A 144179-nucleotide genomic window follows, 5' to 3' on the forward strand; every position below is an offset into this window, starting at 1 on the left:
AGCCTGCTATATGTTTTACATGGATAGTAGGTCAATCGCACGTTGTCGGGGAAAAAACGCATCATAATAAGTGTGTGCAACATACGACTACACACCCGAATACAACCAACATTAGATCCATATTTTTATTACATTTCAAAGATGCACGTAGGATGAAGAAAGCGATGGTGCAGAACCGTCGTCAGCGTCAGCACACGTGTAAATAGACACGAAACAGCAGAGGGGACGGCAATCAACCACGTGCGTGGTTAAGGCTAGGCTGTAACCAGTGTTGCCACATATCCATATTCTTGGGATTTTGGGAAAACATCTTCAAATTTATACAGATTTTTGAGGCTGAAAATCGAAAAATATTTGTGGAAATTTAAATACAGAAGAAAAATGTGGCACCACTGACTGAAGGCGAGCTCCTACGATGGAATACGCACTTGGGTTCACGTACCTATTCGGCTGACCCGTCGTGTCGATGTGCTTCTGTATTGGTTTGTTCCAAGCTGCAGACTTCTGCTTCGATGTGCCTGCCTGGTACTTCGAAGCATATCTGCATAACATTGTATTGCGTTTCAACTCTACCCAGCACTGCTGTGGTCGCACTAATATGGTGAGCATCAAAGCAAAGCAGTCGTTCTGCTTTGTTTTTGGCTTTTTTGTTTTGTTTGAATGTTGAGTGCGAAGTTACAATTTTTGCGGAAATAGGGTTTGCTCATGGTTTTCGAGAAAAACTGTCGTAATTTAATAGACTTATTTAAAATTTCCAACATGTCAAGTAAAATTTTACATAGTTCTCAAGAACTTGAACCAATTTTTACAAATAGACTCTATTCTTCCCTTATGCTACTCCCTGATTCTGCTCTATATACTGCATAACAAACTCATGAGATGAATTTAGGCACCAAAACAAAGAACCGATAGATAGGGTCTACGGTTATGTGCGTGTGCACAGAAGACGGGAAGCGGGTAGCCGAAAATTGCCGTATGTTGTTGTTGTTTAGCCTGCAGGAGAGAGATAGTGTTATACACGCCTTACAAAACACGATCGCCCTGAAGCAAGACGATTTAAAAATCGTCATTTCCAATTCTGCCGCGTGTGTGATCACTACGGATTTCGGGCTGAGCGATCGATGATTTGTTATAAAATTATCCTCTAGTTTTCCAGTATATTGTTAAGTTAAAAGTGTGTTGTTTTGTGCGTGTGTTTGCAAGTATATTCTAGTAGTTGAAACAAAGGGAAAAACTGCGCTGAATCAAATTCAAAACCGGAACCATCCAAGATGGCCTTTGCTCTGTTGAGAAATGGTGCTCGCTCCTCGTTTCCGTTGCTGGAACGAAATTTTGCAGCGCTTGCTGCGTTTAATGGGACCACCACGACACTAATATCTCATCCTCAAAAGGTAGGTTGATGTGTTGATGCTAAATGTTAGGTAAACTTAAATAAGGTAAGAAATTCTCTAAGGATCAAAACTGTAAACATTCGTGGAATGCATCGATGTCCTTTCGGTCAGAAAGATTCGAAATTTAAGCTCCGATGGATGACGCTGCAAACTTGTTATTTAAAATCGCACAAGAGAAACGAAAAACAGATTGTAAAAAAATCATTGGCCTGGACCGTGCTCTATCAGGTTTGTTTCTTTTCGAGCGTTGCGAGCGGCTGATCAAATAACCTCTCAAGAAGGCGAAGAGATACGCATGAAGAGCGACTTCATAAACATGTTTCCAATCCAGAAATGGAAGTAGGCTATTTTCAGCACTCATCATTGTAATATTATTTGTTTACAAATATTTCCTGCATTAAAACCAAACACGAGTGCTAAACACACCAATTTGTAACAATTACAGATCGAACAGCAGACAGTCGGACAACCGTTGCCCAGCTTCGTGTCGACCAGTGTGCGAAAGTACTCCAAAAAAGCCAACCGACCTGAACGGGCCTACGAAAGCGATTCCGATTCGGATTCGGATGATGAACGGGAGTCTCACCGCAAGAAACAGGGCCGCCGGGAGAGGGTAAGTGCGGCGCACAGTTTGCAACATTTGGTTAGAAATCAAGATGTTGGCCTTGGTTTTTTGTTGTTTTTGGTTAGAGAGACGAACGGCAAGCCTACAAATACTATGTTACGTAATAAGTGGACATGAAGCCGGCTGTGTTGGATGCGAAAATGTTAGAATGGATTAGACCAAAGCAAAAAATGGGCTGCACATTGTTTGAATGGCATTGATTGAGTCTGATCAGTATACGATCACCATGCTGTCGCTGGAAGCATAATTGTCCCATGTGTTAACAAAATAAAACTTGGCTGAAATTTCATTATTGAGATTATAAATAATAACCGTGAACTTTGGTAACGCGGATTGATCTACAATCGTAGAACGCTTAAATGATTTTCATTCAAAACATGCCATCAGCAAGAAGTAACAAAAGTACTTCAAATGCGGAAAATAACATTTCAATGTGTGGGTGTTAAGAACCAGAAAACACCAGCTGCTGATAATAACATAAAAGCCGGTTAGGCGCACTGTTGTATTGATGCGTGCAGTTTGCAATAGGCAGAATCGCAGAAGAGCAACATAGCACCAACACTAGTGAACATTCCATCTATGTGACAAAACGAATGAAGAGTAGGTTGATTAGTGGGGCGAGGAGTAGAACGGTATGGGTCTGTTTAGGTGGGCGATTTTGTCGGTTAGTTAAATTAATCCAAGACCTATTATGTGTAAAAATTACTCTAGTGCAAAATACACGTTACCATTAAAATGACACAACACTTTGAAAAGATAATATAGAAAGCAGAACAACAACACAATGTATTTAACGGTAAAATTACGTTTGATTTTTGGTATTCAAATTCACAAATAGATTTCCCTGCCATTTCAGAAGAATTGATTGGGTTATTGGAAAACACGTCCTACATTAATAGGAACCCTGTTTCTATAACTGCTATCTTATAAAAGTTGAAACCAATTATTTCTAATCGATTCCACTATAAAGAGCACAACCGCGACTATAGTTGCAAAGGAGTGACAATCTTAAGGAAAATTAAATCGATTTCCGTCATGTTTGGGTTCAGTTTCAAATATGTCAATCAAACTTTTTTTAAGAATTTATGAGATTAGTGCCCCTTATGTCGGCCTAAATGTCCCTAATATTGGGCCCATTCATACAATTCTAAAGAAAGCATTTTTTGACAATGTTTCTCTAGCCACCAAAAATATCCATTTGTATTGTCCAGATGATTGTTATCGATGGGCCCAAGTTTTGGATCCATAGGCCAACATTAGTGCCATTTCTCCTGTGTTATTTGTGTTTTATTATATTATGCCGCATCGAAAAAATGCTCTTTCGAAAATTGCTAATATTTGAAATTTAATCTAATCTACCACCAACACAGTCAGTTATTGAAAGAATCCTGGAAAATGATGGACATACCTGCATCATCTGTCTTGTCTATTTGATACCGTATGCGTGATAATGTTTGCACCATTGAGCAATGTCAAAATTAAAAAAAATTCAAAAAAATTTCCTTGTCGAGTTTTTTTTTTATTTATTCAAAGGGTGGATGTTTCTCAGAGTCTTAAACTATGTTAATCATCGATCGAGTTTCCACTTGCTGCAATTATGGCCTCCACACGCTTCCGGAATGCACGACAGGTTCTAATAATGTAGTCTGGATCAATTTCTCTCCAGGTACGGGTCAATGTTTGTCTGAGGCTTGCTGTACTCGGGTGGCGTTTAGAACAGGCCTTGGCCTTCATGACGCGCCATATTGGGTAATCCAGCGGATTGGATGGCGGCCACATATTCTTCGCCCAGAACGGAAGATGTTCCTGCAACCACTTCTGAGTGCGGTTCGAGGTGTGGCACGGAGCCCCATCTTGTTGAAATACAACATTTAGCTTCGGACCGTACTGTTCTTTGATCCACGGAAGAACATACTTACTTAAAATCCCGATGTAGACCTCCGTGTTGACCTTGTCACCTTCTGGAATGAACATCGGAAGACACCAATCCAAACACCATAACGCTAGCAGGATGCTTGGTCAGATACACGTTCTAGTGCTCGTCGGCCACGTATTTTACCGGAAGAGAATTAATATACCGGGCGGTTCTGGAATTTGATACGGGATCGACGGTAAACATGCTCTTGTCAGTGATCAGGATTACCGGATTTTTTCGCTTAAGGAAGTTCAAGATTTTCTTGCATCGTTCGACTCGTAGCTCCCGGATGCGGTTGGTAATCTTTTAATTTTTTTTCCATACCCTCGACTTCGCCCCGCAATCTTCCTTTACGATCTTCCGTGCCGTAAAGTCACTGATCCCGTGTTCCTTTGCCATTTTCCTTATTGAACGCACTGGATTAACTCAAATCTTCCTTTTGATAGCAGCGATAACCCTCGGAACCCGAGCTGACCTCGGACAACCTGTGGCCACCTTCGCGGATAGTTGTCCTTTCTTTTCTCGGTCTAAAACCCTTTTGACGTTTCACCGGGACACTCCCACGACGATTGAAATGTCTTTTTGCGACATTTGCGCTTGGGACAAATCACGAATACGCTGCCACTTCGTCATGGTGCAACTGTCAAACTAAGTAAATCATTTTCTTTTATACATAGCCTACTACGGTATGAGCTATAGGTTACGTGCATGCAAAGAAAACCAAAGCATTGTATGCACAGGTGAAACGGGGCTAGATTTGATCATACAAGTGGGCGTCCTTCAGAAAGGCGATCAGCGCAGCCAACGTTGAGGGGTCGTAACGAAGCATATTACTGAGTTCTCCGGGAGTCCATGTTGTTCGCGTAGCTTCTGGAACTCCGGGCACGTGTTCCACCGCCCCGGGGGATGCTGCAAATTGAACAAACCTTGCGGAAAGGTGTCCCACCGAAATTACAGGAAATCCTCGCATGGCTGGTCCGGAGCAGAGCTTAAAATTATTGACTGCCTAGGCTGAGTGTAAAAGCACTGCACTATTCAATCCATTGCTCTGTGCAGACCGTTTGTACCAAACGGTAAAGCTGGGTTTAGACTAGGCAAGTCAAATGATCAACTCAGTTGAATTCAATTGGCTTGAAAAGTTGAGCCTGGTTCAACTTTTTTTCAATTGTGAGTTGATCAAGTCAGTTAAATGACATGGTTTACACGTTCAATTCGCGTTCAAGTCAGTTGAATTCAACTGACTTGAACAATTGACTTGCCCTGTCTAAACCCAGCTTAAAGGACGAGGCAATGAAAGAGCCAACAAAAACATTCAGTCACTCACGAGCAGGCGACGCACACCGCTTGCCTTCGCTCACACAGCATGTAATTGAGTAATTTTTCCATAGAAAATGTACGCTCAGTCATTTCAAAACAAATATTGGGTACCATCACGGCAGAATAAACGTGTTGACTGAGCTACTGACTGAGTGCTCGGCTGTCAGTGACTCGTTTACCTCTGAATCATTCAGACTCTCACGGGTCAGTGAATGATGAGGCAGATGGCAGTTCATATTCATATCAAAATGACTCAATGAACCTGACTGTTTTGCGCACTGGTCCGGAGTCTTAAGATGATCCGCTGGTCCTTGTACTTTTGGTTTTCCAGCCAGGAGCGTACGTTTTCCTTGATCTTCCTCAGGAAAGCGGTCCGCGAATGGAAGCATTCCTGCTGCCAGGCTTCTATAATAGTATTCACAATCCAACGCCTGACGTTTAGGAGGGGTACGTTCCTTGTTGGAAGTTCGAACGCAAGTGGAGTGCCGTAACAGTACTTGAGGAAAAACTTCCTCCAAGTATGACAGCCAACCAGAGTGGATGAGGAAAGAGTCAGATAAGCCTGACTTCCTCCAACCCAGCTGAAGAATCAAAAAGGGTTTCTCTCATGCAATTTCCGAAGATAAACATTACCTCTCGGAAAACAAAAACGTACACAGAATTCTTAGACCATCAATAAAACTATTTATTTAATAAGAATTCAGTACTGCATAAAGGTTACATTGATATGTTATGATTCCCCTACTAATTATCTGATAACAAGTTGATCTATCGATAACTAATAGACAGATTACGCTAGGCTCATTCAGCTTCGGAAACACCTAATAGAGACCTGAGCTAGCGAGAGCGAAATGGCTCTAATGAGAGAACATTGAATCTGCTTATGGTTGTGAAAGAGACAACCCGAGTAAAAGAATAGAATCTATTGGCAAATCAAAGTTGGCACTCGTGGAGAATAGAAGAACTATGAGAGTGATGACGGTTTCAAAATTTTACACGGTGAGGTATACGAGTGCAATCTTGAAATGCTTTTATTTTGCAAATAGAGCATTTTAATTAAATCTGGTTAATGCTACTCTAGTAGAAAACTTAAGGACTACTTAATAGACATATAATATAGAAAAAATAATTTCTTTTCAGATTTTTAGGTGTAGACATAGATTTCAGCTTTTCTACAACTGTAGCAGCAACCAGATTTAAATAGAATGCTCCATTTGCAAAATAAAAGCATTTTAAGATTGCACCCGTATACCTCCCCGTGGAAAATTTTGAAACCATCATCATTTTCATAGTTCTTCTATTCTCCACGAGTGCCAACTTTGATTTGCCAATACTATAAATGAAAATTGAATTTCAACACTTCCCCTCAATTTTGCATTTTTATCATTTTCATGAATCTATCAAACTTAGCTCTTACTAGGGGTTTGGTTAGAAAATCAGCGATTTGATCGTTTGTTGGAACATATTTAACTATGAGCTTTTTCTCTTTAATCTGTTCCCTGATGTACATGAATTTTACATCTATGTGCTTCGTCCTCTGATGTTCCCTTGGCTCTTCTGCAATTCTAATACAGGGTATGTTATCTTCAAATATAGTGAATGGAATCGACAGAATTCCAATCTCACTCAATAGTTGAGACAACCATATCCCTTCCTTAGAAGCATTGCAAAGTGAAACTAATTCTGCTTCTGTTGATGAAAGAGTCACTATCTGTTGTCGTTTGCTGCTCCAGGACACAGTGTGCCCATACACCATGAACATGCTGCCAGAGTTCGATTTACAGCCTTCTTCGTCGTTCGCAGAATCGGCATCCGCGTATCCGATCAATGCCATCGCCTTGGTTGATCTTTCGTATATCATCCGTGCCTTCTTCGTGCCTTAGACTTAGATTCATCAAACACGACATCTCTTGAAATTATAATTCTTCTTATTACATTATTCCAAAGACGATATCCATTTGAAGCATATCCAACAAGACCCAAACGTTCACTCTTCTTGTCCAATTTTCTACGGTTTTCTTTATTAATATGTGCATATGAAGTACATCCGAAAACCCTCAAATTTCTAACATTTGGAACAGACCCAAACCACATTTCGTACGGTGTTTTAGCTTCCGTCAAAGAACTGGTTGGACTTCTGTTTGTAACGTATGTTGATACATAAAGAGCCTCACCCCATAGCTCATAAGGAGCACCACTATCGTATAACATACTTCTTACCTTTTCCATGAGGGTCCGGTTCATACGCTCACTTACACCATTTTGCTGAGGTGTGTATGGAGTCGTTGGAACCATCAGAATCCCTCTTTCGCGACAAAACGAAACAAATTCTTTACCAAAATATTCTCCTCCCTTATCCGTTCTTAGTTTGGAAATACGAGTTGAGAAATGGGAAGTAGCAAAAGCTTCAAATTCTTTAATCTGCTGTTCGTCAAGGAGGCCGTTTGACGCCAGGAACTGCCTAAGAGTAAATGGTATTCCTAAATGCCACAACAGAACACACAACAGGACCCACAGCTATAAGGGAAGCATACATTCTTTTTCGAAAATTAAGCAATGCACAAATTATTGTTGATACCAACTGCAATAGAGGTGTTTTTGATTATTCAGTCAATGGTATTAATTAATTAATTAACAACAATGAAAGTACACCACGCAATTGAAAAGTGCACGTTTTAGGGAAAACCACTACCTAAATTATTGAGAGTAAGTATAGTACATATGTATATTATTTGATCAAACTAGTATCGTCTAGTTTAAGAGTGATAAGCGGCAAATCCAGCCAGTATTACACCAGACGTGATTGCCTTTATATAATCGTACTACGACGCACAGTGGAAAAAAAAATCAAAAAAGGAGGACATAACCATTTGCGACAAAACTGTTGAGTGTAGCATTTTGACATCTTCTAGAATGTTTCTAAAATTTGTAAGTACTTAATTTGAGAGTTGAAAATTTTTGCTTAAGGAGGGTATACACTAAGATAAAAAATAACTTTTTTATGTTTTGTTAAAATCGATGAAAGTCTATGGAAACATTGTAGATGACATCATTTTAAGAAACTTTGTCGAAGACGACAATTTTCTATCTCTCAATTGGACGAAGTTATAGGGTGGAAAGGAGTACGAACGGTATAGTACCCTCTTAAATAACGTTTTCTTACTATAACTATTTTGTTTGAATTTTTCAATTTTTTCAAAGTTCTACAAAGTTGTAAGTGCTCTAAAATTGCACATTTTTACTAAAAAAACAAATCGCTATCTTTTTGCTTCAAGGATTTACGTCCGTTTTTATAATTTTTAACGCTATCTTTAAGGGGGTGTATCTTGCAGGTTAGCAGGTATTAGCAGCTAATCTCAACATTATTTTGTTCAAGATCTTATACCCTACTGTATGTACAATTCGTAGGGCTGATTGCATGACCATTTTTCCAAGTATTTACATTACGGTGGGTTCCCCACTGCTTTTTCAATGCTTATTCAGATCCCCAAAAACTGGGCAAAATTTGAACGAATTTGGTTATTGTCTCAATTTGTGGGATAATTTTAAATTTAGTATGGGAAACGGAACGATTCAAATATTGCTCGAATGTTACCAAAACTCGGACTTAGATAGATAATACTATACCAAACAACTTTGTTTTCCTGCTAATACTTGCTAACCTGCAAGATACACCCCCTTAAAGATAGTATTAAAAAATTAGAAATGCGGGTGTAAATCCTTTAAACGAAGAGATAGCGATTTGCTTTCTTTAGTAAAAATGTGCAATTTTAGAGCACGTAGAGCTTGGTAGAACATTGAAAAAATTGAAAAATTAAAACAAAGAAGTTACGGTAAAAAAGAGGTTTAAGGGAGTACTACCGTTTGTACTCAATTTTCACCCCATAACTTCGTCCAGTTGAGAGTCCAGTTGTCGTATTTGGCAAAGTTTCTTAAAATGACTTCATCTACAATGTCTCCATAGACGTTCATCAATTTTAACACGACGTAAAAAAAGTTATCTTTTTATCTGAGTGTATATCCCCCTTAAGCTTAAGGGGGTATTCCCGATCTTTTTTTTCAAAAAATCAAATTTTTTTTCACATTTTTTTGTACTTTAGACTATATACTTTCATCCCCCCAAGCCGTTTACCGATCAGCGAATTCGGTGTCCAGGCATAGCTGACTAATGGTAAGAACCCCCAAATGGTTTTAACTAAAGTCAAAACTTTAAACGCGTTTTTCTCGAAACCACATTTTTTTTATCGGGCGAAGATTTTTCTCAGAAACTATAAGAGATATTGACTTGAATCTTTGCGCATTTTGTTCCTTATTAAATTCTTTGGAGCTTCTCCCACTTTCAGCCAAAAATATTAACATTTAACATTGTTTGAAGCACCTTAAAGCTGCAAAAAAGCGGGCTAATCGCCTGTTTTTTCATATGGCCGCCATTTTGTTAATTTGCAAGATTTTTTGCTGCCAACGGGAGAAGCTCCAGAGAATCTTATGCAGATTATTAATTTCATCACGAAATCTGTTTCAGATGAAGCCGTTCCAGAGAAAAGTCTTCGCCCGTCCAGGCGTTTGCGGCGAACGGGGGTCTGTTTGTCGCCATTTTGTGACGTCAATAATGTCTTTTTTTATGTCGAAAAAAATTTATATGTAAACTTTAATGTTCAATAAACAAGAATCCCAAAGAGTTAGGCGCATTACTATTCATTTTCCTTGAAAAAAAATTAATTGAAAAACAGGCCGAAAAAAGGCAAAAGATTGGGAATACCCCCTTAAGCAAAAATGTTTACCTCTAAAATAAAGTACTCAAAAAATGAAGAAACATCCTACAATAAATCAAAATCCTACACTCAATAGCTTCTCTACTGGCCATACTGGGCCAGAAATGCAATCTAGCGGAGCAAAATTAATAACTCCGAAACGAAGAATTTCCGCCACTTGGTGTCTTCGGCAAAGTTTCTCATCAGTATTGACATAAACAAATAGTTCAAAACTCTTCCGCAAAGATGGCGCCACAATCTAACTTCTTTTTCTGACGATTTGGAGACTTGATGTCTTCGGCAAAGTTGTTTGCCTTGACAAAATAAACAACTCTTTTGAAGACGTAACATTTCCACAGCCTACTGATTCCGAGTTATATGAAGTTAAAGAAAAAAATGTCGAAAATATGCTTTTTTCTTTCTGTTTCGTTTTTTTTTGCTTACAACCATATAATGATATATTTTTCTCTTACGCAAATGCATAAAATAATTAACTTTTGTGAAGAAAAAAACTGATTTAAGCTTCAAATTTTAAAGATATTGTTGAAAAACCAAAAAAAAAAATAACAATTTTTGAACTTTAATATCTGTCAAAGCGCAAAACATCGCATTCATCGCAACCTGACATTTTCAGCAAAAATTAAGCAATACTCGATAAACAAAATATCAAAATTTGAGAGAGGTATATTTTGGTGTTTTTGAGATTTCATCATTTTAGTGGAGCATGTATTTTTTTTTTCTATAACTTTTTTAACAGTAGGCTGTCGAGTTTTGACTTTTTCAGAAGAGTTGTTTATTTTATCAAGATAAACAACTTTGCCTATGTCGTCAAGTCTTCAAAACGCCATTTTAATGCATTAAAAAAAGTTATAGAAAAAAATACATGCTCCAATAAAATGATGAAATCTCAAAAACACCAAAATATACCTCTCTCAAATTTTGATATTTTGTTTATCGAGTATTGCTTAATTTTTGCTGAAAATGTCAGGTTGCGATGGTTTCAAAAGAGTTGTTTATTTTGTCAAGGCAAACAACTTTGCCCAAGACATCAAGTCTCCAAATCGTCAGAGAAAGAAGTTAGATTGTGGCGCCATCTTTGCGGAAGAGTTTTGAACTATTTGTTTATGTCGATAGATGGTTCTTATTATGATGAAAAACTTTGCCGAAGACACCAAGTCGCGGAAATTCTTCGTTTCGGAGTTATTAATTTTGCTCCACTAGATTGCATTTCTGGCCCAGTGTGCATTGTCTAGATCTCCCATCCAAGCATACATCATGAGATTAGACTCTCCCACCTTCGGCAAGGTGCTTTAAATATTTGAAATCTTGAAGTTGAAACAGTTTTCGAAATTTAGAGATTTATTATATTTGTATAAGTGGAGTATACTAAATTTTCAAAATTTTTCAACATTCAACATTTTTGAAAATTCGGAAAATTGATTTGTTACTTAGTTTTTGCATTTGAATACTACGCTTGAGCATGCAAAGTGGATAAAAAAAGAATGCAAAAGAGTTCAAATCAAGGGGTAAGTCACTCAGCACATTGTGCCGGAATTATATTCTACACAGCTTGGGCACAATCTCGTAGGCATTAGATTGTTGTTAATAAAATGGGAGCACTGCTGAACAACTGTCATTCAAGTTGTTCAGAACATTACGTGCTGTTTGACTGTATGTTCAGAAACTTTTCTAATGGAATATATCAGAGGAACTCAGACCAGCAGTTCTCTTATAGATCTAAATACGAAATGTAGGTTCTGTGGGTGGGCTCAAGAGAAAGAGGCAGTTAATCAGACCTTATTAGTACCCTTAATTCTAACTAAACAAAGTAAAGAAATTTATTCATCACCCTCTATAGTCGGTCTCCAACAATGCTCATCACCGGTTCCAACTCTTTCCGGCCGAAAGGCTAGGTTTCTGATCTGCCTTTGAGGCATTATAAAACACTAAAACAAAGGACTTTTATCACAAATCATGGAAATTTCGCAATTAATGTCAGAAATACCGGGTTGCCGGGATGGGTATTTTACTAACAATTGCAGCTTGCTCTATGACCGGCACAATCGGCATACTTGCGGCACACTGACAAAAAAGATGACCCAAGATTGGTGTGCCGAGTGACCTACCCCTAGGTTCAAATATACTCTTACGTTTTGGGTGAACTCCTTATTTCAAGTTTAAATATTTTTTGAATTTATTTTTTAGTCTCCCCCCTCACCAGATTCGAATATGGTGTGACAATAGTTAAAATATTCATTTGTTCCGACCTTATTCCGGTAAAATTGTTATACCACAACTATAGGAATTCTACTATTGCTGGAACACCAACGACCTACCTTATCTTCTTATTCTTCCTTGAATTTCAAGGATTTTTTTAAAGTAGATTTAATCAGCCAAAAGCTTAACAATTATATATATTATAAGCTTTTAAATAACAGTCTTTTCCAACCCTTGTTCAGCATTCTAGTTTTATTTAGACAAAAATAAATAATAGAAGACCGCTTATTTATTTTTATGGGACTGCAACAAGGTGCTGACTAATTGGATTTACATATTGATATTGTTATTATAAGTCTAAAAATAACCTTTGAATTTCGGGATTCGAATTGGTAGTCGCTGATTCATAGGCATCAATCAAATCTACTGGACGACTTAAGCATATGTGTCGCAAAATTTATGATCATTAACTTGAAACACGTCAAATTTAAATAGAATAACAGCAACCAGAAGAGTATTATACAGCTTGAAAGTCCAGCCCTGGGCTGGTTCGTCACCGCAATGCAGAATTGTAAACAACAACTGGTGACAGTAAAACATTCCTCTCATTTTCAAGTGTAGTTAACACAATGTGGACCCAAGTGCGCGATTTATTTCGATGGTGTTATTGGTGTTATTTTAGTGCCATAATGGAGTTATATTTTTGGAATGCTGTCTGAAAATTCAGTGCAATATATAGCAGTCAAAACACAGAAATACAAATGTTAATACTTCCGATGTCGTCGCAGCCCACTTCTACCTGGAACTATTCCTAAAAAGCTCCTCTACCTTGTATCTACTGCTGCCGTTGCTTGGGATTACACGCTTATTCTGGTCAACTCAAAATTGAGTCGAATGTACTCATCTCAGTGGCAAGAAGGGCTACTCAAAATTGAGTAGCCTTATGTTGACTCACTTTTGAGTAAACGACGTTTTTACGTAGACTGAGTCAAGTCCACTCGCCGGTATTTTCAGTAGCGGGGAGGGTTTTTGTTTTAATTTTTATTCAAGGAAATGGAAATTTCCTGCTCCGGATTCATTCTACCGGAGCAGAAAATGGTTCAACACCGTTTCCCTAAACAATTCGTACTTACCTGAAGGCATTTCAGCCGGTTTGGAGTAACATTTCCTATGAGGTTTCCTTCGACATGACTGGCATTTTTTCCAAATCCAGGATTTTGCTGACTGAGTGGCTTTTACTCAGTTTGACAATTCTCGTTTACTCAATTTTTGACAACTCGATACATCAGACGAAAGTGAGTACGATCGACTCACCTGGTGAGTAAGCAGAAGTTAGCGTGTAGAAAGCTAGGCAGTGAATTCAGAAGACCTAAAATGCTGGAAATGCAATGAGTGACACTGACTACATTTAACAAATCAGGCTATCAAAATATCTAGATAGAGCTGGAATTAGGGCGTAACAGCCTTTGTAAACAATGACTTCTCTTGTTGATTTCTCGGAATTCAAGGCACGCCTACACAAACCAACAAATCCACCAAAGGTAGGAGAAATCTTCCTCTACTCTATGGTGATGTCGATTTGCCAAGGAGAGCGATGACTTCCGAGAAATCATCGAGAGAAGTCATTGTTTACTAAAGCTGTTACGCCCTAATTCCAGCTCTATCTAGATATGTGTATTGCATTGCTGATTTGTGGAGTAGTGATAAGCTAAAAGAAGGCTTGTTGTTGTTAGATCAGCTTATTGAGGTTGAATTATGGGGTTACTTGCTGTTAATGAGCTGTGTACACCCTAAATCAAACAATAATCAGCTCCTGTTTTTACTGTTCAACTTGAATTGTTACTTGGGTAAAATCGATTAAACAACACTTGTTAAGCATCAAATTGTTACCTGGCACGCTTCTACTTCTTCAGAAAAATTCCGCATTCAAGATGCTTTGTAGCCAATTAGGGGTAGACGGGGTAAGATGGCCAGCCTAAGGTTGAGCTTAAGTTTTGGCATTAGTACAACTATTGTTTTGTTCGATATTGCTGCAGGGTTGTTGTTTGATATTATGTCTAGCTTCGTATGGTAACTTTAGTTCGAAAACGTAAACAAAACATTGAAAAACATTACATAACAAAAACGACTTTTTTTTGTTGAGTAAAATCACCCCGGGGCAAGATGAGCACCCCTGCGGGGCAAGAAGAGCACGTTATATATAGATATAGAAGGCTTTTTTTTTATTTAATTGAAGATTTTATTTTAACTGAGCGTAGGTATTTTACAGAACACAGCAGACATTTTTCTTTAATAAAAAATAATAATAGTGTTGTTAACGAGCAGCGAAAGTAGGTATTTATTATGGAAATCAAATCTGAATGCAACTTAGCAAATATTCAACATGAAGGACATTTTCCTTCTTCGCAAAGATGATACCACTTATTGCAATTCGTACATTTATTCCAGTTTTCACCATCACTGGACATACTGAAATTGAGACCACATTTGTCGCACAGCGTATCGTGGAATTCAGGTTCAGTTTTTGGTCTCTTCGGTTCGGTTTTTAGTTTAGATGATTTTCGTTTGATTTTGTTGAGTTCCTTGATATCTTTGGCAGCTTGTGACGACTTCAATGTGCTCCGAAAATAAGAAGAGGTGATTTTAGCTGCTTTTTCCTTTCTTTTCTTGTTTTTACAGTTCCTTGATACCATTTTTGGAAGTGGCTTGATGATTGCAGGTGAAACTTGAAGTGGACAGTTCTTGTTAATTGGCTCTGATGCAGTTACAGGCTAAGATTGCTCGTTTAGAGTTGTCAATGGCTGTCGTGAAAAATTGGCGTGTTGGCTATTTGGCTCTGTTTCTTTACTGACCAAGCAGTCCATCTGCAACAATATTCGGTTTTTTTCTGGTTGTTTCATTTCTTCCGGCTCAAAGCCAAAGAACAGTGGTTCGTCGTGCAGCATATTGATGTTGATTGCGGGCATTGGAATATCGGATACATCGGATGCCACAAAATCATCATTAGTGAAAATAAATCGATTCAGAATATAGAAACGCTTTACCAAGAAGACTACTTACATCATTTATGGTCACTGCCTTTCCAGGATTTCCCTTTAGAAAAACCTCAATGGCCTTAGAAAAATGAGTTTTCAATGAGCCCATATAGCAAATATCGAGAGGCTGAAGCCGATGGCTACAGTGCGGCGGGAAGGAAATAACAGGAACGTTACACTCTCTTGCCTTCTCAATGAACGCCAAGTTCTTAACATGAGAGCAGTGGCCATCCAGTAGCAGTAGAACTGGGCTTTCAGGTGTTGGTCGAGTGTGCAGCAGAAAATGATCAAACCACTTACACAAATCATTTGTGGTCATCCATCCTGTTGCATTGCAGCTAAAAATGGTTCCGGTTGGTGCTCCTTTCTTCAGTTGTTCTGTCATTCGCATCCTTGGAAATATCAACATCGCAGGGACAAAGTGACCGATCGCCGACATACAAATAGCTGCCGTCGACAGAACCCTTCGTTCCGATGATGTGATGCTACCAACTTGCCGTTTCCCTCGAAGAACGATAATTTTACTTCTCTTTGTTTGAACCTGTAATTTAGTTTGTCATGTTAGTCATGTATTTAAGAAGGAACCATGAATTCAAATGATAATAATGCTCACTGTTAGGACAGAGGTCTCATTAACATTGTATATTCGATTTTCCTTAAACTTCTCGGTACTGAGTGTTTCCTCCAAAATATCATAAAACTGGTTGACGGCCACTCGATTGAAACCCGGAGCTCGGGCAATCGATGTAGCTTCAGGTGTTCGCAACGAAAGCTCTTTGTGCCTCTTCCGGAAGCCACTTAACCAATCCGGTCCCGGCTAGTTCGGTTTGTTTATTAAACGGATGCTGTATATGATTCCGCTCTGCCAGCTGGAATGCCAGGCTACGAAGCTCGGTAGACGTTACTCCGTAGGAACGTTTTCTCCAGTTGTAGAACATGATAAACCAGCTCATCTTCCTGTTCCTTGGTGAATACTGTATCATACCGTCCTAAACCGTTAATATCCTTTTGCGTTCCAGTCGTCTTCTGGTGGCGTGCAAGAGTTTGGCGCGGGATACCGTGGTTAACGGCCGATCTGTTTACCGAACATCCTAATGCCCTCACTTCTTCAATTGCCGCCCGAAGGCTGACACAATTCCACCGTTTCCGTCCCGAAATACGTTTATAGTTACGAACCATCTCAAAACGTGAAAGAATTCCGAAATCAAAACATTGCGCTTTGACGTTTGTTTTTGTTTTCTTAGAGGTTATGATTTGAAACGTACGCTGGCAGTTTTGCCCCGCAAAATAGAGCTTATTTCGCCCCATCTGACTGGATTTGCTAATATGCTTTAAATTTAACTATACGTTTAGTGAAAAGTATTTTTTTTTGTAACTACACTGTATGAAGATAAACTGTTTCTCGAAAAAATGATGTCAAAACAAGTTTGCTCTTACGGGGAGCTTATTTTCTGGATATGAAATATTATAAAAAAAAATCATCTACTTTCGCGTCAGTTTTTGTCAGGATATTTTGGTTGATATTTATGATATTTTGTTCCGAAAAGATGGCTAGTGCTCAATTAAACTCTTATTTATCATTAAACGTGTTTTTTTTTAAAGCATTTTCATAATGGTACAATTAAGTGGTGCTCATCTTGCCCCGTCTACCCCTACACTTTTCGGAAGCAAAATTGGGGTAGTCTAACCACCTTTCTTCCCATCCCGATCCATCCTCTACTAAATGTTAATCGAACAATGTTCTTCCATTTCTCCAGGGAAATTCGGAATTCTGGCGACGAAAGATGCGCACCCTCCATGGCCTGCTGGACGTCAACAAGGACGGAGTCATTTCCTACGACGATTTCATGCTTCTGACAGAGAAATTCGCCTCCATGGGTCACTTGGATCAGGCGGAGAAGGAAGAATTCCGCGACATTATGAAGGTTTGTCGTCCACTGAGGCCTTACAAGCTTTGCACTAAATTACTAACATTTTCACTTCCCTCAGGCCACATGGATCCAGCAGTGGGGCGAAATCACACCGTACAACCTGGTCACGGTGGAACAGTACCTAACCGACATGCACCACGTCGTCAACGACAAGGACCTGCGCAAGAAGGTGCACCGATTTTTGCCCTACCTGTACAAGGCTGTCGATAAGGACCATTCCGGATCAATTTCGTTGAAGGAGTTCAAGCTGTTCTTCCGCTGCCTGGGCCTGACGGACGAGGATGCCGCCGTTTCGTTTGCCGTGATCGACAAGAACGGCGACGGGCAGGTCACGTTGGACGAATTTTTGAAACTGGGACGGGATTTCCTGCTTACGGAGCGGGAGGAAAATGTTTCGCGACTTTTCTGGGGACCACTGGTCGAGCATTGACGCAAGAGCGTGAAGAACAATAATAACGAGGTAGCATCAGCATCATCGGAATGCGGATTTATTGAACCAAGTAGGCGATAAGCAGTTTTTTTTTAAAAGCAGTCTTTTTTGCAAGTAACATATTGCCCATTTCAGACCAAACTGGAGTAATAAGCGCGTTTTCACTTCACAGTGTGATAAAAGTGCGAGTTTCCGTCTAATCGTCCAATAAGTGTTCCGAAGACACCAAAATGATTTGAAGGGAACGTGCACTTTTATCACGCTTTTTGCATTTTTGGGCAATATTTAATAAACTTAATTTTACGGTAAGGTTTGTCTGAGTTGTGATAATTAAAATCGTTGAATTGAGAAATAAAATGTTTGATAAGCAATTCCAAATTTATTTTCTACTTTTTTGACCTTTCAGAATTGAGTCTGATGTCTAAAGGATAGATTGGCAAGCGTCTGTGACTATATGCTATCTGTGATTCGATTCAACTCAACTGTTAAAAATCGTTGAATAAATTATGCAACAATATCACGCAATCACGATTTACATGCTTGAAATAAAGCTGAAAAGCTTTAACGGAGTTTGCAGTAAGCACTTGCACGCTTGTAGATTCACGTTTAATATGTTGAAATATTTCACACAAAAGCTTTCCACGGCTGAAGAGACTAACTCACAGAGAGAGTCACTTTTACTCATTTTTAACTGAAGGATAAATTTCTAAAAACGTAGGTTATATCATGGACAGACATGATTGTAGTAAGGTTGTACTCCTTCAATCCAGTAACGCAATCGACGTACTAGATTAAAGGAGTATAACGGCACTACTACCATGACTGTCCTAAGTATTACTCAGAGCTGGGTAACAAACGGTTTTAGAAATTTATCCATACAACTGAGTAAAAGTGACTCTCTCTTTCTGAGTTAGTCTTATTGGCCGTGGGCGGTATAAGCTTCCGAACGTTTCACAAGCAATATAGTTTCATCACTGAACAAAAGATATCACTAGTGATATGTTGACAAGGTGTTCCGAAAAATGTGTCCGATATGTGCTTATTTTTTATATGAGAGTAGATAACTGTATAACAGCAAAAGAGTGTTATAATAGACCACGTTCAGACTATAGTAAAATCCAAGTAAAATGTATGCGTCACTAGTGGCGGGAAACAGTACTAGTCGATGGTGATAAATTTATGACTGCCGGTTTAAACTCCGGAGTTTGAATGATAAATTTTTGAAAGAGTTCAAAATAGTGAGATACGATCATTATTATGGATGATACATGTAGGGAATATGTCGAACAATGTAAGTTTATGTAAATTTTCATTGCAATGTCATTGAAAGATAATGATAATGCGTTTTTAGTTTATTTGTTATGTTTGCATCAACAGACTAGAAATAGTCCCAATGATGTATTGTAAAAAAAAGTACTGATTATACAGGCTACATATACTACAGTTACAAACGAAAATAACAAGGAAAGCATTGTCAAGTTACTAAAAATGTATAAGTCTAAAATTTTACACTTAGCTGTTGGGCGTCAAGCGCCTTCGGTCAACAAAAAAGGCAGAGAATCTTCAGCGAAGCATATTCCGTGTCAAGTGAAAATCGAACATCGACGCTACTTGGTTGAACACTCGCTGCAAGCCGTAAATAGCGCTCCCTAAGCTATAATTAGTTCGAAGAAGTGGAAGTCTTAGCATTAGACTGTTGCTTAGTGATCGAGTTTTTGCAGAATTGCTTCGCAGTCGATTCTTCCTTGCAGAGTATCGGCGACGGTTAAGGCTCTGAAAACATCTCTTCGGATACGTAAGGGCTCGACATTGATCAATTGGCAGCGATTCTTGTAGCTTGGAAGACGAAGTGGGTATCTCCAAGGCAGCTTACGGGGCGCGAAGCGAAGAAAACGTCGTTGCACAGATTAATTCGCTCGGCCCCATTAATGTAGTTCGGGCTCCAGACTGCAGAGCAGTATCCCAACGTAGATCGTACGAGAGAGCAATAGAGTAATTTCAAGCAGTAAATGTCGGTGAAGTTCTTAGTAATCTTGAAGACAAAAACCAATAGTTCTGGATGCTTCGTCGACGACATACGATATATGGTGTGAGTATGTCAGCTTTGAGTCCAGAAAAAACGCCTAAGTATGTCACGCACCCGTTCGATAGACGTGCCTAGTAGTTTGTAGTTGAAAATAATCGGTTGTTTCTTGCGTGAGAAAATAATGATTGTACACTTAGCAGGGGTCAACCCAGTCGGTTTAGACTACACCAGTAAGCAAAGATGTCAATCTGATTTTGGAGAGAACGGCAGTCGGCGAGTGAGCGGATGCGCAGAAAAATTTTCAGGACTTTGCACAGAAGCTTGCTGAGCGACAAGTACCCAAAGTTACTGTCAGTTGGCGCTCCGTGAGGTATGTACGAAACCATCTCAAAAGATTTCCACCGATCCCTAACCCATCAAGCTTAGCGATCGCAATTTCGTTGTTCAGCTTATCGAAGGCTGCCGTAAGATCTGTGTAAATAACGTCCGTTTAGGTCCGAGCAATCAAACTGTCTGAGATGTAACACGTTAGGCCCAGCAGGTTCGTAGTTGTGAAACGCCCAGTTATTAATCCGTGTTGATCTATACTTGGATCTTGCTTGCAATGCGCATGTAGGGACTATATGACAACCAATTCAACAAGTTTTGATACAGCACTCAGCGACGTGATTCCCCGGACCCGTACGGCCATGACGTTTGTTTTCTTTGAGGCGTTTGAAAATTTGGAAAAATTTAAAATTAATAATTTATGTGAGATAGTTTGTCTCGTAATTGGAGCACATTTTCCGCGATTCGAAATTCCAGTGATGACCTGTGTTTTATTTATACTTGGGTGCTGATCCGGTCAACAACTACCATAGATGGACCTGGATTCGATTCCCCGGTTCTGGGTCGCCACAAAGCCGAGATTCAAGAAGTTATTTTCACGAGCAGCTCAATTCGTGGCGCAAATGGCCAATCATCAGCAACGGAAGATCTTCCATTCGGAACACCGTGAGTGCACGTACATCGACGGTCTGCAGGACCTACAATATCCCCCAGCTTGTTCCTGGGGCCGCTGTCAAGCCAGCCCCAACGTCCCATCGTTCAGTGCGATCATGTTGCCAAGGTAGGACTTTCAAGTGCCAGAGAGAAGCTTACAGCTGAAAAACGTCAAATGGAAATCGGGAATTTGGTTAACATTGGAGGCATTTGGTGAGATCCTTCCATTACACTGTATTTTATATACCATTCATTCATTCTTCTTCTTCTTCCGCGCATTTCAAGCTTATTGCGTATGGCATATTAGCTTATTGCGTGCTCTCAACTTAGGGTTCTAGATGCACTTCCACAGTTATTAATTGAAAGCTTTCGATGCCTGTACCATTTTTGCATTAGTATAATTGTGTGGCAAGTCCAATCATACTTCTACGCCCAGGGAAGTCGAGAAATTTTCCAACCCGAAAAATTCCTAGACCAGACCGGGAATCGAACCCAGCCACCTTCAGCATGGTCTTGCTTTGTAGCTGTGCCTTTAGCGACTGAGCTAAGGGAGGCAGCATTCATTACATTGCATATTACTGTTACATTCACTCATAACCTATCTCGGAGCGTTTGGTACGGTATGTCCACGCATCCTTCCACCCCTGAAGATTCACGAAATGCATCGCTGTTTAGATATACCGTGCCAGCACCATTTTTGACGCGTTCTTAATGATGACGCACTCGTCTATTTTGACAAGATATTTTTTAAAAACCTTGTAACACAATCATCCCTAGAGCACTAAAACTAATATTTGCAGAAGTAACATTTTAAAAATAAGTATTTAAAATAGTCGAACATTATGTAGTGCTTCGATTTAGGAACTGCTTCGAATATGGTGCCTCCACGGTTTATTTGAACTCGATTTCTTTCACAGAATCATCTTTGCGGCAAATGCAACGCACTAGGCTCATAGAGGTAACTCTAAGACCACTGGGTCCCGAAGAAAATCATTATTATTTTTGGCTCACTCAGTACCAGAACAACGGTCCCAAGCAGTCCCAAGATATTTCACTCACCCCTGCATGTTCTGCATGAATCTACACACCCCTGATGTTATCTGTCAAACTTTCATAGCGAATCAAAACAAACATTGCGTAGTAATAGAATTTCAACTAGAATAGGGTACGTTAATCGTTTGCTTGGGACCAATAGGCTACTAAAGTGGTGAGCCAATTTAAAATCGTTAGTTTCGTATTGATTGTTGGTAGGCCTGGCCGTTTTGATGTTTGTGTCATATCTCAGATGCTGCAAACATCAATGTTGACAAGAAAAATGATTAGGTCTTATCTAGCTTAATGATTTTCCAGGATGCTTCCTCGTACTGGCTGCGATTATATTATATTAGATTAGCACTCAGCGACGTGATTCCCCGGTAGTTGTTTACGTCGCGTTTGCTTCCCTTTTTATGAACAGGAAACATATCCGCAGTCTTCCAGCAAGACGGAAAAATGCCGCTGGAAAGAGAGAGAGCTGGAATATGCGGCGCAGTGGATCTAAAAGACAAGTGATGTTCTTTTTAAGAATAATCGACGGAACACCATCGGTTCCAGCCTTAGCTGAAGTCTTAAGTTTAGATGCTGCACTAGAAATTTCTTTAGTGGTGTCGAGAACGCTAAGCGGAACATAACTGGCCGCGGAAGTAATGAGATTGGTGGAGAGTTGCTCGTCTTCAAACACACTAGCAAATTTGGCTGAGAACAGGTTGCAAATATATTGTTGATTGCGAGCAGTTTCACCATTAAAAATCATGGAAGAGGGTAAGCCGACTTCCCTGCGTTGCTCATTTACGAAGTTTCAGAAGGATTTTAAGTTAGTAAATCTTCTGAGAGCAGCCTTCTTAGTTCTTTTCAACGAGCGAAGATTTTTCGTCATCCACGGGACGCAAGAGCCGAGATGAATGATCCTTTTGGAAACGTGCCTGTCAATGACATATGCTGAACCGTGAGAAAAGGTTTGTGCAGCAATGTTGACGTCTAAAGGATCTAGAATATGCTCCCAATCTACTAGGTTAGACAGCACATGGACAATACTGCGATGGTCAGCTCTACGGAAATCATATAATACAGCGTTTGGAGTGCTGATGAAATCATGGATAATATTATTTTCGATTACGATAACTAAAGCACTTCCTTGACTAAAGGTACGGGTGCCATGAAGAGGAAAGGAGCTGTATCACGAGCAAAGCAAATATCCAGGGTGCGGTTGTTTGCATTCAACATGCCATTGATTCCAGAATTGCGGTACTATAACCATAGAGGTAACTTTAAGACTAGAATCTCCCGAAGTAACGTGCTCAACTTTTTGGCTCAGCTCTGGTACTCTCTTCGGTCCCAAGCTATCGATGTACCCCTCGAAACATAGGAAAATCCACGAACCCCTCATTTTATCTGTCAAACATTCATAGCAAATCAAAACAACATAGTGTAGTACTAGAATTTCGACTAGAATAGAGTACGTTAGTCGATTTGCTTGGGACCAATAGAGCTTTTTGACGTTTAATCGGCGCACCATTTAAATCGAACGAGTGCGAGCAAGAGGGAAACAGATTAGTGGGAAAACAAATCGTTCATTCATCCATGTGTGCTAGATAGAGGAAGACGATTAAACGTCAAAAAGGTCTATAGACTAGTCAAGTAGTGAGCCAATTTAAAATCGTTTGTTTTTACCGGTTGCTTTAACCACAAACGAAGTGACAGACGGAGCGGCTCGAAAACTTTGGTGACGCACCTGCTATTGCAATTTTTCAGTGTACCACATGGCAACACCACTACTACTGGATTGTACCACATGGCAACACTACTAATTGATTGTACCACATGGCAACACTAAATGTACTAGAATGTTTTGGTTCTATCTCTTTCACTCTACTCTAAACTGATATGCATAAAAAAATGACAAAATGATACACTCTTTGCACACTGTCAAAGATCATATTGCACACAAAATTAACTATGTTCAAATCAAAAGAAAAATACTAGCCCATCTGGTGGCTGATGGCACAAGCTTCTAAGAAAATTCTATTACAGCGAACCACATAATTTTAATTGATTTTTTCGCCAGTTAGTCGTCTGTCACTTCGTTTGTGCTATAACTGTCCAGGGGCTGGATGGTTCCTACGTGGAAAGATGAACGCTCGTGAACAGGACAAAAGAAACCACTATGGATTGGAGTCCATGCAATGTCCGGTAGGTTAAAATCGCCAAGCACCGATATTATTAAGGTTATGATTGCATGATTGCATATTCCCATTCCGAAATCGACATCCAAGTCAGTCTGCTGGATATACTGGATTATGTTGGGGACTTCGTGCTAGCGGATTTAGAGACCAAGCATATTGTGAGCCCATCCCGGGGAGCGGCCTCATGAAATTAATCTCAAATAACCCCACGACAACAAACTTTGGGACTTACATTCAAAAAAGTCTGCTTCAACAAATTGATGATATCCGCTCTGTCCCTGATCTGTAAACAGTGGCAACCTTTCTCCACTGCACAAATTTGTTGCACCCCGAATTCGGAACCCGAAAAAGTTGAAATTTATTCTCGTTGCATCCCGGGATAATGCAACGATCCTGCAACAACAATGAGAATGTTAAGCGGTGAAGCTTGTGTTTACGTAGTCTAAAAAATGAACTATTTTCCTGATCGCAAGCAGTGATATCATTCAAGTCATTTGTCATTCAATTCTACAAGCTTTTTGATCACCAAAAACGTACCAAACAAGACAAATTTTCAATTTAAAAATTGACAATTCTGATGTGAGTCACATATGACAGATGTTTACATTTTTATCACCGCTACGACAACAGCGCCACGGGTGGCCAGTAATTGGTTGGATTTCACTATAGCGATTATCGTTATTGTGTTATTGTTACACATCACACTCAAAAAATTCCACACGCCATCATCATGTGTCTCACACTTAATTTCCACATCCATTTCATGTGTGAATCTTATGCTATGAACCATGCCTAAACACTGTGGATTTGAATTGTGACACACTTGGATTCTATGTGTCTCATATGGTGATATCAATAGCTTTGCACACCATAGTTCAATATTCTACTTTATCGACTTCTACTTTACCGACTCTAAAAATTGAAACGACAAATATATAATCAAAACTGCCAGATGCCAGAGCTTTCACATATCTTTTTAATGGGTCTGATTTGGGATTCGATCATGGACTGTTATAGGGTAAGCTGCTGCCGGAGTCTTCGTTCTATCTCACTGTGCCAGGGTTGTTCTCATATATGAGGCGGGTTAATAGGATAAAGTCACAACTCTTGTTTTCGATGTTTACCTTTCTGCGCAAGCAATTCACATCGTATTGAAATGCAAAACACTTTAAATCCATCTGTTTTGAACAGTAGCGTGATTCAATGTGCAATACACTTGAATAGAAAGTGAAAAATTTTCAACATTTCAAAGTTTGAAACACTCTAAATTAACGTGTATAACACATCGAACCAAGGTGAAATACACTTAAAGTAAATGTGATTCTGCATTTAAAAAATCAAGTGTTTAAACACTTCGATCGAACGTGTGAAATTTTTTGAGTGCATGATCAGAACCATTAGCGATAATATCACTGAAGATTCCCCATATCGGGTGATGCATACAAGCATTATGTCTCGCTCTAAGGTTATAGGAAAAACATTACCTAATGCAGGTATAGCAAAAACGAGATAAAAGGGGTGGGTTAATTTTTACTCAATTTATGTGTTTATCTCGAGATTCCGGCCATTTTTAAAGTAGCAGTCTTCGGCAAAGTTGATCAGCTATATGGCACTAGTGTATATGCCAATTTTTAGTTTTTGCTATACTGCCGGTGTTGCGAACACCCCTCGTCGATGAACGAACCTCCAAAGCAACCGTGCAGTACCAACTGAATGGCCGACAACTGACAGAAGTAGATCTTGGGAATAACAAAGGGTAACATGACAACAGCCGAATCGGTGTGATAAAATATCGATAACTGAATTCAACATTTATTAGCTAAATTATCGCGGTTATTTGCATAAGACCTAAGATAAGACCCTAAATGTGATTGCTTAAAAAACCAAAATATGTTATTCTACATAAGCAGTGGGTTGAAAAATAAACTATTTTCTTATTGAAGTGATAATTTACATGAAATTTATTATTCTTGAAATTATTACAGGTTAAGTTGATTCCGCTTTGCATCGCTTTGGCTTGGCTAATCATTAATCATGGTTAACACACGGTAAATTGGTTAGCTAGAAGTTCATTATTCAAATAATTAAATAAATTGATTGAAAAAAGGATTTCCTAAGTCTAGTGGAAATAGATTCTATTCCGAGTTAAAACAAAACGATAGTTAATTACAAAACGTTAGTCAAAAAGATTGTTTACTAAATCACATGAATTTTTCAGAAAACTTGAACGCAATACGTGATTGATTCGTTCAAAATTTCGGAGTTGACCTTTCTATTCGTTACATAATCAACAACCGGTACACGCATAACTGTCCCACGATGCATAAGGATTGTATAGAACATGGGACATCTATGGGTATAACGGCAATATGAGCAGATGGGAAGTGTTGTCTTCGGCAAAGTTGTTTAGATAACCAAAATCTTTCGAATGATGAGATGGTGAATGTGCAACAGATCTTTAATATCTGAAAAGTTGCTGTTTTAGACAAAGTTGATCGGCTAATCAAGGCCTTCTACATTGTGGACAGGATAGATGGAAATATACTCACTACGCGGCGCTAGTTTGCATATGTACTTCCAAAATGAGCTATATATCGATACTCTGACCACCTGGAATGATTCTGGCATCGAAACAGTTGTTCAAATATCCAGAGCCTTTCGAATAGTGAACAGATATGTTCAGAATTATGCCACTACGAGACGCTATATACATGCCAACTTCCAATAAATGTCATAAGGACTGTTCACTTTATAAAACGGTCACGGAAAAAGTCCGTAGCTTTTTAATTTTACGTTATATTTGTATTGTTTATTCTGGTTATGTGAAGATTATAATTGGAACAAAATTATGCAATGCTTAAATTATTATTGTTAAATTATAGCACTAAATCGTCACTTATGATCGAAATGTCGTCTGAGAAAAAGTTGATGATGATATGATAAAAAAAGATAAAGGAACGGTTCGACAAAGTCGACCCTGATATGATGCAAAGGTTCTATTTCTATAATCGTTTTCAAAGAGTACATGAATCTGCTGAGAACTTCAATTGGTCAGTGAAGCTGCAGGCAGAGTTGTGCAATTTTAAACAAATCAAAGAGACTGCAATCAGGGATCGTTTAATTATTGGGATGCATGATCGAGAGCTGCAAAAGTCTTTATTGATGTCAGAGACACTGACACTTAAAGTGATCGAGAAGAAATTACTCAGCAGTGAGGATGCTAAAAAGCAAACAAAGGATATGACTAGTGAGCGTAGAACTGACGAAATGCATTCAGTAAAGAGTAGACTAGGGAAAATAGTTGATGAGAGTAACCGAGAGTACGGTAGGTACGACAAACCATACAGGGGTAGGGATCTTAACAGGAATGATAAGAAAGTTAGTTTCCATAGAAGATAGTCATCTGGTAATCAGAAGGGGTGCTTACGCAAATGCAATTTGCAATTATTGCAAGAAGAGAGGTCATCTGAGATGAGACTGCTACAGCTTCAAGAACCGAAATTCTGTAAGATATTTAGGTGATAAGGATGAAAAGGACACGAGTTACGATTTCAAGAGGTCTGGTGGACATGATAGTTCAGGTGTAGAAACGGAGGGAATGTAGTGCATGATGATCTCAGCGGTTAAAAGCATATATGAACCATGCATGAGAAAAGCAAAAGTGCAAAATTGTTTGTTGCAAATGGAAATTGATTCAGGTTCAGCTGTTTCAGTAATCAGTGAGACAGATTGTAGGAATTTTTTTTACATAGAATTTCAATGGCTAGCACTAGTAGGCACCTTGTTGTTGTTGTTGATGGTGCTCGTTTGAAGCTTTTAGGAGAAATTTCTGTGCAGGTAGAGTTGAATAGTCTAGCAAACCAAGAAACACTTGTCGTACTGCAAGGAAACAGCAATGTTGTTCTTTTGATTAGAAGATCATGGCTTGATCGTGATGGAGATCTGGGTTCACGAATGCGTTGTTGGTGAATGATCTGAACGATACAAATAGTATTAATGACATTGCAGACAGTTTAGAACTGAAATTTAAGAAAATTTTTGACGCAGATTTTTCAGAACCTATCGTAGGCTATGAGGGGGAACTGATCATGAAGAACGATCAGCCTGTCTTCAAAAAGGCATATACAGTACCGTACAAATTGAAGGAGAAGCTTGCACAACATTTGCTGATGCTGGAGCAACAGAAGTTCAACGATTATGACCCACGGGAACCAATTGAAGTTTGCCCATACCAAGGTCCGGGATTCGAGACTGTCGCTGCCAGACTTCAGAATCCCTTTGATTTTCTCTAACGCTTCGTATTACATTCCGTGCTTCACCGGCAATTTCCTTCCGTAGATCGTCCTTGGTCGGTACTGACATGATTCCCTCTTTTCCGGGTTTTTCTTGATTTCCGAGGGAGATAAATTCACACTAATTTCCGTTCCTGGTTCGAGGTTGACTCCTTCCTCGCTGGTTGGTTTGGTCTGTTTCATGTCCACCATCTGTCACTGTATTGCCGTGATCATCCGGGACGAGGCTCACGTCCAAAGTCGCTGGTCCACCGAGCACTCGGAATGAGCGCTCCGTACATCATTGTGCGAAAAGAGAATGAAAGAAAAACGAAAGGGATCTGTTTCAAGAAGTGACAGTTTCATCAGGTTCGCACTAACAAAAAGTTCGGATTAACACTTTTGATATAACTGCTATCACTCTCTCATACTTGAAATATGCCACGGCCAAATTGGCACAACGACGACCGAAGCGCAGGGTATCTAGTTAACATATGGAAATAAATCTAAAATTAAAGAAAATAGAGTTCCGAAACCTCACAAAACCATCTATAAGAAAAAAATAAATGACATTGAATTTTACATCGTTACAAAACATAACTGGTAATTAAAAAAAACTAATGTAAACTTTTGATTTATCATGGAGTTATGTTATGTTATATGTAGCTAAACAGAAAATTAAACGGTTCGTTCATAACGTGTAACTTTTCCTTAAGCACCTCTACCTCTTTCTTTGTTTTTTTTTTATCGTTGTTGTCCAACGACTCACCTTCAGCCACTGCACCTTCGTACGTACTGCTGGTACTTTGTTTTCCGTTGTGCTGTTGCTTTTCTTCGTATTGGCGTTGCTTTTCCGGTTCCCACCGGAATGGCAATGAAACCGGTGCCCTTCCGTCTTACATAGGAAGCATTTGTGCTTATTTCCGTCATAACATATATTCCCCTTCCGATTGAGGAAATGCAACGAAGAGGGGATCTCATTTTTCACGTCCATCGCTCATCTGTGCTTCCGGTAACCGCAACTCAGTCCCAACTGCATTTTTTACAATTTTGAATTAGCATCATTATTCAGCTTACCTTTTTTTAAGCTGTGCTATTGAAAAAAGAGGGGGTTTGGTTCAGGAAATGTGAAAAACAATACCAAGTCAAATTGTCCCACGGCGAAAAGTAAAGTAATCGCAAGTCAGTTCCATTAAAAAAAATGATGATTTCATTAAATAAACATATACAACAGACAAAGTGAGAGAGAGAGCGCTTAGACACTTTCCAATATTAAAGGCAGTTCGGCACGGATTAAACCATTTCGATGAACTTTCTTACTTGTTTTATTTAGCCATTATGTATGAAACAGGGTACAGATTAAAAGTGTTGAGAGTCAATGCTGTGGTACTTATACTTACGTTAGTTGAACCTACGGAAAATGCTGTATTTTGAAGCCTACGACTGATAGGTTCCATTCAAGCCAAATTCAGCACGTTGTTGATCTTCTTCACATCCTTAACGTATCCATCGATTTGGAGGTACCTTCAAAGTAAATATTAAATTAGCTACTACTAGACCAAACCCTACTGCGATCGAATCTGCCACTCACATTTCTCCGATGATCTGCTTGATGATTTCCTCCTGCTTGCTGGGCAGCGTCACAATCTTCTCATTCTGCGCCTTTTGTTTCTGTTCCACCTGAACTTGCTGGGCACTAATCTTCTGCTTGGCCTGGTCAACGTTCTTCTGCAGCAGTTTGGTAGCGTTGCCAATTTTTTCGATCATTTCCGCGTACTTCTTCTCCGAGAACGATCCCTTTGGGAGGCGCAGAGTTGCCAGTCTCACCACTTCCTGGGCCCTAAATCGATGGAAAGTAAAATCATACACATGAAAGCTACTTATTGCCATTTCAAAACTACCTCTTGAACAACGCATTCTGCTTGTCGCAGATATCTTCATAGTTCTCAGCCAACCGTTCTGCCGTTTCGCGAATCTGTTGCTTCTCGTCCTGCAGCTGAGCGATCTCGTTCAGCTGTTGATCTTTGAGCAGCCTCAGCACGTGAACTCTCCTCTCGATCTCCTGACGGGCTTTCTCATGTTTGACAAAGTAGTGCTCCCGTAGCATCCTCGTTGCTTGAGTTAACAGTTCAAACGATTCCTGCGGCGTTGGTTCCGACGATTGGTCCAGTTTCAAGATGGGCTGAGTAGCTCCCGATTTCAGAATCGACTGAATTCGATCCTGGAAGGGATCTTTCAGAAGCTGCTTCAGCGAAGAATCTGTAGCCGACGAGTACTTTAAACCAGACGAGACCTTCGATTCGCGTATCAAACTGTGATCGCTGATCAGATCCATCGTTACAACTTGGCCGGAAGCCAGCTGCAGCAAGATTCCCGAAGGGGACTGCAACAGTGCGAATCCGAGAACGGGGTTGGAGCTCATGTTCAGAAGAGCTTTTGTACAGACAACATACTCGGCGCGGCTCTGGGAGGTGAACAGTGGATACCGATCGCTGGTGTCTTCTTCGTTCTCCACAAACTGTACAAGCTGGCGAGTGAAATCAAGTGTGATCGCATGGAGTCCAGCGTCGTGATACGCAAAGTACCGGGCTTCGTTGAGCATATCGCGCTTCAAGTGGATCGGACAGGAGTACGTCTTTGCTTCGTCAACACCGGTGAGCCCGAGTTCGAGTTCTACCGTTTCCAGTACCTGCAGGTACCATTCGGAGGGATAGATGACCAAACTGGAGTCCAGCTCGCCGAGCGATCGCTCAGCTGGGGATTCTTCTTCCAGCAGCAAAGCGTGGTGGATTTTGCCATTGCTTTCGGCGATTATTATGGTGGGCGGAAGCGACGGTACTACAATGAGCGAGCAGGAATCCAAACCGTAGTTGTCCTCGACTTGGGGCAAGATCGAGATGGGACCTTGCAGTCTTGGACGATCGGTATCGATGCCGGCGCACAGGATGTAAACATTACCGTCACCCAGCAGGATTATGATGGGCCACTCGACTTTACCGCCGTTGTCCGGCATTCGGGATTTTAGCACGGAGCCCTGTGGTGAGGTTCAGGTATGAGATGGGGTAGAGTTTAAACAAAAATTAGAAATTTTGAACATTACCTTTTCATAACTTTCACTAAGAACTACGCAAAACTTCAGGTGAATTCCAAGAGAATTGTGTTAAGAATTCATAGGAATGTCTGAAAAATACTTTCAAGCAGAATTCTGAGTGAAAATCAAAAGGAATCCCTGCAGTCTTAGACAAAGTTGTTCTGTATTCCCAATTTAAGTTCGAGGTTAAAATTGAGCAATTTTTTTAACTTTTGACAAGCAAATAAATAGTTTTGTGTCATTACCATACATTTTCCCATATACAATTTAAAATTCCCCCGCAAATCCAGACCATAACTAAATTTGCTCAAATTTCGCACAGTTGGAATTTTGACCCACCCTATTATACATGTTTGTTCCTTAATTAATGGCTACTTAGCAAACAAAATAAATTTCAGCTGTTCAGCCTTCCTTGGTGGATAAAAGATTTAGTTGGGTTACACACCGTGAATGGATTTACGTTGCATCTACCTTATTTGAAGTTCGAAAATTCGTGAAGATTAAAAAACAAAACAAATCATCTAGTCTTTCCCTTTTAACTAAAATTTGATGCAAGCACGACTACGAGGCTCAATGGCTCATCTAGTTAATACTCGCCAATCCAAACCTCCTAACCCCATAATCCATATCACCGAACATCTCTAGCAAAACATTCACACCCAAACGACCACCATACCGATGTTCTGATACTGACCGTCGCCGAAGAAATGCTCAGATTGTCCCGCATCATGGTGACCGTCCTCGAGAGCGTCGTATCGTCGCTGCTGCCGGTCGCCATCGCTGTCGCCGCCGAAACCACACGTGGCGGTGCAATGTCAAAATCAACGGCCGTGTCGCCGAGGCTGCTGAGATAGGCCAGCTTCGCGGATCCGGGGCCCGGTGGAGAACCGGCCAGGGTGCTAACAAGTCCTGGCGAAGGACCAACACGCCACACATGTCGTAGCGAGTCCACATCGTAGACGCTGGAAACGAGAAAATGAAACTACGTATCATGGGAGAGGTAATAGGCCGGGCGCGGGGCTTTCGAGCTTGAGTTGATTATTATTGCTTTTGGGTCTAGTAGGTAGTACTGGGGAAAGGGAGGATTCGGTTCCACTGTGAACCACTTGACGACGTTGTTCTTGTCGCGGCCTAATATATGGTTGTCGGTTTTTTGTCCTGTGGGCAAACGAACGGACGACGACGACGACGACGGGTTATTGAAAAAGACGAGGGCGCAGATGACAAGGAAGACCACGACGGTCGGTGGTGGTGTTGACCGCGGTCGGACGGGTTTTTGAGGTTAGGTCAAGCGTGACAGACTAGAAAGCGAGGGAATAATGAGAAAACAGTGGTTGAGGCGATGATTTTTCCTGCTGGTCGTACCTACATACGTAGGCTTTTCTAAAGCAAACAAGCTGAAACTACTCTCTGCTAAGCTGTTCTATATTGTGTTAGACTAGGAGGAGGTTGAATGGGAACGGTTTTCTATTAGCGCTGTAGGACGAGGATTCCGGGATGTGTCTTATAAATTAACAGAACACACAACCGTGTGACAATGGCCGTGGGGGTCGTTTGGTCGTATACGTACCGAATCGAGTTGTCCGATAGGAGAGTCAAAATGTGGGAGTCAGTCGGCGAGGCCGGATGCCAACGGATTTGCAGGATCTCGAGATTTGGATTTTCGGCGAAGAGATGTTCGTCCAGGTTGTAGGAGCTGAAAGAAAAGGAAAGATGGAAAATGAAGTTAGCAATCAATTTTTACAAACGAAATCAAATCAAATCATCTCAAGAAAGTATTCCACGGTAAACCGCAAAATGGTCCGCTCTCAGCAGTTCGCAAACGCCGTTCACCGTTTATTTATTAACCATAACCAGTAGCCGCACCACCACGAAAAGCCGTGAATTTCTGAACTGGCGCTGTTAAAGCATATGTGCGTACGTTCCCGGGATCTGATGGAATAAGCCTTCTTATGTCGTCCTCGCCGTCGTAGGCTGCGAATGCGGTTCCGCGTGTGTTTGAAATAGCGATTGCCTAAATGTACAAGCGATGTTCCGCCGTTCTCTGCGGTGCGTTGGAAGAAGCCTTAAATTGCGAACCGAGGCAAACAATCGTCGTTAGGTTGGTGTGCGCACATCAGGCGCCTATATCCTTTCATGAGAGGGGGGCAAAAAGGATTAAAAGCAGTGCGCTCGCTCGCATAGTGTGTTTATAGATTTTTATTTACATTTAAATTTATAAATTAATTTGAAGAAAATGCAAAATACATGTCGGAAATTTCGGAGAAAGTTTTCGATTTATTTGCTTGGGTCGACGGTTGGTGTTGGGATGGTCGGGCGGCTGAGAAAGGAAAAAAAAGGATTTGTTTGTCAAGCCGCGAAAGTTCATAATTTCACCGTTCTGTGTACTACACATGTGAAGGTACCACACCACCGACGAGGAAAGTGCCTTTGATAATGTTCTCAAACCGCGTGACTGCGAAAAGTACTTGTTCTTGCCGTCTTTTTGAAAAGGATGAAAATTGTACCAAAGGCGAGTGGAATCCCAATGTCGAAAGGATTATTATTAGTTGGTTTGGTTATTTACTCGGTTGTGTATTTTTAGGAGAGAATGACTCATTATTTGTCTAAGCGTGATGTGTTCATACTGAAATTTATTTTTAATAAGAGGCACTGACTTGACTCAAACTGGGTTGGTCTAGATCCATGCAAAAGTATAATAAAAACCAGGAGGACTCATCTACAGTGTATCAACAATTTGCCGAATAATAAAATTTAAGAAAAGTTTACCCTTGTTACAGGGTTGTTACAGAAATCCCTATTTCAAATCCGCAAAATCCACCCAATTAGAAAAAAAAATAGCAATTCAAATACCCATAAACATTAGGAATACACTTAACAAATTTAAAGCAGCTTTAAACTTTAATTACATCGTACCTCTAAGACATGGAGTCTAATTAGTGGTGCTTGACTACTTTTTTTTTCCTTGATTTGTTTTCCGTCGATTATGTTTTCCGCACTTAGTACCAATGCTACCGACGCCAGGGAAGCTGCTCCCACACCTGGACCCTACCTCTATCGACCCATCAAGCTCATGAACCGGGGACCAACGGCTATACTGCCCGTATGCCTCTGAAAATCCCGACGGCGCCGACTGGGATTGAACCCAAGCCGTTTGGAGTGAGATGCAGTCACGCTTACGAGTACACCACCGACGCTGCTTGAATTTGAGAACTTAAACACCGTTCAATTAACTTAAAACAAACAACAAGAACTACCAGAAAACCTCGTTAGGCGTCCCATGGACGTCAGAAAAAGGGCGGACATTTTAACGAAGCTCCAAGATATCCTGGAAAGTATTGAAAGTTTTATGCTAGTTCCATTAACATCAGACAAATTGCGGGAACTTTCAGAAATTAGAATTTATTGAATTTTTTAAGAAACGCGTATTTTATTTAGAGGAAGTTTTGAAAACTTGAGGGTACTTCCGGAAACTTCAAGAACGTCCAGAGCTACGCGCAAGTTTTCAATCAGGGTAGTTCGATTGATTTCAGGAAAATTTATAGAAATTCAGTTAAGGTCAAAGTACTTCCGGGCAGTCTTATTAACTTCAGGAAAATTTCAGAAGCTTTACATAAGTTTCCAAAACTTAAGTTAAGTTACAATATATTAAGGGAAGATAAGTAGCTTCGAGTAGTTAAGCGATGCGAACTCAGGCCATGATTTTCAGGAAAATTGTGAAAATTTTAGGGAAGTTCCCAGAACTTCCTTAAAATTTAGAATTTTGAAAACCACAAACCACTGAGAACTTAGAAGTTTAAAAAAATACTGAGAACTTAAGAAAAATCTCTGAAACTTCACTAAAGATTCAGAAAACGTCGGGAAGTTCAGAGATCTTCAAAGGGGGTCGCATAAATTGTAGGAAGAAATTCCGAGGAACGAAATGCAGTAACAAGGATATCGGGGACGCATGTGCAAGGACTTGGATGGTAACCTGCTCACGAACGAGTGTGAATGTGGATTGAGAGGTGGAAGCAGTACTATGACGAGCACCTCAACGGTGATGCAGCAGAAAACGAAGGTGGCACGGCAACCCAAGTAACAATTTTGGTTTTATGAGGATTCTGTATACCATGATTTAGACTTGTAAAATGCTATAAGAGCGCGATAAAACCTGCGATGTTACTTGGGAACAGACCTTGGAGCACGCGCAGAAGACGACAGGCTACCGGCCCCTAATCTTCAAGTAGTTGAGGAGGAGATCGCTCGGCTGAAGAACAACAAAGCAACTGGTGTAGATCAACTACCAAGTGAGTGGATGGAAGGTGTCGTATGCTCAATCTACAAAAGGGCGACAATTTGGATTGCTGCAACTACCGCACGATCACACTGCTGAGCGCTGCCTACAAGGTACTCTCCCAAATTCTATGCCGCCACCTGTCACCATTTGCAAGAGAGTTCATGGGGCAATACCAGGCGGGATACATGGGTGCCATCGCTACCACGGACCAAATTTTCGCGATTCGGCAGGTTCTGTAGAAATGCCGCGAATACAACGTGCCCACACATCATTTGTTCATCGATTTCAAAACCGCAGCAATGGCAGATTATGCACGAGTACGGACGCGATTGGTCAAGGCGACGATGGATCGAGTGATGTGCGTTGTTCGAGTATCAGGGACACTCTCGAGTCCCTTTGAATCTCGAAGGGGGTTACGGCAAGGTGATGGACTTTCGTATCTGCTGTTCAACATCGCGTTAGAAGGTGTGATCAGAAGAGCTGGGATAGACACGAGTGGCACGATCTTCAGGAAGTCCATCCAGCTTCTTGGCTTCGCCGATGACATCATGGCACGGAACTTTGAGTCGATGGCGGGAACGTACATCAGACTGAAAACTGAAGCTAGGCGGATTGGACTTGCCATCAACGCATCGAAGACAAAATACATGAAAGGAAGAGGTTCTAGGGAAGACAATGTTAGCCTCCCACCCCGAGTTCAGATTGACGGTGACGAAATCGAGTTGGTCGATGAGTTCGTGTATTTGGGCTCACTGGTGACCGCCGAAAATGATATCAGCAGAGAAATTCAAAGACGCACTATGGTAGGGAATCGTGCCTACTTTGGACTCCGGAGGACGCTCCGCACGAAGTTGACTATCTACATCTGATTAGACCGGTGGTCCTCTACGGCCACGAGACCTGGACTATGCTCGTGGCGGACCAACGCGACCTTGGTGTTTTCGAACGGAAGGTATTGCGTACCATCTACAGTGAAGTACAGTTGGATAACGGAACGTGGAGGAGGCGAATGAACCACGAATAGCACCATCTGCTGGGAGAACCATCCATCGTCCACATTGTAAAAATTGGGCGACTACGGTGGGCTGGGCACGTCGTAAGAATGCCGCACGTCGATCCAGTGAAAATGGTTCTCGAAAGCGCCCCAACATCAACAAGAAGAAGAGGCGCGCAGCGGGCAAGGTGGATCGACCAAGTAGAAGGCGACCTGCGGACCCTTCGCAGACTACTAGGCTGGCGAAGTGTGGCCATGGATCGAGTAGAGTGGAGGCGACTTCTTCGGATAGCAGAGGACAACAAAGCCTTAGCCTGATTGGTAAGGTAAGTAAGGATATCGGGGATGTTTCATGAATAGACTGTGGGATAATAAGGGAACTGCTGTAAAATTTTGGGCATATTACCTTCAACTTCAAGACGGATCCATCAGCTTCAAGCAAACTACAGACATTTTTAAGGAGTTTCATGACTTCAAGGATCACCAGAAAACTACAGGAATGTCAAATCATCATTTGAGTCTTCAGAACTTTAGAAGTGTTGTGAAAACTTGTGAAGTTTAAAGATCTGTAGATTTTATAAATATCATAGAAAATTTAAAATAAGGCAAATTTAATGTTAAATTGAAACTCTTTACGTAATTACCTTGGAATTCCTTAGATTGATTGATTTCCTATATTCAGGAGATTTTCGGCCGTATGCAGGATCATCTCCGAATAAATCCTTTGAAACTGTTCTAACAAGTTACTTTGAATCATCCTTAGAATTTCTATTCTGAGAATTAGATTAATTTGAAAATAATTTCAAAATTTTCTTTGAACTTCACGCAAAATTCTCCTCAGATATCCTCCGGAATACCCTTGATTTTTTTTTTTAAATTAACCTTATAATACGATTCTTGTGGTATTGTGAGATTGAGATTCTCTTCTGAATATTCCTCAATATTCCTTTGAAATTATCATCAGAACACGCTTAAAATTCTAATTATATATTTATTTTAATCCTTCCTAAATTTCACCTCCTATTCTCCTCACAATCCCCATACAATTCTCCTTCAAGTTCTCCTGACAACTCTTTTGGTGACTTATCTCAGAATAATAATCTTGGGATTCTAATCAGAACTCGTTTGATTTTTTCCGAGTTTCTTTTTCAGATTTTTTTTAAAAATAATACCTAAAGAATTGTCTTTGAATTTTTCAAATTTATTTAAAATATTCTTCAAATTATCAAGTCTTTAACATTCTCCAGAGCCCATATTTTTTTTTCATCCAAATATTGGATTTTATTTCATATTCCTACATTTTGAGTAATTACTCATACCCAGCTTGTTGAAAAAATAAATTTCTGTTTGTTTTACGTCTTTCTGTATTCTGGGGATCAAATTATGAAATCGAAAATGAGGCACGTATCGAAAAGGGGGGGGGGTGTTTTCAAACGCATATTTTTGCAAAGCTTTCATGTGCCATTCGACGGGGAATTTATCCAGCAATTTTTTGGCGTATCAAGACCAACAGTTGAAAACGGCTTGAACTAATTAAAAAAATAACATTTAGGGGAAATTCTCCTCTATCCAATTGTGTTTAAGGTTTGCGAATGTAGGCTTTGGTTCGCGAGGTTATAAGGTTTGATTACAAAATGGCCTCGACGCCTTTTTAATTGTAGGTCTTTTATTCTAGTTCATTTATTTGTAAGGCTCAACCGCGTTAGCTTTACGGAGCCGATAATTCATGTTAAAGTTACAAAACGTACTTAATTCTAGTGGTTTACTAGTAGATGCTCATCTTGAGCTCTTACAAGAGCTCTTTTTCCGGGGCGAATGTTCGGTGGATCCTGTCTTAGTGAGATTCGTTAACTGCTGTTTTCTCACGTGTTCCTGGACCGCAACGCTCAGCTCTGCCACTTTTTCGGAATAGTCTTTGATGCCATATTTTTCGTAACAAACTTGGTCCGCAAGCCGCATTTCCATTAGAACTTCGGACGTGTTCAAATCGCTCATCACAGAGCAGATCAACACAGACTACAGTGTAACTCAAAATTTATCGTACACCCTAGAAGATTTTTTTTTTAACATGATGAAAATACTTATTTTTTTTTAAATCGTGACTGGTGATTGAACAGATGTTTATTGATTTATTGCTAAAATTTTGGTCTTTATTGGAGCAGCCTGTATGAAGTTAGATTTATTTTAGTAAAACGCTCGATTTTCAACTTTTTACCAAGTGGAAGAATTTTAGTAAAATTAGTGGCAGATGAATGATCTTTATTACGACTAAAAATGAGCATTTTATTTCAAGAAAACAAAGGCGTTTTTCTTGAATTGCTCTGACTTTTTGTAAGCTCAATCAAATATGCCAAATACTGAGCCAATAATTAATAAATGTATGCTAAGTCAGCTGCCAAAAATTCAGAGACGTAGGGGAAATGGCTCTAATGATGGCCTATGGATCTAAGATTTGGTCCATCGCTAAAAATCGGCTATTTATTAATTTTATCTCGATGAACACATCATTGGGACGGTACTAATGGCCATTTTTGGTCGCTATAAGGGGCGTTTAGGCCGACATTACATCCATTTCCCCTATCAAGTTCAATCAAACCATTTCCATGTTAGTCATATGCTTAAAATTTGATTTTCTTGCTAAAATGTCAATGTTATAAGGTACGGATGACCAGTTTTGATTTTTTGGCCTATTGTCACCACCACTTACGGAATCTTGAAACGTGATACAATGCTTTCCCGACTTTGTTAGTTACCGATTTTGTCAGCTCCCTATTTTGTCAGCCTGCAGATTTCACTAAATTTTTGAGTTTTTAAACATGAATTCTCAAACTCTACGCTATGAATCATTGTTATTCTTACATTTCACTGTATTGTGAATGTTAGAGGAAGCGGAGGTGAAATGTGCATACGGGGTTAAATTAACAATTGACGATTTTAAGTGCTTTTTCATTCAAATATCAATCAATTCAACGCACAGGTCTTTCATCCAATGTGCCTTTAACATTTTAATTAATTTACATTACTATAATATACTCCTACTATGAATTATTAGTTTTGAATGGCTGTTTGTTGGAAAAAATAATTTCTACCACGGAAAACATTGAATTGTACATACAAGTTTTGATTGTCTTTCAATTTTCAAGAGATAATCAGCCCTATCAGCTTTTGTTTTGGATTGCCGGAGAGGCAGTTTGGATTCCGGAAAGGGAGATCAACGGTGGATGCAATTCAGACAATGGTCGAGAGAGTCGAGAAGGTGTCCAAACAGAAGCGAAGAGGAGATCGATACCCGAGCAAAGTTAGAGATCAAATTGAAATCAGAATTTGCTGTTATGATGTAACTTATTTTGAATACTCCATTTGATCTCATTTTGGTTGACTTAACGGTTAACACAGCAAAAATGAGAGCAAAATTTTACACTGTTGAATCAAACAGAAAACTAATTCTGCTTTCAATGAAATCAATTTGATTACTGATTTTGCATTCATAATGTATGACTGAATACGGGTCTGTCTATAATGGTTAGCATCCATGCTTCTCACGCTGAATGATTTGAGTTCAAATGTCACCTCGGGCTAGTCACGAATGACCTAAAATGTGTTAAGCAAAACAAATAAACAATAATCGTTAGTTCAACGACAGATGAACTTACAAATTTTAAACAAGAAATTAATAGCAGAACTTCAAGTTAAGTTGTTAAGTTTAAAAAGTATTGACTGCATAATGAACGCACAATATGATATCAGACTTCTGTCGCGACAATTGAAATCAAAATGAGTTTTCATTATGATAGGAACTGCAAACTTTAATATCGATTTGCTTTCATTTTGTTAACCAACTTTGCTCGGGTATTTTGTCCGTGAGAACGATCGACGTCAAGAATGCGTTCAACAGCGCAGCTGAAAAGCCACTGCCAAAGCGCTGCATAAAATGAGGGTCCTTGACAACCTGTGCAGGATTCTGAGTAGTTCTACAAGGCCCAACGCACGCCTTTGTCTCAAAGTGCGTGTGGAAATACCTGGGAGTGACGATCGATGACCGGCTAAACTTCAACAGCCACGTCGAATAAGTCTATAAGAATGCTTGGAAGGCCATCAATACAATAGCTAGAATCATACTGAACAACTCTATTCCTAGCAATATCAAGAGGCGTCTTCTGGCTAGATACTGAGGTATGGAGGTCCAACCTGGTCAACCACCACCGGAGGCAGTTCCTATCTGGCCACGGCTGCCTCAGGAAATACCTGCATCGGTTCGGACACGCAGCGTCACCCCTCTGTCCGGAGTATGGCAACGTGGATGAAACGCCGGAGCATGTGGTCTTCGACTGTCCAAGGTGCGAGACAGTGCGAAGGGAGATGCCTGTCCTTAACGTGGAGAATGTCACCGATGACATGTGACCAGAGGAGAAACTTGGAGTGGAGAGAGGAGCAGCGATCTAGCAACGCCAGCTAGCACTGAGAGTATGAGAAGTGCCAGTCCCCTCGAAGTAGTCGCTTCAGCGTGGTCCCGGGGGATCCAGGCAGAGGAGAGAGTAAGGAAGGAATGGGCTTTAGTGGAGCTACACTAGGCAACAAGTGGATACCACACCACCACTTAAATTATTCAAACAAAAAAGTTAGATTTTCGATTTTAATGATAATAGGAACCAACCTAGAATTCATTGTCATAAAAATGAGGGCCTAACTATAAGGAACAACTTTGTAGAAGAGAATTTTAGTCTAAAGTTCGTATTCGGAGCGGGCAGCACCCTCTCAGATTTCAATGAAACTTTCTGGATGTGTGGACCTTGACTAATTGATAATTGAAATTAGACAAAATTGAATCGCAAATTGAGCTTCATTGGATTCTGAGATGATTTTGAGCTTCACTGGTTTAGTTTTGTGTGAAAATGGCAAATAAAAAAAAAATAAGTTCAGACATGAAAAAGTTTTAGTAAGAAAAACTTTTTTTCTTTAAAAGTGCCCATCTCGCGATGTATGGACGGATGGTAGTAAACATAATTACCTACCTTGAGGCAAAGTTTCATCCAAATCAAACATGGCCATTTTTTTTAAATCGACTTTAAATTTTAAAAATCAATTTTTTTTCAGTGTAGGTCTCAAATGAAATTTTTTCCAGTATTTTTTATCGATAACTTGGACAATTTCCTAAAAGTCATCCATACAACATATTTTTGTAGGAGTTGTCATTTTTCCATAATATTGTTTTGAAAAAAAATCGGCAGAAAAAGTTTGGCCCTTCTTAAATGTTAGTCTAGATAAATTTTGGAAAAACTAAGTATGCAAAGTGGCATATTTAGTCAATGTCCACACATCCAGAAAATTTTATTGAAATCTGAGAGGGTGCTGCCAGCTTCGATTCGATTTGGCGCGAAATGCGTCATACCTTATATTATTCAAACAAAAAAGTTAGACTTTCGATTTTAATGATAATAGGAACCACCCTAAAATTCATTGTCATAAAAATGAGGGCCTAACTATAAGGAACAACTTTGTAGAAGAGAATTTTAGTCTAAAGTTTCAATTTCAGGCTCAAAAAATATCATTCCACCCAAATCTGCATTCTGGACCACTGTGCATTGTCATTAGACACCAACTCAACCCGAACTGCGACACACCAAGATTTCAAGATCCAAGCTGTTTTTAGATCAAAATAGTGGCAGTTTTATGAATAACAATTGAACAATCTTGAAATGTAAGACTGTTTGAATGATCTAAATAAACCATTAACCATCAGACATAACAAATGTAAAAGACCGAAATTACCAGTTTTTATAAGGATACAAACTGGTATACCGGTAAAACCGTTTAAATAACCCCAATCAAGATTGATTAAATTCTTACCATGAAAAAAAGCAACTCATGGGATTTCCGATGAACTTCGACCTATTATTATCCCGCGTTTTACTGAAAATACCAACACGTCAATTGCGTGGAAAGATATTTTACAGACGGGTCCCATCTCAATTGATCCACTGGCTTTGGTGTTTTCAATGAAAGCTCTAGCGCCTTCCGCAAACTTCAGGAATCTTGTTCCGTTTTTGTTGCTGAGCTGGCAGCAATAAACTTCATTACTTCATCTCTAATTAAATTTATTTCAAACATACGCACGGATTTGGCGTGATTCTGATACAAGGTGATAGTTAAATCTTTGTATGGTTAGGGCGTGTAAGAGCTGCTTTACCTATCTTGCCATTCAGGGTCGTATATACGATCGACCTCCAGGAGAAATTACAATAGAGCGGACGTTCATCCCAATGCTGGTGGCAAGGTGGAATTTTACAAATAAGATGGCAGTGTGTCTAAAACCGCCAACTGGCCTTTCCACCAAACAATTTATTTTGACCCGAAAGTCGTCAGTCACAAAGGTTGGCACGAATCATTTCGATTAAAAATGTCTTTTAACAACCTTGGATTTGTCCTGGAGGATCTAAAGCATACATATCTTCTGATTTTGCTCTTAAAATACTAGGGACTTCCATTCGCGGTCCGGTCAAGCCACATAATATATAAATGCATACAACACTATACTTTAAAAGCTCTCAATTATCACACTAAGCTAAATATGTTGGAATGACTCAAACGACAGGTGCATTTTTTATGATTTTAGATGACTTGGAGTACATCTTAAGACCGCATATTCTAAAATTTCAACCCAGCACTCCAACTTCCAAGCAGCCAACCAATATAATTTCTCCACAGTCAATAACTGGCGGGCGATGTTTGCAGCATAAACAGCGAACTAATTACCGCTCCTCTTTTAAATAATCCAATAATAATCATAAAAATTACATTTACATATTTTAATAAAAATCCAAAATTTGCTGACACCGTCAAACAGCGGTCGGTGTGGGAAGTGCCGCACCAGAAATCACAATTAACCGGCGCAAATGAGTAGCTGCTGCTGCTGCTGCTGCTTCGTCCAAGAGGTAGGTTTAGCGTTGCTTCATCTCATCCTCAGGAGTATCTCCATGGTGGAAAGAATGAGACGACGACGAGGAGAGGACAACGGTGCCAATATCGTAAAAAGAGTTGCGAAACGTCTTACGCTCGTTTTTACTACATTTCTCCATCCAGGTGAGGAGGACCGATTTCCCGGGGTGTGTGTGTCTCTGTGTCACTTCTAGTTAGGTGGCATTACGGTGGGGGAGTAGAGGGATTCACCTCGCGGATATCATCGACAACCAGCACGCAAAGCACGAATCTTGATACCGAAATGAATTTTAATACTTTTATAAAGTTTTTAAATTAACACTTTCACTTCGGTCGTCGGGTGATGTCTCTCGGGTGGATTGGACCGGGGCTTTGGTTGATTGGTATAAGAACGTGGTTTTGGTGGTTGATGAGAGACGGGTGCCGGAGGAGTTGGAAATTTGAATCTATACTATGTGTCTCTAAACTTGAAAGGTACGAGAAATCACGAATTGTGGAGGCAAACTTCTTCGTCGAAACGATACCGCACTAAATCCGTGATCTTTAGCTTTAGGTGGTGATTATGCAGTTTTGAATAAATTTCACATTGCCGCTATGGGGTACGGACCGAGATGGGTTGACATCGTTTGAAGAACTTGTAAATTCCGGAATATTTTCTCAAATGTTTTCGAAAATCACACTTCCAATTAACGAAAGGTAGCAAACGCAGATCTACCATTTGCAACTGAAGAAGACAAATGACAGCGAGCAGAGGTCTTTAAAAGCCATAATCATTTCCAAACTCAACCCCCGTTGCGACTAAGAACTGCTCCCCCGGGGGCAAATTTGACACCCACTATGGGAAATGTAGGTACCTACGCAAAGGAGTTTGCTAAATGGACGAAAAAGACAATCGCAATGCTGCTACAACTGGATAGTTGTTAATTTTTAGTGCCTTCTTCTCGATGATGACGACGACTGCCGCTTATCACTTTGACAACAGTAGCGCGGTGCAGAACGCGGCTAAGGGGGTTGATATCTGGCAGGTGGCACATCGCAACGTGGAAAAACGTACTTATTAATGATGGCTGCGGAACGACAAGTGCCAACATTGATGGCAATAATCGTTGACGGGTGTTGTGCTGTTTTCACTTCGGATTGGGGCTTTCGGGCAATTTGTTCTAATTAGAATAGGAGTGCCGTGTTTTCGCTGATTAATTCTTTGATTGGTGTTGAACAAAGCAACAAACAATATCAGAAATTCTAGAGAATGAAATATTGCTGCAAATAAGCACCTGACAGAACAGTGAGCGGTACAAGAAAGCAAGGGTGAGCCGAATACGAACAGACCACAGAGCATCGGTGCAATTCGAGAAGAAATGAGGAATGACAGACGTATCGATGCTTGATGTGGATTGGTATGCGCAGGATTTTTGCAACTATTTTTCCCTCTGTTCGGGAGAAAGTCCAAGGAATCTTTACCATTTTATACCATCTCTGGTTGCAGGATAAACGGTTGACAAAAATATGGCCGAAAAGACATTCAGTATACGGTATTAACTATCGAAATTAACTTGCTACTTTGCAAAACGAATCAATTTTGGCTTAAGGTGACACTCTAAGGAAGCCTTAGCGTGGAACCTCAAAATTACAAGTGACTTGTCCGGATATGACATATGAACTCGTGACTTTGGCGTGAGAGATATAGATGTCCCCTTTCTACGTCCTGTTTTTCTTTGTCATTATGTTGTTATCTTTCTTACTGTTTTCCGGCTTCCCAGTACCTCTCCATCTCGGAACGAAACATTTGTTTTTTTTTTCATTCTATTGAGGAAATAAAACGAGGATCTCTCTCTCTTCTTCTTCGCATGTCAAGCTTATTGCATATCGCATATCAGCTTATTACGTGTTCTCAACTTAGTATTCTACTAGATGCACTTCTACAGTTATTAATTGAGAGCTTTCGATGCGTGTACCATTTTTGCATTAGTATAATTGTGTGGCAAGTACAATCATACTCTATGCCCAGGCAAGTGGAGAAATTTTCCAACCCGAAAAATACCTAGACCGGAACCGAGAATCGAACCCAGCCACCTCCAGCATGGTCTTGCTTTGTAGCTACACCTTTACCGACTGCGCTAGGGGAGGCACCGAGGATGCAATCTCCTATTTCCGTCCATATACACAGCTTGTACCAGTATGCATGTCGCGGCCCAGCTCCACAGTGATTTTATCCCAGGTAATAGATTCTTAATGTTCCCCCACCGTCCCGTCAAGCTCGCTCAACATTGCTTCGTTTCATGTGTTTTTCGCAGATGAAAACCTTATGCTTTCTGAACTTCCCCATCACGATCCGGGACCTCAGGTGGTAATTCGTACACTCACACATATTGACTGTTGCCTTCCACAGGCGCCATACACACATTCACTGCCTTTCCATCCGAATAATGGAACATTATTTCACAGTTGTTCCTAATTGCATATAGCATAGACTCTTTCGACTTGAAATTAATGAGAAGCGTTTTCACCACTAAAAACCGGTAAGTTGCTTCCATCTCAGCAGCATTTGCATTCAGTGTCCCGTCCAAATTTTGCACTTCCATTGGCAAAGTCGAATGTGATGTTTACTTCTACCGACCTCATCAAAACATTTGATGTGCTTCTAACGGCGAAGAAATAACAACGACAAGGAACGAAGCACGACGAGAAAATAGCTTCTACCGGCTAAGTGATCGCGTGATTAACTAATTATTTTTAATCAAGCTTCTATTTCATAAAGCCATTTCTCTTAATAAATTTTGATGTATGCAAAAACAAGTAATAATAGTATCTTTTCCGATACCGAGATCTAATTGTAATAGTGAGAGATTTATTTAAGAAATGTTTAAAGATATCTATAACTTGATACAAATGAGATCTAATGAAAATTGTTGACGTTCTCAGTGCAAGAAAATTATCTACCACTCCACAGTTCTAAATTTACAAGATTCTGAACATTTGTTTAGAGTCTAAAACTATTTATTTTTTAGATTTCTAGACCAACATGGGAAAAGGGTCAATTAGCTAATTACGTAAAACTTTAAACGTCCATTTATAGTTAAAGAAAACAGATCAACGTTAACAAAATAGACTATAGCATAGAGACATAGTGACCAGGGGCCACATGGCGCATCTCGAAACGAATGTTCTAAAATAAGTTTGAAAATTCTCTGTTTGAGCCCCTAAAAAAATATTTATAAAAGTCCAGAAATTCACTGAAGATCATTGAGCAAAAAATCATGGATTCATCCTAAGATTTTCATCAAATTTTAAAGCTTTTTCTAGGAATTAAATGAAGCTTCTTTCCTATATTTCTATTTAAAATTCGCTTGGATTCTCTTTAGAATTCCTGGAATGCCGATACGGACGCTTACTCAACGGCTCTATTGGTCTCTGGGCCCAAAAAACGTGGACACAACCTGGATAGCACAAGCAACAAATCGTCGTCCGGAAATTGAACCGGGATGTCTGATCTCCACAGACGCAAAACTGTTGTCTTCCTTCACCATATAATCCCCCTTATTCTGCGAGTCACGTGACTCTCTCTCACCGGTGAGGTGACAATTGTCACCTCACCGGTGACAGAGAGTCACGTGACTCGCAGAATAAGGGGGAATGTGATCGCTCGCCCTCCTAATCACTAAAGAACGGGCCGAGCAATACATGATCGATTGACCACCAGGTCGAACAGCCACGTCGTAATCGAGACGACGTAAAAATGGCCAAATATCTAGCTAAAAACGCACTTGACCTCAACCAACAAGAGGACCTTTCGGATCGTTTAAGTAGACCGTCTTTCCGTTCCACGTCTATACTTTACAGACTTCTGGAAATCTCCAGCTCGTACATAATCATCTAAGCTCAAAGCTCTATACTGCGCTGCCTTGCATTCGAATCGGTTGTTTGCATGTGCAAGATGTACGGTCGGGATCGAACTGAGTGGTCGCAATCGAATATTTGCCTGTTTGTTATCTATAAAGTCCTGCTTCTCTAAATTTGTAAATTATTCTGATATTTCACTTGAACATTTCCATAAAATTGTGTAGAATTTATTTTGGTGATGTCCGTTGAATAATCACCGCAATTCCCTTAAAGTTATTCTCAGACTTCCTTTGGAATTGTACCCTCAAAATTTGATTCCTTTGGTATTTTTAACGGATTGTGGGATCCTTTTTCACAATAGCTTGTTGTAATTCTGACATTCATTCTAAAATCTTATCAAAATTCTTTTGGAAAAAAATTCCAAGAATCTTGAAAATCAAAACATTCACGCACCACAGGAAGTTGCAATCCAGCCGCAACAGGAGATGGATGTGTTAAAAATCTAAAGAAACCCGCCCTATTCGACATCTTTGTACAGCTGGATAAAGTCGGCGAAGTTGTCCATGTAAAAATCGCGCAGCTTCTCTGGCTTCTGGTGCGATCGTAGCATATCCATGGAGGTGCCTCCGCTCAGCATCAGCAGTTTCGGGAAACCGCAGCGTGATCCAAAGCCCATATCCTGTGGCAGCATGTCTCCGACGAACAGGACACGCTTCGGCCGAGTCACTTTGAACTGCTCCAGAACAAAGTCTGCCAAATTCTGTTTGGGTTTGCCGAGACCGGTGGTACGTTCCAGCACTTCGATGAAGTATTCCTGTCCGATGACGTCCATATGGTGACCCAGAGGCCTAAATGCCCTTAATTTGGGCCCATACATAAATTCAGCAATCGACTAAATTTTCAATAGCGACCAAAAATATCCATTAGTACCATCCCAATGACGCGTTCATCTTGATAAATTTAATAAATAGCAGATTTTTAGCGATGGGTCCAATCTTAGATCCATAGGCCAACATTAGAGCCATTTCCCCTATTCTAATTATATTCTGGTGATATTTTTAAAACGAATGCTGAGGAGAACTCCAAGTGAATTTTCATGAGAAATCTCCGTTGAATATGGAATGGAGTATTCTGAAGTCTTCAGAATTACTTGAAAGTTCACCAAATTTTCCTGAAGGTAATGAAACTGCCTTGAAGTTCTTTTGTAGTTTGAGAAACTAGCCTGATGCTCATCGAATTTTTAAACTTCCCTGAACTTGGACTTCCTAAAGTTTCCTCAATATTCCTAACGATCATGGATCTTCTCTAAGGTTTTAAAAATTTGCTGAAGGTCTCGAAACTTCTTTAAAATGTTTGTAATTTCCCTAATGTTAACGCAACTGCTCTGAAGTTTTCTGTTCTTTCCTGAAGTGTTCGAAACTTCTCTAAAGTTTTTGCAGTTCTCATGAAGCTTGTTGTACTGCCCTGAATTTACTTGAACTGTCCTACAAATGTTTAAGCTTCCGTGAACTTCTGAACTTATGTGAAGACCTCAATAATTTGCTTAACATTTGAAGTTCTCTGAAAATCTGAAAATTTCTTAAAGTTTCCCGTTAATTTTCTGAAATTAACTCCCCTTGAAATTCCCCTGTTTTTGGAAGTTCCTGCAGGCCTCGGATCTTTCCTTAAGTTTCGTAGAGTTCTAAGAAGTTTTAAAAATGTTTCTAAAGATCGCTGCACTTCTGTGAAGTTTTCCTTAAATTTCTGGAACTTCTTTAAGCTTCTGCAATTTTCTTGGAATCAAATCAAAATAATTAATATTGTTCTATGATTTTCGCTGAAGTTCTCAAACTTTTTTTTCAGAAGTTCATAGAACCACCGACGAACCGACTGGAGCATTTCGTTTGTCCGCAATTCGATTTTTCAAATGAGCGATCGAGATAGGTCAATATAAATTTTACGTGTGTTCGTGTCCTTGCTCATGATATGACGCGATCGGATGAGTAGATGGCGGTAGTGTTCAACGTATTTTAAATATGGCGTCTTAGGTAAGATTTTGAAAGAAGCTTCTCTGAGCTGTCACGTCGGTTCGTCTAGACTTTCCTGATGCTATTAAAACTGTGCAGAAAATTCTGAATTTTCTTAAAGTGCTCAAGGCTGCCCTGAATTTCTCAGTATTTTTTATAAGAACCCAAAGTTTAACTGACATTTATTGAATTGCCTTGAAGTTTCCATACTTTATAAAGGCTCACGGAAATTTGTCTTAAATCACTAATTTTCCCTGAACTTATCTGGTCATCACTGAAGTTTTCTATGCTTACTTGATGAAGTTCTCTAAATTTGTTGAATGTTCCGGCTAATTTTCTAATGTACAGCTAGCGTTCCGAATCATAAGGGCTTAACTGCGATGATCGATTCTCTGCATCTATTTTCGCTTATGTTAATAATTCGACTAGATTGACATTTCTCGACGTTTGATGCTGCGGTTGCTAGCTAATACAACCTTCCACTACACTGGATTGTGATAATTTCGGATAATTGGATCACTGAAAAGAGAAAATCGATGAAGAGAATCGGTCATAGCAGTTAGGCCCTTATGATTCTGAAGGCTAGATATTCATAATTCCATGACGCTTCAGAAGTTTTCGGATCAATCGTAGAACTCTCGGAATATCCCATAATTCAAATGCAAAATTCCTTAAATTAAGGAATTGATCTGAAGTTATCTGATCGTCCATGAAGTACTCGGACCTTTGGTAAATATCAAGAAACGATCTAAAAATATCTAGGAGAAATGGCTCTAATGTTGGCCTATGGATCTAAGATTGGGCCCATCGCTAAAAATCTGATTTTTATCAATTTTATCTAAATGAACGCGTTGTTGGGACGGTACTAATGGATATTTTTGGTCGCTATTGAAAATTTAGTCGATTGCTGGATTTATATATGGGCCCAAATTCGGGTCATTAAGGCCGACATTATATCCATTTCCCCTATTTTTTTAAAAATTCTCTGCAATTTCTTGAAGATATCGTCGCTGGCTAAAAGTTCCCGCATTTTTTTTTAATTATAAGAACTTCTTATCAACGTAGCTAAATTTGCGCAATTATTTGATGTTCTTGAAATTTCCATGATGTAACACTCATGAAATACTCTCAGATTTTCCGGTTGTTCATTTTATTTTTAATGTTTTCCAGAAATTTTCCCGGAGCTATGCGATGTTTCCGGAAATTCCATGAGTTTCTCGAAACTTTTTTAAGTTTCTGCAATTTCCTTGAAATTATTTTAACCACCTGTTGATTCCCTAATTTGACTTGATGTGCTCAGAGCTTCCCTGAAACTCTAACTATATAGAAAATCTCGGTTCTGCGCTGAAATAAATGGAATTCTGATAAACACCTCAATGAAATTCTCTGGACCACTGCACAGTGGTACAGAATGCAGATTTAGCTGGAATGATATGTTTTGAGCCTGAAATTGAAACTTTAGACTAAAAGTCTCTTCTACAAAGTTATTCCTTATAGTTAGGCCCTCATTTTTATGACAATGAATTCTAGGGTGGTTCCTATTATCATTAAAATCAAAAATCTAACTTTTTTGTTTGAATAAATTAAGGTATACATTCTTCGGCAAAGTTATAGCTGAGCTAATTTCAAGCAACTTTGTTGAAAATAACTTTTTTGTATCTCTTAAATTGGCCGATTTACAGCTATTTTCTTGAATTGAGTTAGGGTGGCTCTTAAAAAAACAGTTTTTTTGCTCTATTTTTTTATTTCGAATTTCTCAGCAAAGGTGTCTTCAGATAACTTTTAGATCTTAAGTAGGCGCAAATTTTTGCTGCACAAAGCTTGTCAATATCTTTCGCCGATCGAGAGTTATTGACGTTTTTATACTAAAAATATGCACTTTTCAAATGTTAATATCTCTGGTTGGGGCAAACAAAAAAAAAGTTTTTTTGCAGCATTTGAAAAGGCGTATGTTATTCTCAATAATATGAAAAAATTGGAGGTATGTTATTTTTTAAACTCGTATAAAATCAATTTGAATTTATTCATATTTTTTACTATATTTGAGTATATCTTTTTTATAAGAAGAGATACAGGCAACAAATTCAGCTATAAAACATTCGTCTTAAAGAGTTTTAAAATGCTCTAGAAGAAACTTTCATGAGAATTTTCAAATAAAAAAGTTATTGTTAAAAACCTATTTTTTTCCAGGAACACCCTAAGTCAACTCCGAAAAATTACTCTAAAATGAGAACGTTAAGAGATAGAAAAATTTTTTCTTCGACAAAGTTGCTTGCAAGTAACTTAACTACAACTTTTTTGAACTACACATGTTTATATTTTGTAAAACAAAAAAGTTAGTTTTAAAAATTCCCTAATTTGAGGACCACCCTGACGTCTGAAAACACCAAAAGAAGGGAATTTTTAAGAACAAAAACTTCTTTGAAGACACTAAATGTCCAAATATTGAAACAAATGTACTAGCACATTTTATATAAATTTGTCATTAGTGTGGTCCTATGGAATCCATCTTTTGCCAATAACTTTTTTATTTGAAAATTCTCATGAAAGTTATCTTCTAGAGCATTTTAAAACTCTTTAAGACGAATGTTTTATAGCTGAATTTGTTGCCTGTATCTCTTCTAATAAAAAAGATATACTCAAATATAGTAAAAAATATGAATAAATTCAAATTGATTTTATACGAGTTTAAAAAATAACATACCTCCAATTTTTTCATATTATTGACATATATATAAATAACATACGCCTTTTCAAATGCTGCAAAAAAACTTTTTTTTTGTTTGCCCCAACCAGAGATATTAACATTTGAAAAGTGCATATTTTTAGTATAAAAACGTCAATAACTCTTGATCGGCGAAAGATATTGACAAGCTTTGTGCAGCAAAAATTTGCGCCTACTTAAGATCTAAAAGTTATCTGAAGACACTTTTGCTGAGAAATTCTAAATAAGAAAAATAGAGCAAAAAAACTGTTTTTTTAAGAGCCACCCTAACTCAATTCAAGAAAATAGCTGTAAATCGGCCAATTTAAGAGATACAAAAAAGTTATTTCCAACAAAGTTGCTTGAAATTAGCTCAGCTATAACTTTGCCGAAGAATGTATACATTAATTTATTCAAACAAAAAAGTTAGATTTTTGATTTTAATGATAATAGGAACCACCCTAGAATTCATTGTCATAAAAATGAGGGCCTAACTATAAGGAACAACTTTGTAGAAGAGACTTTTAGTCTAAAGTTTCAATGTTAGGCTCAAAACATATCATTCCAGCTAAATCTGCATTCTGGACCACTGTGCACTGTGATGTTCCTAAAATAAAAGTTTTCATAAATTTTCTGAAAGTTTCTGTAACATCTTAATAGTTTTCGATTTTTTATTCAACACATCATGGAACTATCCTGAATTTCTCGCAACTCACCCTTATAGATCTTTAAACTGCTTCAAAAGTTTGGATTAAAGTAACGGGAACTGTTCTTTAGATCTCTGAAATTTCCCAAAGATCTCTAGATCTAGCTTTTCTGAGGTACTTAGAACTTCTTAAAAGTTTCCACAATTTTCCTCAAGTTCTCTATACTTTTGAAGTTCTCTTGGCACCGGTCAAGCTCTCCAAAATTCTAGGAACTTATTAAAAACTCATGCAGTTTTTTGGAAGCTAATATAACCGCTTTGAGGTTCCTAATGCTTCCAGTAAGTTCCCTAAATTTTCAGGATGTTTACTACTGTTTTGTTCCCGCAGTTTGTTTATAAAGCTTCACTGAAATTATCAGTATTTTCTTTCATTACTCAGAACTTCTGTAAAGTTCCTTCAATTGTTGTGAAGTTAATGGGATTTCACTGAAGATCTCTAATCTTTCATAAAGTTGATTACAAACTTGAAATAAATCATTTCTCACCCGCCCCCCCCCCCCCAATTCTGACACTTTAAACATTTTCAATATCTTGCACTTGCACATGGAATACGAAACTTAAGTACATTGAATATTTTGAGATCTAAGACATACTAACATTAAGTATTAGCGGTACGGAAGGCGATATTTTTGATCGACAAATCGCCTTTGCGGAATTTTTTTCAATTACCCGACAGCACGTCCTCACCAGCTGGCAACAAAAATGGAATGAGAGTGATCTGGGAAGATGGTTACATTCTATTCTCCCACAGGTGTCGAACAAGCCATGGTTCAAAGGATTGGACATGAGCCGTGACTCTATACGTGTAAAGGGTGATACGGTCAAAATTTGGTCAAGGGAAAACGCGTGTAAATCGGTGAAATCGTTTATTTAAAAAATCAAATTAAATTTCTTTTTCAAGTTCAATTAGTGTAAAATTCAGGAAAAATATTCAGTTAGGCTTCCGCTTTTCCAAATCCGAATTGCCGGGCCTTACGCTTGACCCCTGCCATCAGATTTTGTACAGCCACCTTGTCCACCTTCTTCGCCGCAGAAAGCCAGTTTGCCTTGAACTGCTGCTCGCCCTTAGCAGTTTTTTTTGGTCTTCTTTAGGTTCCGCTTGACAATAGCCCAGTATTTCTCAATTGGGCGGAGCTCTGGCGTGTTGGGAGGGTTCTTGTCCTTGGGAACCACCTGCACGTTGTTGGCGGCGTACCACTCCATGGCCTTTTTACCGTAATGGCAAGATGCCAAATCCGGCCAAAACAGTACGGAACAACCGTGTTTCTTCAGGAAAGGCAGCAGACGTTTATTCAAACACTCTTTCACGTAAATTTCTTGGTTGACAGTTCCGGAAGCTATGAAAATGCTGCTTTTCAAGCCACAGGTACAGATGGCTTGCCAAACCAGATATTTCTTTGCGAACTTTGACAGTTTCATGTGCTTGAAAACATCTGCTACCTTTCCCCTTCCTTTTGCCGTATAAAACTCCTGTCCCGGAAGCTGCTTGTAGTCGGCTTTGACGTAGGTTTCGTCGTCCATTACCACGCAGTCAAACTTCGTCAGCATCGTCGTGTACAGCCTCCGGGATCGCGCTTTGGCCGTCGTATTTTGTTTATCATCGCGATTTGGAGTCACTACCTTCTTGTAAGTCGATAGTCCGGCTCGTTTTTTGGCTCGATGCACGGTTGTAGACGATACACCCAGCTTATTTGCGGCATCTCGGAGAGAGAGGTTAGGGTTTCGCTTGAAACTACCGGCAACTCTCTTTGTCGTCTCAGCGGCTTCCGGTTTTCGATTTCCCCCCGATCCAGACTTCCTGGCTGTCGACAAACGTTCCCCAAACACTTTAATTACATTTGTAACGGTTGATTTGGCAACTTTTAGCGATTTTGCCAACTTTGCGTGCGAGTAGCTCGGATTTTCGCGATGCGCGAGCAAAATTTTGATACGCTGCTCTTCTTGCTTGGACGGCATTTTGACAACTGAAGAGTGAATTCCAAAATCAAAATAGGAGCAACATTCTACACACACACACCTTCAAAATGAGGGGTGTTCAGGTTTTTTAAATGCAAAATTGAAAGAAATACGTCAAGTTGATATTGACCAAATTTTGACCGTATAACCCTTTAATGTCAAGGCTCATGTCCAATCACTACTCGTTAGACTCGCATTTCTTCCGAATCGGGCTCGCAGGCAGCAATTTGTGCGCTTGTGGTAGTGGCTATCACGATATCGACCACGTGCTTTGGTCATGCACCCTCCATTGTGTTGCTAGATCCGAGTTATCCGCATCCCTCAGGACCCGAGGAAAACAACCTTTGCCCGTTAGAGACATCTTGGCGATCCGAGATCTCGATAAAATTTATGTGTTTTAAAAAGGGATCGATCTGAGGATTTAGTAGTTAGTGACATCTTCTGTTCTCTCAAGTTGCTAGGTCTCCATCGGTGTACCCGCCATGTTTGTCTTTTTCTCCAGAATGTCACTTAGTTCTAGATCAAGAGCACATGCTCTAAAAAACCTTGTGTTCTCAATCCCTACCCTGCCACCCATTTGTTACAATTTGTTACCCCTAACCTAGAGATAGCCGCGAGTAATCGGCCCCCGCTTTCCTAACGTTAGTTTTAAGTAATTTTGTATCCCAAACGATGAATATCGGCTCCGCAAAGCTATGGAAAAGCATCCAACAAAATATCTCAAATTACTGAACATGCAGCAAGATATAGTTTTGCTGGAAGCCATTCAGCAATTTGTTTTGCTGGAACTCGATTTCAAAATTTGGTATGTGCTGATGGTTTTCCTTGCTAATTCATTCATGGATCGCCCCGTCGTGCGGCTTTTTTCACTTCTGTGTTTGTGCAAGGGTTCCAAATCACATTGTTCTTCAACCTGGAGCATGCTTACGCACAGATACATGCAAAAGCCAGTTGATTGCTTAGGAAAACGAAATCGCGTTGAAATGAAATTGCGTTACAAAAAAATGATTTGCATTGAAATAATGCATTTTACAGGTATATTGTCTTCGGAGGAAATGTTCCTAACAATATTTTGAAACGATCTACGGGAGCAAAATATGACCTTTCATACGAAATACATGTGTAATTGATAAGCAAAGTTAGCGACCACTATAATTGTGGTCCTAAAATTGAACTTAGAAAATGGTATACAGAAAATTTAAACAATAAAACAATCCTGTAAAAATTGCTAGAGATAGCAATATTAGTTTTTTTAATTTTGCACGGAAGAGTTTTTTTGATTGAGCGCTGCGTTATTTTGTAGAAAGTCGATGAAGTGAGTCATTCTAAACCGATCCACTTTAACCTTAAAACAAAGCTTTCCTATTATAAGCCTGGAAATCAGCGGTTAAAGTTCTGGAAAAACCTTGAAAAACTCAAGGAATTTAATTTAGCCAAATGAGTCGACACCCCCTGTAGATAGAGAAAGATGATTAAACGTCTAAAACCTCTGCAAGAAGAATATGGCTCAATCTTGAAATAAATTCACGCTAATAAAGTTGAAAATAGTGACTGATTATAAGAAAAAGTTACTTTACTGACTTGGCCTTAAAAAAGGATACTTTTTAGCGACTGACTTGAAAAAAAATGACCAAGCACTCAAAAATGACTCCCTATCAGCCCTGCCCTCATGAGAACCAGCCTGATATCCTCCGACGAACTATACGCCTTTTTAATGCACCACCAACGTAGAGTGCGCCACGCGAGATCGAGAAGAAACGTCAACCAAACCGTTTGTTTACATCAGAATAAGTATTTTCCCCAACGCAAATACCAGCATTTTTCATTCAAAATCTTGCCAATTTCCATCGGTAATTGTCTTATTGTACGATTTTCCACACATTTGAACTGATTTGCACCTTAACTATTCATACACAAGAAATCCGGAAGATCATAACCACTAAGGCATTTTTCTAATTATCCATTTTTCTCAACAAAAATATTGCTGAACACCAGCAGGATCTTTTCAAAAACGTTACAGAATTAAATTTTTCAACTGTAGATTAAGTTTTGCTTATCAGGAAACGTAAAAAAGTGTTCCGCTTCCTATGTCTCAAAGCAAAAATTTATGCTCACAACACTCTTTTTGACGTTCTCCTATTCACCACCAGAAGTTGAATCGATCGTTTAGTTTCTATTAAAAAGGCCTATTGCTCGGTCATTGGCGACTGGAGTCTCTTTTTAAATAGAGGACAAACGAGGCCTTCCAACAAGCTAGCGGGCAGCTCTTTTTGCTCCCGCATCTCAGCAAAAAAAAAACGGGAACTCAATCAAGCGTATTACGTATGAAATGGTAATGACCTCTTCCCCATCCATATGATTCGTGTGTGCGATGGATTACTCTCTTTTATTACAAGCGTTACAAACCATCTTTAACAACATCTTAAAATTTGTAGGTACACCAATATAAATGCATCGATCTATTTTTTGAAGTTTTTGCTGAGTTAATTGGCAAATCAAAGTTGGCACTCGTGGAGAATAGAAGAACTATGAAAGTGATGATGGTTTCAAAGATTTCCTCAGGGAAGGTATACGAGTGCAATCCTTAAATGCTTTTATTTTGCAAATGGAGCATTTTATTTAAATCTGCTTTGTGCTACAGTGGTAGAAAAGCTGATATCTATGTATGCACCTAAAAATCTGAAATGAATTTTTTTCTATATTATATGTCTATTAAGTAGTCCTTAAGTTTTCTACTAACGTAGCATTAACCAGATTTAAATAAAATGTTCCATTTGCAAAATAAAAGCATTTTAAGATTGCCCTCGTATACCTCACCGTGTAAAATTTTGAAACCATCACTCTCATAGTTCTTCTATTCTCCACTAGTGCCAACTTTGATTTGCCAATTCTTGACGCGTTTCAAATGTCTTTATGTCCATTGGCCCAGTCGTGAACGAGAGGATACTCATCAAACGCTCTTCAGGTAATACAAGGTACTCTGGGGCAACTTAACGTGCGCGAGGAAGTTGAAACAGATACAGAGATAAACATATTTTGTAATTTTCAACTACAAACTGGAGCAGGTTTTTGAATATAAAATTGCACGTTTGACGATCAGTAATTCAATGAGTTGAAGCTGAAATTTACACGTTCGTTGAAAATTCAATTAATTTCAATTGGACTTTTCACTGTTATGTAAAAACACAGATGCATGTACAATTCAATGCAAATTAATGGATTAATAAATACTATCACGTAAAATTTATGTTGAATTGCTGTATGTTTCACTAATGCCAGAAAATAAATCAATGTGCTAAAACAAAATTACAAAATTCAGCGGCATTGCGCACTAGCGCAAACTTCTGTACAGACATTATCACGTCCAATTGTATTGGTGCACTATCTCAGAACTGTGGTAGTGAAAATCCGAGGAAAATACAAAACAAACCGCTGTCAAACACATTTCGACTGATCAAAATCAATAGATTTTGAGGTTAGTACCCGAGGAAAGTATTAAACAACTTTACACGGCGATAGGTCCGCTAGTGTGCGTGCGTTAAACGTCATTAATCTCTATTAAAGCTATTCATTATGAGAAACGCCTTCCGTTTCACCTTCCCCACGAGGTTTCAGCTTACCCCGGTGTTCCTTATATCTATGTAGAGAGTTACTGCATAGCTCCCACAGAGAGGGAACGAACGAGAGAGGCCAGTTGCTGTAATTATTTTTCGTTACAAGAGGATTTTATTCAATTCTGTGCATACACACATGTACCTACTCTGCTAGCAGTTAGAGCGTCGCGGCTGATGTTAGTCACCGGTCAGGCAGTTTCATAACATCTGCTCGCACAACTGTCTCAAGTGGAGCGCGATGTTTTGGTGGATCGGAGTGTACGCTGTTCTGCTGTGGGCTTACAACAGCTTCCTGGAGTCGCTTTCCTCCGTCATCTGGGGAACGATTCGAAGTGTTGTCCGAAAGGAAAAGCTATCCCAACGCTATGGACCTTGGGCAGGTATGTTTTGTGCTTTAATTCAAATTAAGTGATTTCAAACGTGGAGAGATTTGTATTGCAGTCATCACCGGGGCAACGGATGGCATTGGCAAGTGCTACGCAGAGTGTTTAGCAAGCAAGGGACTCAATATAATGCTTATCTCACGAACGGAATCCAAACTGATAAAGGTGGCCAGCGAAATCGAGCAAAAGTATGGAGTCGAAACACGATGGATCCAGGTGGACTTTTCTGATGGCCCTCACATTTACGCTGATTTGCGTGAAAAGCTCGCCTCGATCGATATTGGGTTGCTAGGTAAGTTTAAACGACCTTCCACCACCTAATGCATAAATTCGATTCTCTTCGTTTTTTTTTAAAGTGAACAACGTTGGCTTTCTGCCGGAGCTTGGATCTTTTGCACAGAACACCGAATCTGATCTCCTGACCTTGATCAATCTGAACGTAATGGCTACAACGATGCTGACGCATATGATTCTGCCTGCGATGAAAAGTCGCCGGCGGGGCATTGTAATCAACGTAGCATCAAGTTCGGGCTATGTGCCAATACCTTACCTGACGGCATACAGTGCATCCAAGGCGTTTGTGGTGAACTTCAGTTTGGCCCTGAGTCATGAGCTTCGGGGCACTGGCGTCGAGTGTCAGGTCGTGTCACCATCGATAGTACAAACCAACATGGCCCATCAGTACACGGATGGTATTCCGTGGTACGTGCTTGTGCTGGAACCGGACCAGATGGCACGGTGGGGAGTGTTCACCATTGGAAAAACGGCACACACATGCGGTCATTGGTTGCACTGCTTACAGGTTTGTAGCGATTGGATGGGAATGGGTTTTGTATTAGACTCTAACATCATTTGATTACAGATTATATGGTGGGCGTTCCTTCCGTTGACACTGGCCATTCGATTCGCTGGTGGTCTCTTCGTAAAGGATGTCAATAAAATGAAATAGTGTGCTGTTGAGAATGATCTCCCAACTTGTCCTAAGCCCAGAGACAGAATCCGAATAGCCTTGTCTGCACAACTGTGGATCGAATTTAATTGATCGAATTGAATCAAACCTCTAGTAATGTTTTGCAATTGAATTCCAAACTCGAAAATCTTTTGGTAGCCTAATAAACGCTCAATAATACAAAGTGGAAAAAGCCCATAATTTAATGCGAAATTACCAATAAACCTGTTTACTCAAAGATGAAAAATAAATTCCTTGATATTCCCTGAATTTCTAGTCATTTTTTTCTGAAAAATTTCGAAGCGAAGGAAATCCAAGCTTTTTTCATAAAAAAACGCGGTTGTACAGCTTTGATATTAGACCTAACTGTAAAATTATTCGCTTTCATAGTTTTCGGCTACATTTGCCGGATTAGGGCAGGCACTCTGCTTCCCGGACGGCTATACGTGTGTGATTGGTGGTTTTCTCGCTTTCCGAGAAGTTTTAGAATCGAGAAAGAAAGTAAGATTCATCATGTTTGCAAGCATCAGAAGATTTGGCGCTATCTGCATTGTTTGATTTTTTTTTCTCCCCGGACCAGAAATTTGTGGCATCGCCAGTGATAATTTTAATTTCAGTTTATGATGTTGATTCGTTCGCAACTATTTTTGAAAAAAATTAATTGTTTTCGATCGAAAGTGTACTAAAAGTGCTTTTGAACGTGTTTCGCAGTTGGGTGTGATGAAATTCGTGCATTCCCGGTTGATTTTAAGTGGAAAATCCGTATCACAAAATTGCCAACCGATACCTTTTTTTGCCGTTCGACGACGACGGGTATGCTTTCGCGAGAGTGACGTTTATTATTGAGTCCGTTTCTTTGAACGGCTGTGTTTTTTTGTAACCAGCGGTGTAAGTGTGCCTGCGAATGGCATTGCCTCTTGGGAGGCCGGTTCACCGTGTTTGGATGTCACGCTTTCATCGAGTAGTTCTATCGAGAGTCTTTCAGAGACGATAGTTTTTGTTGAACTGCAGAAGGATATAAATCGTCCTCTAATCTATGGGAGCTCTTCGAAATCGCCGTGAAGTCATGGATTCCTTTGCAACATATCGGGTGAGATCTTTCCTTTATTGTCCATTGTTATATGACACATTATATGCTGGGTATAAGACGGTCCAACCAGGGCACCCGATTGAAGCGATTTAGATGGGGAGAGTGGAATCGCCAACGTCCTGTCGTTAACAGATCGTGAATTGAAGGCGGGCTCTTCTTTCCCACTCATTGGGACATCCCCTAGTGCGATGGCTTGTACATTACCGGGTTGTAGGATTTTATTGTTGGAAGGAGATTCTCTTTGATCCCGCGAACTAAGCATAAGTGTCTCTGCTTACAGGTTCACCCTCCGTTTTTGGCCCTTCATAAAAATGGTAAATTGAATACAATCAGGTGTTGTACTTGATCAAGTCGTACGAGGTGGACAGTCTACTGTCTAATGGTTGTTTATTTATTTATTTCGTCAACCAACGTAGACTAGTACAATTAATATAGTTTTGTTTTCTTAAATATATATTTATATAAAAAAGTAGTGTCAGCTTTCTTGTCTTTTCTTTTATGAGTTGTTATTTCTTATGGAATAAAAATATTGCTTTAGTTTATGCCGAGACATTGTAAAGTCAATGGTTTCGCAGTGTTTATTGTAAGAGGCCATCATGCGGTTTAATGGCCCATATTTTGCATAATTTGTGCGATGATGTTTTATGGCAAATAAATTTCGATTTCGGAGTTGCCGAGTGGGTTCATGGAAATTTAATTTTGATAAAAGTTCTGTTGAGTCAATTCGCTGCGAAACGATATCATTTACAAATGAAACCATTGCATATTCACGACGCTCTTTTAATGTTTGTATGTTTATAAGCATGCAGCGTGCTTCATATGATGGAAGAGGAAATGAAGTCCAACCTAATTTACGAAGAGCGTATAATAGAAATTGTTTTTGTACTGATTCTAATCTTTCTTCGTGTGTGATTGAAAATGGAGACCATACAATACTGCAATATTCCAGTATTGACCTCACATAGGCAATATATAGTGTTTTAATTGTGTAAGGGTCCTGAAAGTTATAGCAAAAGCGCTTGATAAAGCCTAGCATGTTATTTGCCCTGTGAATAATTGTATTGTAATGGTCTATGAAAGTTAGCTTAGAGTCTAAGATAATTCCTAAATCCCTAACTCTTTCACATTTGTCTACAGTTTGATTTCCTAATGCAATTGAAATATTTGAAGTTGTTCTTTTTCTACTAAATGATATTAAGTTACATTTTTTTACATTCAATTCTAGTAGACTTTTTTTGCACCATATGTAGAATATGTGTATTTCATTCCGGAATATATTGATGTCTTCTTCATTTCTTATTTCCAAAAAGAGCTTCATGTCGTCGGCATAAATAAGCAATTTAAGTTTTTTGAGAATGTAAGATATGTCGTTTACGTATAGAATAAAAAGGAGAGGTCCCAAATGAGAGCCTTGGGGGACGCCTGAAGTGACTTGAATTGGGCTCGATTTCTTTCCGTTGAATTTAATTATTTGTTGGCGGTTAGTTAAATATGATTCAAGCCATTTCAGGAGCCCTGACTTAATTCCAATTTTTTGCAGTTTAAAGAGTAACATTGGTATGTCAATGCGGTCAAATGCCTTGCTAAAGTCTGTATAGAGAGCTTCTACGTGGTTTCCATTATCCATTGCATTCAATGAATAGTCTATAAATTCAAGTAAGTTGGTCGAGGTCGAACGACCCTTGAAAAAGCCGTGTTGCATGTCAGTAATTCTATTTTTGATTTGGAGAAATAATTTTTCGTTGATAATTGACTCGAAAAGCTTAGGAATGCAAGAGATAATGGCTATACCACGATAATTACGTACGTCAGATTTTCGACCAGATTTAAAGATAGGTACTAGAAATGAGCTTTTCCAAATTTTAGGGAAGGTTCCGGATTCCAGGGACAAATTAAAAAGCCAAAACAATGGAGCAGTGAGTTCCATTGCTAGACATTTAATAAATACTGGAGGAATTCCGTCAGGTCCAGGACCTTTTGAGGCATCTAAATTTTTTAAAGCCTGCAAAATGTCCTGCACTTGAAGTTGATTGAGGCCAATGTCCCTTGAAAATTCTGGATAAAATGCAAAATAATCGCGGTCACGATCTTCTTCAGAAAATGTCGTATAAATTTCTTGAAAAAATTTTGCGAATAGATTACAGTTTTTTTTTCCGAACTATCACCGACATTTTCGTCTAGATGCATTATTGAAGGAAAATTGTCAGATTTTAATTTCGTTTTTACGTAATTAAAGAAGTTCTTCGGACAGGACTTTATTTCACGTTCAGTTTTTGCATTATATTCTTCAAATGCAGTACTGATAGCTAAATTCAGTTGATCGCATAGATCCAAATAAATTAATAAATTATTACTACTATTGTGTTTTTTATAAATTTTATGTGCTTTTTGTTTCCGATTTTTCAAGTTTTTTATTTGTCTGTTTAACCAGACTGGATTTTGTGTGTTTCTGTTACGTCTTTTTTTCTTCAAAGGTATTTCTTCCGAAATTATTTCTGTTAAAATTTTGTAGAACACGTCTATACCATTTTCGACATTTCCTACATTCCTTAAAATTAATTGCCAATTGACACAGTTTAATTTAAATTTTATTTTTTCGTAGTCTGCTAATTTGTATTCAAAGACTTCTTCGTATTCGCAGTCGTTGGGTCTTTGGTTTTCATGCATAAATAAAGAATATTCGATTGCTGTGTGAAACGCTTCATTTTTCCACAGTGGATTTAATGATTCGGTCACACAGAAATCTTCATAAATATTCGTTAGTAAAAAGTACAAATAGCAATTTTGTTGGTTTTTGATGTGGTTAATTTGGTTCAGTCCTAAATTAGCAGTTTTGTCAAAAATGAACTGCAATGTTTCATTATCCCCAACGACTGGGAGTAAGATACATTCATTTTCAGAGTCCAGAATGAAGTCAGCATGGCGTTGATTAAAGTCTCCATAGATGTGAACTTTAACCTCAGGAGGAAGGTCAGATAGAATTTGTTCAGCACTTTGGAAGAAGGCTTCATAAGTGCTTTTATGAGCATGGTCTGGTGGAAAATACACTGAGGCGAACACGTGCGTTTCACCGGCTATGTGTGATTTCACCCAAATATGCTCAAATTCTGTAAATTTTGGTGTAAAGATAATTTCTGAGTTAAAATTGGCCGAAAGAGCTATAAGAACTCCACCACCTGACTTCTTCTGTGTTGCATGAAAATTTCTGTCGTCCCTGAATACATTAAAGGCATTTCCAAAGATTTCTTCACTTTTTACGCTTTCGTCCCAGCTTGTTTCAGTTGCCAGAATGACCGAAAAGGATGAGCATAATAAATGTTGATAAATTTCCTTCATTTTAGCTGGGCTTTTCATGCGATTGAAATTTTGACAATAAATCTAAATTTCAGTCGCATTCTGTCTGTGTGAAGAGATTGTTGGAAATACGTCGGTTGATAAAGTATGTTCATTGTTATTATTAGTTACCTCAGTCTCATGCCGAGCATCGTTATATAGAAATAATGGATCTTCCTCAAGGTGCGTCAGCGGCGTTGAAAATTTACAGGATTGTAAAATTTGAGGGCGGCCTCCCTAGTAGATTGTAGCCGTTGCGTGCGTTCACTGGACAGGAATGTACGGTAGGATTGCAGGTCTGCCAAGGCGTCGTTTCGAGTAATTCCAAGTTCTTCATGGACGTCCAGGAAAATTTCGTGCAGGAGATTTCTGTCTTTTGGTAGTCCTTCAGCTGCTAGCATTAGAATAGCACTGGTTTTGGTGATTCCGCGAATACATGTTGATGATGGCTGGTCATGCAGGAAGGAGAGGTAGGTCCGAACAATGTCCATAATTTTCGGGTCCCTTAGACGCGCCTTCAGGAAGCGTTGGTCGCCAGTTACGGACTGTTCAGTAAGTCTCACTATTGGCGGACACATGGGGTCCAGAAGAGGAGGGTGTTCTCGCTCAGTTGGTTTTTCAGCTCGATAAGGGTTAATAGTTTCCCCTTTTTCGAAATTAATGAAATTTAGTCCGCTTTCTTTGGGTGGCCGAGAAAATTGTATTCGTGCAGCAGCCAAAAGTTCTTTATCCAAAGGTAATGCAGTGCTGTTGTAGAGATGGCTGCTTCGGGTCCTGTTGTTGTTGATGTTGTTGCTTATTGCTGTTGTTGTTGCAACAATGAGTGGTTTCCTTTACATACATAGATCTTACTGTAAAATTATTACTTTATGGTTCAATTATTAGCTCGTCAAAAATTGTTTATAGTTGTGCAAGTTTCTAATTTTGGATTCTATAATACAGCCATTCCATAGCAAAACGATATAATGGTGCTCAGAATTTCGTAAAAATGGGTAGTTTTGTTCCTTGACGCAAAATATTAGACCCTTAATTTTTATTTTGTCATTAGAGTGACCATTTCCATGATAGGGTGGTCCAAAAACTCGTTCTCGAATTCCAGGAAAAAATAAATAAAAAGTGCACGAAGATGAAGTTTAATCAATTTGTTGTCTTCATATAAGTTTTTGGTTGAAAGAAGGCGCATCTGATAAAGTGGTCGTCCATACATTGTACTTATTTGAAAGCCACTTGAAAATTTTAACTTGTTTGACTGACGATTTTCATTTTCATTTTGCAGCGTTTGGTGGGGCAATGGGAGCGCAAGTCAATCCAAAGCCGAGGATAAAGTGGACGGGACGGGTAATGACTGAATAGTCTATGTGGACCACTTGAACGCCATGGGAAAAGGAAGGGAAGAGGCCGGTTATTGGGGGGTTTTGAGGAAATGACCCATAGTGATGCTAAATGTAAAGAAACCGAAAATCCATCCCCCACTGATTCATCCTTTCACATATAAACCAAATTGATATTTTAAAGCAATAATCAAAATAAACAGACAATACATGAAAAGGCTAGTTGACAGTTGCTTTAAAGGCTAGTTGCCTCCCTAAGCGGACCCTCCGCATCCTAACTCTTCTGTTAATCCACTTAATGCTACTAGGCTGTCTAAATTTTTCTTATTTAAGTTCGTTTGATGATTATGATATCTCTAGTCTAATTTAATAAATAATTGAAATCTCAGATCTACCTACCATGCTTTATTAAGTACCTGCACTTGTGAATGTAATCTAAAATTTAACGTGTTTCAAGTTGTTTTTGACTTTGACCTATATTTAATATTTATTAGTTCGTCCCAGGTGACAGCTTCAAGTGACTAAAATGCTTCACTTTGAAGTTAGTTTCCTAGCTGATCAATCACACGTTTCCACTAAGTCGCACCACAAAAATACGTATGGTTATGTCACAATAGAAGCACGCCACAGTGGAAATCCCGAGCCATAGTTCAAACACTTATCCCAAATCAAAATGAAGCACATATAAGATTAGTTGCAATACCATGTACAAAAATGGTGTTTAACATTGTTCCCTGAGTAATACCTCAATGAAAACAACAACGAAAGCTTGCACGCAAGTAGAAGGAGCACTGTTGGGCACTTTCTGAAATATTTCAATAGTATAATTCCCTTGCAAACCCAAATAAATCTATCCGCGTAAAAATAAATAAAATAAGAGTGATTTGCGGCAAAACCCGCCAGTATCGCACCCAACGTCAGTGCCTATACGTAAGCGTACTACAACGCGGCTTTCAACTAAAGGAGTAACAAGTGTGATACTATCACTTCAGGCTAGAACTTTGGTTCTCTTATGCAATGGTTCATCAGAGAGGGGAAGCTCAGTAATCCTCATCGCATGCTCATGGCGCTATTCTGTCACGGCATGAATCAACTATGCCGGACCTAAACCAACCGTCTCCAACGCTCTACTTTGAAGCATAAGATTAGGCCCACCCACCAACGTCCAGGTTAAAAAACTAGCCAAGGGGAGGGTGTTGAACGGTAGATGATATTGAGGAAAATTATTTATTTATACTGTATAAAAAATGATAAAAATAATTCCAAAAGATAACATTAGTATTAGCATTAATCAATACCATAATAAACATAATTAAAACAGTATGCAAAAACTAAAAAACAGTGTAAGCATGATTGATTTTTGTTTATGTAGAGTAAATGTGAGAGTGAATGATGGTGATGATTTCAAAATGCTATTTAGGTATCAACTTGTTTTAACGATGCCGTTGGATTTGATATTAAATAAGGTTTTATGTGATGTGAGATGGATTGTAATCATGTGCACAGAAAAATTTCACCTAGAAAAGAAGGTCGACTCGGTCCAGTAGAGTATTAGTACAAGACACTGAAGAAGTCTGCACATTGTAGACGAAATACGCGTATCTGTCAAGGATAAGCAAATAAAGTAGTGGAATTAAATGGAAAATACTAATCCTTCTCTCTCTCATTATACAGGTATTCCACTAAGGCGCCCACTTTCATCAGGAAGAAGGTGATACTTAACATAATTTTTTGCTAATATTAATATGTAAGTTCCTATAGAAAATGATCTAATACGAGATGTAACTTTGGTGCATTAAATTTGAGGCTTGTTATTGAAAAGATTGAAAATCCAACATATAAACATATGATTAAAGGCCGTCCTATCAAAAGTCTATCGAAACTAATTTTTATCATTTGTAATTTCTGGTAATTATTATTAACTATTCTTATTTATGCTTATGATACCTACTTAAAACACATTACAAACTAGTATAGTATTTTAAAGGTAAGTTTTGGGAAAGGTTAGATAAAGTTTAGATCGATTTACACTCATTTCTATTAATAAGCTTATTATATAACTAATTGACATTGACAGGGTCGTTGTTTGGCAGACGAGAATTACTATTGACATTGACCTGAATAGAAGTAATTTCGGTAATCTTCCCAGCAGCCCTAACGACTGGAACCAACGTTTACAAAATATTAAACGTCTGCTCGAATCATCAAAGGCCGCTCAGCCGATTAACGCAACATCAATACACAAGACGAAGTCCAATCTATACCTGACGTATGCCAGACGAACCTGAATAATGGGATATACCTACTCTCTTAGTGCCCATTAGACTGATGCAAAATCCAACACTTCCGCTCCACAGCGCTCAAACGGCCCCAAATCGGGCCCCGACTAGCCCCCCCCAAAACCCAAACCCATCCGGTAAGAGAAAGACACAGCACCAACCGTCCAAAGTCTATATGGACATTACTATGACCAAACATTCTGCTCATATCCATCTATCAATTCACCGTATCGCTCCGCTTCAAAAACGATAACTGAGCCTGCAGCAAACTCTCTCAGCCACAACTCTGTGTAAGACCACTTTTCGATAGAATGTAAGCATCAAAAGCTATTAATGATCCAAGCAACTACCGCCCCATGATTATGCTCAATCAACTGTCCAGTGTTGACTGGTGTTTCAGGCGCGCAGAACACAGTGTCGCCCACAAAACAGCAGCCCTATACTACAAGACTATCAATCCCTATACTCTGCAAAGTTATAGCTGAGAAAACTCTCCACAAGAACCGTTACAGAACTTTTGAACAGTGCAACACGGAAAAGGCCAGAAGGAAATGAACAAGAAGTCCTGATACCCCACAGCAACCCCCATACAATCCTCCAACGGCCTGCGCTAAGCCAGTCTTCCACTAAACGAGTCCAAACCCCGGAAGGCCAATCAGGACCCGACCTGGGACCGTCCGAACACTGTGGAGTGAAAATGTCAAACCCATCATGCAGCTGTGATCCAAAATCTTAACGATGCACTCTCCGAAAGATAGTGAATATGCTGTTGAGTTTTATATGCTGGTGGTTAGATAGAGAGTATCCTCCATCATCTGTTTCAGATTCGGGCAAATTGTATATTTCTTTGAGTTTCGTATCGAGTTTTTTTTTGTCGTCTGCCAATTCGTACCATTCCTCAACTGGTATGTTCTCAAATCTCCACATACTCTGAACAATCTTATCCCACCAAGTAAAAGCAGGTCTACCTCTCTTTTCGTGTGGTAATCTTCCCAAGTAACGAACAAGCCCGTTAATCGCCCTATTGGTATATAAGGCTGCTGTACGACTGCACAGTGGTACAGAATGCAGATTTAGCTGGAATGATATGTTTTGAGCCTGAAATTGAAACTTTAGACTAAAAGTCTCTTCTACAAAGTTGTTCCTTGTAGTTAGGCCCTCATTTTTATGACAATGAATTCTAGGGTGGTTCTTATTATCATTTAAATCAAATATCTAACTTTTTTGTTTGAATAAATTAAGGTATACATTCTTCGGCAAAGTTATAGCTGAGCTAATTTCAAGCAACTTTGTTGAAAAAAATTTTTTTGTATCTCTTAAATTGGCCGATTTAGAGCTATTTTCTTGAATTGAGTTAGGGTGGCTCTTAAAAAAACAGGTTTTTTGCTCTATTTTTCTTATTTCGAATTTCTCAGCAGAGGCGTCCTTAAATAACTTTTAGATCTTAAGAAGGCGCAATTTTTTGCTGCACAAAGCTTGTCAATATCTTTCGCCGATCAAGAGTTATTGACGTTTGTATACTAAAAATATACACTTTTCAAATGTTAATATCTCTGGTTGGGGCAAACAAAAAAAAAGTTTTTTTGTAGCCTGTGAAAGGGCGTATGTTATTCTCCATAATATGAAAAAATTGGAGGTATGTTATTTTTTAAAATCGTATAAAATCAATTTGAATTTATTCATATTTTTTACTATATTTGAGTATATCTTTTTTATTAGAAGAGATACAGGCAACAAATTCAACTATAAAACATTCTTCTTAAAGAGTTTTAAAAGTCTCTAGAAGATAACATTCATGCGAATTTTCAAATAAAAAAGTTATTGCTAAAAAACTATTTTTTCCAGGAACACCCTAAGTCAACTCCGAAAAATTACTCTAAAATGAGAACGTTAAGAGATAGAAAAAAAATTTCTTCAACTAAGTTGCTTGCAAGTAACTTATCTACAACTTTGTTGAACAACACATGTTTATATTTTGTAGAACAAAAAAGTTAGTTTTAAAAATTCCCTAATTTGAGGACCACCCTGACGTTTGCAAAAACCAAAAGAAGGGAATTTTTATGAACAAAAACTTCTTCGAAGACACTAAATGTCCAAATATTGAAACAAATGTACTAGCACATTTTATATAAATTTGTCATTAGAGTGGTCCTATGAAATCCATCTTTTGCCAATAACTTTTTTATTTGAAATTTATCATGAAAGTCATCTTCTAGAGACTTTTAAAACTCTTTAAGACGAATGTTTTATAGCTGAATTTGTTGCCTGTATCTCTTCTAATAAAAAAGATATACTCAAATATAGTAAAAAATATGAATAAATTCAAATTGATTTTATACGAGTTTAAAAAATAACATACCTCCAATTTTTTCATATTATGAAGAATAACATACGCCCTTTCAAATGCTGCAAAAAAACTTTTTTTTTGTTTGCCCCAACCAGAGATATTAACATTTGAAAAGTGTATATTTTTAGTATACAAACGTCAATAACTCTTGATCGGCGAAAGATATTGACAAGCTTTGTGCAGCAAAAACTTGCGCCTTCTTAAGATCTAAAAGTTATCTGAAAACACCTTTGCTGAGAAATTCGAAATAAGAAAAATAGAGCAAAAAAACTGTTTTTTTAAGAGTCACCCTAACTCAATTCAAAAAAATAGCTCTAAATCGGCCAATTTAAGAGAAACAAAAAAGTTGTTTTCAACAAAGTTGCTTGAAATTAGCTCAGCTATAACTTTGCCGAAGAATGTATACCTTAATTTATTCAAACAAAAAAGTTAGATATTTGATTTTAATGATAATAGGAACCACCCTAGAATTCATTGTCATAAAAATGAGGGCCTAACTATAAGGAACAACTTTGTAGAAGGGAGTTTTAGTCTAAAGTTTCAATTTCAGGCTCAAAACATATCATTCCAGCTAAATCTGCATTCTGGACCACTGTGGACTGATATAAAGTTCGATTATCGGGTAGTTAGCGGGCTTGGTGGTTACTTGGGCTATACTCGGCAGCCAGTTTGAGCAAATGATTCTCAGGTCTTCTTATAATGTGTCCCCAATACCGTAACTGAAGAATCCGGATCCACTTTGTTATCGATCTGGGACCATCCTTTAAAGACGAGTTATCCTCCACCTGACACAGTGATTTAATTTGACCATAGATTTGCTTTTGGTACCTTCTTATATTTCCTAGACCGCTTCGTAAGAACCGTGGCTTGCGAGCCATACACCATCGTCGGAGCTATTACGGTTTCATATAGTAATGAATCCAACTTCTCTGATGGCTTTCTAGATCGTTTTCTTGTCGTCAACTTCCTATTTAAGCGTTCTGTGATTGGAACTCCCAAATAATGTATGCATGATGTTGTTTTTAAAATGCGATCTCCAATTTTTAGCTCCTTCGGTGCTTCTCCAGTAGCTGTCCTCCCGAGCAAAGTCTGAGATCAAATTGATATCTAAATTTGATGTTGTGATTTCGCAGATAATGATTACTCAGGTTGCTGTCGTTTTGGTCATTTTAACGGTTAAAATATCAAAATTGAGAGTAGAAAAATCTTCCTGTGACATCACAATGAAAACTATTTCTGCTATCAGTGAGAGCAAACTGAAAACTCAATTTGATATCAATTTTTCATGTTGATAACAAAACAAGTATTCAATTTGATGTTATGCTAAGGCATTGAAAACAAACCCGCAACATATATTTGAAGAGCAAATATACAGCACAAAATTTGGTATCAAATGTTTCAATTGCGTAAATTGAAATCAACTTATGATTTCAGTTTGATGTTGATATCAAAACTTGATTTCAATTTGCTGTCATTTTGATGCTGGCCTTTGCTCGGGCTTACCATGATTTGACATTTAGTTTCATTAATCTTAAGCAGGGGTTGAAACAGTTGACGTTTTTAACTACACTCGCTTCGTTGTCGTGCGCGACAGTCTGTTTGTATTCGAACACTCATGCTCTACCGTCGTCTCTCTCACACAACACGAGCGGTAGAATAACATTCGAGCTAAAAGAAAATTATCAAAATAGCTATCATATAACATGTGTGATTTCGTTGTAATTCCTCAATTTGGTGTAAATCAAACCATTTCTGATCAGAAATATTATTAATAGGACATCATTGCTTGCTATTTTCAGAATTCACACAAGCACACCATCAGCAGCTCTTATTATGAGAAAAACTAAAATACATACATTCGTGACGGGTCTTCGGCGACAGTGTCGTATGACAGAGCCTGTCATACGACATTTTAGTTTGGCACTGTACTATGATAGCTTGTTTTGCAAGTGTCGGAGGCAAAGGCAGTCAATTATCACAGAAAATGTGTCAACTACCGTGACCGCTTACAAGACTGCGTGTCACACTCAACCCAAGTAGCACATTTCCATCTCGAAAAGTTGAAGCAGCCTGTTTATGACTTATACAAGTTGTATAGAAGTTACCACGAACGATTCGTACTAGGGTATGGAGTATTTTAGTCATGACCATAAGTCTAAAATGTCTTCGGGAAAACTCTGGAACAGATCCCGGAAGATGCAAGTGTCCTCAGCATCATGTTTGATTGGAATTGGAATATTTACTTGACTTTGCTGTAGTGGGTTGGAGTGCCACTCTATGGAATATTTTAGCCAGGATCATAAGTCCAGAATGACTTCCATTAGTGAATGTCCTATTACTCCATCACTATTGAGAGATGATGAAGAAATCGTTTTTTTTTCAGTTATCATTCTTGCATTTATCGACTATAATTGAAAGGTCTAATTATTTATACAAAGCAAAACATAAATTTATAAAACATGAAGCTTTAGTGTGATAATTTATTAGCTAAAGAATGATCTTTAGAAGAGGGTAGGTGGATAGGTCCGTTAGAGTACTGCAGTATGAAAATTGAATAGAAGTTGAAAATGAGCGAAGGGCCATTAATGCGACCGTACAAAGTCGAACGCACACCTTTTGCCTTACCCGTACGATGTACGCGGAGATTTAAGGTATGTCTTCAAATCTACAGGCAAAAGATGTGCGTCCGCCCAGTGATGCAAAATATCATGACACTCACGTGACACTCGTCTACGCATCAACCGACTATCGCTGACAGAAAGCACGCAGTGAGAGGTAAAGCCATGGCAAACAATAATCACCAGTAATGGTCGCTGCTCACAGACAAAACGTTACACTCGCTGCTGATGATGAAAAGCACAACGAAAACAGTGACGACTTCTGCAGTACAATGATGAGAAAAAGCGAAACGACAGAAGAAAATGAAAACAATGCCTACGCAACATGCCAGGCAACATTAAACGGAAGCTGTTGGGCTCACTCACCAACACACTCACATAAGCAAGCAAAGCAGCAACTGCTTGAAAACGAGCACAGATGAGTGTCGTGATTGTCGGGAATGACCAGATCGGTGATGGATCACCACGGAAGAAGACAGTCACCAGTTGCTTTTTACTTCTTTCGTCGACTTGATGGATGGTCATGGAGAGTGCTTCGACAAGCATATTGATAGGAATGTACAAAGCGTTACTACCATCAGCTGTTTGACGATTGTGCTCATTACTGACTGCGGCTGTGGAATAGTTCTAGCGACGTTTCATCACTACCTAAAGCCCCACGTTCCGAGAGCATTTCCAGTCGATGGTGTGTTATAATGTAATTCTTCTTTACCCAACTATTGTGTTGCTCCTCTCGTCATGACCAACGTGGTCATCTCAGAAAGAATGCAGTAGGGTGGTTGTTGCGTGCTGTACCATCATCAACATTGTTGACGGCTACTCCCGCCTTGAGTTGTTACATTCAAAGTGTTTTTATGTTACTTCATACGCGAAGTTTGCGATTTTCAGAGTTGGTTGGAAATGCTAACATGAAGCTTTAGTGTGATTGCATTATTAATAACTCACTTGGATTCTTTATTCTTTATTTCCATTTCGTCAAGCCAGTGTAGACTACATACAATGATAAAATACCATCGACTGGAAATGCTCTCGCAACGTGGGGCTTTAGGTAGTGATGAAACGTGGCATCGAAAGCTCTCAATTAATAACTGTGGAAGTGCATTTAGAACACTAAGTTGAGAGCACGCAATAAGCTAATATGCACTAAGCAATAAGCTTGAAATGCGAATAAGAAGAAGAAGAAACGTCGCTAGAACTATTCCACAGTCGCAGTCAGTAATGAGCAAAGGCGGACGCACATCTTTTGCCTGTAGATTTGAAGACATACTTCAAATCTCCGCGTACATCGTACGGATTAGGCAAAAGGTGTGCGTTCGACTTTGTACGGTCGCATTAATGGCCTTTCGCTCATTTTCAACTTCTATTCAATTTTCATACTGCCGTACTCTAACGAAACTATCCACCTACCCTCTTCTAAAGATCATTCTCTAGCCTATAAATTAGTACACTAAAGCTTCATGTTAGCATTTCCAACCAACTCTGAAAATCGCAAACTTCGCGTATGCAGTAACATAAAAACAGTTGGAATATAAATTTTAATATTACATCCAAGAGGATGCACTTCAATCATGTCGAAAATCTCATGTAATTTTATGGCCACAAAAATAAACAAATGCAGTAAAAGCAGCGTAACGTCAGTTCATGAACTGTATTAATGATAATTTTGTCCTTTTTGGCAAGCAATATAAGCCATACTTTCACTTACAATGAGTGCATCCACTTTGTAACTTGTGCATCCACTTTGATGTGATATCAAAATTATGTTTTTGATGTGTACCCTTCGGAGTGTTGAAACACCCTCTAAAGCACCCCTTTGTCAGTCAAAATTGGATTCCTTAGCAACAAAATTAAACAATGACACCGATAATGATCATGCATCAGAATCCTAGTCTTAAGAGAACAACGAATAGAAGATTAGTAATCACATAGATGAAGACTAACTAACTCATTTTTTCCTTGTTTCAAGATCATCCTCGGTGGAGAAAGCCGAGTCTTGTCACTATCAACAAGGCATAAAAAGTAACAAGGACTAAGATGTGTTCCTTTGATTACTGAAACATCTTGTTCCCCTAGTTTGAAGTAGTCAGGACTAGGAACCCACGTTACGGGGCAGCTAGGACCGTCCGGAGTACCAGGGTCAGATCCTGGATGGTGGCTACTGTCATCATATTTATGTTTGTTTGCATTATAATATTCACCTCGGTTGAACATGCACGATTTTACGCGACACGCGATAAAGTAGCTTCGAATATACCATTCCTAGTCATAATTCCGAATTTACGGGACCAGATACTGGAAGCATTGGAACAGATGTCAATGTCTCTATATGGTAATGAAATTATTTGAAATAATCGTTCTATGATTTGATGTGCAATATGATTCATTTGCCTCAAATATGACTATGGCCTAAAGAACTGGGTGTCAGGATCACAGGAACCGATATCAATGTGGCACAGGATTCATCTCAAACTGTTTTCATTAGGCATATCTTCTTTTTTGTCGTGATTGGAACCACCACATGGTATAGTTTTCATTAATATGATTATACCTTACCGTATCGTATTGCGGAATCTATGAAATGGAATCTCTCTCATCTGGCATCATCTCCCAAGCACGAGGAGGGTTCTACGGGGGTGGCGAAATTCAAGTTTATGAAAATCGGATGAAGCATTGCTGAGAACGAGTTTGTTGAAAAAAGTTCGTTCGTCCTGGTACTTTACGGGTTAATTACAGAAAATTATCCAACTTTGTGGTCATAGATGCAAAAATTAATTAAGTGGAATTAAATGGAAGTTAACCTTTTTTGCTGTTTAATTTAAGCATTCCTTTACTAACCCAATTTCATCACTTCACTTTTCTTGTTCATTTATTTGTTTCCGTGCTGAGCACCAATGCTACCGACGCCAGGAAGGCAGCACCCCAGAGTTGCGACCTATCACAATCACGATCGCCAAACAGCTGATGGTAGTAACGCTTTGTACATTTCTATCCATATGCTCGTCGAAGCTCTCTCCATGACCATCCATCAAGTTGACGAAAGTAGTAAAAAGCAACTGGCGAATGTCGTCTTCGGTTGTGATCCATCACCGATCTGGTCATTCCCGACAATCACGACACTCATCTGTGCTCGTTTTGAAGCAGTTGCTGCTTTGCTTGCTAATGCGAGTGTGTTGGTGAGTGAGCCCAACAGCTTTCGTTTAATGTTGCCTGCTTTGCTTGTAACTCACACAGTCGCGCCTGCCGAGACAAACTTCGAATGCGTAGGCATTGTTTTCATTTTCTTCTGTCGTTTCGCTTTTTCTCATGATCGTACTGCAGAAGTCTTCACTGTTTTCGTTGTGCTTTTCATCATCAGCAGCGAGTGTTATACCCCGTTCACATTACAGCGTATATCACGTGATATACGCTGTCTTGCAATGAGCACTCATACATCTAGTTTTCACTGAAAATCCTATGTATGAGTGTTCATTGCAAGACAGCTTATATTACGTGATATAGGCTGTAATGTGAACGGGGTATTACGTTTTGCCTGTGAGCGCGACCCTTACTGGTGGGTGATTGTTGTTTGCCATGGATCTACCTCTCAATGCGTGACAAAACGTTCTGTCATCGATAGTCGGTTTATGCGTAGACGAGTGTCATGATATTTTGCATCACTGTAGCACCCTGGAAATCTGAACCCTACCTATCGACCCATCAACTCATGAACCGGGGACCAACGGCCTTACTTCCCTTCCGAAGGAAAGCGTGATCAGAGAGATGTTATGCCTCAGAATATCCCGGCGGTGCCGACTGGGATTGAACCCAGGCCTTTCATTAATTCACTGTCTACGTCGTTAATAAACGGCCGGATATTATTATTTTCCTGTGGATTTTTAAATTTTCTGACTATTTCCCGGTTTTTTTTTCTGGTGAAAATAAAATCCCGACTTTTTTCCGGTTTTTCCAGGTTACCTTTTTTTTTTTATAATTACTTTATTTGTACAGGCTCAATCGAATAAACTTTACAGAGCCGAGTTATTCTTTGCGTTATACATTATTACTGTCTTAAATTTAAAGTTAAAGGAACTGGACCGAGTACTCGCGGTTGTCTCGAGGTTAGTGGAGATTTACAATTTTTTGGATGGGAAAAGGGAAGAAGGAGGTTTGAAATGTGGTTTACGATACAACTATTTAATTAATCCTAAAGCATGAAATTATTTCTATTCATCTTGAAAACAAACATTGAAAAAAAACCCACACGTACAAAATACAAACTAAACACAAGGTTAATCAAACTTACAATCTAAGGTTAATATCCTTAAAGTAAACATATATGAGTTTCATAAACTCCAGATCGCGTCTAGCCAAAATATCCCGAACTGGAACATTAGGTTGTCTACCTCGAGCCCGAAGGGAATCATAAAAATGTGATCTGACTCCACGATACTCCACACAAGACCAAAGGATGTGATCAGCGTCCTGGTAACCTTGTCCACATTCACAGAGATTGCTGTCTCCCAACCCCACACGGAACAAGTGAGCGTTTAGACAATAGTGATTGGACATGAGACGAGACATCACGCGTATGAAGTCTCGACTCAAGTCCAACCCTTTGAACCATGCAAACTTCGACACCTTAGGGATAATTGAATGTAGCCATCGTCCCAAGCTCCCTTCACTCCATTGATGTTGCCAGCTAACGAGCGACTGCTGACGATAAATAGAGAAAAATTCACTATAGGCGATCTGTCGATCATAAATGTCGCCTTCCATAGCGCCCACCTTCGCAAGTGAATCCGCCTTCTCATTGCCCAAAATTGAGCAATGCGAAGGGACCCACGCGAAGGTGATGATGAAAGAGCGCACGGATAAAGCACTAAGCAGTTCTCGTATTTTCAAGAGAAAATACGAGAAGTGCTTTACCGGCCTAATGGAACGGATAGCCTCGACAGAACTGAGACTATCCGTAAAAATAAAGTAGTGGTCTGGAAGAAGTGAAGCAATAGTTTCCAAAGTGTAGTGAATTGCTGCCAGTTCAGCCACATACACAGAACAAGGAGCTTCAAGTTTTCGAGAGGCGCTATGAAATTCATTAAATACACCAAAACCAGCGGACTCCTCTATTAGAGATCCATCTGTGAAAAACGTTCTTGCAGAATCAACATGGCCAAACTTTGCAGCGTATAATGACGGAGCAATCATAGGACGATGATGCTCTGGAATTCCGCGGATTTCCTGCGTCATAGATAAATCAAAATTCACTGAATTGCCGAAATCGGAGAAGACTACACGATTGGGAATATTTCTTGAAGGGCTGACATCCTGTGTTAAATATAGGTAGTACAAAGTCATAAAACATGTTTGAGGATTTAGCTCCAGAAGCTTCTCAAAATTTGCAATCACCAGTGGGTTCATTACTTCGCAACGGGTGAGGAGCCTCAGAGATAACTCTGAAAAACGGACGGATAGAGGCAACATGCCCGCCAGCACTTCGAGACTCATAGTATGAGTCGAGTGCATGCATCCTAACGCGATACGAAGACAACGATACTGGATCCGTTCCAGCTTGATGATGTGTGTTTTAGCTGCCGACTGGAAGCAAAAACTACCGTACTCTAAAACCGATAAAATCGTTGTCCGGTACAACGTCAGAAGATCTTGTGGATGGGCTCCCCACCACGTTCCGGTAATTGATCGAAGGAAATTGATCCTTAGTTGGCATTTTCGTCTCAGATACTCAATGTGGGATCTCCAGGTGCATTTGGAATCGAACCAGACCCCAAGATATTTAAAGGACATGGAATGAGTGATCGGTTTACCCAAAAGTTGAAGCTTCGGTTGTGCTGGGCTATGCTTCCTAGAAAAAACGACCAACTCAGTTTTCTCCGTGGAGAATTCGATACCTAGCTGAATAGCCCAAGTAGACAAATTGTCCAAGGTATCCTGTAAGGGTCCTTGCAGGTCAACCTCTTTTGGCCCTGTGATAGACACTACGCCGTCATCTGCAAGTTGTCTCAACGTGCAATTGTCACTAAGACAATTGTCAATTTCTCTAACGTAGAAATTGTACAACAGGGGGCTTAAACATGAGCCTTGGGGGAGACCCATGTAGCTAAATCGAAAAGCTGTAGAGTTTCCATGAGAAAAGCTCATATGTTTTTCTGACAGCAAATTGTACAAAAAATTATTCATAAATGGAGACAATCCACAAACGTGGAGTTTCTCTGAAAGAACTTCAACGGATACTGAATCAAAAGCCCCCTTGATATCCAAGAACACAGAAGCCATTTGCTCTTTCTTAGCAAAAGCCAACTGAATTTCCGAGGAAAGCAACGCGAGACAGTCGTTCGTTCCCTTACCCCTACGGAAACCAAATTGAGTATCTGAGAGAAGGTGGTTCATCTCAACCCATTTGTCGAGGCGAAAAAGGATCATTTTCTCCATCAATTTCCGAATACACGACAGCATCGCGATGGGCCGATACGAATTGTGATCCGACGCGGGTTTATCAGGCTTTTTAATGGCTATCACCCTCACTCGTCTCCAATCGTCGGGAACAATATTGAGCTCCAAGAACTGATTGTACAAGTTCAACATGCGCCTCTTAGCGACGTCTGGGAGGTTTTTCAGCAAGTTGAACTTGATTCTATCAGATCCCGGGGCAGAATTGCCACACGAAAGGAGAGCGAGTGAAAGTTCCACCATTGAAAAAGGCTGACTGATGTCGTCTACCCAATTCGCGGTTTCGCGAGGAATCAACTGCGACGGCACGGAATCCGGACACACTTTTCGCGCGAATTTAAGAATCCATTGATCCGAGCATTCCTCGCTTTCGTTGTTAGTAGACCGGTTACGCATTCTTCGCGCCGTACTCCAAAGCGTATTCATAGACGTTTCGCGCGACAATCCGTCTACAAACTGCCGCCAGTAACCCCGTTTTTTGGCCTTGATGAGGCTCTTGAGTTCGCGTTCAAGAGATGTGTATGCGTCGAAATTCTCGCGTGTTCCGCGTTTCCGAAAAAGTTTAAACGCGTCGGACTTTTTACGGTAAACCTCCGTGCATTGTTGATCCCACCAGAGCGGTGGTGTTTTCTTACGGATTGACGATCGCGGCACCGGTCGTGTTTGAGCTTGAAGGGCGCTGTCGACGATGAGATTAGAGAGGAAATTATATTCCTCCAACGGCGGAAGCTCTTCCACTGACGATACTGTATCGTCTATCGCGGATTGGAACTTAGTCCAATCGATGTTACGGGTTAGATCATACGCGACGTTAACGGATTCTGACGAGTTGAACCCACTGGCAATCGAAATTTTGATTGGCAGATGATCACTACCGTGCGGATCCTGGATTACATGCCAAGTGCAATCCAACGATAGTGAATTGGAGCAAAAGGTGAGGTCTAATCTGCTACCATTCGAGGATGGACCAGCCAAACGTGTTACTTCTCCATTGTTAAGTATTGTCATGTTGAAGTTGTCGCAGAGATCATAAATCAAAGTAGAACGGTTATCATCGTACAGCTCCCCCCAGCCTGTACCGTGGGAGTTAAAATCTCCCATGATCAACCATGGAGCGGGAAGTACCGCACATATGTCGAAAAGTTGTTTGCGATTAACAGAGACTCTAGGAGCAATATATACAGAAGCAATACAAAGGCTCTTACCTTTAATGGTAGCCTGACATGCGACAACTTCAATACCGGGGAATTCGGGAAGATTCACTCTATAGAAGGAATGGCACTTTTTGATCCCCAAAAGTACCCCTCCTCCACGTGAATCCTCACGATCCAATCGAATAATGTTAAAATCAAAAAAAGGGAGATCAATTTCTGAAGAAAGCCATGTTTCACAGAGGGCAAATGCATCGCAATTATTGTTATGGACTAAATACTTGAACGAATCTAATTTCGGAATAAGACTTCGACAATTCCACTGTAGAACAGTGATCAAATCCCCGACCTCGTTTGGAAAATTATCCATCGAAGGAGATGATAGCTGCAAGAAGGGGCCATTTTGAAGTCAATTGCTTCAAGAAGGATTTCACAGTCGGAAGCAATGTGAGGACAATGCTTTTCAGAGGATCAGAAATGTTGAGGTATTTGAGAATACCGTCCACAATGTCATCAAATGAGAACAGCCCAGATGAAGAAGGGGTTTCTGTTCTTAAAATTGGGGCATCAGGGGTTTTGGATGTCCCCGGAAGAGGTGGAAAATCCTGGGTATAATCAGTTCTGCGGAATCCAGGAGGAGTAGAAGTCTCCTTTTTTCCACCACTCCTTGATTTGGGCAAGCTGATTTGGGGTTCTTGATCTGCAACTTTCCGCGAACGGATGCGTTTTCGTTTCCGGGCAGAACCTTCCGGAAAACTGAAAGAAACTCCCTCCTCAGCCAAGTCAGAGCCAGACTCGTCATCTGACAAAAGAGCGAAGGGATTTGTTTCGTTGGTCGATGGCTTGGCTGTCTTAAGCATTTCTGCAAAAGACCGCCTGGAACGTTCCTTAAGGGAGCGTTTCATTTTGTCCCCGAGCTGTTTGTACGCCGGGCACGACGAGAGAGCATGAGGAGGAGTTCCATTGCAGTACACGCATTTTGGTGCAGTAGCTGCGCAAGCGCCATCCTCATGCTTCTCCCCGCATGTGGAGCAGCGTGCCTTGTTGCCGCAGTGGGAGGCCGTATGTCCCAACCGCTTACAATTCTGGCAGTTCATGACCCGAGGTACAAACAACCGCACAGGAAGACGAAGTTTTCCCAGCTCGATGTATTGAGGAAGGGCAGATCCAGAAAAGGTCACCCGAAACGAGTCTGTGGGGGTAAAACGCTGAGCGATTCTGACTTCATTCTATGAACGGCCAGTATCTTTACCGGAGGAAGCAAGGGGTTCTTGAATCGGCCAACCGCTTGCTTCTCCAGTATCTCGGGGTTCAGGCTCGCCTCAGTGACCACGCCTTCGATCTCCACATCAGAGGCTGGAATGTACACCCTATATTCCAGTGTGAAAAATTGGGAAACAGCAATTTCATTGGCCTGTTTCAGGTTAGCGACGGTCACACGAAGTTTGTTGTGCCTAACCTTCGTTATTTCGGTCACGGCAGAGAATCGCTTTGTCAGATCATCAGATATCTGAACAACATTCAAGGGTTTGTTTTTGGGCTGAAAATAGACAACCCATGGGCCAGTCGAGTCATTCGGGTAGGCCCGCAATCTGGAGATTTTCTCAGCCTGCTCATTGTCAGACTGAGACGACGAACCATGGATGACATCATCATTTTTCTGAGATGAATGGTCATCCATGTCGTCTTCTGACAAAACATCCATTTTGTTCAACTAGTGGGAGCGCAAAACGCTCTCCCTCTGAACGCACAGACACAATACACAGAAAACACTACAAACACAGAAATACAAAATGAAAATTTAACTAATGGGGGAGGAAAAGAAACAAAAAAAAACAAAAACTTATCTGATAATTCTATACTACTACCACCGAGCGTTATATGTGTAGGCGTTTACGCAGATGGCTGGAAGAGACGCGCTGCGTGGATGACCTTTGTTGTGGTGCACTTGATCGAGGCTCGGTACTCAGCGCACACAGGCGCACGATGATTGATGAACGATGTAGATGTAGAAACGGGTGCTCACACTCGATGATGATGATACGTGAGTAGGTATGCTTGACCACGCAACGATGATGCCCAATTTGGTTTGCAAATTACCATGGATTGATCTTTCCGAAATCACAGTTTTTACTAAAAAAAACTCACTTTTCGAACAATTTACCGGGAACTATGCCAGGAGTCACTTAGTGAAAAAAACTGATAATTTATATCAAGCGAATACCGAGAAAACTTTCAAAACAACGGAGCGCGAAACAAGTCGACCGTACTTCTTGCTAGGACGCAGTGAGATGATGTTCCAGGTTACCTTGTCAACTCTGTTTAATATATTTTATTCTTATTTTTAAGTATTGATTGATGCTTTATACGAGAATTTAAAAATTTCTCGAGGATTCCCGGAAATAGTAAGCCACACCTTTATTGACTGGCACATATATACGGAAATTCGTTAGAACAGATTTCCAAAAGACTCCAAAGATCAGTCAAAGCAGAAATTTTATAAATATGCCTGTACAAAAATCCTAATTACGCTTTCACTTAAAAAACAAGCATCATCCATTTGGAAAATTGTTTCCCTCATTATCCGCAAGTAGACACGTGAGAGTAGTTAGCGTCACCTTATCTTACGCACAAAACATTTCCGCAGCTAAAGAAACGGATACCAAGAAGCCAATAAATATTATTCCCACCTAATTACGACGCACTGGCAAAGGATTGAATTCCACCCCTCACGTTCCACTAGCAAATCCAGCGTTCAAAATGCCTCCGGGGCTTTCTTTCCCATTACCACCTCTCCCGTGCTCCACTGCCGGGTGTGACAATAAAAATGTATACACGCGCCGTTCGCAGTTCCACACTAATGGAAATACTTTTCCGCTGGAATTTGCAACACCTTTCGAATAATTAGATTAATTCTCAACACATATTTGTCATTATGATTTTCCTCGCGATGATGGTGCTGGTGCCGTGGCTCGGGGAATGGGATGGAACCAGAACCAACCGCGCTATTAGAGCGAATCAGCGTTCAACAAACCCACGGTGATTAATAAATCAAAAATTATTCCCATTGTACGAACGTGTGTTAACGGAGCGGGCGGAGTCCTTCGGTTCCGGTGTGGGTGTGTGATGTGAAAGTGAAAGCTTTTAATTTTTAATTTCAATCGAAATTGAACATTGTTTTCCCATTCTGGCGGTGTCACCACAAGAAGAATATGCACGCGGCTGGCCGAGAAAGCTTCACTGGACTGGAAAATTAAAACAAATCATTTCGGTTTGCTTTCGCTAGCGCTAGAAGGAAGTTGGCGATTCGTGGACGCAGTGTAGGGTAGTCCTGCTGAAGAAAATTGCTTGGAATTCGGAAAGCAATATTACTTGCCACCCTGTAGTTTGATATTATTTTGTGGGAAAGTTAAACATCAATACGATATTTGTTCTTCACGATTGGGCGTTGCATAATTGTGAATCTAAAACCTGTGTCTTTTGAAAAATGCTGGAAAGAGAAAAGAATATTGGAGGACCGCTACTGCCAATATTTTAATGGTCTACGATTGATAGACGACGAATAAGTCAATAAATAAATAAGTATCCACTCAGTGCATGACGTTGGCAAGATGGACCAACCATGGTCTGAGCCGTAATTAGACACAACAGAACAGCAAAAACAAAATACATGACGAAACCTTTGCTGGTTTCAGGCTTCAATCAAATCATCAAAATAACAGTACCTAATGCTTCAGTTGAATTGTTGCAAAACATTTTTTTTAATTAGATTGATCCACAGCACAGCACAGATCGGAAATAGTACAAAACTGTGCAGCGTTTAAGATAGAATAACTAGCTGTGAGGCTTTAACAGAAGCTGAAAATTTGTACCGTTTGGTCGATGTTCAATTCAGTCGTCGATAAGTTCGGACGCGTTTTTAATTAGCTCCAGGTACCGTGCCCGGTAGTTTTGATTGATTCAGTTTTTTCTTTGCATACGTTATGAACTGAGAAATTTGTGTGCTCTTCGGGCTTCGGCTCGAAAGTCGGTTTTCTAAGTGGTATGTATACCCTTCCTTGTAAGAAGGGTAGAAATCCGCTGATGACTCACGGTGGCGTCGTCTGGGTACGAGGAAGGTGTGGAAGGCAGATTAGACTGAGCTCGATGCGCACAAATTAAGACGTCTAAAAGGATGAACAAGCGAAAAGGCGAAGAAAGCCAAATATAGCAAGAAATAATAACATTAACAACAGCAACAGCATCAATTCACGTAATCATCGCATGAATAATTTCAACAATGATGTCAGCACTAACTTCTTCGGTAACAGCTACATCGCTCGTAATAACGACCATGACAACAACAACTCCAGCAATTTCAACTTTATCAGCGGTTCGAATTCACTTTGACCGGATCGAGAGCTTCTTGCAGCCAGCAAAAGATCGCTTCTCTAGAATGCCGGTTAATTATCGACCGAAGATGCAGTTTGAATACCCGCGTGAGTGGTCCTGCGAACTCACATTGTATCCATCTGGAGAACTCTTCAGCATCAGCCTTTGCGCGATCCTTCGAATCCTTTTCAGATTCATCCGAAATTTTCCACAGAGTTACTTAAACTTCAGAGTAAATGAACTCTCACAACTTACATTAAGTTCTAATCAAATATCGCTTAGAGTTCTTCCGAAATTCTCTGAAATACCTTGGTGATATATATCCCTAGAATTCATTCTAAAATTCTGAAACTCTAGTCCCCAGGCCAAGGGTCTTGATTTTTTGTCATCCAAAATCTGTTTTTGTATGATAGGACAAAGTAGGGTATTGCATCTAATTTCCGTTCTACTTAGCATAACCCATACTTAACCTCTCTTTTTCGAACGTATATGAACTGAAAAATTGAGTGATTCTACTATAGATGCCTTCCAAACTTATTTACCTTTTTATATATAGATGGATTTGATAAAGAGTCACAAATTATTGATATATTGTAAGAAATCTAACACTGCTTCTTTATTGCAAATTCGTTCGAGTTTCAATTCCGCCCTAACGCATTGAAACGCCATTCGTTTTTCTAGGTTTTACTTAGTTCTACGAATGAAGACTGAAAAAATGGATTTGCTAGGAGCGTTTCTATTGTTTTGAGAACAATATGTTTAAATATTCATACAACGCATTGAAACAAACGTATTATTGATTTGTGTACGGTGAAATCAATTGATCTGTTCTGATCCATAGAACGGAAATGGGCGATTACGACGAAGTAGCGGTATACCCTATATGTTTTTCAGATTTGTCATCAAAATCCACGGGTTGTGCACTGTTTCTTTCCCAATGACTTGGATACGAGTTGGTGATCCAGAGCTTGTTGAAAAGCTCTAGCATCCGTATCTGGCCTGGCGTTGGCAACCTCTTGAGTAGAGGGTACCCGATTTCGTCGGGACCCGCCGACTTTCCGTTGCTGCAGCGGAGGTCATGCTGCAATTCCTGCCAGGAGAAGGCTTAACTTTCTGCTTGAATTTGTCTTCATACTTTTCGATGGCTGCAAGATCGGCCGCTACAATTGCAGGGTCAGTAACCGCTTCACCGTTAATCTATACGTGGAGCGGTGTCATGCGCCGTTTCCCACTGAGGGCGTTGTCGGCCGAAGACTGTGACGAATTCGGTATGTTCGCGCTCCACTGAGTTTTTCCGGCAAAACAACTGCTGACAGCAGAGTGTCGTGGAAGGAGAGCTTAGACATTCCCATCCCAAAAGCCAATGAAACAACCCGTGAAGTAAGCAAGTTCCGTCCAATAGCCTTGACATGCTGTATGGCCAAGGTCCTGGAGCGAATGGAAGCCTGCTATACCATCGACATCACGCCTTCCGTCAAGGGTACGGAACGTCAACCTATTTCTCAACATTGAGGGAGGTCCTCAAGAGTGTTCGACGATAGCGGTCTCCACACCGAGATCGTCTCGCTGGATATATCGAAGGCCTTCAACAGGACGTGGACGCCCCTCGTCTTAGAGCAGCTTGTCAACTGGGGACTGTGTGGACCCATTGTCCACTTCATCAAAAATTTCCTGTCCGATCGTTCTTCCAGAGTCGCAGTTGGCAACACGAAGTCCCAGTTTTTCAGAGAAAAGACGGGCGTCAAACAAGGTTCAGTTATCGCCGTTACCCTCTTCCTTGTAGCCATGAACGGAGTTTTCGGAGGACTGCCGAAAAATGTTTACATTTTCGTGTATACTGACGATGTACTTATCGTAACTACCGGCCTAACAGTAGCACGTAACAGGATCAAGGTCCAGGTAGCAGTCTCCGCTGTAGCCAGGTGGGCCAGCGCGACTGCCGTAGTAGGATCAACTTGATCCGCACCATTTCTCGCCCCTACCGGTGTAACAATCGCGACACTCGTCTCCGGGTTGCAAGAGCCGTCATCGATAGTCGCCTACTGTACGGTCTTGAGATGACGTGCATCGCCACCGAAAAGCTCGTGCAGATACTAGCACCAACTTTCAACACCTACGTTCGGATTGTCTCCGGTCTTCTTCCGTCAACGCCCGCCGATGCGGGTATTCTGCCCTTCCGCCATCGTATAACCGCAGCAATTGCAACGAAAGCCGCTGCCTTTACAGCAATGACCTCCGGAAATGACAGGATCTTTCTCCTCGATGATGGGAACATACTCCTTCGCATGACTGCCAGTTCGGTGGCCAAGTTTCACTGGTACGGGGACAAAAGTTGGCGCATACCTCCACCAAAAATTGAGAATAGGATAAAGGCTGGAGATAACTCTGCAGCGCTAAGGAGAACAGTAGCCGAACTGCTAGGCTCGGACTACCCAACCCATGCCCACATATACACTGACGGATCGCTTTCCCGAGCCGGGGTCGGAATTGGAGTAGCCGGAATTTCAGCACCGATGAGTAGCAGCCTACGGCCATCTTTGTTGCCGTTATAACACCCTCGAACCGGCCCATACTGGTGCTATCCGATTCGTACAGCGTGATACAAGCCCTTGCATCTGAGACCCTGACTCACCCTTGGATACAGGGTATCGTGGAGGCCACATCTCTCCGATCACGGTGTTTTCCTGGATCCCCGGGCACTGCGGTATCCCAGGAAATAGCGAAGCCGACAGCCTGGCAGGGTCTGGACCAGCTGGCCGACGAAGTGCCACTACAGGACATAAAGCGATGGATAGTCAGCAAAATGTGGGAAGCATGGGAAGCAGAGTGGTGCGAATCCCAATCCCTCTCATCCGAAGAATCAAAGGAACGACGAGCAAGTGGACGGATATTTCGAACTACAGGACCAGAAGGTGGTTTCTCGTCTTAGGACGCAGTTCCACAAAATGTGCTACGTTTGCGGAACCACTGCATCGGTGGAACACATCCTATGTCTGTGTCCGCAATACCAACATCTACAGGAGTAGTACGCACTTCCCAACAGCATTAGGGACATACTGGGCGACGAACCTTTCACTTTAGCGACAGTTAAAGGGTGTCCACGATGAAATTGCCACACTATGAAATTGCTCTTACTTTTTAACCGTTGGGTAGAATTTAATGAAAATTTGGGTGGATTTAGTTCATAGTGCATTATTTACATCCTGCAAGTTTTAAAGTCCTGTGATCAAAACTCGCGGAAATGGAGTCGAAAGAACAGCTCGTGCGTGATAAAATCTTGTGCATTCATCACGAGAACAAGGATCTCTCGCATCGCTCCATCGCTAAAACGTTGGGAATCGCAAATTCCACGGTGTCGCGAGTGATTAAGCGGTTCGAGGAACGGTTGACCACCGATCGGAAGCCCAGAAGTGAAGGAAAAAGTATTCCGTACAACACCAAAAATCACAACCGCGTAGTTGGGGCCTTCAACCGAAATCCGAACGCCTCCGTTAGGGATGTGGCTAAGAAGCTGCACCTAAGCCGAAGTTTTGTCCAGAAGGCCAAAACTAAGGCTGGGCTTCGAACGTTCAAGGTACAAAAGGCCCCTAATCGCGACGAGAAGCAGAACAAGTCCGCCAAAACCCGTGCCAGGAAGTTGTACCTCAACATGCTGACGAAAGTTGAATGCTGCATCATGGACGACGAAACATATGTGAAGGCCGACTTCAAACAGATGCCCGGCAACCTGTTTTTCACGGCCAAGGATAAGTTCAGCGTTCCGGATCATGTCCGCACTCAGAAGATGTCCAAATTTGCGAAGAAATTCCTGGTTTGGCAAGCCATCTGCACGTGCGGGAAGCGGAGTGCACCTTTCGTGACCCAGGACACGATGAACGGACAGGTGTACATAAAAGAGTGCCTCCAGAAGCGGTTGCTTCCTCTCCTGAAGGCCCACAACGTCCCAACAATCTTCTGGCCGGATTTGGCCTCATGCCACTACTCCAAGGACGTGCTGAAGTGGTATGCGGACAATAAGGTCAATTTCGTGCCGAAAATGTTCAACCCTCCCAACACTCCGGAGCTCCGCCCCATCGAGAAGTACTGGGCGATTATGAAGCAGCACCTTCTTAAACGACCTAAGGTAGTGAAGAGAGTCGAGGAACTGAAGAAAGTATGGGTTTACATGCAAAAAACGGTTGATTCACAGGTTGTGCAGAATCTTATGGCCGGGGTTAAGGCCAAGGTGCGGGCATTTGCGTATGGACTGTAAATAAAATACGAGTAAAATGGTAAAATGAAGTTTAATAGTTATTCCTCAATCCCTAAAAATTTGATGGCAATCGGATGAAAACTCGAATTTTGCGAATCAATTTTGTGTGTGGCAATTTCATCGTGGACACCCTTTATTTATTTCCTCAAGGACGCTGGGCTATACAACAACATTTACTGAAATCTGTTTTAATTGCTGCTATTTGAGTACTCCGTAACAAAATTTGCAGGCAGAACCCCCTTCTGGGGCCTCCTATTTTATAGAGATGAACTAGCCAACGGCTAAAAATCTCTCTAATAAAGTAAAAAAAAAATCCCAGTGACTTCTTCTTCGCATTTCAAGCTTATTGCTTATCGCATATTAGCTTATTGCATACTCTCAACTTAGTCTTCTAGATGCAAGATGCACTTCCACAGTTATTAATTGAGAGCTTCCGATGTCTGTACCATTTTTTGCATTAGTATAATTATGTGGCAAGTACAATCATAGAGAAAAGTGGGGCAAGAGTCCGCAGGCGGCAGAAGTACGCACTGGTTCGAAAGGCAGGTAAACTAAATGATGGACCAATGATTATGAGAAGAATTGAAACCTCTACTGAATACATGCTTACTAGAAAAATATTGTGTATTTTGAATAATCCACCTAAAGGGTATGTTATAGAAGTATGTAATTTTATCGATTTTTGCATTTTGATATAAAATTATAACTTTTTGGAAGCGGTATTATAATATCATGGATGAATATTATAACCTAAGAATTCCAGTATTATGATTGATCTATATGATAGGTATTTGATTTTATGTATCAGAAGACGATATAGGAAAGACGTAGTTCATAGGAGACCCTTTTAATTATTGACTTCGAGTGGGACAAGAGTACGAGTGGCTTATAGTGGTGGACAAATCGTTTCGATTTTGAAAAATGATAATAGAACCGGTTTTGAATCTTTAATTAGTAAAATTTAGTAGTAACGTTTAAGTCCGCCTTAGGAAAACGTTGATTTGACTAATTATTTTTAATTTAGGAAACAAATTATATGTTATGTTAATGATTGCTCACAGCCAAGACAATTTGATGATTTTCGTAATCTTTATTACTGCTCATTGATGAATTGATGAGAATAAAGTTATTTTAAAGGAAATACATCTTGAAAAACGAAGATTGTAAAAAAGCAAATGGAATAATATTAATATGGCGATAGTATAAACATTAATTTTCCATAAGCCATTTGTGAAAAGCTGTTTTGCTTTCATGAAATCGCTAACAAATTTTAATGCGGTTTTATGAAGATAATTTGCAGACTGAATTGTTTTTTTCTGAAGCTATTTTGCTTGATCTTATGCCGTTTAGTTTTATGACGGCATTAATGGGGGCAAAGTTGCCATGGAAAAAGTTAAATGTTTGTTTTGTTTGTTTGTTTGATCATTGCAACGATTTTCGTTGGATCAACAAGTTGCGTGACATCGTTGATAAGGGCAATTCATCTATTGGAAGCAGTTACTCAAGAAGTCTATCTACATAGTTAGCTTGGAACAGGTGCAAGCTCAATCGTTCCCGAGAAGTTTTCCTTCTTCCGGATGATGCGATGAAGTTCATGTCCGCTTGCTTGGGATCTTTGGAACCTTTTGCCGAATGAAATCGTTGCTATGGTTCGGAAGGCAGCCAATTTGTAGTTGACGGACAAATTCTGAATTTTTATATCAGCAGTTTTCCACATCATCATCGCAACGTTATTTCTGGAGAAGGCTGCCATTGAAAATATGCTGTGTATTCACATAAATTTTATGCGTCTAATTTGACGGCTTCCAGTGCTTCATAAATCGCATTCACTTCGCTCCTCTCAGTCGGCTGCTCTGTTGAGAGTGTCGATTCAACGAAGAAAACAAAATTCCCTGATTTTCAACACAACCCCATCAGCTAAAGGGTGATACGGTCAAAATTTGGTCAATATCAACTTGACGTATTTCTTTCAATTTTGCATTTAAAAAACCTGAACACCCCTTATTTTGAAGGTGTGTGTGTGTAGAATGTTGCTCCTATTTTGATTTTGGAATTCACTCTTCAGTTGTCAAAATGCCGTCCAAGCAAGAAGAGCAGCGTATCAAAATTTTGCTCGCGCATCGCGAAAATCCGAGCTTCTCGCACGCAAAGTTGGCAAAATCGCTAAAAGTTGCCAAATCAACCGTTACAAATGTAATTAAAGTGTTTGGGGAACGTTTGTCGACAGCCAGGAAGTCTGGATCGGGGGGAAATCGAAAACCGGAAGCCGCTGAGACGACAAAGAGAGTTGCCGGTAGTTTCAAGCGAAACCCTAACCTCTCTCTCCGAGATGCCGCAAATAAGCTGGGTGTATCGTCTACAACCGTGCATCGAGCCAAAAAACGAGCCGGACTATCGACTTACAAGAAGGTAGTGACTCCAAATCGCGATGATAAACAAAATACGACGGCCAAAGCGCGATCCCGGAGGCTGTACACGACGATGCTGACGAAGTTTGACTGCGTGGTAATGGACGACGAAACCTACGTCAAAGCCGACTACAAGCAGCTTCCGGGACAGGAGTTTTATACGGCAAAAGGAAGGGGAAAGGTAGCAGATGTTTTCAAGCACATGAAACTGTCAAAGTTCGCAAAGAAATATCTGGTTTGGCAAGCCATCTGTACCTGTGGCTTGAAAAGCAGCATTTTCATAGCTTCCGGGACTGTCAACCAAGAAATTTACGTGAAAGAGTGTTTGAATAAACGTCTGCTGCCTTTCCTGAAGAAACACGGTTGTTCCGTACTGTTTTGGCCGGATTTGGCATCTTGCCATTACGGTAAAAAGGCCATGGAGTGGTACGCCGCCAACAACGTGCAGGTGGTTCCCAAGGACAAGAACCCTCCCAACACGCCAGAGCTCCGCCCAATTGAGAAATACTGGGCTATTGTCAAGCGGAACCTAAAGAAGACCAAAAAAACTGCTAAGGGCGAGCAGCAGTTCAAGGCAAACTGGCTTTCTGCGGCGAAGAAGGTGGACAAGGTGGCTGTACAAAATCTGATGGCAGGGGTCAAGCGTAAGGCCCGGCAATTCGGATTTGGAAAAGCGGAAGCCTAACTGAATATTTTTCCTGAATTTTATACTAATTGAACTTGAAAAAGAAATTTAATTTGATTTTTTTAAATAAACGATTTCACCGATTTACACGCGTTTTCCCTTGACCAAATTTTGACCGTATCACCCTTTATAACTTTCCTCAGAATATATTAGTGCTTTATGGACATTTTTTTCATGAAATACCACACGGACCTCTTATCCATGAAGAGTGGTCCAATACAATTTCAAATTACATAAAGCCTTTCATACATTTTATAGAATGCAAAAACAGACAGAAATCTCGTGTTGCCAAAAACGGGAAGGATCCGCATTCTACTCTAGGAGCATAAATTCATCCAAATCTGTGTATGAAAATTTTGCTCAAAACTTTACAGGCTTTCATTTGATTGTTCTCAAACCTTTCCTTTAGATTAATTTCCTTTCACAGATATCGCTCCAGAATTCTTCGAAAATAAATTTGAAACTTTCTCAGGAATCATCTTTCTTTAACTTAAAAGAGCTCCAATGCGCTCAAGGGATTGATTTTTGTAGGACACAATTGGATCGAGCAGACGCAGAAACAACTAACATCGTCTAGCGTCTCTACGGAACTTAATGTTTATCTCGGTTCACCTCAGGAATGTGACAACACTCAGTGGGAGCTGAATTTATAAAAGGCTCAAAATCATCGAAATACCCTTTTATTTGAGCCACTATTGCTCCACTTGCAAAAATGCAACATCAAGCATTGAACAACCACAACTTCGCAACTTTATTTAAAATTTGAAATTGAGAACCATCCTCAAACTACAACGAGTAATTAAGTTGTTTGAAACTAGCGAAGTCAGCTAGTTATACTTATTAATATGTTTCTGTTATAAAGAAATATTTCCCTGACATTGAATGAAATTCCCTGATTTTCCAGGTTCAAAAAGGAATTCTATGATATTCCCTGATTTTCCAGGTTTTTTTTTCCAGGCAGTCGACACTCTGTCTGTTGGTGTTGACCGATTTTGTCGGAGCTGCCCTCCCAGAAAGTTCTGGAATTGGATTCCTTTTCTTTTCCGTCGACAGCATTGCTAGAATTATTACTAGAATATCCTTTTGCATTTCTTTGTGATTGTGCGTTTGAAAGCCCCAGTTGGTTGTTTTTCTCTGTCTCTAGACTGATCCATCTTTTGAGTTTTATTTGTAAACAGTGGAAGGTTTTGTGATACACTTCATTGACACCAAAGCGCATCAATATATGCTTTTTGATCCAGGATAAAACCGAACGGTTTTATAATTGCTAACACCTTTATGGAGTATTTTGCGGTGACATCAATAAAACAAATACCGATTGATTTACTGAACAGTTTTATAAAGGGATAGAGTGCTGCATTAAATTCATTTTTAAAACCTGAAATTTTCTATTTTTTTCAAAGCTGAACTACTAATCAAGAATGTTTTGCACTTTTAAATGCTGCATTTAAACAAAAAAGATTGCTTATTGCCGTTATAAAACCACAATAAATCAGAATGAAAGCCAAAAGGCTGTTAAATTGTTACTTGGGCAGTCAGGACCCATTTACTTAATCAAGAATTTAAGAAAAATGCCATGATTTTTTTTAATAACTATCGATAAGGGATTGTGGCCAAATAGTCAAGGAACACAGCAAAAAATAAATTTTAAAATTACTTCCAAGAAGATGCACTTCAATGATGTCGAAAATCTCATGCAATTTTTATGGCCACAAAAATAAACAAATGCAGTAAAAGCTGTGTAATGATAATTTTGTCCTTTTTGGCAAGATTGAAGTGCATCCACTTTGATGTGATATCGAAATTATTTTTTATTTGCTGTGAATCGGCTCACGGTAATAAACTAACATTTGATTTTACGGTAAATGCATGAATTTTAAAACTGAGTGCGTACCCTTGCCCCACTTTAATCTAATTTATGCCCAAGGAACTCCAGCATGCCCTAGACCGAAGCGGGAATCGAACCCAGCCACCTTCAGCATGGTCTTGCTTTGTAGCTACGCCTTTACCGACTGAGCTAAGCGAGGTTCAATCGAATTCCCAGTTTTCGCGAATGCCCGGTTCACTGATAATTGTGAGTGTTCCATAATGATAGGGGACTGCAGCAATCATAGATTCCCGATGCGGAAACTTGCAGCAGAACATATATTTTTAGGGATGATTTATAAGTTCTATGACTGTGATCTGCATCTATTTTAATTTTTGCACATGAAACTGTTTAACTCCAGAACCACCCTACCAACTGGGGAGCTGAATCATTCATCTGTCCCCTGAAACTGATTTTCATCAGACCGTGAGTTATTTTGTTTTCATTTACGCTCCCCTCTTGGGATCCTTGGTGCCCAATCTGTTCACCACCAACCGAAACGTACGATATCGTGACGGCGGATAATTCAATTTACTGTTAAAAAACAAGCGAAAAATAAGAAATTACAATCAAATCACTTCCCCTGTGGCCCCTCATTCCACCCCCCCCACCCTCCACCGGCTTCTTCTGACTGATGATCAAGAGTGTATTTGCCGCATCACGTCACATCACAGAGGACACAACTTTCCCCGTAGGAAACCGAAAAAAAATCACATCCCGGATTGCTTTCCACCGAGTGGCAGGAGCGGTGGAAAAGCGAGAAATTGTGAATATATTAATTCCGAACTCAATTAAAATTGAATATAAATTCGTTTTTTTCCACTTCCCGTACTCCATTCATGTTTGCTGTGTGTCCCGATCCTTGGACCAAAGTCGCTTAAAACAATACCTCGAGTCGGTCACGGTCATGGCTGTCATTGTACGACGGAGCGTGGTGGAGAAATGTGACGTCTCTTAGGACGAAAGGAAGAAGAAAAAAGAAGAAGTTTGCTGTGACGTGAAGGAAATGAGGGAAATAGGAGTAGAGCAAAAAAAAAGTTCTGAAAGAAAACCTCCGGCTATGCCGGGGAATTGTTTTTGCATAAATTAAAAATTAATTTACAAAATCAATCATCGGGCTCTTTAGCGAACAAGAAAAAAAAATAGCTGCAGCTTGGGGGAAAATTTCAAGGAAGGGAATATTTCTTAAACAAGGTAGTAGGATTTTCGATTTTCTAATTTTAAGAAGCAGTTTGTACACCAAGTAAGTGTTAGTTCTGAAATTCAAAACTCGACCATTTTCGTTTTGCATGAAACTTTGCATAATTGTCATTTTTTTTACTAAAACTCGGTCAGGTTGACATTTTTCAATAATTTTTGCACGAAAATGTCACTTCAGTAGTAGAGAAAAATAAAGTATGTCTTGCAAAATATGCACGGTAAACATCTTACAGAAATTTTGAGTTGACAAAAAATTTTAAAACTTAAATATTTCAGAATGTCCTTGTTCAATGTGTTAAGATTTAAACTTATGATTTGAAGCTTATCAGAAATGCAAACTTTTGAAATATTAAAAACCATGGAATTCTGATTTTTTTTTTATCTTTATTGGAGTGACTTCGAGCCAGTGGCTGGTTCGTCACTTCTTGAAAATTAACAAAAATCGTAGAACAACAACTTTTGGTAAACATTTAAAACTTTTTTGTAAGTACGCTTTATTATGTAATTTTGAAGCCACTCCATGAAGCCTCTGTTCCACCGTAATGGTCATTTACTTTTATTTTCAAAATTATAATTCTCATCAAGCAATGATCGTCGCGTTGTCGTTCAGCAAATAAGCGACTGCTACAACTCCCGCACTCAAATCGCCAAATTACGCGCCAAAATCGTCTGCATTAATAATAACACCGATAGGAAATTATAATTGCTCCCAGCACGATCGTTTGCTTTTCAACAAACGCCTGTTATCTCTTCTGCTGTCGAAGTGATGTTCTACCCACTGCTTCTAACCAACCACACCGCCAGAATTCCACCAGAAGGAAAACATCAATCGTTGAGCTTCGCCCTTTCGCTTTGGAAAACTTCCACACTAATTAGCATAATTTCGTCAGTTCGTCACTATCGGGAAGATTTAGAGTTCGACTGCTTCTCGAGAATCACTCCCCATCCCGCAGGAGTTTTCTCTTTCATCGTACATTTTCCAAGCGAAGGGGATTTGCCGGAGACACGAACGGGCGTTAATCGGGCTATTTTTATTCAACAGATCTGATAACCAGGGCTGCTGAAGTGGTTCCCGCTCGTCGCCGTGCCAATTACGCACCGCGGCAAATAAAAATAATACACCCCGTTCGGGTATCAGTTCCAACCGAACAAAAAAAGGGGTAGGGTAGCAATTACCCTTCCACAGAACAGTGCAGTGTTTGTTGGGATTCGGGTCGGCAGTCAGTCGAGTGGCGGTTCCATTTCGGAAAAAGTGTTTTCTTATCTCGTCGTCGCTTTTTTTTCCGATGGGGGTGGGCGGTGGTTAAGACAGGCTTCCGTCTTCGATTGGCGTTCGAACTGCTGCAGACCGGAAGGACCGGGATCGGCGCAGAAATCAACATACAAAAGCCATTAGAGCGCGCGATAGCGTGAAAGTTTTCGGGGAGAACATTTTCTGGCAGCGGGACTGGTTTTCGGAGAAGTTATGGCGTGCCAGGTCAATGAAGAGTTTAGATATTGCGATTACTGCGGGGTTAGTCACAATTTGGCAGGCATCTGGAAATTTCAGGTTTGTGATGGCCACAGCGGGATGTGTTGTCGATATTCACTAGTGAGCCCGGGGGGGGGGGGGGTGCGTTAGGCATACATGAAACCTATCTTCGTTGACTGATTTTCTAAATTCTTTTGGTCTTCAGTGCACCAACATACCAGGGCTGGTAGTGGGTATGTGATGTAATAGTAGTGATTTTAGTGACTAAAATAACGAAAATAGTGACCAACAGTGATATTTATTGATCGGAAAGATGTGATTCAAATCTTCCGTTAATTGGGATTGCCACTTACAGAAATTTTATAAACTCACAAACTCATGCAGATCAAATTACAAATTGGTGATTAGATCGCGAAATTGGGGCACAGAGAAAAATGTTCAAAGCCACGGATGTAGTCAGAGTGGACAAAATCTACAAATGTATAAAGGGGAAATGGCTCTAATGTTGGCCTATGGATCTAAGCTTGGGTCCATTGCTAAAATTTTCTTTTTATCAATTTTATCTAAATTAACGCGTCATTGGGACGGTCCTAATTGATATTTTTGGTCGCTATTGAAAATTTAGACGATTGCTGAATTTATGTATGGGCCGAAATTAGGGGCATTCAGGCCGACATTAAATCCATTTCCCCTATCTATATCTTTTCCGGTACCATGGAGTCAACAAAGTAAAAGTGAAATATGAGCTGCCAAATGGAGCACAAGCGATACGACAATGGAGTGATGCTCGTTAAGAAAATACCCGGAGACACTGTCTATTTACCGCACTCGTGTGTTTTATAAGATGCAATTAGGAACTCAAGATCATCATACAAGGATAATGGGCGTCTAAATGTCGCAGGACACATAAGAAATAATATGGGAGCCTAGTAGCGACTAGCAGTGATGCAGAGGAGGACAACGAGTCCACAAATAGGCACGAAAATTGGACAGAAGGGTGAAGAAACAGCGAAAGTTGGTGAGATCGTTTTAAATTTAATTTTTTTATTATTGCTCATATAGGGGAAATGGAGGGACCATCAGGGCACCCGATTTAAGCGATTTTGATGGGGAGAGAGAAAATGTCAACTTCCTGTTGCTAACATTTCGATTTGTTTATGACAATCAGTGTTTTTTTTTAACTTGATCAAGTTCAACAGTGAGGACAGCCCACAGCTATCGGACTAGTTTCCCGTTCTACAATCAGTGGTAGACCACTATCATCATCATCAGTTTATTTTTAAAGATCTAGGATATATATGAAGCGATGCGTTTAGCAACGTGAAGAACTGCTGTAACAGGTATGCCAAGCGTACGTTACATTCTTGGCTGTAAATAGCAAATTAATCAAATTCAAACATTAGTAGATTAGGAAAGCTTTCGTCACATATATAAATTATATAGATACTGTCATACCCAACTTGATAGAAAAAAAAACCCTTGAAAGTATTTGCGCCATTAACTAGGCAACACCACAGGACAGGAAGTTACGCACGACGTTTCGCGAGGTCAAGAAGAGAAATGCTCTCATCAATTATTTCGGATTAAAAATCCATTCACTTTGTGTCCATGAAAATCGTGAGAAAGTGGGAAGGCAAGATTCTAATGCAGCCTGTAAAAGCGAGATGCATGACACTCGAACGAATCAACTTCAACGACTTTGTCAAGGCATTCGGGTGTGACTTATTGCATGTAGCCCAGATTCCTTAAGGTATTTATCAACTCGACTCGGACTAGGACTAGGACTCGAGTTTTTCTCGTCCATTTGCCTGGAAACTCGATATAGTGTAGGAAGTGTGGCTTTGCCTATTTTTCGCGGTAATCGAAGTACGAATTTGAAACATCAAAATCTTTCATGTGCTAATTAGTTGTGCTGAATTACAGTGATATTCTTCTTCTTCTTCGTATTTCAAGCTTATTGCATATCGCATATTAGCTTATTGCGTTCTCTCAAATTAGTGTTCTAGATGCACTTCCACAGTTATTAATTGAGAGCTTTCGATGCCTGTACCATTTTTGCATTGGTATAATTGTGTGGCAAGTCCAATCATACTTTTATGCCCAGGGAAATCGAAAAATTTTCCAACCCGAAAAATTCCTAGACCGGACCGGGAATTGAACCCAGCCACCTCCAGTATGGTCTTGCTTTGTAGCTGCGCCTTTACTGACTGAGCTAAGGGAGGCTGAAAAAACAATAAATTCAGTGCTAGTATTGTCACGGTAGTGAGTGAGAAAGTCATAAAAGAAACGTAAAAGATTACATTGTGCGTGAGGTGCGTTGTCTAACTGTCCGGCTTTCTATTCCCAGTCATTCGATCAGCCGTCGCCGCATTTTTCCTTCGGGTTATCCGTTTGGCAAATTCGTTTGCCAACCGTCAAACCAACCACCAGGACAGCACCGTCAGCCCCGTGGCCAAAAGAAACCATTCTTCGAAGTAGTCGAATTAGAAGGTGAAGCAAGTTATTCCACCGTTCTCGGGATAGTCTTCACCCTGTTAGGTGGCTTAGTGCAGCACTAACAGCGGCAACGCACGCATTAGTGAGTAGCAAACTCGACATCACCACTTCACCACGTCACCACCTCATCACCTCACCTTATAGGGTAAAGAACTATTTCGGCCTAAGCGCCCATTTTGGGCATATCAAGCAGAAAACTTCAAATAAATCCATAATTTCAGAGTTAACAAGTCAATTATGCGTTTGGTACGATACTTTAGTTAATAAGCTACCGAACGAAGACAATGAGAACGCGTGATATGAAGGTTTGCACCCATTATGTATACCCAAAAACAAAAGAAGCGCTTCGACCAAATCAATTTTTAACTTCATCCGATAGGCCGAAGTGAATTCATTGGCGTTTCAATGCGTGAGGCCGAGTTTAGAATCTGTTGGCCGAGTTTGGCGCCAAGAAGCAGTGTTAGACTTTTGACAATATCTAAAAGATTGGTTGCCCTTTATCGGAAAGGCAAATAAATTTGGAAGCCATCAGTAATAAAAACATTCCGTTTGGTGCTAAACTGCACTAGATTAAGAAAGAATAAGTGCGGGTTGTGGTTAATAGGCCGGAAATGGGGTAGTTAACCCTATTGCAATAATATTTGACGAACCAATAACATTATATAATCAATCAGCCCGATTCTCTTCATCGATTTTCTCTTTCGCGAATGACCCGACTGCAAATGAATTTCCCATTCAGTGTGTTGATTAAGGCACAAGCTAACTAAAGTCGCTATATTTATAGTCTGGTGGATAGAATTTCGGAACCAATTCAATATATTGTAGACCAAAAATTGAAATGGTACTATCAAGTTTTATAAACAAAACGTTGATTATTATTTCCTCGCCAATCGAACGCGAATTACCGGCATCATCGGAGAGCCCAAAGATGGTGTTAGTTTGCGTAGGCGTGCCTTAAATCACGAGAAAACGGGTTCCGGAAGTTTTGTTCGCAATAACTGATGTACTCTTTTCTATTGTTGGTCGTGATTTACTCGATTGGTTCCGTTTTTTGACAGCTCAATTTGATCTCGAGATTTTCTCCGCCAGACTATGAATATAGCGACTATAAAGCTAACATCACCTTCTGTTGAAATTTCATGCGAGCTTAGCGAGAAATTCGGTTATGTTGCCGTGGTAAATCAAAGAGAAAGCCGATGAAGAGAATCGATCAACAAGAATAGGCCCTTTTCAAATGTTACGCGAGAATACAGAATGATATTCGTGGCATCACTGCTTAAGGCACCCCAATAGCCAACAGGGCTCATCAGTAAGATAGTTTCCATACTTGTTTCACGATGTACCAGTTCTACTAGCGATTTTTAAAAATGAGGGTGATGTATAGACCAAGATTTGGAGCGCCAGTTACACTATCCTCCTGGTGAATATATTGACATGTGTAACGTCCGCTTTAGATGTATAGATGTTTAGATGTATGGGTTAAAAACAGCGCAGGGTGGAAGCTATTTCTAAACAATCCAAATTTGAGTAGGATCTACTCATATCCACCAAAATTGAGTTAACAAAGTTTGGATTGACAAGATTACGAATGAACACCTGAATCCGAATGTTAATTTGTTATCTTGTCAGTTACAACCTTGTTTGCTCATTATTGTTTAGCCCTACTTCTAATGGAAATGACTCAGTAGATCTTACTGAAATTTGGATTGCTTAGAAATAACGTGTGCAGAAAGGTGGAAAAACTTGCTGTACACGGCCAACGAGATCAACCCAAATTTGATTTTACTTTCCTCATAAATAGCAAAAAGTGCAGGAATTCAGAAAAAAATTACTCAATGTGTTCTCAGTTTTTTCGTGCTTTTTCAAGGAAAAAATGCCAGACACTACCCGACCAGAACGTTATAACAAAATTATATCATGATTATATCAACTTCTGTTATACATAATAACCGTTGATATAATCTTGTTTTAAGAGTTCTGTGGTGGAATGAGGAATAAAAAATCATCATGGTATTTGACATAAAATTGTTACACAATTTGTTAGAAAAAAAAAATTAAAACAACATTTTAACTAAGTTTGTTAGCATTAGTAGCATGAAAAATGAAACGGTTTGTTTTATTTTATTTTTTTTTTAGTCTTAAGCCGGTAGTAGAATTTAAATTTATTCAAGGGGCTAATAGGGTTAATGTTCCTAATGTCAGCCAAGTGTCCCTAATATTGGGCCCATAAATAAATTTCGAAGGCTAGCATTTTTTTGATAACGATAAACTAAAAATCAAACATATTCATTTGTATTGTCCAGATGAAGCATTGTTCTACGAAAAATTTAAGAACGGGAGATTTTTATTAGATCCATAGGCCAAAGTTAGTGCTTTTTCTCCTATTTTTTACAGCATTCTCTTTAAATTGGGATGCTAAGAATTAAATAAATTATTAGATTCAACTCTCGCTTACTCGATCTTTCCTTAACTTGATTCTCCCTAAATCGATGGAAATCCAGGGGCCTCATTTTGCAAGTCAAATCAAACTACCTAGCCCAAAGCGACTAGGCTACTATATATTGATTCCGTAATACCTGAAAATGTTACGTTGGTGATTAAGAATGCACAACTAGCATTATAAAATTGAAATCGTCACTGCAAGACACTTCCGATCAAAAGGCTTACCTAGATTTCAACTATCTAGGAACGATTGCGCAATGATAGTGTGAGCCAATGATATATTCGCCCATGAACGGAATTCAAAAACATAAATTATCAGTTCAGTTAAGTTTTTTGAATTTTGGCGTGCACCTTTTTAAATAAATATTTTGCAATTTGTGAAAAACAATGTTTTTGATGATAAACAAATTCAAATGATCAATGGAAAATTGCAACACTAACCGTCGAACATTAGCAATCAAAACTAACCTCGAATATATCTTTAATTTGCAATGGTGTGGGAGACAGATCTCAACGCATAACCAAACTAAATATGCAACTAACACTGTATTAGAATTCAAATAGTGCATAAGCAATCAATGAATCGCTTTCATCTTATTTTTGTATTGTTACATATAATTAAATTAATTACTTTCATATAGCTAAGTTTAATGCTTATGCTGCTTTATAATCAGAAAAATAATAAAATATAATAAAATTTCTTATTAGCGAGTGCAATGTAAACGGCACTATTTGAGAATTATAACGAACTTTTTTACAAATATATTTAGCAGTTTACGTCAGTGCAGCAAGAGTGCAGAGAGTGAGAGGTGTTGGGAACACACGATTTATTTTTAACTCATTTGCCGGCGCCAGCGAACTAAGAAGGCTCCGCCTGGCATACACAAAAGGTTAGCTTGCATCTACTCCTTCGTAAACAGTAGATTTAGACTAGATGGTAAAGGCACCAGATTTTCCACTAGCCAAGATTGTTAAACGTCTGGGTTCGAATCCCTGTGGCAGCTATATAGACGCTTTTGAGGGAAACAGATAGAGAAAGACGATTAAGCATCGAAAAAGTCTATTGGAATACGTAGGGTAGGATGGTTCAAAACGCACCCCTGGGTTAAAATGGCCCTGCGCTGTTTTTCATAGCTTTCCGATTGTTAATTCGTGAATTATAAACAATCAGCATTGCTAGTTCAGTGCTTGAACTAACATTCTGGCACATGATATTTCCAGAATTAGTAATGGGAAAGCAACGAAAAACTACACGGGGTCATTTTACCCCAGGGGTGCTTTATGGGCTGTTCTCCCCTACATTCCACGATTTTGCGTACGATTTCTTCTTCTGATGATAACGCCCAAACTAAACATAAAGCCTTCCTTGACTTAAACCAACCATATTGATCGGATAAGCCATCTCGAAAAAAGCTTGCCTAGATCAAACGCGTCCACAGACGCACATACAGGCATCAGCAAATTTCATCTTGCTGGGTCGATTTTTCATGTTCAATTTGATTCTACGATGTCGTAATCAAACTGTCGAGCCAGATCGAGCCGAGTTCTATCGATTGGGAATGTTTTATACAGGTGAGATAGCTTGTGTTGATGGCTATCGGTCACAGATGACAAGACGTGTGAAAATTGATTCTAATACCTATGTTATGCTAGTAACAAAGGTAATACAAACTAAACACTAAGTTGATATAACTATAATCTAAAGTATCAGAGGTGAACCAGACAAAGGCTGAAAGCCGCTTTAATAAAGAAAACTAATTAACTATAATCTATGTGAAGAGCCACTGTGGTGTTGAGTACTTGACACTGATGAAGTCTGAAAGTAGTAGACGAAATCCGCGTAGCTGTCAAAAGATAAACAATTATAACGGAATTTAAAGGAAATACACCAACACACTCAAGGCTCTTCATAAAGGGATTATGTTAAGGGGTTCGACAAATTTAAAAGATTTATAATCTATTTTTTTCCTTTGGTTTGTTTGTTTTCCGTCGATCTTGTTTTCCGTGCTGAGCACCAATGCTACCGACGCCAGGAAGGCAGATCCCACACCTGGACCCTACCTATCGACCCATCAACTCATGTACCGGGGACCAACGTCTTTACTGATCAGAGATGTTATGCCTCAGAACATCCCGGCGGCGCCGACTGGTATTGAACCCAGGCCTGCTGGGGTGAGAGGTTATCACGCTTACCACTACACCACCGGCGCCGTTGTTTATTTATAATCTATGGTTAATATTCTTCAGGAAAACATAAAATATCCTCGGGCTCATAGATTTAGTTAAAAAGTATGAAAATATTTAGTTGCCCAAAGTGCAACCGCGACCCGGATGTCTCTATAATAGGACCATTCTAGCCCAGGTTTTTAAGCAATTTGTTATTTGTTTTGTTTATACATTTATTTGATAAGGCTCAATCGAATTAACTTTACATAGCCGAGGATTCTTGTTCATTATACAAAACATCTTAAAACTATAGTCAAAATGTACTAAACAAAAACACACACACACTTTATCTCCCGCTATCCAATGAACCTTCTCCATCAAAACGGGAGCGCGTTCCAATGGTTTCACCGTATGGCAGTATCGCCAACGAGGGGCAGAGCGCTTCCATAGCAATGGACGCTTAACCTGGCCAGCGCTCACACACTCATCACTAAACGGTTGCTTTCCAAAGTCGATGACGCATCGACCGAAAGAACTGCTGATGAATAGCAATGAGGAGGACCACACAATGGTTGCTGCCGAGTAAACAGACGATCGCATGACACACATAACACACAATGACACACATCGAGGGTGGTCTGGTTCTTTCGAGAGCCGAGTGAACGCACATTTTTAGAATGATTAAGAAATTAAGAAATTACCAAAATGCACCTTGAAACATGTTCAGCGACTATAGATACAGACATAGAAAAAAAATAAGTTAAACGAATTTGGGCAGATTCCTTCTAAAACCTTCTCCAAAATAGCACTACTAACTAAGCGTATCTTTAAATAACTATGATCAACTAACTACCTTTTCATCTAAATTGTGTGACAATGAATTTAATTCAGCGGCGTCGGTGGTGTAATGGTAAGCATGATTGCCTCTCACCCCAACAGGCCTGGGTTCAATCCCAGTCCGCCGACTATTTTCTGAGGCATAAAATCTCTGATCACGCCTTCCTTCGGAAGGAAAGTAAAGCCGTTGGTCCCCGGTCCATGAGTTGATGGGTCGATAGGTAGTGTCCAGGTGTGGGAGCTGCCTTCTTGGCATCGGTAGCATTGGTACTTAGTACGGAAAACATGATCGAAGGGAAACAAATCAAGAAAAAAATAATTCAAGGAAAAATAAAATTGTCCGGTAGTTAGTAGGGTTAACTACCCTATCCCCGGCCTATTAAGCACAACCCGCACTTAGTCTTTCTTAATTTAGCGGAGTTTAACACCAAACGGAATGTTTATATTACATATGACTTCCAAATGTATTTACCTTTCCATATGTACCATTAGTTCTGATAAGGGATCGCGAAATATTTGTTTATTGTTGAAAATACAAAACTGCTTCTGGCGGCTCAACTTGGCCTACGAATTTTGTTGGGCCTATTAGCCATTGAAACGTCATTGGGATTCTCTTTGGCCTATCGAACGGAAAGAAAAGTGAATTCGCGTGCACCTTTTGTATGCTTCAAGTGCGCCTTTTGTTTACGAGATCTTATTTTGCGTTCTTTAACACTTCGTCTTGCTGCTATTGAATAGAAGCATCGTACAAAATGGGTGTTAGACACGTTCACGCCACAGTCATAGATATATTTGATATTTTCTGCTCGATAGGCCCAAAACGGGTGAATAGGCCGAAGTAGTGCTCTACCCTATACACCCTGCAATACGTTTAAACCAATTTTAACCGTTTAAACAATTTCTGTTCGCACACCGACTTTTAAATCACTGTTCAATTTCATCTAGGCAGATTGAAAAATCAATACGAACACGGAATTGCATAAAATCAGCGAACGCTCGTTGTCGTTCAATGGAAATCCTCATTCACAATTCCACCAATCGCATCCTTTCGATCCCTACTCGCGCTAAATTCATTAATATTCATATTTTCCTATTAAAACAGAAACATTCGCTTCGCCAGCCGGGTATGGGCGAAAATCGAAGCTTCGGTCTCCGGTATCCCATTCCATTGATCCTGAATCCAATTGCATATCAATTAGAAACGATTTTCCCATTTACGCTTTCATTCTGTGCCGAACCATCATCGTTTGCCAAACGATCATTACCGACCTTCTATGAATATTCATACTCCGGGAAAAACAGTCATTAATCCATATTCTTTAGCACTTCACTCGCTTGGAAATCGCGCTCTTTCTTTGCCAGGAAAAATATTTGTCCTGGAAATATTTACCCTTCCGCTGTTGTTGCTGCTGCTGCTGCTGCTGCTGCTGCCAACTGAGCGAGTAATTTGCAGCGTAGCAACTTTTCTTTTGACTGCAGCCAGCACACAACTTCAACTTCAAAACCAACGGGAAGCGACCTCGACTTCTTGTCTTGTACTTCTTAATCTGCTACCGGTTCATGCTCATCATTTTATAGGGAAATTTTTCAAACAATTGAAATTTCACATGCACTCCCTTTTTTTTCGCCAAAGACTTTGGGTGAAGACATTCCTTGACTTGTGTTAACAGCAGGAAAAATTTACACGACAAAGAAATGTGACGACATGAACGAGAATTGGCAGGATGTTTGCTTTGAGTATCAGATCCTTTTAATCTTTGCGTTACCATGCAATATGAGCGATATGATGAGGAGGAGGAGGAGGAGGATGATGTGGGAAGGATGCTGATGAAGATGAGCACGATAGCTATACACACTCACAACAAGTTCAGCGGGATCACTTACTTGCTTACTTATTCCGTATGCATACCGGCAAACTTTGCCCTGCTCGCGGATTTTTTTTTCGGCTGGGTAATTATTTGCTGTACCCTACCTAGTAGAGGAGCTGGAAAACTTTGGCTTTGTTTGGGAAATTTTTACCCAAAGCGAGGAGAACATTCTTAATCATCAAAGGGTGCGGGATGCCTTAATTGGTAGTTGAGTTTCATGTTATTTGATACAATGCTCTCTTGCACGGGAAGATAGTTCAAAAACGCACCAATGGAGATTGGCCGAACGCGGAACTTCATAGCTTTATCATAGCATGGTCCTCATGTTCCTTAATGAAATTGGTGAAACATTCAATGTGTTTCGGTTTCGGTGACATTTTTTAAACCACATTTAAAACTTCAGAAAACTAGTAAGTCTCCATAATTTTAATACTATCTAATCCTGTAACTTTAGGCTATTCAATGGCAGCATTCATTATCCTATTATCGTCAAGGGACAAATGAAGTCTTAGAGTGTTAAGTTTTTGCAAAACGAAGCTCTCTTCATTTACCCCCTGACGATAATAGGTAAACAAGTTCCGAAGCCGGCATTTCCTCTCCTCTTTTGAACCACTAGAATTTTATAAAACTGGTGAATGAATTAGTCATAAGTCACTGCCCTGTAGTATTGTACTTGTTTCCAGCGACAAATTCAAATGCGTACACCAAAGTAGTAATCTTTTTTTATATCAACTGCCTGCCACACAATCGGATTCGCCGTCACTGACCAAACAAATTCCGCGCAATAAATCCCACACGGAAAACAATCTGGTCCCATCCAGTATCATTCTCCAAATGCAGGACCCAGAATCCCCCGCCAACCAGTCAACGAACCGACGCCCTCTTGTTGTTGAAAATTTGAAACCGAAAAAAAAACACACTATATTAATATAACATGTTTAAATTAATACAAATCCTCTTACACCCAGTTTTGGGGAAGCGAGGGAAGGTGGGATGTCCCTCGCTAGGAATCTGCTGTCTTCAGCCGTATTACGCTCCCATAAAACGATTTCCGAGTCGCTTTGAATTAACAGGACCGGACGACCGTGTTGTCTTCTTCCCGGTCCCATTCTCGGCACCCGGGATTCGTAGTCCAGAAAAGTTTCAGCACCCTTCAAAAGGATTTTTTTCCCCCGTTGGTTTCGTGTTTGTTGCCGTTTGGTTTTGTTGTAGGTATTATGGATATCCACGATGCGTGAGTGGTCCCTGCATCACTCGAGGTTTGGGGGAGAACAAGAGAAAAGGATCACTCGCGCCGAAATCGCGAGCTTATCCGGGCAACCCTTTTACCAACGGGTGGATGGCGAGCTGTTTTTTTTTTTTGGTTTAGCTCAGGGCAAGTGTTTCCCATCTTTGCGGTGTAATTCATTTCTCTCCTTCTTGTAAAGGAGCAGGGTTTTTTTTTCCGGTGAAAAAGGTTTAACTGTTTTTTTTTCCCTGTCGGCGTCGAATCGTGGATGGTCAGAGAAATTATGAGGGCGGAACAGTGGGAGGGAAATATAATAAAATAATACATTATATATGCCCTCGCTTTCGGGTACAAAGTGGAAGAGTTTAGCGGGAGAATGCGATTTGCTCAATCGTTTTGCAATAGGGTTTACAAATGATCGATTATGATTTGCCAATGCAGTTGATTTTCGTTAATTGTAGAATTTGTCCAGACACTTTGAGCAGTTTAAATACCCATAAGCTTGCTTTTAGAAAAATCCAGGGTAGTTCTATCATGTGCCGAACAAAAAATCGAGAGCCCCTAAGATGTTTAAAGTACACATACCTTCACAGAATCTTGAAAACTTCAAAAATATTTCAGGAACTTCACCGAAGTCCAGAGAATTTCAGGGAAGTCTAAAGGTGGTAACGAGAATTCCATTTATTTCAGATCAGAATCGAGATCTTCCATAGAATCGAGAGCTTCAGGGAGAACATCAAGACAGATCATATAATCAAAGGGCAGTTGCAATAATTTCAAAGAAATTGCAGAAACCTTAAAGAAGTTTTGAGAAACTCAGGGAACATCCGAAAACTACAGCAAAGCTCCGAGAAAATTTATTGAACGCAATATGAAACTGTGAGAGTATTTTAAGGGTGGAAAGTATTTAACATCATGGAAATTTCAAGAACTCAAACAAAAAATGCGAAAACTTAGCTGAGTTGATTAGAGAACAGCAACGAAGTTCCATTAATTAAATAAAAATGCGAGAACTTTTAGCAAGCTCCAATATATTCAGCCAAGTTCCGAGTACTTTGAGGACGACCAGATAACTTCAGAACAGTCCCATTAATTTATAGAAATTTGCAGCAACTTACAAGGAGTTTCGAGAAATTATGGGATTTTCCGAGAATTCTTGATAGTTCCGAAAACTCACAGGTCTCCGTCAGGTAATCATGAGTATTTACAGCATTCCATAGCAAAACGTATTCGATAGAGGTTCTCAACCCAATGAGCTAAAACTTTCAGAGAATGGTTTTCTCACCTAAAGGCGCAAATCTAGAGGTTGGCCCGTGGAAAATTAGAACTTTTATTTTTGTGGGCCAGTCTAATAGAAATGGTCACCCTAAGAACAAAATAAAAAAAAAAATCCGATAAGAAACTATAGATTTTTAAGAAATTATGAGAACCAATATATCGTTTTGAGGTCAGAAAGTTTGTCGTAACATTAAACAAATTTAGAAAACTTTAGGAAGGTATAAAAAACTTCAAAGATATACAGATAAATTCAGGAAAGAATAATTAGTGAGCGTTAATAAAGTTTATAAAACTTCAAGGAAATTGAATTAATTTAAGTAAAATTGCAAACTCTTATGAAAATACTGAAAAATTCAGGGCAGTCGAGAGAACTTTAAGGAAATTCAGAAATGTTATGTACTTTACCTTACCAATCAGGCTAAGGTTTTGTTGTCCTCTGCTGCCCGAAGAAATCGGCTGCACTCTACTCAATCCATGGCCACACTTCGCTAGCCTCGTAGTCTGCGAAGGGTCCGCAGGTCGCCTTCTACTTGGTCGATCCACCTTGCCCGCTGCGCGCCTCTTCTTCTTGTTCCTGTTGGGTCGCTTTCTAGAACCATTTTCACTGGGTCGTCGTGCGACATTCTTACGACGTGCCCAGCTCACCGTAGTCGCCTAATTTTTACAATGTGGACGATGGATGGTTCTCCCAGCAGTTGGTGCTATTCGTGGTTCATTCGCCTCCTCCACGTTCCGTAATCCATCTGCACTCCACTGTAGATGGTACGCAACACCTTCCGTTCGAAAACACCATGGGCGCGTTGGTCCTCCACGAGCATAGTCCAGGTCTCGTGACCGTAGAGGACCACCGGTCTAATCAGCGTCTTGTAGACAGTCAACTTCGTGCGTTTTATTCGACCGGAGCGTCCTCCGGAGTTTAAAGTAGGCACGATTCCCTGCCATAATGCGTCTTTGAATTTCTCTGCTGGTATCATTTTAGGCGGTCACCAGTGACCCCAAATACACGAAATCATCGACCACCTCGGTCCCCGACAATCTGAACTCGGGGTGGGAGGCTAACATTGTCTTCCCTAGAACCTCTTCCTTTCATGTATTTTGTCTTTGATGCGTTGATGGCAAGTCCAATCCGTCTAGCTTCAGCCTTCAGTTTGATGTACGTTTCCGCCATCGTCTCAAAGTTCCGTGTCATGATGTCGATGTCATCGACGAAGCCAAGAAGCTGGATGGACTTCCTGAAGATCGTGCCACTTGTGTCAATCCTTGCTCTTCTGATCACACCGTCTAACGCGATGTTGAATCGTAAACACGAAAGTCCATCACCTTGCCGTAACACCCTTCGAGATTCAAAGGGACTCGAGAGTGTCTCCGATACTCGAACAACGCATATCACTCGATCCATCGTCGCCTTGACCAATCGCGTCAGTTTATCCGGAAATCCGTACTCGTGTATAATCTGCCATAGCTGATCTAGAAATGTTATGTGCAGTTTCAATAACATCAAGAAAGTCTACAGAACTTCAGTGAAAATCAAAAAAAAAAACTATATTACTTAGTTCGTTTTGATTCCAATATTGCGGGAGCTTAAAAAACATCCAGAAATTTCAGAAAAACTTCCAAAACTTCACAGAAGTAGTTCTCATAGCAGTCTAAGCATTGTCATTCTATTCATTTTGCTAATTTAGAGCGAGATGTTTTCGATCTAATATGTTGCGTTGCAAAAAAACTGCTTTTGAAAGTTTCGGAAATGCATCGAAGTAAATTGAGATATCCAAGAGCTTCAGGAACTTCCATGAACATTAGCATAATGCGGCGGTATTGCAAAGAAGTTTAGTAAACTCCAAGGTGTCTATTCAAATCCAATTTTTCAATTCCCGGTTTTTTTCCCGGTTATTTAAAATAAACCAAACCCCAACATCACCTCCGCCTTAAACAAATGCTTATCTCTAAATAACCGTTTAGAGATAAGCATATAAATTTTTGAGCAGAATTGCTTTACAATACGTCTTCTTTGTAGAAAATAATATGAGATGAGATTTGCATTAACATGTTGATGATCTTGATCTCAAAAATCTCATGAAATCATGAATTCGTATAAAATCAAAGAGCTTCACTGCAAAAAATGAGCCTAAATCTTGTTTTGGTATGTCGAAAAAAAAACACATATCATTACAAGAGACCTGAGAATGAGAAACCCAGTATTACAAGTTATTCAATTCTTCCTGGAGTTAAAATCTTGAAGTTCTATAAGCCAAATAAGATTTTTTGTGGAATACAAAGATGTGTTACCAAAATATTTATCATTCTCGATATAGTCCTGGCGATATTTTATAGTTTAATCGAAATCTTGTTCCTTGTCCACTCCAAATTGTTGAGCATTTTGTACATAATTTAAAATTAATAATTGTGTTAAAAAATAACATTGTTCGATTATCCAAACCATCCCGAATATCTGATCTTGAAGTTCTGCAGACTCAACAGTGTACGAAGATTTGACTTAATGATAGAATGGTTAAACCTTCATGAAGACCCATAATATCATTGATTTGGCTTATTGGATTTTCCAAAATACCTGGACACACCAAAAGAAATTCAAAAAAAAAAAATACCAGGTGAGCTATCGTGGTAGGAATAACAGCAACATCACCATTTTTCCCGTGCGCGAACGGATTGCGAGTGAGAGCAATATGTGCAATAATTTTGAAGATTTTTGGATACTTTACCACAGTGAAAGACATGATATGAAAGTTGTTAACAGATGTGTAAACAAGAGAATATAATGGTGTATGTGATATAAAATTGATTGATTCCAAGTAACATTGCAAGTTTTATAAAGGTTTTAATGAGACTTCAGGACCAAATTATGGCCTACAAGACTATGATAAACCTAAAATTGTTACTTGGGATGAGTATTTATGATCTTTCCCGGTGCGATATGGGTTTTCCCGGTTGGATGGAGACCCTGAAACTCCAAAAATAGGGGGACTTTCAGGGGGAGCTCAGTTCCATTGGTTGCAGAAAATAAGCGGGAAATTTTAAGAAGTTACCAGTTAGAAAATTATTGGGGTATTCACAAAAGTTCACGGAAGTTGTAAAATGTTTAGGATAGTTCAATTAAATTCAGGACAGTACAACAAGCATCATAAGAACTGCTAAATATTCAGGGAAGCTTCGAGAACCTCAAGAAAGAACAAAGAACCTCAGAGCAGCTGTTCGGTTAACATTAAAGAAATTACATAAATTTTAAAGAAGTTTTGAGAACTTCAGTGAATTGTTAAAACTTTGAAGTAGATCCATTATCGTTAGGAAAATTGAGAACACTTTAGGAAGTCCGAAAAGTTCAGAAATTGATGAGAAGTATTGTGAGCATCTGGTTAGTTCTCAAACTACAATAGAATGTCAAGGCAGTTTCATTAATTTCAGAGATGTTTTGGAAACTTTCAAATAGGAGAAAAGTCGGCTTCGGCAATACCTAACCTATAATCGTCAGGGGGTAAACAACTTCCTTGGGAGCTCAATTTTGGCAGGTGGATACATTGTGTTTCAGAGCATCTATTAGTAAAATTTGAATGCTCTAGGACCCCCTGACGATAATAGGTTAAGGTATTGCCGAAGCCGACATTTTCCTTAGTTCTAATGACCTCAGAATAGTCCATTCCATATTCAACGGAGTTAGTAAGTTGGTTAGTTTTCTTTAATACAGAGGCTTTCAGCCTTTAGCTGGTTCGCCTCTGCGATGAAAATTCACTTGGAGATCTCTTTAGCATTCGCTAGGTTCTTTTTACAAAACTCGCATAGTATTATTTTGGAAATGCAATTGGAACGCTTCCCTGAATCCTCTAAACAATATCACCGTAATATACTTAGATTACTTCTCGCAATTTCATTGAAATATTCATCAAAATTTCGTTGGAACTATCCTCCGAGTTCCATTTTCTTAGAATTTTCCTCCTCAGTAAAAAAAAACTCTTTGGAGAGATTCTCAGTATTTTCATTGAATTCATTTCGGATTTCCTGTTAAATCTTACTTCTTCCACTGGAACTCTACTCACATTGAAAGTCTCTTAAGAATTTATTTGCATTTCTCCTCACAAATTCCTTAGGTTTCTCCTCAAAGTAAATTTTAATGAAAACTCGCAGGAATTTCTGAGAAGCATAACTCCTGTGAACTTCAGAGGAAAATTCCAACGGCATTCTGAGGATAATTTCATGAAATTTGTGGGAGAAAACGAATCCGGAGCATTGGAGAATACTTATCTCAAAGAGAAGGATTATAATGCAATCTGGAGATATTCAAAGGAATTTGGAAAAGAATTCTAGATAGAGCTGGAATTAGGGCGTAACAGCTTTTGTAAACAATGACTTCTCTCGTTGATTTCTTGATACTCCAGGCACGCCTACACAAACCAACATATCCATTGGGTAGAAGAAGTCTTCCTCCACTTGATGGTGATGTTGATTTGCCAGGGAAAGTCATGACTTTCGAGAAATCATCGGGAGAAGTTATTGTTTACAAAAGCTGTAACGCCCTAACTCCAGCTCTATCCAAAATTCTTTTGAATATCTCCAGATTGCATTAAATTCCTTCTTTTAGCATAAGTATTCTCCAATGCTTCAGATTCGTTTTCTCCCACATATTTCATGAAATTATCCTCAGAATGCCGTTGGAATTTTCCTCTGAAGTTCACAGGAGTTCTGCTTCTCAAAAATTCCTGCGTGTTTTAATTAAAATTTACTTTGTATTCAAATTAGGGTTCTTTTACTAACGTTAGTTTTAAGTAATTTTGTTATCTAAACAATGAATATCGGCTCCGCAAAGCTACAGCAAATGAGCCTGGAAAAATAAACAAATTATTAAAAAATAAAAAAAAATTAGGGTTCTTAAAATTCTACTCGAAACTATCTCAGGCTTCACAAGAAACCTAAAATTTCTCAGAGGCAGGACATCCGGAAGAACATCAGGAACGTCTGAAATATCTGGAATCATCATCGGAGATATCCGGAATAAATTCGGGATCGTCTGAAGAGATCTGTTGGGAACGTCTGGAATCTCCGTCGATAAAGTCTGGATTCTCTGTTGGGAACGTCCGGAATCTCCGTCGGTAAAGTCTGGAGTCTCTGTCGAGCACATATGGAATCTCCACCAACAACATGTGGAATACCTATCGGAAATATCAGGAATCTTCGCCGGGAATGTCTGGAGAACATCTGAAATTTTCATCGGGAACGTCTGTTATATCCAAAACGGATAGAATCATCGTCGGACGTCCGGAATCACATCAGGAACGTCTGAAATATCCGCCAAGACCGTCTAGAATTTCCATCGGAAACTGCTGGAATCATCGTTGGGAATATCCGGAACCAATTCGGGATCGTCTGGAATCTCTGTTGGAAACGTCTGTAATTCAAGTTGGGAACGTCTGCATTAGCACTCGAAGGGGGAAATCAGGGGTATTCTGAGGGCAAGAAGGCAAGTCTGCAAGGTTTTCTGGTTATAAAACGTTAACCAAACCGCAAAATACAAGTGGATTTGAAGAACAAATTTAGGGAGGATAATGAGGATCAGCATAGCATTTAGGGAAGGCTTGAGTAAATTCCGATGAAATATCCAATGAATAGAAGAGATATGAGATCTAGGTAGTTCGGGACGCGAACCAAGTAAGTTGGCCCAACATTGTACAGCATTTTTTTTTCCTTTGGTTTGTTTTCCGTCGATCTTGTTTTCCGTGCTGAGCACCAATGTAACCGACGCCAGGGAGGTAGCTTCCACACCTGGACCCTACCTATCGACCCATCAACTCATGAACCGGGGACCAACGACTCTACTTCCCGTGATCAGAGATGTTATGGCTCAGAACATCCCGGCGGCGCCAACTGGGATTGAACCCAGGCCTTCTGGGGTGAGAGGTAATCACGCTTACCACTACACCACCGGTGCCACTCATGGTACAGCATGCCAAATATTGAAGGACGTTGGTCCAACAAAAGTAAAGTATGTAAGAGATATAAGGCCATCAGGACGATACCGATGATCATTGATATTACTTGCTACGTGGTTCTGAAACATTAGAAGTACAATTTCGGAAATCGTCGAAAACATGTGTAATCAGCTTGCATAATAGATTTATGATGTTAATTATAGGGGAAAGGGCTCTAATGTTGGTCTATGGATCTAAGATTGGGCCCATCGCAAAAAAATCTGATATTTATCAATTTTAACTAGATGAACGTGTCATTGGGACGGTACTAATGGATATTTTTGGTCGCTATTGAAAATTTAGTCGATTGCTGAATTTATGTATGGGCCCAAATTAGGGGCATACAGGCTGACATTACATCCATTTCCCCTAAATTAAATTATTTGAAAAACATTTTTTCCCCGGCATACTAAATAGCTCTTTGAACCATAAACTGACATATTTGTCCCGCAAACCCTGACCTTATCAATCCACCGGTTTTATTTCGCTTGAGTCAGAATGGGTACCAAAAAAAAAAACCCACCGTGCTTACCGCCCCCTGGTGGAATTAAACTTCCTTCGCTCATTTTTCTATATTTGCACAGTGAAATATATATATTACTCACTCATATTATTGTCGCAGCACCTACCGTTTCAAGTCCGAATATCTTTCCCATCCCAACGAACCCGAGCAGATCCTTTTCCCGTCGAGTTGTAAGCCTTCTATATGCTAAGGATACTAATTTCTCCGGGACGTGCCCACTCGGAATGTATCCAAGCATCCTCACACACACACACATCCATATATTTTAATCTGATGATGGCCCAACTGTCGGCCGGGAAAAAAATAAATAATACCACCGCGCGAGGACGAAAACGCAGAGAACGGGGCGAAGAAATCGTCTCCGGCGGGGACGATTCTCGTGTGGACGAGAGAGAGAGAAAAAAAAACTGAGCTGAAGATTGGTCGCCGGTCGAAGGGGACCCAACTGAAACAACGGACGACCATGCGATTAAGGGAATTTGTACGAAAAATCGTATCCTCTTAGAGAAAGGACCCCGCAGGAGGAAAATAAAAGAACGGCAATACACACATTAAAATATAGGAATAATGGTCGTATTTCACATCCAAGCAGCAGTGGGTTGGGAAAGAAAGAACCCTTTTGTCGTATGGTTTTCTTTTTTTTTTTTATTCGACGAATCTTTGGAACTGTCGCGCATGTAGAATCTCTCGCCTGTCTTGTACGGTGGTTACGGGTTCCGGGGAAAAGTTCGATGGGCCTCCGGATTTGGCAAGCCACAGATGATGTCTGCCTAATCTGGTGCGGTTTTGTGGCGGACGAACATCATTGAAAATAATATCAAACAGAACAGAAGTTTGAACTTGGTATTAAGGATGGAATGTTCGACTGGTTTTTTTTCTATTCTATTCTCATTTTTAGAAGTGGATGTCCGCATATGGTTGATGGATTTTTTTTATGATTATTTTAAAACATTATTAGTTTAGGTTTAGATCTAATTTCCATCATACTAAGTAGAGAGTCGGATGAAAATCTATTGACTCCGACTTCGACTACTTTGATTTAAAATTAATCGACTCGGACTCTGATTCAAATAACATACAATTATTTCAAAAAGATCCATAAGTAAAAAAAATTATTAAAATTTCAAGTAGAACAGCAAAACCGCTTTCTTGGGAAATAATTTAGGAATAAAATAAAATAAATTAAATTAAAAAAATATTGAATAAAATTGGCAGTTTTTTTTTCTCACCATGTGTATAATGTTTGAAGTTTTGAACTAACCTTGCATCATTTCATATTCTTTCATGATAACAAAATGATATCTGGAATAACAAGACTTGTTATTTTACTTTGCTAGGGATGCGTTTATGGATAGTTTAAACTGATTTAAACCGAAGAGTTGTTATCACCCTTTACTAAATAAAATTATGTTCTAACGATAAAAGCCATAAATTTTAATAAAAATTGTGAAAATCAGCTGGAAAATACATTTTAATAGATTTTACGAGAAATTTATCAGAATTTTAAACGATGTTGAACAAATTTGAAGTAATCTTAAAGATTGAGTTGGATTGGTTACAAACGTTTTCCAAAGGAAATGAAAAATTTTTAATTTTAGATTCGCCACAGTTTAGGGTAAAATACTTCAACTTAAAAAAGAAGAACTTAATATAAATTTAGTAACATTTGTAATGGAATTTGTCGAAACTTGTAACGAAATTGGTCACAAGTTTCAAATCACATTTTCCATTGCAGATAATTAAAGCTTGAGCTTGAGCTTGATTGACCGCCCACGGTTGCTACTCTGTTATTGCCAGATCAGCTGTAATTACACAGAGAACCAATAGACGATGCTTGGGACTAGTAATCATCCTGGTGTAAAAACTGGTGATCTTGAATTAGGCAAAACCAGCGCCGGCCGCGCCCGAACACAGGTCAAGAAAGGAATGGGAAGGAATTGGAAGGATTGTGTTGACATCATACTCGCTTTGATGAAAGCCGAGAACACCTCTGCATTTCCACGAGGAATCACTGGGATGTTGGATAAGAGGGTTGGGTTTGCAGCAGGGTTCGTTTTGGTAAACGATAAGCTGAATTGATGTCCTAACGATCATATAACGCGAAGGAACTTGGGATTGAACCCACGATCTTTTGCTCAGTAAGCAAAAACGTTTGCCACTAGGCAGACGAGCACCTTTTTAATCACCGAGTTGCTGTTATTACCATGTAGTCATATTAACAAATAAAACGATTGACGAATCTTGAATGTGGATGGGCCTGAGATTAGACTCATGATGTTCTGATCAGTTAGCAAAAACGGTTGCTCTACGGCCACCGAGCCCCTCATATCACATCATACCGTTGCTCATATTTTTGTAACCATTCAAACCCGGAACCGACGACAACAACGAGTTTCGCAAAATACACGATACACAAGTGATTTTACCTTAAATCGTTTTGATATGTAAGGACCTGGGACCACGTTTTTCTGCTCAGTAAACAAGCCACTGTAACCGACGATCTTTCAAATTCGAAAACTTAAAACTATGGATTATGTTCCACTTTCACGTGACGTTCAATGTTTCAATTTGCTCTTTGCGCATTTTTCAGACTATAATGTAATTACAATACCAACAGTTAATGAAAACAGAGAAAAAGAAACTTAGACAGTCTATTAGAAAAGTATAAAAACAATGGATAAATAAGTAGGAAAACAAAACTACTTTATAATTAAAAATGAAATGCATGAGCGTTAGATTCGGGATTATTTTAGTGTTAGAGTTATGTTAGCCTTGACCCGTAATCAACCCTGCGGCGCCTCCAACACTAGTTGCAGGCAGTGGTTGTTAGATCATGCAACACTGTAACTACTACTATATTCAAGGTATGATTCGTTATGTTTATACAACTCAGTGTTTCAATTGAGGTAAACTATCTACACAATCAACCTCAAAACTACAATTACATGCCAATACTACGTTTCTGATATAAACAACATTGAAGAAAACAAAAGCAACTGCAGAATGTAACCTGGCAAATTATCGTCAACCCTCTCATTCTTGGGCAGAGCGGTTTGCAGAAGGGTTCGTTTCTGGTGTCAAACTATTGCCTTGTGTAATTCTAAGCGATGTACCAGAGAAAATCGCCTCCAAACTCCAAAAACACATGCTCGTTCCCGTTTAAGACGCATACAAACTCTTGCAAACAAATATTCACAAGCTGATCAACCAAAGTACTCCCACGCCTACCAATAACATCATGTAGGGAAAATGTTCACCTTCGTTTTGCTGATTGTCTACCTTTCATTCTACCATAATATACTTATCCCTGCTACTAATATCCGAGAATATCAGTAATCTCCTTAGTACATGTTATTGCTTTCCATCATCATATGACAGAAAGCTGATGGTATCTATTCCATCCATTCGTCCCAATGATAACCAGATTTACAGCTCTTTTCATCCGTTCCGCTTTCGTATCTGATTCAATTGGCGTCTATAAACTGCACGAAAACCGACGCTGTCTTTTTCCATGCGCCATTTTGCTCGAAGCACAATCACTCGTTTTCCTTTTAAAATTTCTCTCCATTACAGCGAAACTAAGCTAAGATAATCCTTGCCCTGCAAGCTTAGTTTAGCTTGCAGGTGCAAAACTTCAAGAGAAAATTTTAACAAGTATGAACTAAATTGATAACAATTTTCACCAATTTCAACGAGAATGGAAACAGCTTTTGTAAGCACCGGTCATAATTTTCAAATAAATTGATCATGTCTTTTTACAAAGAAATTAACCATACATGTCTATTAGATTGATAAAAAAAGTATCTTAATTTGCTCACAACTTTTATTGGAACACAGAACTTTAATAAAACATTGGTCACAATTGGAGAAGAAATTAGTTGCAACTAGGGTTGCTTCCACTCACTTGCTATAAAAACATGTTTTTAGGAATTATGCAATCGTTAGATGCTTTAATGATATGATGATAGTTACTAGAAAAGGTTGAAACGAATGTGTTTGACTCATAAAACCTGTCAATTCCGCTTTCAGAGCGTCGCAATCAGCGATTTGACGATTCGTGAGCGCTCACTATGAGTGAACGCTCACTAATCATAAAATTGCTGATTGTGACGCTATGAAAGCAATATTGACAGATTGTTTAACGATTTGGATGGGGAGAGTGGAATTGCCAACTTCCCGAAGTTAACATTTCGTGAATTGAAGGTGGGTTCTTCTCCCCACTCATTGGGACATTACCTCGTATGATGGCTTGCTCTGTATCGTGTTGGAACATTTTTATCATTGGATGGATACTCTTTTTGCTCCCGTGGATCATGCGTAAGTGGGTCTGCCTAGGGATTCACCCTCCGTTTTTGGCCCTTCATACAATCGTTAATTGAATACAACCAGATATCGTACTTGATCAAGTCATACGAGATGGACAGTCCACTATCTAATGGCTGTGCCTTGAAACAATGAGTGGTATCCTTTACATACATACATACATACATTACTGAGATAATTTCCTTATCATTTCACGACACAACGTCCATTTTACGATGCTTGCTTAATGAGTTATGAATTTGAGGCATTTCATCAGAATAGCAACAGGAAAGCACATTCCAAAGAATGCAAGCTTTCTACTGAAATGATCTGATCTGTGCGAGCGTTTTCTTATGGTAAGCAAAGTTCAGAAATATACGGAAGGATGGGGTTGTTAAAAAATCAAGACCATATTATATGTACCGAAATAGCGGGGCCGGTGGTGTAGTGGTAAGCGTGATTACCTCTCACTCCAGCAGGCCTGGGTTCAATCCCAGTCGGCGCCGCCGGGATGTTCTGAGGCATAACATCTCTGATCACGCCTTCCTTCGGAAGGGAAGTAAAGCCGTTGGACCCCGGTTCATGAGTTGATGGGTCGATAGGTAGGGTCCAGGTGTGGGAGCTGCCTTGCTGGCGTCGGTAGCATTGGTGCTCAGCACGGAAAACAAGATCGATGGAAAACAAATCAAAGGAAAAAAAATATATATATATATATATATATATATATATATGTACCGAAATCTCTAGAAGCGATGAATCATGTTATGAAACGAGTTCATTGTTATAATAGGTAGAAGCTCTACGCAGTAGAATGGAATAAAAACATAAGGAACTTTGCTCGGCATACCACAGCAAGTAAGCAAACGAGTGATCTTCGGGAGAAATGGACTCGATTAAATTCGGTTGTAAAACCAGAACCAAAGTGAGATTCAAAAGAAAATCTGAAATGAATTCAATGGATATTCTGATAATCTTTCCAAAGGGTGTCTTATTGTGGAGAACTAAAAGAAAATTGAATTCGTAGGATGGCTTCAGCGAAATTTCCATTGAATATGGAATGGACTATTCTGAGAACTTCCCAAATTTTTCCTGAAGTTTATGAATCTGCCTTGAAGTTCTTTTGTAGTTTGAGAAACGAGCCTGATGCTCACAATACCACTTATCAAATTCTTAAACTTCCTTGGACTTTATAGGACTTCCTAAAGTTTCCTCAATTTTTTAACGATCATGAATCTCTTCTAAAGGATAAGCAATTCGCTGAAGTTCTCTAAACTTCTTTAAACTCGTCTCTAATCTTAACGCAACTGCTCTGAGGTTCTTAGTTCTTTACTGAAATTTTCAAAACTGCTCTAAAGATTTTGCAGTTCTCATGAAGCTTGTTGTACTGCACTGAATTGAATTGAACTGCCCTAAAAATGTTTAAGTTTCAGTGAACTTCTGAACTTATGCGAAGACCTCAACTTTTCAACGTCTCTGAAGTTATCTGAAAATCTGGGACTGCTTTAAATTTCCCACTAATTTTCTGAAGCTAATGGAACTGACCTCTCCCTGAAATTCCTCTAATTTTCGGAGCTTTCTAAACTTCTTACAAATGCTCCCGCATTTTGCTAATTTTCATAAAAATTCCTGAAGTTTTTGGATCTCCACTTAAGCTCCATAGATTTCTATGAAGTTCTCCAAATGTTTCTGAAGGCCACTGCCCTTCTGTGGAGTTTTCGAAGTTTTCTAAATTTCTGGAACTTTTGTGCTCCCGGAATGTTCATGGAATTAGAACGAGATAATTAAATAGTTCAATGATTTTCACTGAAGTTCACAAAATTTTAGTGAAGTTCATGCAACTTCTCTTAAATTATCGACACTAATTAAAAACTTCTTCAATACTTCAACTTTCCTGGTGTTATTAAAACTGCTTAAACGATTATTGAATTTCTTTAAAGTTTTCTAGACAGCCCTGAATTGATCAGCATATTTTAAGAAACTGCAACTTTACTGAAATTAATTGATTTGCCTTGAAGTTTAGACAATTTTCCTTAAGTATTTTAACCATTAAAAACGTTCACTTATTTTTCCTGAACTTCTCTATGCTTACCTGAAGTTCTCTGAATTTGTTTAATAATCCGGCAAATTTTCTGATATGCATTCAAAATTCCCTGACGTTTTTGAAATAATCATAGCATTCTTGCAATACCCCATAATTTCACGGAATTCTTCGTAACTCTCTGCAAATTTGCTTAAGTTGATGGGATTATTCTGATGTCCTCTGGAATTTTAAGAAGATATTTATCGCTGCTTGCTAAAAGTTCTTGCATTTTTAAATTAATGTAACTTTGTTGATATTCTCTAAGCTACTTGGCTAAATTTTCGCATTTTTAAAAGTTCTTGAAATCTCCATGATTTAACAACCTTAAAATACTCTCACGTTTTCCCGTTGTTCATATATTTTGTTATCACGTTCCAGAAGCTCTATCGGAGCTTTGCTGAAGTTTCTGGAAGTTCATTAAGGTTTCTACAATTTTCATGAATTTATTTGAACTACCCTTTGATTCTCTGATCTGTCTTGATGTTCTAGAAGCTTTCCGTAAGCTCTTAATTCTATTTAAGATAAATTTCCCTGAAATTTTTTGGACTTCTGTGAAGTTCCTGAAATATTCCTGAAATTTTCATAAATTCTTTGATGGTCTCTGTACTTCCCGGAAATTCTCGGAACATCTTAAGGGTTCTCAATTTTCTAAATTTACGATTATAGATATTTAAACTGTTCCAAAACGTTTGAACTAAAGTCATGAAAACTGCTCTTAAGATATGAAATTCCCCAAAGATCTCTAGACCTAGCTTTTCTGAGGTGCTTAGAACTTCTTAAAAATTTGCACAATACCCCAATGTTTCTATATTTCTCAAGTTTCTCAACTAATTTCAGTGTGTTAACTTCCATTATGTTACCGTAGTTTGTTTATGGAGCTTCACTGAAATTCTCAGCATTCCGTCCATTTTTCAGAACTTCTTCAAAGTTCTTAAAATTGTTGTGAAGTTAATGGGACTACAATGAAGATCTCTAATATTTCATAAAGTTAATTACGAACTTGAAATAAATCATTGAATGTTTTCCTTAATTCAGGCACTTTGAAAATTTTCAATATCTTAAGCTTGTACATGGAATACGAAACTACAAGACATTGAATATTTTTAGATCTTGGACTTACTCAAATTAAGTACGTTTTATTTCAACTTTATTAACGTGAGGAATTACGTAAGTGCTTAACTTCAACATTCAATGGATTTGATTATACAGTTGTTTTTAGGCGATTGAACGTTACAAAGCAAAGAATGATCAATATTGAAATACATTAACGCTAACAAAGTTGAAAATAGTGTATAGATTACAAGAAAAAGTGACTTGACCTTAAAAAAAGAGACTTTTTAGTAACTGGCTTGAAAAAAGTGACAAAGTCACTAAAAAGTGACTCTCTATCAGCCCTGAGGTAGTCAAGTGTTGAGAACGTTCTTCTTCTTCTTCTTCTTCGCATTTCAAGCTTATTGCATATCGCATATTAGCTTATTGCGTGCTCTCAACTTAGTGTTCTAGATGCACTTCCACCATACCAATCATACTTCTATACCCAGGGAAGTCGAGAAATTTTTCAACCCGAAAAATTCCTAGACCGGACCGGGAATCGAACCCAGCCACCTCCAGCATGGTCTTGCTTTGTAGCTGCGCCTTTACCGGCTGGGCTAAGGGAGGCCCCAGGTTGACAACGTACAAATTATCAAAATCAGCTGACTTAGCAACGTTCAAAGTGTTGTCAATAATCGAAATCTTATCCAATAATCACGAAATTTTGGAAATGGTTCAACGCAATAATAACCAAAGGATAACGAAGTGGACGCCTCACTTCGTACGGAAGGAAATTGATATGTAAGTACGTGAGGAGTGGTATCAAACTAATGACATGTGCTATTTTTCGGTACTTAACTTACTTACATCAAGTAAGAAGAGTACGTTTCCATGTGTGTCCCTGGTGGCTTTGAAACTTCTGTCAAATATGACAAACTCGGTCCCTTGGGAGCGCTTGTATTCGAAAACACGGCTACTTTTGAGTGGAAGGGTGGAAGAATATTTTTGTTTGTGTAATGTCGATGTTTTTGATTTTCCAAATGCATTATGAAGTTGGAAGGAAATGAAATATGTTTAATGTATTTTCCATTGAATATTGGATATTGGACCCGATATCGATACTCAAAATCCGATATCGAAATGATATCGATATTTTCAGAGACCGATATCTTTTTTTTTCCTTGATTTGTTTTCCGTCGATCTTGTTTTCCGTGCTGAGTACCAATGCTACCGACGCCAGGGAGGCAGCTCCCACACCTGGATCCTACCCTATCGAACCATCAACTCATGAACCGGGGACCAACGACTTTACTTCCAGCCAGCGTGATCAGAGATGTTATGCGTGATTGAATCCAGGCCTGCTGGTGTGAGAGGCAAATACGACCTCGTCACAGCAATAGCTCCAGCCACTGTGCGGCATAGTGGTTAGCATTCATACCTATCACGCTAAAGTCACGTGTTCAAATCTCACCGGGAACAAGTCATTAATGACCCAAGAGCGTTGAAAATAATATATAGGGGAAGTGCAGGTAATGTCGGCCTAAGTGTCCCTAATTTTGGCCCATACATAAATTCAGCAATCAACTAAATTTTCAATAGCAACCAAAAATATCCATTAGTAACGTCCTAATAACGCGTTCATCTAGATAAAATTGATAAATAACAGACTTTTAGCGATGGGCCCAAATTAGGGACATGTAGGCCGACATTACCTACATTTCCCCTATTTAAAAATAAACAGATAAATGTCTCTTAACTGAAAATTTATTCCAGTTACTCTTGTTAGAAATTTCAATTTCAAATTCAAAATTTTAACCAATTCAGCACATATTAATATACCTATTAGCAAGCATGGAAAATCATTTACATTCATTTCATACATTCATTTACATTCATTCGCCTCTAACTTTTTTCATCAACAGCATTTCGCAAAATGATGTATAGAGTTTTAGTAGGTTTTGTTATTAGCTACAACTTTTGTTCATAACTCAAATCTGTATCTCTCATGCATCACGAATTAGAGCGGGCAGAACTTGTTACTGTTTTTCAGTGATGTAAAATACATTCACTTAAAATCAGTAGTGGCTTCTGTTCGCTCTGGTTCGTCATGCATAAGAGATACGGATTTGAAATGTTAAAAAAATTTGTAGCTAATACCAAAACCTACAAAAGTTCCACACATCATTTTACGGAATTCTGTTGATGAAAAAAGTTAGGGGCAAATGAATGTTAATGAATGCACGAAATGAATGCAAATGATTTTCCATGCCTGCCTATTAGTCGATGTATAAAATAGGGGAAATGTCTCTAATGTTGGCCTATGGATCTAAGATTGGTCCCATCGCTAAAAATCTGTTATTTATCAATTTTATCTAGATGAACGCGTTTATGGGGCGTTTCTAATGGATATTTTTGGTTGCTATTGAAAATTTGGTTTATTGTTGAATTTATGTATGGGCCCAAATTAGGGACACTTAGGCCGACATTACCTGCATTTCTCCTATTCCCTGATTTTCGAGTAACTTAAAATAAAAATCCAGATGATGCCTACCCGTTTTGGCAACCCCATCAGCTATTACTTTCCTCAGTACTGTATTAGTGCTTTCTGAACACTTTTTCGTGAAATACCACATGGACCTCTAACCCATAAAGAGTGATCCAGTACAATTTTAAATTGATACATTTACATTTTATAGAATGCAAATAAGACATCCATCGCGGGTTGCCAGGAAGGCAGCGTATTTGTCTAAATACACACATTTTAAACGTGGTAAACGCCAGGTAATCAGTTCAAGCAGTAACCGGGATGTTACGGGTGTGTGAAGGAAACTGCAACCATATTGATATAAATCCACTTTCCTGCATCTTGAATTGGGTTCTGCGACATGTTCGGAGTATTCACAATTTGTCGATGAACATTTACTTTAAACTTAACAGGATTGTATTGAATTATTCTCAAGCATTTCCTTTAGAATCCTTTCATTTAACAGAATTCTTTTCAGAATTGTTCTCAATTTGAAATTCTCTCTGGGAGAATTGAAAATTTCTTTAGAGCACTCCAAAAAATTCTTGAAATTCGTCCATAGATTCTCTTTGAATTTTAAACTTTTTCACTGACTTCACTGAAGCTTATTTCGATCTACGATCTACAAAATTTGTAATCCCCATTCCCTGCCAATACCATCGGGCAGGAAAAATTCTCTCGTCAAATTTTGCTCAGAATTATCTTGGAGTTCTCCGCTGAAAATTGCTTGGAACTCTCCTTAAAATTATCTAGAAATTCTTTTCGAAATGCGCATCAGAATTTTCATTGGAATTGTTCCCTTGGTATTTTTGACAAATCCTCGAATCCTCTTTACAATCGTTCCAGAAAGGTGCTTAATTTTTTTTACCCTGTACTCACTCAATTGACTTGGGAGTCGAAACTTCGACTTAGTCGAAACACTCGTAGAGATTTTCCTAAAACTCCCTAAAAATGTTCTCTTAATTACCTTGGTGTTATCTCTAGAATTCATTATAAAATCTGTACAAATTTGTTTTGGAAAAAACTTCAAATTTTTTTCAAATACTTCCTCAAAGTGACTGTAACCTGAAAATCAAGTCTAGTCCAAGGGACTTAAAAACATTTTTCTTATTTCGAATAGAGGACGAATTATGTTTTTACCGATCTGTCATCAAAATTCACGGGATTCTCCCGGTTTTTTTCCGGTGTCTTCAAAATCCCAGCTACAGCCTGGTTTTCTCGATTTTCCGGATTGTTTTACATATAATACATTTCCATTATTGCCTTGAGCACATTTTGAGGCTACAAAATGGTGAGTTGACAACCTGGAAGGAGCGGAATACCTAGCCCTGGTCCTCACAAGTTCCTACTTCACGCCTCCTCGAGTCATATGATAACAAAAGACTACCAGCTGAAACATGGACACAGCTGGGTGGCGTAGCCTGGGCAATGTTGCCAGTCCGGCAATAGCAAAGTGAAGAGGTGCGACGCGAACACTGGCGCGGTAACTATAGTACGGTGATAGAGGAAATGCTTCACCAAACCCGAGCGTCTGTTCACCATGGAGGTGCGGCTCAAAACGGCGTCTGTTCTCCATGTTAGAAGCGGCTGATCACCGTCCTAGTGCCAGCGTGGGACTCTAAACAGAGCTGTGCACGATGGTCCCCCGGCGAGACAGGGGGTTGGGGCAGGCCCAACAAGCCGCCCTGGAAAAAAACAAAGTTGCAAATACCGAAGAAAGAAATACGGATCGGAACAATCGGCACAGACCTACGCGACGAAATAAGGACTACGATTGGAAACTCGGAACATGGAACTGCAAATCGCTCGGCTTCCCGGGTTGCGATAGGTTAATCTATGACGAACTTCAACCACGCAACTTCGAAGTCGTAGCACTGCAGGAACTTTGCTGGACGGGACAAAAGGTATGGAAAAGCGGGCATCGAGCGGCTACTTTCTACCAGAGCTGTGGCACCACCAACGAGCTGGGAACCGGCTTTGTAGTGCTGGGTAAGATGCGCCAACGCGTGATTGGTTGGCAGCCGATCAACGCGAGGATGTGCAAGTTGAGGATTAAGGGCCGTTTCTTCAACTACAGCATCATCAACGTGCACTGCCCACACGAAGGGAGACCCGACGACGAGAAAGAAGCGTTCTATGCGCAGCTGGAGCAGGTGTACGACGGCTGTTCGCAACGGGACGTCAAAATCGTCATCGGCGGCATGAACGCTCAGGTAGGACGGGAGGCAATGTATAGACCGGCAATCGGGCCAAACAGCCTGCATGCCGTATCGAACGACAACGGCCAACGATGCGTGAACTTTGCAGCCTCCCGGGGTATGGTAGTTCGAAGTACCTTTTTCCCCCGCAAGGATATCCACAAAGCCACCTGGAGATCACCTGACCAACACACAGAAAACCAAATCGATCACGTTCTAATCGACGGGAAATTCTTCTCCGACATTATCAACGTCCGCACGTACCGCAGTGCGAACATAGATTCGGACCACTACCTAGTTGCAGTATGCATGCGCTCAAAACTCTCGACGGTGCATAACACACGTCGAAGTCGAACGCCACGACCCAACATTGAGCAACTACGGGACACCGGAGTTGCCCAGGACTACGCGCAGCAGCTGGAAGTTGCACTACCCACGGAAGAGCAGCTTGGCGCAGCTTCTCTTGAAGATGGCTGGAGGGACATCCGTTCAGCCATACCCGACTAGAAGAGCATATCAGAAAAATAACAAAATTTTAGCAATATTTGATACGAATAACTTATTATGATATTATTTAGATCAGAGCCATCATCACTCAAAAACAGTCTAACACAAATATATCTTATCATGATACAATAAATATTTATTATCTCTATTATTTTTTGAACAGAATTATATCAAAATTTGATCTATTTTCGTTCAACAAATAACTAATACTGCTTATTTGGAATTGGAACTTTAAGCAATTTGAGTTTTTGATTTACAAAGAGAAATATATTTGGTTGCCCGTCTCTCACCTTCCCTATTTGGTATTTCGACACTTACACATAATCGAAGTGTATCATTGATACAAGCTAATTTTAGATTTTCTGTCATCTCATAGATGAACATGTTTTCGAAAACTTTTGTTGTAAATAACAAATTTCCTAGAACATAAGCATTTTTTCTAGAATCGATTAGCAACCGATGGATACTTAAGAAAACACCATTTAGAGAAATGAATGAATCATCGTAGTTAAAGCTCTTACATAAATCTTTGGTGCATACTTTAATCCCTTTGTAATAATACTTTCCGATTTCGCAAAAAATTGTATCTCTTAGTTCTAACTCGACTTCCACATTTTCCGGCAATATATATCGATTATTGTTACTAAACTCTACGTTATGATGCTGGGGACTCCAAATTCTTGATACCCAATCATTGATTGGTGAATTTTTCACTTCAGTGAAATGGCATATCCTGTTCAATAAGAATTTATGTGATACCTGAAGGACAGGATGATTTTTCGAGGTCTGAAATTCTATAAGCATGCTGTTTCCATTTTCATACGGATACAATGACGAATTCCAAAGCACCCCAAGGTTTCGAACGGTTTTTGTAAGATGGGTAATGCATGTAAATGCACATTATACACCATATTTTTCGTTCCGTAATGTTTTTCAAAATCCCTTACAAACAGATCTAAGTATTTTTCACATGTGGAAAGTGTGATTCTGGATACTTTGAATTCAAGAAGCTGGAATACACTTGTACTCAAAAGCATTAAATGACTCATATACTTGGGTGGGAGCAAGTCATTGAAACAAGGGTAAATACAGTGGAAAAGTATCGTTTCCCATTCGCTAGCCTTGAATTTGGCATGTTCGGTTATACTCCTTATCCGCCTTGGGAAGCTGCTTGGTATTCGAATAGCCTGTAGTCTTTGTTCTATCAACGCTTTATAATTTCCGATATGGTATTGTTGCGATTTGTTCTCAGCGTCCCCTTCTAGAAGTAGTTCCCATATTAGCTTCATGAGACCCAAGTTTACCAAATGCATGTAATCTTGTGGCAACCCTTTGATAATGTCAAAATCTGGAATGCCAGTGAGAACGCTCAAGCCCTTGATTCCAAGAACAGGTTCCTTTGTTTCTGAATTATGAACTTGCATCATGAGTTTTCTTGTGGTCTGATTATCTCTAAGTTTGGATTGTTGATAGGGATAGCGGATTTGCTTGTTCATCACTTTTCCTGGGTGAAGGCACATAGTACACCCGAATTTGCCGTTAAATTACTTTGAACAGAGAACTTCGCATCTACCAACTGAATCCAAACAATCCTGGAGAACTAGTATTTTGTAGTACTCTAATCCAATTTTAATTCCATCTCGAAGTCGTCGAGTTTGTTGAATGAAATTCTTATAGAACAAGGCCATATCTGGTTTTCCTGCGTTAAACCACAGAGCACCAAGGATGAGGTTGTTTTTATCAAATCTCAACTGAGGAGGCAAATTATTGATCGTTAGAAATAGAGGATATAGAGGTTTTTTGGTTGTGCTTTTGTATGCTGCAGTGCTGTCCTCGTTTGCTGAAAGGGTGATGAACTTGCAATCCTCACGTGACATTGTTTCCTGTGCCAGAAGACCTCTATTTATGTCACAGATGTCATTATCAATAATGTGTTTCTCGTAATCTCTTATAAGTTTTGAGTATTTCAAAACGGTTTCCCAAACCTGATGCTCCAAAGAAAAGACTACAAAAAAGTCTTTTTGCGTTGAATTACAATTCGTAACAGGACACACAGTTTCTGTACTGGGGGTGCCACTATTCCTGAAATACACAATATTTTAAAATTAAATGATATTGATCACTAACGGAAAAAAATATATCTCGATTTTACCCCTATTGGCAGTTTTGGCAGAAAAAAACACGTTCTATTTCATACTCATTTGGGAACATCTGTTTAAAAGTATCGAAAGTTTTTGGAAGGCTGCTATCTGATGAGATCACATCGAACAGCCGTAATAAGTGCTCTACTTCTTGCTGTGGTATCTTATACTTAACGTAACGCAATATTTAGTTCACTATTCCAGCTTATGATTCCATTCATCAAACCGACCAAATAATGCTTATGTGGCGGTATTAAGGAAAAGAAACTAGCGACTTCCTTAACCGACGAAAGGACATATGACCTACTTAAAAAGTACTCTACCATTATTTGCGCAAATATGATTAATCGTGAATATTTTTAATACTGCTTTTAATATGTTAAAAAATATGAAAATCGATTTTTTTTCCAAATTCAAAATAAATAAAATAGATGGCAACCATGCATCATCGTTGCTGTCATCCGTTCCACCACCAGCCAGAGAGCGTCATTGTTTCTTCTCGTGCTTGCCCCGCAAAGTCTGTTGGAAGTTTTTAGCGTAATTTTGTGTATTATTAATCCTGCAAAATGGGAAAAACATCTAAAAGAACAGTGACAAAAAAGGTCGTGACTAAAAAGGAGGTGAAAAAGATTCGGAATGAGGCAAAAACTAAAAATTTGGAGTTTTTGCTGGAGCCTAAACAGGTAATACTTGATTCTTCACCTTAACCTCAAATCTAACCTAACATTCTTTCAGCCACAGGTGCGAAACAAAATGGCCAGACCAACTCAGCAGATTGGCAATCATAAGGAAATGGCAAGCACAGCAGCTATTCCATGTACCAAACGGCGCGCCGTCACGTCAATCCCGTCAAATCAGAAACTAGCGAGAATGCCAACCACGGCAGGAACTTTGGCAGCAAAACGGGCCGCGATTCGTGTACCATTGATTGATATGGAAGCCGACGATAACCAACATCAACTGGACATCCGTACGAACCTCCTTCGAGACTGGATTTCTGACATGAAGAGCGACGGGGATGACAACGGTTCCGAAAGTAAACCAATCCAAGGGGATGGCTGTGTAGTGAGCTCACCATTGCAGCATTCCCGGTCCGATTCAGATTCATTGGGAAATGATGATCAACGTGCTCAAACGGATGAATATGGCCCAGTGAGTGCTTTGGTTGCTGGTGAAAAATCCCTTACCAGCAAAAAAACATATGCCCGCACCATCATGGTAAGCTCATCAGCTCCACAATCAGATATCAGAACATTATCAGATGATTTTGAGCAGAACACGTATTTACCAGCTCCTATGTTTGAGGCTACATCCCATTCGGAAGGTAGGTAGCTTTTTTGCATCTCAGTTGATCTATATTTGACTATAATTTATATTATATTAAACGTTATGTTACAAATTTCTTTCATTTTTTAAAATGCTTACAGTTTGTGTTTTCGGACAGCAGTCAAAAATTGATAACCTGATTCTGCAAAACAACATTCTGGAAACTCAAAACAGGCAGCTGAAACGTTTAAACGAGGAAAGCAACATTCGTTGCCTTACATTAACAGATGCTTTGAACGCGAAAGTGTTTGGAACGCCACGGGATGAAGTCTTCACTGAGATGGAAGGATTTCCGGATAAGGGTTAATTGAGGAAATTTTCGGAAACTGCCGGAGGAAGGAACTATATATTTGTAAAGTTGCTGATGCTTGATATTTGCCCCGAAGGACTGCAAAATCTGACAGTTACCGGTCGCACGTCTAATAATCCGAATGGGCGCAAAGGAGGCGTACGATCTCAAGAAATGGAGTATGCAGAGAAGGTTCGCCTCGATCCGAATAAATCTACGTATATTGAATGTAAGATTTTTACTCAACCACCCACATCGTGAAACTTAAAAACTTTTTTCTCTTCTAGCACGTTTTGTAGAGCATCGCCGGTACCAAGGAGATTCGGTTGCTGTCGCAGGAATCAAAGCAAAGGATTGCCATGGGCTAATGGCCCGGGTTATTTCCTACTATGGCAATAAGTGATTCATGTTTGCAACAGTTTGATTATTTGATTTTGAATTTTAAAGAAATTGTTTAAGTTTATTACCGACATCCTTCTAATTTGAGAAGAATCGTTTTTTATCTTGCTTTGTCGTTTAATGTGTTTTTTACTTACATATGATTATCTGTTAATATGTAAACATGATGGTCTGATCCATGTTAAGAATAAATACCAACAGTTAACTACTATAAACGCGTTTCTATTTATATATGAATCATATTATACACTATATCACAAAACCACTTTTAGAATCTATCATATTTCATTATAATTTTGTTCTAAAGAAACATATTTCCAGTAACTCAGCGTGTTAGAAGTCTGTTATTCGTTGTATCACATTATGTTATAAACCAGCAAAATTATTTAAAAAAATTTAATTTGGTTTGATATTTTTTTTATAGGATTGTTACATAATATGTTATTCTTTTGTTAAGACTCGAGTAAATTTTGTTATAAATTTAGATATTTTAACAACATCCTGCATCTAGTTTATAACAATCGTTGTTAAAGAAAAACAGTTTAACAACGTAACACACGGTGATGTAATCTTGTTATTTCCATCTAGTCGGGTAGGTAGTACTGCTGCAGCGGCACTAGGTACTGCAATCCCGGACCGAAGAAATGACTGGTTTGACGGCGAATGCAAACTGTTAGTAGAGGAGAAGAATGCAGCACGGGCGAGAATGCTGCAACACCGCACGAGATTGAATGTGGAGCGATACAGACAAGCGCGGAACAGACAAAACTCGGTTTTCCGAAGGAAGAAGCGTCAGCAAGAAGACCGAGATCGCGAGGCGATGGAAAATCTGTACCGCGTAAACGACACACGGAAGTTCTACGAGAAGCTAAATAGTTCGCGCAAAGGCTACGTGCCGCAAGCCGATATGTGCAAGGACTTGGACGGTAACCTTCTCACGAACGAGTGTGAGGTGATTGAGAGGTGGAAGCAGTACTATGACGAGCACCTCAACGGTGAAGCAGCAGAAAACGAAGGTGGCACGGCAACAGACCTTGGAGCACGCGCTGAAGACGACAGGCTACCGGCCCCTGATCTTCAAGAAGTTGATGAGGAGATCGGTCGGCTGAAGAACAACAAAGCAACTGATGTAGATCAACTATCAAGTGAGCTATTGAAATACAGTGGTGAAGCCCTGGCTAGAGCGCTGCACTGGGTAATTGCCAAGATTTGGGAGGAGGAGATATTACCGGAGGAGTGGATGGAAGGTGTCGTATGCCCAATCTACAAAAAGGGCGACAAGTTGGATTGCTGCAACTACCGCGCGATCACACTGCTGAGCGCCGCCTACAAGGTACTCTCCCAAATTCTATGCCGCCGTCTGTCACCATATGCAAGAGAGTTCGTGGGGCAATACCAAGCGGGATTCATGGGTGCCCGCGCTACCACGGACCAAATTTTCGCGATTCGGCAGGTTCTGCAGAAATGCCGCGAATACAACGTGCCCACACATCATTTGTTCATCGATTTCAAATCCGCATACGACACAATCGATCGAGATCAGCTATGGCAGATTATGCACGAGTACGGATTTCCGGATAAACTGACGCGATTGGTCAAGGCGACGATGGATCGAGTGACGTGCGTTGTTCGAGTATCGGGGACACTCTCGAGTCCCTTTGAATCTCGAAGGGGGTTACGGCAGGGTGATGGACTTTCGTGTCTGCTGTTCAACATCGCGTTAGAAGGTGTGATCAGAAGAGCTGGGATAGACACGAGTGGCACGATATTCAGGAAGTCCATCCAGCTCCTTGGTTTCGCCGATGACATTGACATTATGGCACGGAACTTTGAGATGATGGCGGAAACGTACATCAGACTGAAGGCTGAAGCTAGACGGATTGGACTTGCCATCAACGCATCAAAGACAAAATATATGAAAGCAAGAGGTTCTAGGGAAGACAATGTTAGCCTCCCACCCCGAGCTCAGATTGACGGTGACGAAATCGAGGTGGTCGATGAGTTCGTGTATTTGGGCTCACTGGTGACCGCCGAAAATGATACCAGCAGAGAAATTCAAAGACGCATTATGGCAGGGAATCGTGCCTACTTTGGACTCCGGAGGACGCTCCGGTCGAATAAAATTCGCCGCCGCACGAAGTTGACTGTCTACAAGACGCTGATTAGACCGGTGGTCCTTTACGGCCACGAGACCTGGACTATGCTCGTGGAGGACCAACGCGCCCTTGGTGTTTTCGAACGGAAGGTGTTGCGTACCATCTACGGTGGAGTGCAGATGGATGAAGGAACGTGGAGGAGGCGAATGAACCACGAATTGCACCAGCTGCTGGGAGAACCATCCGTCCACATTGCAAAAATTGGGCGACTACGGTGGGCTGGGCACGTCGTAAGAATGCCGCACGACGACCCAGTGAAAATGGTTCTAGAAAGCGACCCAACAGGAACAAGAAGAAGAGGCGCGCAGCGGGCAAGGTGGATCGACCAAGTAGAAGGTGACCTGCGGACCCTTCGCAGACTACGAGGCTGGCGAACTGTGGCCATGGATCGAGTAGAGTGGAGACGACTTCTTCGGACAGCAGAGGACAACAAGGCCTTAGCCTGATTGGTAAGTAAGGTAAGTACATTTTGAGACCCACCTCCGCTAGAAAATTATTCCGGATAATACGCTTAACCAAAAACTCATTCGCAAGCGGTTTCAAAAAATCGTAAAAGCGTAAAAACAATTCTGTAAGTTAATCCCTTTTCAATTTCAATAACTGCATCATCACAATACTAAAACTTCACTGAGAAGCTAATTGTACGGGCTAACCGGGGTTACAATACTTTACAATACTAGAATACTTAATAAAGCCCCTCTGTGCAGTCAAGGCAATGCTTGTTTACGTATCTTTGAATCATTATTCAACCATTAAAGTGGTTCTTCTTCTTCTTCCTCGCTTTTCAAGCTTATTGCGTATGGCATATTAGCTTATTGCGTGCTCTCAACTTAGTGTTCTAGATGCACTTCCACAGTTATTAATTGAGAGCTTTCGATGCCTGTACCTTTTTTGCATTAGTATAATTATGTGGCGAGTACAATCATACTCTATGCCCAGGGAAGTCGAGAAATTTTCCAACCCGAAAAATTCTTAGACTGCACCGGGAATCGAACCCAGCCACCACCAGCATGGTCTTGCTTTGTAGCTGTGCCTTTACCGACTGAGCTAAGGGAGGTCCCACCATTAAAGTGGTACTTCAAGCAATAAAAAAAATCCTGTAGCCCGGTTAAAAAGCAGGTCTTCGTCAAAAATAGACGTCACATTTAGTTTGACATTTCGTTGTCCTAATTGGTGAGGGGAATTCGAATGGAATAATATAAATACACTTGCAATTATTTTCATTTCGTACTGAAATCAAGACTTGAAAGCGTATTTAGCGAAAGCGTTAAGCCTTTCTAAACTCGCAAGTGCAATGCAGTGAAAATATCATTAAGAAACTTTACACTGTTTCAACTCAATGCAGGTGAAATTTTTTAAACGTTGATCAAAAAATTTTATTGAAGTTCCCTTCAGTGTTTTTTTGACGTTCGACAAGCCAGCCCAGTTAGCGAGGGGAATTCGCTAACTGGGCTGCAGTATTAGCCCAGCTAGCAAACAAGTACTGTATTCGGAAGAAACATCGTTCTTTTCGCTTAATCCTCACCATTCGTGCATTTACTCAAAGGCGCTCAAACAATTGATTTTTGTTGAACACAGCTCGATCGAGCAGACGCATCAATCTATTCAAAGCTTAATTTTTGTCAGTGCACATACTCTTTTCTAGCGTCTACGGAAATGGATTTTTATCAACCCTCAGGATCTCAATTGAACTCAGGAATACAAACCTAACCTAACATAAATTCAGCACCCAGTGGGAGTTGAATTTATGTTAGGCAAAAAATCATCGAAATACCCTTTTATTTCAGTATTTGTTGCTCAATTCGCAAAAATGCCACATCAAGAATTGAGCAACCACAAGTTCGCAACTCTATTTAAAATTTAAAATGAACAACCATTATCATACTACACCGAGTAATTAAGAGGTTTGAAACTAGCGAATTAGTCATACTTATTAATAAGTTTTTGTGATTAAGAAACACTTCCCTGATTTTGAATGCAATTCCCTGAGATTTCCTGATTTTCCAGGTCCAAAAATGAATTCTCTGATATTCCCTGATTTTCCAGGTAGTCGTCACCCTGTCATAACAATTTATGCGAATTTTATATAGGCCAGTTGCAAGCTTAATTTACAAGATAGTTACATACCATTTTTCTTTTTTTTTTTCAAAATTTGATTCTGTCGGTCTGGAATCATCTCCAATGAATTGACTTACCTGCAAAGAAAGAAACAACACAATCATAATTAGCAATACATCTGGCATAAATTCACGCCGAGCAACAACAACAGCCAAACCAGAAGTTGTAAACTCCACACCTCCCGGTTGCAGAAAGAAGTCCCGTTATACTCCAAGAACCAACCAAGGAGATTGCCTTCCGCTCGGTTACGATAGGATAAAAATTTAAATTATAGACAATTAATTTCATTCCCCGACTACCCGAGCGAACGTCCAGCGAATTCGCATGCCATAGTTTCGGAAGGAGAAAACTTTTTATCAAGTCGTATACACCTCTTGTGGCTTCCTCGTTGACTCCTCTAGTCCCCTATAGGGACCAGCGGCAGAGAGCCGGTTATGTATCCGGCGGAGGAGCAATTTTTGTCGCTTTTTCTTATGTTCTGATAAAAGCAGTCCAACAATTTACAGTTGATAATAGGAAATATTGTTGCTCAAAACGATGACTGAAACTCTGCCCATAATTTGGAGATAACTTGCCACCATAGAAGCAGCAGTGCGGGAATCTTCCGTTTGCTCTATCTCTCGTTCCCTTTTTTGGACGGAATGCAGTTTCTGGAAGAGTTCATCCGAACAAAAAGCGAACAGTAGTCAAAAACTTGAGCTGCCACTTGTGTTTCGGGAGATTTCACGGGAGCAATGTCAACGGTATGGGAATTATCGGATTGTGACCAGGCAAGGTTTATTTAAAGTGGATTATAGACGAGAGGAAAATTATTATGATTATGAAATAGATTAGCAAAAATAACATAAGTGAAAAGTAAAAAACAAATCGTCAAAATTTACGAAACAATGATCCAACAAATAATCGTACAATTTTCTAAAGAAACACTTTCTACTGCCCACTCGTCGCCTTCCAAATCCGAAGATGAATCGACCGGAAAAGGGGGAGGAACCGTCCGGGAAAGGGAACCGTTTTCTTCGAGAAATTTATTGAAGGTAAAAACTTTGGTTAATAATTTGCATTTTATATTTTCGACTTCCGGAGAAGATGTGAAAATTACTGTCTTGAATGCCGGCAGCATCAACTACTGCTGCTGCTGCTGCTGCTGCTGCTAGTTTCGGACGACACACAGAAGGTATGCGCTGTCGCATTCCATTGTTCGTCGGTAGTTCAATTGTTGCAAACTTTGAAGTGAACTTCCAAAGAAAGGATTATAATGAATTGAATTCGTTATTGAAAGATTTTCTGGGCAAGCGTTTTCCTAAATCTTCATGTTAGAATTTGCATGTCAGCAGTGGGTAATGGGTTCGTCCGGATGGTTTCTTGACTGCAAGCGAAGTAATTAAATTATGTGACCTGCAACAACAAAGCCTTCTCCGCCCGGTCCGGTCCGGTTCCGCCTCCGGTCCCCGAACCCGAAACGAGAAAACGATGAAATTATCTGATATTTAATTTACCTAACCGCAAAATAATAATTGCGAAATTTACAATTAATTTAACTAGAAAATTTGCTGCTGACTTGTGTCCTAGCCCGGACTTTGCCATTTCCGATGCGGGATTCTTGCTTCCGTCCGGAGGCCTTCCTTGCGCGCGCTCTCCGGTCAACAAACGAATCCATAGAAGCAGGTAGCATCACCGCACAGTCGAGCACAAATGTGAATCTTTTCAAACGCATTCACCACCTCCCCTCTCGGTCGGAAAAAGGGACGACTCGACCAGCAGCAAGATTTGGCTGGATTTCGCCTCCGAGCGACGACCAAAACTATGTGTATATTTGCTATTTGCCATCATCATCATCATCATCGTCGTCCGTCGCGAGCAGACGAGGTGAATTGCCAACCTGGTCCGTTTGGGTACGCGGCGGCTGAATGGACCACTGAATGGATGGTGATCCAGCATGAGGGCAGAAGGGCAAACGATGCGCGATGATGACGATGATGATGGGAGTTAAATATCAAATTATGATTATTGTTTCATTTGCAACACCGAAGGACTCCTGGCTCCTGACTGGTGCCGAGACCGAAAAAGCAGTGCGGTAATTGGGCGGTAATTGTTCGGATGCAGGTGGTAAGTTTGCTACTACGCGGAGATTGAGTGCACTTTTATTGGCCGGCAAATTGTCGAGTTCGTGACAGGAAGGGGAAATCATCGTTTTGGCAATGATGATTTAAATGTATGTCATGCTTAAATGTTTTACTTTATTCAGATACAAGTTGCTTCGAATGAAAAACGTACCAACTTAGTGAAAGGTAGCTAGGATTAAGGTAGCTAGTTTACATCAGTTGGATCAATACATATGTTTTTGAGAGCGGTTTTTTTATTTAAACTTTGTATTAGTCACTGACTAACAGTCAGCAGGAAAATCTTTAAATAATCACTCAGGATATTGTCCGGACTCAGGCAAAGCTTATCACAGACAATGCAAATTTCAAGAAAATGCGAGTTTTGCGGATGTTGTAAAAAGACATAGTCGTGCTAGTAAAAGTAAACATATTAGTAACAGTAACTGTAACAGAAACAAACAGAGTAATCGTAAGACTCGTCCCGTCATTGTGATTAAACCAAAAGAGTCCAAACAAGCTTGCGAAGATACTCGTAAGTTTTTGAAAACACAGTTAGATCCAAAAACTCACAAAATCAGTAATTTCAGCAATAGTAAAGATGGCTCCATTATTGTTGAGTGTGCAACAGGAACCAACGTTAGTGATGTGAAAAATGGTATTGAAAGCAATCTGGATGAAAAATATACTGCTGTTGTTCCCACTTCGGTGCCAAGATTAAAAATAGTGGGCATGAGCGATCAGTATTCCTCCGATGTCTTCATTGACTACTTAAAAAGTCAAAATGAAGACATCGCTATTAATGATGTAAAAGTAGTGAACATGTTTGAAAATCCACGCTTCACTTATAACAAGTTTAGTGTTGTAATTGAAGTCGATGTCGATACGTATAAATGTTTGTTAAAGGGTGTCCACGATGAAATTGCCACACTATGAAATTGCTCTAACTTTTTAACCGTTGGGTAGAATTTAATGAAAATTTGGTTGGATTTAGTTCATAGTGCATTATTTATATCCTGCAAGTTTTAAAGTCCTGTGATCAAAACTCGCGGAAATGGAGTCGAAAGAACAGCTCGTGCGTGATAAAATCTTGCGCATTCATCACGAGAACAAGGATCTCTCGCATCGTTCCATCGCTAAAACGTTGGGAATCGCGAATTCCACGGTGTCGCGAGTGATTAAGCGGTTCGAGGAACGGTTGACCACCGATCGGAAGCCCAGAAGTGAAGGAAAAAGTATTCCGTACAACACCAAAAATCACAACCGCGTAGTTGGGGCCTTCAACCGAAATCCGAACGCCTCCGTTAGGGATGTGGCTAAGAAGCTGTACCTAAGCCGAAGTTTTGTCCAGAAGGCCAAAACTAAGGCTGGGCTTCGAACGTTCAAGGTACAAAAGGCCCCTAATCGCGACGAGAAGCAGAACAAGTCCGCCAAAACCCGTGCCAGGAAGTTGTACCTCAACATGCTGACGAAAGTTGAATGCTGCATCATGGACGACGAAACATATGTGAAGGCCGACTTCAAACAGATCCCCGGCAACCTGTTTTTCACGGCCAAGGATAAGTTCAGCGTTCCGGAGCATGTCCGCACTCAGAAGATGTCCAAATTTGCGAAGAAATTTCTGGTTTGGCAAGCCATCTGCACGTGCGGGAAGTGGAGTGCACCTTTCGTGACCCAGGACACGATGAACGGACAGGTGTACATAAAAGAGTGCCTCCAGAAGCGGCTGCTTCCTCTCCTGAAGGCCCACAACGTCCCAACAATCTTCTGGCCGGATTTGGCCTCATGCCACTACTTCAAGGACGTGCTGAAGTGGTATGCGGACAATAAGGTCAATTTCGTGCCGAAAATGTTCAACCCTCCCAACACTCCGGAGCTCCGCCCCATCGAGAAGTACTGGGCGATTATGAAGCAGCACCTTCTTAAACGACCTAAGGTAGTGAAGACAGTCGAGGAGCTGAAGAAAGTATGGGTTTACATGCAAAAAACGGTTGATTCACAGGTTGTGCAGAATCTTATGGCCGGGGTTAAGGCCAAGGTGCGGGCATTTGCGTATGGACTGTAAATAAAATACGAGTAAAATGGTAAAATGAAGTTTAATAGTTATTTCTCAATCCCTGAAAATTTGATGGCAATCGGATGAAAACTCGAATTTTGCGAATCAATTTTGTGTGTGGCAATTTCATCGTGGACACCCTTTATGTGCGAAAGAAGTAAACGTAGGGTTTGATCGGTGCTCGATAGTTTCCGCGAATAATGTGTTGAGATGCTTCATATGTGAAGAATTTGGGCACAAGAGCATGGATTGCAAAAATTGTGATAGATGCTCTAGGTGCAGCCAACAACACCAAACGTCGGAGTGTACGTCAACTGTATTGAAATGTTGAAAATGAATAAAGAATGTAAAATGAACTTGGACGTTTAGCTCGAAATGTTTGCTCTATAAAAGACTTTTTGATCAGAAAAAACGCAGCTTACGTTTCAATAAATAGCAGCCAAGTTCCAGGAATGTGAATCAATTCGATTTTTTGTATTTGAATATTGCGGGGTTGTCAACAAACTACGTAGCATTACGTCAGATTGTTGAGGAAAAACGTCCTCTTTTAGTGTTCTTATCTGAAACTCATATTGTAGAAACTGAAGCTTTTGATCAGTATAGTATTCCGGGATATATTGTTGCTGCTTGTTTATCACATTCTAGATACACTGGCGGTGTTGCTATTTATGTCAAAGAATCAGTTCAATTCAACTTTCGTACCAACGAAGTTATTGATGGCAACTGGTTCTTGGGCATTACAGTTGTACGTGGCATGGGTAATATGGTGTTTTGTATCATTCTCCTAGTCAGTGATGGAAAAAATCAAGAAAATCCAAAATCAGAAGCGGTCGAAAATCACTGCTGATCTTGAGATCAGCAAAATCACAAACAGAAAATCACGGCGGATTTTATCTTAGCTGATCTTGAGAGTAGCAAAATCACACAGCAGAAAATCAAAGCTGATTTTAACCTTAGCTGATTTTGCGGTAAAAAAAACCAACCGCAAAATCGATAGATTGGTATTACAGTCAAAGCAAAAATCCGACATCCACCGCCATTTTGGAATTCAAGATGGCAGACTAAAATCGAATATGGCGGCCCCAGACAGGGAATATTCATCTAAGCCCATGCAATATGGGTATCTACGTAATGGGCTCGATGAGAGGAAGCGTTAAATTGACATCTGCCGCCATTTTGGAATCCAATATGGCGGACCAAAATCCAATATGGCGCCCCCCAGACTAGGAATATGCATTTAAACCCATGCAATATGGGTATCTAAGGAATGAGCTCGATGAGGGGAAGTGGAAAATTTACATTCGCCGCCATTTTGGAATCCAATATGGCGGACCAAAATCCAATATGGCGGACCAAAATCCAATATGGCGGACCAAAATCCAATATGGCGGACCAAAATCCAATATGGCAGCCCGCAGACAGGGAATATTCTTCTAAACCTATGCAATATGGGTATCTACGGAATGAGCTAGATGAGTGGAAGAGAAAAATTGACATCCGCCGCCATTTTTTGACAGGGAATATTCAGATTTGGTTGGAAAAGCTAACATGAAGCTTTAGTGTGATAATTTATTAGCTAGAGAATGATCTTTAGAAGAGAGTAGGTGGATAGGTCCGTTAGAGTACGGCAGTATGAACATGGAATAGAAGTTGAAAATGAGCGAAGGGCCATTAATGCGACAGTTTTTGAAGTTAGACGCACATCTTTTGCCTAACCCGTACGATGTACGGGGAGACTTGAAGTATCTCCTGGCACATTTTTTGCCTGTAGACTTGGAGACATACTTCATTATGGAGACCAAAATCCAATATGGCGGTCCCAAGACTAGGAATATGCATTTAAACCCATGCAATATGGGTATCTAAGGAATGAGCTCGATGAGGGGAAGTGGAAAATAGACATTCGCCGCCATTTTGGAATCCAATATGGCAGACCAAAATCCAATATGGCAGCCCCCGGACAAGAAATATGCATCTAAACCTATGCAATATGGGTATCTACGGAATGGGCTCGCTAAGTGGAAGTGGAAAATTGACATCCGCTGCCATTTTGGGAATCAAGAACCCATTCTGCAGATACCTATATTACAAACCCATGTAATTAGATGCATATTCCCTGTCCGGGGCCGCCATTTTGGATTTTGGTCCACCATATTGGATTCCAAAATGGCGGCGGATGTCAATTTTCCACTTCCACTTAGCGAGCCCATTCCGCAGATACCCATATTGCATAGGTTTAGATGCATATTCCTTGTCCGGGGGCTGCCATATTGGATTTTGGTCCGCCATCTTGGATTCCAAAATGGCGGCGAATGCGAATTTTCCACTTCCCCATCATCGAGCCCATTCCGTAGATACCCATATTGCATGGGTTTAGATGCATATTCCCTGTCTAGGAGCCGCCATATTGGATTTTGGTCCGCCATCTTGGATTTGTGGGAGCCATCTTGGGTTGAAATCCACCATTTTTATTTCATCCGGAATGTTGACTTGAATTTCGGAATGCCCCAAACTCTAGAATTTCACATATCTTCTAATCCTATGATTTTCGATGATTTTGATCTTGGTTGATATTGATGCTGGTTGATCTTGAGAATCGAAAATCACGGTTGATATTGGTCGAAAATCACGTGTGATTTTCGTGGTGATGATGGCTTGTGATATTGGTGCCTGTGATTTTAGGTGATCTTGATCTTGAAAGATTGCTGATTTTGATTTTCTGATCTTGATTTTAGCCAACACTGCTCCCAGTTCTAGTGACCAGCGTTTTGTTGAAGTTTTAGAGAACTGGCTTGAGACATTCCTTGATTCTAGTAAATTAAATATATTGGCTGGTGATTTTAATATTAATTGGCGTGATAACCATAATTCGAATCATTTGAAGCGTTTAGCTAAGTTTTTTAATTTAAAGCAAACGGTAAATGAATATACGCGTATTTCCAGGCACAGTAGAACTTTAATTGACCACGTTTATTCCAATTTTGATTCCATTTGTTCAGTTACGGATACTGATTTGAAAATAACCGATCATGAGACCTTAGTGATTAATATCTTAGATCATGTTGACGATAACGATAATTTTGTTAAATTGAAGTGCTGGAGGAAATATTCGAAGCTAGCTGTTTCGAATCTTGTTGAGAGGAGCGTGGATTTTCCATTTGCAGCCGGTAACTTGGATGGATCTTCTGCTGTTCTTAATTACGCTTTGAAAACGTGTACCAATCAACTGGTTGAGCAAAAGTTTGTTTCTTTGAAGAACTCGAACAGCTGGTACAATTTGGATCTTTTGCGTCTTAAACGGAAAAGGGACAAATGGTACAAAAAGTTTTGTAGATCTAATAATGACAATCATTGGACTAGGTACACAATCGCGCGTAATAAGTATTCACTATCGATAAAGAAAACTCGTTGTGAATATGTCCAAAGGAAGATTGATCAGCATCAAAACAACAGCAAAGAGTTATGGAAAATGTTGAACTCTTTATTAAAACCTAGTAATTGCACACCGCGGTCCATAACTTTTTATGGCACATTAGAACAGTCAGAACAAGTAATTGCAGCTAAGTTTAATGATTATTTTGTAGACAGTGTTTCATTGATTAATCAATCCATTGAGTTGGTCGATGAACCTGACGAAATAAAACAGCCAGTTAATAATAGTAGTTGTAGATTCGAAGTTTTTCACCCAATTACATTAGATGAACTTAGAGTTATTTGTTTTCC

At 39.8% G+C, this 144179-nt stretch overlaps 3 protein-coding genes across 3 annotated transcripts; 2 read left to right on the plus strand and 1 right to left on the minus strand.

Annotated features, from left to right (window-relative positions):
- The first annotated feature begins 1208 nt into the window (after positions 1-1208).
- On the plus strand, positions 1209-17698 carry LOC135699754 (sarcoplasmic calcium-binding protein-like). Its single transcript, XM_065220074.1, has 4 exons — positions 1209-1391; positions 1837-2004; positions 17009-17176; positions 17241-17698. The coding sequence occupies exons 1-4, from the start codon at positions 1272-1274 to the stop codon at positions 17610-17612; spliced, it is 828 nt and encodes a 275-aa protein (XP_065076146.1). The 5' UTR covers positions 1209-1271; the 3' UTR covers positions 17613-17698.
- Positions 17699-29420: 11722 nt separating this feature from the next.
- On the minus strand, positions 29421-45182 carry LOC135699714 (nuclear pore complex protein Nup88-like). Its single transcript, XM_065220002.1, has 6 exons — positions 45154-45182; positions 32773-32898; positions 31897-32164; positions 30013-31145; positions 29703-29951; positions 29421-29635 (listed from the first exon to the last, which is right to left on the minus strand). Exons 1-6 carry the CDS (start codon positions 45180-45182, stop codon positions 29569-29571), a joined length of 1872 nt encoding a protein of 623 aa, XP_065076074.1. The 3' UTR covers positions 29421-29568.
- Positions 45183-58398: 13216 nt separating this feature from the next.
- On the plus strand, positions 58399-59573 carry LOC135699684 (inactive hydroxysteroid dehydrogenase-like protein 1). Its single transcript, XM_065219976.1, has 4 exons — positions 58399-58617; positions 58679-58912; positions 58977-59422; positions 59483-59573. The coding sequence occupies exons 1-4, from the start codon at positions 58476-58478 to the stop codon at positions 59567-59569; spliced, it is 909 nt and encodes a 302-aa protein (XP_065076048.1). The 5' UTR covers positions 58399-58475; the 3' UTR covers positions 59570-59573.
- Positions 59574-144179: the final 84606 nt, after the last annotated feature.

This window comes from Ochlerotatus camptorhynchus, unplaced genomic scaffold, assembly GCF_037179485.1.
Source record: "Ochlerotatus camptorhynchus isolate MF236.1 unplaced genomic scaffold, CSIRO-AGI_Acam_v1.1 ptg000114l, whole genome shotgun sequence".
NCBI lineage: Eukaryota > Metazoa > Arthropoda > Insecta > Diptera > Culicidae > Ochlerotatus > Ochlerotatus camptorhynchus.

Bases quoted from the DNA above. Each gene is read 5' to 3' on its own strand.
- LOC135699754 (XM_065220074.1), top strand. From the start codon at position 1,272: ATGGCCTTTGCTCTGTTGAGAAATGGTGCTCGCTCCTCGTTTCCGTTG. The intron at 1,392-1,836 runs GTAGGTTGATGT...TAACAATTACAG, and splicing joins TAATATCTCATCCTCAAAAG to ATCGAACAGCAGACAGTCGG. The intron at 2,005-17,008 runs GTAAGTGCGGCG...CCATTTCTCCAG, and splicing joins AACAGGGCCGCCGGGAGAGG to GGAAATTCGGAATTCTGGCG.
- LOC135699714 (XM_065220002.1), bottom strand. From the start codon at position 45,182: ATGGAGAGGTACTGGGAAGCCGGAAAACA. The intron at 31,146-31,896 runs GTCAGTATCAGA...ACCTCACCACAG, and splicing joins TGAGCATTTCTTCGGCGACG to GGCTCCGTGCTAAAATCCCG. The intron at 29,636-29,702 runs GTGAGTGGCAGA...TTTACTTTGAAG, and splicing joins AAGCAGATCATCGGAGAAAT to GTACCTCCAAATCGATGGAT.
- LOC135699684 (XM_065219976.1), top strand. From the start codon at position 58,476: ATGTTTTGGTGGATCGGAGTGTACGCTGTTCTGCTGTGGGCTTACAAC. The intron at 58,618-58,678 runs GTATGTTTTGTG...TTTGTATTGCAG, and splicing joins ACGCTATGGACCTTGGGCAG to TCATCACCGGGGCAACGGAT. The intron at 58,913-58,976 runs GTAAGTTTAAAC...TTTTTTTTAAAG, and splicing joins GATCGATATTGGGTTGCTAG to TGAACAACGTTGGCTTTCTG.